Raw genomic sequence first — 129,385 nt, 5'->3', positions numbered from 1 at the left:
CCTCCTGGGTTCAAGCCATTCTCCTTCTTCAGCCTCCTGAATAGCTTGGATAACAGGCACCCATCACCACACCAGGCTAATTTTTGCATTTTTAGTAGAGGTGGGGTTTCATCATGTTGGCCAGGCTGGTCTCGAACCTCTGACCTGAGGTGATCCGCCTGCCTCGGCCTCCCAAACTGCTGGGATTACAGGTGTGAGCCACCGTGTGACCCACCACACATATAATTTATGTGTCCACACTTTGCCCAGGCTGGCACAGATCAGTCAGGCTCTCTCACCTGCCTTATTCTTAGCCCTGCTTCTTCAGCTTTGCTCCTACTGTTTGCTCTTGTCTGGAACACCCTTCCCTTTCTGAAGCCCTTTTCCATCCTTCAAGGCACAGGTCTTCCCCTACCTCCTCCATGAAGGATGCTTTCATTGAAATATCATCTCTCCCCTTTCTGAACTGCTGCTGCCTTTATAGTCACTTTGGCATATTTTTTCAAGCTCCATTGCTCACTAATTGTTTCCCATCTGTTGGTTTTGTGTCCCCAGCTAGACTGTGAGTTCTTTGAGAGCAGAACTTCTTTATAAACCCTTGCATCTCCCACAAGGCTGGGCTCATGGTAGCTACTCCATACTTCTGTGTTGGTCAGTCAACTGGCTCTTTCATGGATTGAGCCAGATCCCGGTACCGACTGTTAACAACCTTGTCCTTGGGGCACTACAGAGGTGCTGGAAATCATCGTGCTGGTAACTGTCACAGTAGGAAGCATTCTTAGATGGGGGAGTCCACTGGAGTGCAGCTCCTCTTATCCTCCTACCGCACCCTACCTAGATTGGAGCTTCTGCAAGAATGAACCTCTTAGTCACACCACGTTTTATCACTCTAACGTCTTTATGGACCCCAAAAATATCTATCCTATGGAAGTCCCTCCTTTGGAAGACACAGATAACATGTGTCTTGGGTCCCCAGATTCTGGAATAGCTAGCTCCTCACGAGAAACAGAGCACCCAGAGAGAATCAAATGAGATTCACCCAGACCCCCTGTCCAGTCATATTTCCAGAGATAATGTGACACAGGTCCCACCCAACCAGCCTTAGATTTCCATCAAAAAGACATGAAGGCTGGGCACGGTGGCTCACACCTGTAATCCCAGCACTTTGGGAGGCTGAGGTGAGTGGATCACTTGAGGTCAAGAGTTTGAGACCAGCCTGGCCAACATGGTGAAACCTCATTAGCTGGATGTGGTGGCACATGACTGTAATCCCAGCTACTAGGGAGGCTGAGGCAGGAGAATCACTTGAACCCAGGAGGCGGAGGTTGCAATGAGCCGAGATCGCACCATTGCACTCCAGCCTGGGCAACAAGTGAGACCCTGTCTTGGAAAAAAAAAAAAAAGGTAGAAGCACGGAATATGCAGAGAATGTTCTGCAGGGCACAGGATTCAAGGCAGGGGTGGCTGGAAAGACCCTGGACATATCCAGCTTTGAGAACAAAGTTAAAGAGTTAATTTTTTCTAATAGGCAGTAGGAAGACAAAGCAGTTATCTAATCAGGAAAGGAACATGAACAGATTGATATTTTTAGAAAGGTGATGAGAGCATTCCACACCAGGGACCAGCACTGGAGGTGGGACGACCAGCTAGACAGTCTGTTGTGACTTTCCAGGTAAAAGAGGTGATAAGAGCAGTGAAGATGGAGAGGAGAGCAGACTGTCGATATTTAGGATGCAGAATCTGTCACGCTGTGGTCCTGAGTGGTATATTGGCAGGTGGCGAGGGCAAATGGGAGCAAGGATGGCGAGTGATACCAAAGGCTCTATTTAGGGGTGCCACTGAAACATAAGGAATAGAGGAGAAGGAAGAGCATGCTCAGATGGGCAGCCAATGGTTCACTGTTGAGTGTGTAAGACACCTAGGCAGCTCCGTGCAGCGGAAAATCCACATGGATGCTCTGAATGAGAGGCAGAGTGTGTGCAGGAGGCCCATGGGTAGGTGGGACCTGCCACTGTGGTTAGGTGAAAGATAACAGAAAAGCAAGGACTTAATACTGGGGAAAATCAAAATTTGGGGGCTGGGCCTCAGAGGGATTATGAAGGAGGAGAAGCAGGAATGACCAAAGTTCCAGAAGCCAGAGGAGTGGGTTTGAAGGAGAGGCATATAGCAGTGTGCAAAGAGCACAAAGTGGGTTGAAAACAGACCCAAGGTAGAAATCTGTTGCATGCGAGCACCCAACATTGCTTTTCTTGGTTCTAACACACCGATTTCCGAAGAGGCGAGTTTGTAATCCATTGTGTTTGGGTGGATCAGACCCTGGCACCCCCCGCTGAGTTCAGAAGTGGTCACGTGATCCTGGTCTGACCCATCTGATGGTCACTACTTTCTGGCTAAGTTTAGAATTTCGGGATACTAGCTCACATCTGCAATTCCAGCACTTTGGAAGGCCCAAGGCAGGTGGATAGTTTGAGCCCAGGAGTTCGAGACCAGCCTCACAACATGGTGAAACCCCATCTCTACAAAAAGTATAAAAAATTATGGCTGAGTGTGGTAGCTCATGCCTGTAATCCCAGCACTTTGGGAGGCCAAGTGGGGGTGGATTCTTTAAGCCCAGGAATTCAAGACCAGCCTGGACCCCATCTCTACTAAAAATATAAAACTTAGCAGGGTATAGTGGCACATGTCCATGGTCTCAGCTACTTGGGAGGCTGAAGTGGGAGAATCATTTGAGGTTGCCGTGAGCTATGATAGCGCCACAGTACTCTAGCCTGGGTGACAGTGTGAGACCCTGTGTCAAAAAAAAAAAAAAGTATAAAAATTAGCCAGGCATGGTGGTACATGCCTGTAGTACCAAATACTTGGGAGGCTAAGGTGGGAGAATCACCTGAGCTTGGGATGTCGAGGCTTCAGCGAGCTGTGATTATGTCACCACATTCTAGCTTGGGAGACAGAGTAAGACCCTGGCTCAAAAAAAAAAAAAAAAAAAAAAAGAATTCAGGGATAAGGCTATAACTCATGACAGGCCAATGAGAGTCCATTCTAGGACTTTTGAAACCACTGGAAAAGAGAAATTTCAACCTATTGGGGTTGCTGTCCTGTGAGATAACAGGGCAGAGCTTCCAGAGAGTAATCTGCCACCTCCTGGGGTTCACTGGCTTGAGAATAGAACCAGCACAGGGGAAGGAAGAGCTGAGAGATAGAAACTCCTTGTTGATATTTTTCCCCCTCTGGATCCAGCTACGCATAGATGTTTGGGCCAACACATTTGCTTTGAAGCTTAAGTCCATTTGATTTGGGTTCTGTCCCTTGCGACCAAAGGAGTCTTGCGCCATGCATGGCCACGTAGCTAATAAGGGGCTGCTGGTTGCACAGGCAGCATCTGGAGAAGGCTGGAGTCCAGCTCTGCACTTGCATATCACACAAATTACCACGAGCAGGTCAGTGGTCCTGCCCATGGGAACAAAAACTAGAAATGAGTGAGTTGGCTATGTTTCAATACCTGCTAGCGGAAAACACAATGATTTCCTTTATGTTTTTCAGGGGTTGAGTCATCCAGGTCAGTTCTGGCTTGGCACATTAACTTATTGTTCCTGCCAAGGGAGATGGTTAAGACGGGAGGGTTGATTTATTTGAGTACACATGTGTCAACATCATCCTGGAAAAAAAAGAAGTAAAATGTAGATATGCTTTGCTGGCATGTGTTGTGACCCAAGAGGCCTCTTCTTGGCCTCAAAGACCAAAAGCCACGATGTTAGACATTGTTTCAGTCTCGAACTTGACCAAGCATGGGCAGGCACCTGGTATGATGGTGACATAGAGGCCCTGGGAGAGGAGAGTCTTCTCCCCACACGGTGGACAGGGTAGAAGGATTACTTTCTATTGAGTAGTCTGAGACAAGAGTGGTGAGAAGGAGCCAGTTATTTGAAGAACCTAGGAAGGAGAGCGTAGCAGGTGCTAAGGAGGTGTGCGGAATGGTGGGAAGGCTAGTGTGGCTGAAAAGGGGTGAGTGAGGGGGACAGGGAACTGCCCTAATCTCTCCACCCATTTTGAGTCTTGACTGTCTGGTATTCTCTAGCACTTAATATAGTTAATCTCACCTTTTGTGCATTAATCCATCCATTCATCCATTCCGCAAATATTTATCACACCTGACAGTGTAGGGGGTGCTAAGTCTTGAATGAGGGGTTCACCAAGCAGAAGGGACAAGACACATCCCCCGCCACTACCCCCACCAGGCAGAGAAAGGCCTGTGAGCCAAGTCCTGGAAAGAAAAAAGCTTACCATTTGGGTGGGGCCTGTTGGGCAGGGCTTTGAATGCCCAGGGGGCACTCCACCATGTGGAAAGCGTAGAAAACCTAAATGCAGAACTCCAGGAAATACTGATCTATGGGAAAAAAATTGTAATGAAATCCATGATTCTGGAATAAATCAGATCTAGTCTTATACTGTATTCTAATACAGCCAAGTGGTGGCACGGACTGAAGGTTTAAGAGAAAGTGAGAAGAGAAACACTTAAGATGGAGACTATTCCATTAATTAGCTTCATTTTTTTTTTTTTCTGACAACCAAGAAAAGTCCATCATTAGTTAATATTAGTGATGCCCAGCTTGGTTCAACTTAGAGCACCTGTTTTCTGCTGAGCGTCATTTGAGATCAGCTGGCATGGGCCAGAGGGAGCTGTTTCAGGGCCTCAATCAGGCAGTGACATGATCAGATTTGTGCATTGGAAAGGTCATTGTGGCTGCACGATGAGGAGGGAAGAGACGGGTGGTTGTTAGCAGGCTGCTGGGAAAATGTACATGATGAGAACCAGGATTTGGGTAGAGATAGTGGAGATGCAAATTCCCTGAAGGCAAGAGTTTTGCTGTTTCATTCTTTTAGCAGTGCCTGGCACGAGATAGGCACAGCCACTGGTAGATTTTTAGAAATGCCTACTGTATTGAAGTGTCTGGTATTAAAAGCTACGGGACTCCAGACAAAACAAAAGTGTTGCCTCTCTCCGGAGTCTCCCTTGTTGGGAGAGGCATCATAGCTGAAGACAGACCCAGGCAGGGAGTTTTCTGTTGTTGGAAATCCTCAAGGTTTTGAGGAACTATATGGGGACACAGAACACACAACTCCTGTTACCCGAACCTGGCCTGAATCTGTCTGTTATGTCAGATCTGGGCAGACAAGACATGTGTTAGGCCTGGGGGCTTTTGCTGCTTGATAAGCAAACAACCATCTGTCTTTCTACAGGTGGGAGAAAGGCCAACGTTAAAAGGTGTCTTTGAGACTGCTTAGCCCCCTCTTCCACATGAGAGTGCATTGCAGACACATCTGGATTCCCAAGGTCCAGAACAAGAAGCTCGGAAATGTGCTTAGATTTCCAAGTGTTCAGTTCTCAATACCATGCCATTCTCTTTGGAGTTTATGATGCCTTCCAGGGAGAGCAGAGCCCACGTGAGCTTTCCAACAGTAAGACTACTGCTATCATAAATCACATTGCCCATTTGTGGAGCACTTACTCTATGCTGAGGTTGTATAAGGGCTTCATGAGCCCTATCTCATTTAAATTGTTTTCACCAAAGGGTGTGTGTCCCACTGCTGACCTGTTGTGCTAACCATCCCCTCTCAGTACTTGAAAACCTGCCCCTGTCCAAGCCATGGCCTGGCTTCACTGGGTCTTCCTCCTGCACTGAATGAGATGACAAGAAAACAATGAAACACTTGTCCCCAGAAGTGACTTATTGGATTCGTTGGCAGAATGTTAGAAAGTGGGTATGAAGCCCGAGAAACAGGACACGGAGCCTCACCAAGCCCGAGGAGTGTTACCGAATCCTAGCCCAGGCCAAGAATGAGTCACAATGAAAGCTTTTAAAATGTAAAACCATCAACCTAGATTTCAATTCCAAGGAAACACATACTTGGCCATGGGGGAATGCTTTTTAAAAAAAAAGCAAAAAATCAAGCTTAAGTCACTTGACAGGAAAATAAAACAGCCAAGGAACATTCAAATGTAATGATTTACATCCTTCCCCAACTCCCTGCTAGCGTGGGTCAGGGCGAACATGGACCATGGACGTGACTGGAGCCAGGGGTGCATGCCCTCTCTGGGCTCCCTCTTCGTTAACACTATTTCAGGCACACAATCCCATACCTAAACCACAGCACGGTGCTGCCTTTGGGGCCTGGTCAGAGCTGCACGGTGCTACCTTTGGGGCCTGGTTAGAGCTGCACGGTGCTGCCTTTGGGGCCTGGTTAGAGCTGCACGGTGCTGCCTTTGGGCTGCTATGCCAATTTCTTGGATTTTCATGACCTCCCCGCTGTTAGGCTTTTGGGTTGCTTGGGGTGGCTGTTTTGGGAATACCAGTGTTTTTCTTCCATTATTTGTGTGCAAGCAGTGTTCATTTCGCTCAAAGAAATGGAAGCTTGATTGATCTCCTAAATGTAAGAATGAGATTGTCCTGTAATAAATATTTAAGACTGACCAGGAAAGGCGACCACCATCTGCTGAAACACAAGACCAGGAATTACTTTGCTAAGCTTCCTGAACGGAGGGAATGAATGAATAACCATCCTATATAATATTTGCTCAGCACCTGGTAGTTTACAAAGAGTTTCCACTTATCTTATTTGATCTTCACAATAACCCCAGAGAAGTAGACAGGGCACGGATTACGAGGATTACGAAAAACCCACATTTTTTTCTTTCTTTCTTAGCAGATAAGGGCTCTAAAGGCTTAAAGTCACTCGAGGGAGGTCAGAGAGTTTGGGGACTAAATCTCGAGTCTCTCATTAATTCATGCACGTATTTAAAAAATATTTATCCGGAGCCTGTTCCAAGCCAGATGAGATGGCAGTGGGTACAAAGATGAATAAAACACTGTCCCTGCGTAGGAAGAAGATCACGTTCTAGCCTGGGGAAGAGCGCCAGGAAAAGTAAACAAGTCCCCCCGCCCCCGCCCCCCGCTTTGTGAGGTGATGAGTGCTGGGGAGATAGAGAGTGGGGACCATGTTTCTAATCTGATTCTCCTACCGACGACCAGCTCAGTTGTTATTTACAAATATCTATCCCCTAAAGGGGGGAGCGGGGTGGGGGGGGGGCTTGGCCTTGCTACTGGGGTCAGAGCTCGCAGGGGGGTTCTGCCGCGGTGTGGGGACAGAACTCTTCCTTATTGGGCAAATATTTCCCGGGGCGCTGCGCTAAGCACACGGGCTCCCCGAATCTCCCTCCCCAGGGCCTCTGTCTTTGGATGGCCTGTCAGCAAGTCCCTGCAGCCCCCAGCCCGGCCCGCGCGGCGACCCGGTCCCCTGTCGCCCGAATCTTCCACCGCTGCGAAGCGTCCCCGGGCGAGCGCCCTGCTCTCCGCCCAACGCGGAAGCCAGAGCCGGTCCTCACAGTGAACTCGTCCAGCCCTGCTCGCGGCTCTCTCGATTTTCTGTGGGTTTCGTTGTATGCATTTTGTTATTTGCCTCAATGGATATGTTTCACATTAATTTTTAGTTGCACAACGAACGCGCGGGAACATTCTCCGTGAGAGAAAAAGCACGGGGGTGGGCGGTTACCGGCGCTTCCCCCGGTCGCCTGGGGGTCCCGCACGCGCCCCGCGGGTGCCGCTGTCTGGCTGGGGTCCCTGGGTGAGCCGCGGGCACCGGCTTCGCGTCTCCCCGGGCGCGACTCCGCTTTGCAAGCGCTCAGCACACGGGAAACCCTCGGAAAACACACACGTGTGTAAAGTTTCTTCCACGCAGAAACAAAGGACGCGTGGGGGGCGCTTCTGGGGCCTCGTTCCTTTGTTGGAACCCCGCACCGGAGCCCGGCCCGCAGCCTCGCCCGGCAAGGGGAAGCCGGCCCTGCACAGGCCTGGGGCCCGGAAGGCGCGGCCGCATAGCTCTGCGCCCTCGACCCGCTCCGGCCGCGAGCGGGGCCAGGCCCTTGGCCTCAAGCCTCCCGGGCGGCTCCGGGCCGGACCCGGGTCTCCGTCGCGGGGCGCCAGCCTGTTTCTGGGTGCCGTGCTCGGGCCCGGGCGGCCCCTGCCCGACGCGGCCCCGCGGAGCCCCTGCACGAACCCCGCCGACCTGGCCCGGGGTGGCAAGTCGGGGTGCTTAGGGCTCCCCGGGCCCGGCCAACCGTGGGAAACCCGTCCCGGGGCGCGGGGGGCGCAGGGCCAGGGCCCAGGCAGGGAACAGAGATTTTTTTCGCGGGGAGGGGGGTGGGAGGTGTCAAAGTTTTCGGGTAACTTTTCCACTTGAGATTCCACGACCCTGCAGTGCCCCCTACAGAAAGCGGCAGCTGGGGAGGGCGGGCGCCCCCGACGACCCCCGACTGCCGGCTGCGGCGCGGCCAGGCTGCCTGGAGTTCTTGCTTTTTTTTTTTTTTTTTCCTTTTATTTCCTCCTGGTTGTCAGATACATCTTTTTTCAGAGTGGAAAAAAAGAAAAAAAAAAAAAAAAGCGAGCGCCGCCGCCTGCAGTAGAGCGTGCTCGGCCTGCAGAGGCAGTCGTCTCCAACTTTTCCTCTCCCGCTCCAACTCCCCGCGCCCAAAACTTCGGTTCTTGGGGAGCCCAAATTTGCCTGCCGCGCAACTTCTACTCTAATGCAGGGACCAAGGGCCCTGGCAGCGGTTTGCAGCCTGGGGGCCACGCTCCCCAGGCTCAGGCCTGCTCGCTGACCTGCTCCTAGTGCCTGGACCCAGTTGGGGAAGGCGAAACAGGGCGCCCGAGGAGCACCCCGGGAGAGGGCGGGGCACTCCCGTGCCCCGGGGCAGGAGTGCAGGGAGCTCCCGCGCCCGGAACGTTGCGAGCAAGGCTTGCGAGCGTCGCAGGGGGGCACTCGCGAGGGACGGACAGGAAGAGGGCCAGGGGGGACGCCAGAACCCGGGACCACAGCACGGAAACGGCCCGGGGCTGAGCTGCAGTCAGATCCGGGGATGGAGGGAGCCGGAGAAGAGGAGTGAGAAGGCCGGGGAGGCAGGCCCTGCTGTCTTCTTGCAGGCGGGCAGCCTGCTGGCAGTGGAGGACCAGGCCGTTCAGGAAAGGAAGGGGTCAGGAGGTCGGGCAGGGCCTCAGCAGGCTCAGACAAGTCCCCAGAAGGGAGCTGCAGGCGCCCTCGAGTCCAGGCCCCAAGCCTGTCTCCGGTTGTCCAAAGAGGGCCTAGGCCAGGCCTCTGGTGCGGAAACTGAGTCACAGCCAGACCTCAGGGCACGGCCTAGACGCTTACGAGCCAAAGTTAGGTGTAGAGAGCAAAGACCTTCGGGGGGTCTCAGGGAGTAGGGGGCTTCAGGCCCTCCCAGTCTAGAGCCGGATTGGAGAGTTAGACGCTTGTAGATCCAAGGTTGGATTGGGGTGGGGTCTCTGGGACGTTGGATCGCTACGCAAGGATTGGGGGGATTCAAGTGCTTAGAGATCGAAGTCTGTCCTGGGTAGGGGGAGTCAGACAATTGGAAAGCCTAGGCAGTTATTTGGGGAGGGGTCTCTGCGCTTTGGCGAAGCGCACAGCTGCATCTTTTTGGCTTGAGGCCTGAGGCCTTGTCGAGAAGCTTCCGTGAAAGGGTGGGCCAGCCGGGCCAAGAGAAAGAAAGTGAATAAATCAGGAATATAAGTGGGCGGGGGGGCCCCTGAGAGGGGGGTCGCAAAGGGTGAGACATGGCCACCAGGCGTTTAACCGACGCTTTCTTGTTGTTGCGGAATAATTCCATCCAAAACCGGCAGCTGTTAGCCGAGCAAGTGAGTAGTCACACCACCTCCAGCCCTCTGCATTCACGTAGCATTGCTGCGGTGAGTCTCCTGGCGGCCTCTCCGACACACGGACCGTGTGCACTGCGGCTCTGCCTGTTTGTCTGTCTCTGTCTGTCTCTCTGTTTAAAAAAAAGAAGATAAGAATAATAAGACTAAGAATAATAAGATCTCTTGGCTAGAGTCAGGGGGCATCTGTAACCCTGGATGGGGAAAAAGCGGTGCTGTGAGGCCGCAGCTCCACCTCTGCCTCGTCTTCTCCTCACTTCCGCAGCACCCCCCCCGCACCCCCCGCCTTGGCGTCACTGCGCTACAGGCCGCCTGTAATTTACATATGTTTTAACGCTAACATTGGGAAGCATTGGGCCTTTCTGAAGCCTTTTTGTTTCGTTTGTTTGAAGCTCCCCTCCCCCCAATAATGAGCCTCAGTTTGGTCCTAATGGCTGGGTCGCGGGATCGTAGACCCAAATCCTTGCAAATGAACGACTCCCTCCTCTCAAAGAGGAGGGAGTTGTGTTGTTGTTTTGTTTTGTTTTGTTTTGTTTTTCCGCCCGTTTTCTTTTAACGGCCCCGCAGCCCTCTGTGTGGCCTTGTTCCCTATGAATAATTGCCTCACTGTTCTTCCTGGGAGCTTGCGTTTGTGAGACTCAAGGTGCTAGCCTCTTCACTTTCCATTTCCCAGACGGGAAATTAAGCTTTCCTCTCCATTCGAACTTTTAAAAAAAGCCGAGGAGGTTTATGTGAAAATTAACCCCGTAAATTAGCACTTTTTAATTAGCCAGAACCTTTAGTTAGCCTAGCAGTAGCGTTTTTTAAGGGTGGTCCTGGAAAAATTACTGTTTGGGGTTTGTTTTTAATGGGGGCTACTTTTCCCTTTCTGAGCCTCAGTTTACTGCTCTGTTAAATAAGGAGCGGGTCTGGATGATCTATACCAGACAGTGATCGTTAGCTCTGTAATGTCTTCAATTGAAAAGTGAAGTTATGAAACTGGCTGTAGTTCAGGCTACCTGCTGTAGGCAGGCTAGGTTGGAATAGAAGCAGCGTTGGAACAGGCGGGGAATAGCCATCCCAGGACCACATTCTTGGGTATTATGCTTGATATTAGGCAATTTTGGAACATTTATTTCACCTCTTAGGGACTTTATTGCCAGTTTATTTTTTTCTTTATGACTTTATCTAAATGCTTCAGGAAAATTTTGCCATATGTCATGATTATCATGTCTACAAAGACAGTTTCTCCTTTTTGTAAGTCACAGGTGGAGAATGTCTTTGGCCATATAACTGATTGAAAAGTCATTTTAAGCCATGTGAGCGGTTTCAGGAATAAAAGCATGTAAACTCAGGTCAAAAAGCCTAGAAATAGGGACAGAGTGTGTTTGAGGTTTCAATTAATTAAGAAGTTGAAGGGGTTTTTTTACATTTATAAATTGAAAGGAATTACATTATATTGAAATAAATGTAAAGATGTCTGGTAGCATAGAAATGGGCTAATTCTAGCGCTAATTTTGAAGAAGAAATAAGCCAAGAAATCGAGTAGAAATTGGATGAATACAATTCCTTAATGGAACTTTAGTAATGTTAAATAAGAACTACATGTTCCTTAAATGACTTGATTTTGTGCTGCCTCAAAAACTACTGAAACTCATATAAAGATTTCTAAGGTATCAGTTTTAATTGATTGAAAAACATATTGTTTATTTTTCAATTTTTAATCATTAAGGTTCAAAATACCCTGAACCTTTGGGTAACATGAGGTTTTCTTTTTTTTTTTCTTTTCCCTGATTAAGTCAGACAGTTTAAAAACCTAGTATCTGAGACGTAAGGCTTTTTAAAAGTGCATCTCCGAATCAAACCACTTTCGAAAATTATTTTCTAATTTAGGCAATTTTAAAAAATAAGCTAAGCAAAATAAAAATGGATAGCTAAAGTATACAGTTTGGAAAAATAGATATGTCAGGGTATATACAGATACATTTAGCTAACTCACAGTTTTTTAAAAATAGATTTCTAAACCCAAACCCAACTAAAAATACATTTCTAAGAACGTTAAAAAATGTTTTCTAAATGCCATACCATTGAAAATGTTAATATTTATATTAGTCTGACCATTTAAAATCTTTCTCAGATCATTGAAAGCAGTCGTATCATTTAAAATATCCTTATAGTCAATTCATACTATCTAAAAAATAGGTGCTGCAGTCTAACAAACTAGTTTGCCTGAATTAAAATTTAAAAAGAAAACACAGATTTATATATTTTAATTGTGTTAAAAAATGGCATGTCATAAATTTCTGAAGTATTTAGGGTTGAAGTGTTACATCTTCACTTTGCTTACAGGTGATTCTTACAAAATCTATTTCTGCACACAGTACGGCGAAATGCTAACGAGACTAAATAGAGGTTATGATTTTTTCAACTTTTCTGTAAGTTGGAAAAGCTTTATAAACATTTTGAAGCAAAAGCCATGTTTAACACAATTTGTAAAAACTATTGAGTAACTCTTAGCAATGCTTTTCACTGCATATCTAGCTCATAAAAAATTTAAAGCCTTGTTTCTGACTTGTAAATTTCAAAGCCATGTAGCAAACCAAACAATACCGTATCTGTCAAATTTTGAATATGGACTAGGTATTAGGTGACATTAAGGAATTAATTATAATACATTACATTTGCTAATATTATTAGGGATGCCTACTGAAATGTTTAGTGGTGAAACGTCAAGGCGTCTTACCTAAGTCCTTAAACCCCTCCAAAAATAGAGAAAGCAAATAAGGCAAATTGTTACTCGTTGTTGAGTCTAGTGATGAGTATGTGGGGGGCATTTTACCATTTTGTAGGCTTTTCTGCATGTTTGAAAATTTTTAAATAGAAACTTAAAATAAGTATATTTGTTATAGTAAAGTAAAACAGTTAAAAAGAGGCAATTTGTAAATACATATCTAACACTCAGGCAATTTGAAAGGAAGAAACTAAACCTGAGTTTAACTTAATTTAAAAAATAATAACCTGGAATTTTAAGTTTCTAATTAGAAGAAAAAGCTGTAGACTTTGATCTTGATGCATTTGATACCAACTAAAAATACACCTAAAATAACAGACTTTTAAAAAAAAATTGTAATCCTGAATTTTAACATCTTTATTTCAGGAAAAAGCTGCAGAAATTAATTGCAGAGTAGTGTGTATCTTACACCTCAAAGCAAAGCACACCTAAAGCCATGTCATTCAAAAAATTTAAACATTCATTTTTTGCATCGTAGTTTGAGGGAAAAAACTAGAATTTGGTTGTTGTAGTGGGGTTATTGTGTGTACCTGTGCATGCATACAGGGTTTTGCAGCATTCAGGCAAGTATGTCAAATAAACAGGAATTTAAGGAAGATACGCAGTGACCAGATAAACACAAAGCCTCAAGGGCCAGAAGCGACCTAAAAAGGTCATTTGGCCCAATGTCCCCATTTGTGATAACCCCTTATGCCTGTCTTATTTGGCTATGTTCTATGACAATGATGGAAAATGCCAGCAGCTCCATGATTTTTACCACTAAAAAGTCTTTGCCTGTTAATCCCAACTATTTGTGTCCTGGGGTCCTGCTTTTAGTTTGGTTCCTTCGGGTCTGTCTTCTGTCTGGTAACCCTGCAGCCTTGTTACCCAGAGTTTTTTCCAGGCTTAGCAGTCCTGGCTCAGAGTGGTTACGCTTTTTTCCTATAAATGATGTTTAGTTTTTCTGTATCCTTTTTAAATTTCAGCACCCAGAACTGAGCAAAATTCTACTTTTTTGTGTTCTTAGTTGTAGTCATGTTAGTAAAACTAATTGTTAAAAGCAGACAGGTTTGACTTTATACACTCCCAACAAAATGCAGTTGTATTTCCCATGCATTTTGCTCTGGCCTCAGTTTTGAGTGCCCCATCACGTTCACGCCTCAGGGCAGCATGAAATAAAGGAAAGAGCACTGAGAATTGAATCTGAGAATTGAGGCCTAAGTCCTGTTCTGCTGCAGGCTCAGAGTGTGTCCTTAGGCAAGACTTTAATCTTTTTGGACATTTTTTGCCTCATTTGTAAACTGAGGGGTTTGAGTTAGGTGATTTCCAGCAGCCCTATGGATTCAACAGTATTTTCTCAAGTTCTGTTTTAATACATTGTTTCTCCTGACTTTAGCTTTAATTTGAAAAGGAGAAATTCATAGTCAACAGTGTTGTAGCTGTCAGTCCAAGGTTACTGACAGAAATCCTTAGAAGTAGCCCCAGGACTGTGCAAAAGTAACTTTCACATTATTATGCCAGCCAAGTGCAGGTTTTAAGGTAGCAATTCATTCAAGCAGCTTGGCTTTAGGAAACTGAAATGGATTTATGAAGCTAAACAATTATTCAAAATAAATTGTAAAGTCATAAAGAAATGAATGAAAGGTAGATATTGAGATGCTCTTCTGATCTGATGAAATTCTGTATGGATTTGTGTGGTTTCCTTCGATCTCCGGGAATGGATCTAATATAGGGGTTGGAGTTACTTTGTTAGTGTTTACTGCCTAATCTATACTCTGCTTTAAAATAATGCATAATCTATAATTGGGAGGTAGAGTTAATTGGTCTTAGATGAGTTTGAAACGTAAGCACATTATTTTTAATAAAATGTGTGCTTTAGGAAAAAAAGGAAATTAAGGATTAACTATGGTTATAAGAAACCTGAGGTCCTTATTCAGGCTTGACTACAATATTCGCTAAGATTTATGGAGAGTTTCCTTTGTGCCTGGTTCTGGGCTAAGCCCTTTCCGTGTGTGAGCTCAGCTCATCTTCACAGTGCTCTATCAAATAAGTACTATTGTTTTTCTCAGACACAGATAAGGAAACAGATTTTAGAGGAGGTAGGAAACTGGCCCAGTGTCACCCACCTGATGGGTTGGGGGCTGTGATTGGAACTCTGGCAAACCTGGCTTCAGAGCCCCGTGCTCACCTCCTGGGCCACTCTGGTGTTGGCTGCATTTTCAGAACTTGTGCTGCAGATCCTGGAAAATGGAAGGACCTATTGTTTTAATACAATTTTTTTTCTTGCAATAGGCTAGCGTCTTTCTTTATCTCACTTTACAAACCTTACATAGTCAATTTTAACTTGCAGATTGAAGATTCTAAGTTTTAGTACAAGCTGAGTCTGTTGGAAAATTAGTTCTCTGTCTTCAGAATCCAAGTATGAAATCATTATATATTTCTCTTTAGATCTACTTGCTTTTCTGCTTTTAAAGATTCCATGGGAGCAGTGAGGCTTACTTTGAGAATAAGGGTACTTTGTTGGATAAAAGTGAAGCAAACTTTTATTTTGGCAGTAACGGAAATAAAGTAAATATCACTATAGCATAGACCTGTGTTTCCAACTCATTTTGCTCAACTTTTCCAGACTTCCTGAGTAAACACAGATGGGTTTCCACTTATTTTTCAGTTTTATGTAGAAAGTTCTTTAGACTATAAATTCCACATGCTACTTGGAGTTTTCAATGTTTGGTTGATTGCATGCCATTGGCAGGTCAAAAACCTAGATTTAGACATTATAAAGATTTAGAAGGTGATGATGTGTAGTAACGTGTTTTCATTTGGCTTTATTTTGGTCTTTCTTGATGGTAATTCTAAATGTTTTAATTCAGGTCTTGACTAAATTTCCTGGTAATTTGGTGGCAGGCAGAGGTTTGAAAGCCTTCTATTTTTAAGTAGCAGAATAGTGGGGAGGGTCTTTGAAAAGGTGACCTTAATGTAATATTCCTGATGTGGTGGTAGCTGCCTATCACAAGTAATTCCCTGAATTGTTAATAAAATTAGAGAGGCTGGAGGGTGGGGTGGAAAGAGACCTGAACACCTGGGTCTGTCCCCAGTCTGACCATTAACAAGCTCTGTGGCTTCGAGCAATGCATTTATACATTTTGAAGCTTAGTTTTCTTATTTGTAAGAAAAGAGTTATTTCTAGCCCTAGAATCCCATGATTCTGATTTCACCTCTTATCAACTAATAATTGTAGAAATCAGAAGATCAGGGTATGTGTGCTCAGTTAATAATCCAAGAGCATAGGCACATGTGCAGCAGAGATTTAACCGAGGTTTGCAATAGTACATCGTTCAAAGATTAAATGCCAGGGAGCCGCTGCAGAATAGGAAGACTGAGATACTCCAGTTAGGGATTTTGTCTTGCATCATGTTTTATTAATAAAAGATTTTAATGTTCTCTTAATGTTAAGCTTTTAAAAACTAAAAACATTTTTCTTTGTAAAGTAAAAGGTAATTAAATCAGCTTTCCATTTGATTTATTAATATCGTCTAGTACTACTATTATGGCAGGGTGTGTATAGAGTTCTTTTTTGCTCTCATAGAAAATTGTGGAAGGAATGAAGAGGATTTGCAGCTTTTCATAATGTCATCTAGTTGAATTTTTACATGGAGTAAAGTTTGATTACATTTTTATTGCTATCATTGTTTAATAATATTTTGACCCTGATAGAGCAGCTTCATTTGCACTATTTTTAAATAAGGAAGTTATGTTCTATTTTCTAAATTTACTGCTAAACATAAAAAACACAATTGATTATTGAATTTCACCACTGATTATTTCAGTGATCAATACTGTACAAAAAAAAGACCTAGTTGTTTAGATTATCTGTCATTAGTAAATGTCAGTCCAGAAGCTAGAGTTCCATGTTGATCTAAAAAAGAACATTTAATTTTCAATTGAAACTTAACCCTCTGGTGTCATGCTTCTCCCTTCCCCCTCCCCCTAAAAGAAAAAATTTATTCTTACCTTTTGTTTTGTCTCGTTTGCTTGCTTTTATAAGAGCTTTATGAATAACTGTACGCTTTCTAGCTAATAATAATACATACCAAGAGATGGTAAGAGTTTTTCTTTTATTTTGCCACCTGTGTCTCTCTCCGGGAAAGAGTGGTTTCTCAGCTCTCTTACTACCAGGGATGAAGCCGTGTCTGCGGGATGTAATTTGCAGAGACCTTACATATGTGGTCACTCACATGTTATCTGAATACAGCTACAGACAATTTTTGTGGGTCATTCATTTTTTAATTTTGTTGCATTTGCAGGTCTGATTTACATGTTAAAATATACATTTATTTAACATGATAAAATTACATTTTAGCTCTGCTCTCTTATTTTATTTTCCTAAGGGAAATTAGAATGTGGTATTGTATGTGATATTTGGTGTTTATGAAACAGATTAACAGCATATTTAGTGAAACCAAAGCAAGTGTGTTTTATCTGTTTCCAGTGTATTTTAATATTTACAGTCCTTTTTTGCTTGTTTCCTAGCTCATTTTCAGAACAACCACAGTAAATAAAAATTAAAGCACATATTGATGTAGCTTCTTTCTAAAAAAGAAGAATCAAAAGGAGATTTTAAAATGCCTTGCTCGGTGGATCTTTATATTTAGTCAGCTTAAAATCTCAGTGTTTTCTCAACTGACCATGCCTTGTCTGTCTGTCTGTCCCATGCTGCTTTCTTTTTGCTTTCCCTAACTGGATGGGACTGATGGGAACAACATGTCTCTTCAGGAGCTGGATGAGGTATTGTGTTTTGAATATTTTTATATGCTGGGTAATTTGAGTTTATAAAATATCTGCTTTTCCTGAAGTCTTTGCTCATATATAAAATGCTAGCAGCTTATAAATATTTAGCATTTGTTTTGATTATAATATTTTTTAACAGTTTAATATGTAGAATTTAATATATTTTCACACCATGTGAACTGATGATTTGAAAAAGGCTTTGGGAAGATTGTTTACTAGTCTTGGGAAAGGGTCTTAACTCTGGAAGCAGTAAAGGTTGAACACTTTCTTCAAGGAAGCCAGAATGTTTTGGGAATTAATGTCTGTAGCTTCCTGATTTCTGAGAGGTGAGTCGTGCACTTCCTCAGATAGACAGTATAGAAGGCCAGCATGTCTGTGAAGGCCCTAAATGAGAAGGACTGTAGCCACGGCAACTGTGGGAGGGTCTTCCTTGTCACTCCTGTCTGGAATGAGATGACACCCAGTGGATGCACCTGGAGCTATTGTCACCTGGGCCCAGTTCTGCATCTCCTAGCCGGGGGTGCCTTTGGCCTTTTTATTAGCTAGTAGCATCTTGCCCAGAGTTGGAGAGAGTATATATTCAAAGCACTTTATTTTAGTAGCCCTAGTAAAAGGGTTGAGAAAAAATGAGATTAAAACTGATGTTAATGTTTGTGTCTATTGTCTGTTTCAGCATTGAAGGGGTAAGAATATTTTTCTGGAGTATAGACCTTTTAAATAGAGTGATGGAGAGGTGAGGGTTGTTCTTGTTTGTTTTCATTTAGAAGTATGCATAGTAAAGTAGGATTAGGAGGATCACTGTCCTTAAAACCAGTGGGGTCCTAACTAGTAGATTCAGATCTACCTATATATTCTAAAAACCTTAACTAGTTGATAATGACAACAGACTGAGCACAGCCTAAATAGCCTTCATTGGGAACTGGTTAAATAAATTGTATAGCATCTCTGACCCTCTGTAACAGGTAAATAGTGAGGCCCATCCATGAGAGCTGCAGTGGAATGAGCCCCAGACACTTGGCGGAGTGGAAAGACCCAGATGTAGAGTAGCATGGATAATATGATTCCTGCTCCTTTTTGTTTTTTTTTTGTGGTTGTTGTTGTTGTTGTTTTTCAGGAAAAATAACTCATATTTATGCTTGTGTGTGCTTAAAAAATTCCTGAAAAGATACACAAGAAACTTTTAACAGTGGATACACCCCAAGAAACATCTGGGATAGAAAACTTCCTTTCTATTGCAAACCCTTTTCTTAGTGTGGATCTCTATTTTTAAACCATGTGCATGTAGACTTTGCCACTAAAAACAATTAGTTTTTTTAAAAAAAAAACACTTAACTGGTAGCTGACTGACCCAGGTGTCATGGTCATGCCTGTGTGGGGGTTTCCTTTCCCATTCAGGAACCTCACTGCCAGCTCCCCACCTGGGCACTGGGCCCTGGAGAGGGCTTGGGGGCTTGGAGAGCAGGCATTCTGAGTTAAAATGGATGTTGCTACTGGCTGAACATTTTGAAGATATGGAGCTTATGACCTCAAAAGGAAGTGTATAGGGTGCGGGGGAGGGTAACAAATTATGGAACCACTTAGGTTGAAGAACCATTTGAATAATGTTCCAAGGAGGGGCACATAAATGGTCATAATTACTTTGGGGTCTGCTGTCTGAACCGATTTCCAGTCTTTCCTACTTCCTTTTTCAGGCAGCGAGTTCCAGAAACTGGCTACTCACTGCATGAACTTGGCAGGCCCTTTTGCTTTTCTTATGCTTCACCTCTAAGGGCTTAAAAGGGAGTCTTCACGCTCTGTGATCAGAGGCCCTGCGCAGAGAGCACTGTCTCCTCCACCCGCACCCCAGTGCTATTAGAAATGCAGGTTGCTGCCTCATCGTGGGTGCCCATGACCACCTCATTTCCTTGTGCGTTTCACTTGCCCCTTTTGCTCTTTTGTCCAGCACCATTATCGTTTTCATGAAGTGTGGTTTCCACAATTGTCTGTGACGTACATTTTATTTACCTCGTTCATTCATTCCACTCGTTTCTTGTTGGCTCACTCAGCTGGTTGTGATTGTGCGTTCAGGACTCTGAAGTGCCAGGTACTGGCCCAGGAGCTGGGGGTGCGGTTGGGGACAGTGTCCAGAGGCTTCTTTGAAGCTGAAGTAGGGCCTCACATTGGCGTCTCTGGAAATAGTAAACGCCCAGCACCGGAGTGGATTAGATGGTAGCCACCCTTTATAGGTGAGGCCTGAGCAAATGTCCCTGAGTGCATATCACTTGCATCTCCCAGAGTAAAGGCATCTGACGGCCTCACTTCAGAGGCTTCCTGCAGTCTGTCCGTGTCTGATTGTCATTCTCCTCCTCTAGCCTGAGTACCCTGGAGATGTCACTTTTCCTTCTCAGAAAACACTAAGTAAGGTGCTCCCTGAGGAGGACGCTGAACCCACCATTGGTTCTCTTACCCAGGGAAGTGTCTGGCCCTCTCCTTTGTTCTCTGCATTTAATCTACTTCCCATCTTATGACAAAGAAACCTTTGGGAGTTTTTAAATTCAAGATTAGAATTATTTTAAAAGTCACAAGATAACAAATGTCAAGCCCCCAAACCACACTGCCTGGAGGACGGGCGATTGGTGCACATCTGGGAGTGGCTGGGCCGGGCCCCAGTGTCCATGTTGGTGAAATAGGGAGCGGCGCCCCTCTGAAGGATTGTTGTTGGGACTGGCATGGGCCAGGTCAGTAGCAGTGCTCAGTACAGTGCTCACAGAAGGCAGGGAGGGACGGATTGCTCCCTTCCTTTTTCTTCCCCCCAGAGTGTGTATGTTAGTTGAGAAAAAAGGAAAATCAGTGAAACTTAACAACAGTGTCAGGGTGATGTGATTCTCAAGTGTTTTTATCTCTATATTTTTTGTATCATTTTATTTATTTATTTTTATTTATCTATTTTTTTGAGACAAGAGTCTCACTCTGTCACCCAGGCTAGAGTGCAGTGGTGCGATCTCGGCTCACTGCAACCTCTGCCTCCCCGGTTCAAGCGATTCTCCTGCCTCAGCCTCCTGAGTAGCTGGGACTACAGGTGCGTGCCACCATGCCTGGCTATTTATTTATTATTTATTTATTTTTGTATTTTTTAGTAGAGACAGAGTTTTGACACGTTGCTCAGGCTGGTCTTGAACTCCTGAGCTCAAGTGATCCACTTGCCTTGGCCTCCCAAGTGCTAGGATTACAGGTGTGAGCCACTGCATCATCCTATGCCATTTTAAAAGTATTTATTTTGACCATTTATTAATTTCATAGTCAGAAAAGGTAAGCATTATTTTAAAATTATTACAGGTTTAGAAAAATGTACTGCTGACATCACTTTTTTCTTTTATCCACATGCTTATTCACTTCTCCAACAACTCAGATTTCTTAAGCCTAATTGTCTATTAGCGAAGTAGTCTGATTTCATCATACAGGCTCCCAGAGTTTCACGTGGAAGCGTGAGTTGCCAGTCTGTTGATTTTCAGTGTCCCTTCTGGACTTTTTAAGTGTTCATTGCCATAGACAGTCCAGAATTATCAGTATTGTTCTCATTACCAATGCGTTGCGGCTAAGCTTAGTTGATTTTTTTAATGGGGAGGAGATGTATCTGACTTTTCTAATCTCCACAGAGGCTTTGCTATTTCTGTAATCTTAGTCTACACTAAATCAGCCTTCAGGGAAAGGCAGGGTTTTTAAGAGTAGGAGGGCCATAGATTTCGAACAGCAAGGTTTATAAGAGAGAATGTGTATGTTCCGTCCATAGATGGAGAACTTGTCCATACTGGCTGGTACTCTTTAAATGGACAAATGTCAACATTTGAAGTGGATCAAAGGCAAAAGATACCTTTAGTGAGACTGGCAGGAAAGCCATTGGGTGTGCTGTTTTGAACATCTGTTGGATTTTTTTCTGCATTTCTCTCAGGAAGGATGGCTCTAGGTTAGGGTAGTGGACCCCAGTAGTTCTTGGAGAGAGGAATTACATATCAAAGAGATAAGAATTCTTAATTCTCTTAAGTACAATTTTTATTTTAAAAATACAGAAAGATTTTATTTTTTTTACTTCAGAAACACATTTATTTATTTATTTATTGAGATGGAGTCTCGCTCTGTCTTAATAAAAGGCTGGAGCTCATTGGCGCGATCTTGGCTCACTGCAACCTCTGCCTTCCAGGTTCAAGTGATTCTCCTGCCTCAGCTTCCCGAGTAGCTGGGATTACAGGTGCATGCCACCAGGCCCGGCTAATTTTTGTATTTTCAGTAGAGACGGGGTTTCACCATGCTGGCTAGGCTGGTCTTGAACTCCCGACCTCAGGCAATCCGCCTGCCTCGGCCTCCCAAAGTGCTGGGATTACCGGCGTGAGCCACCGTGCCCGGCCGCACAAATTTATTTTTAAAAAAGCTTTAATAACCAACATCATATATTTGGAGGGGGCACCATGTTGAAATTCAGTAAGGGTAAGTAGAGAGGATTAGAAACCTGGCCATTTTTTTAAGATCTGTATGAAATAGGATGGCAGCTTGAAAATTGATACATATGCTGAATCTTCAACAATAAGAAGACATGTTTTTAAATGGGAAGTGAGGTTTCTGAAATTAAAAGGGTGCTTATGTTGCACATAAAATTTTTTTATGTCCGTATTTGTTCCCATTTCAAATAGTTGACGCTTATCTTCAACAATTGTTTTCCCTTCCCAAAACATACTGTCTTGTTTTTTAATAGTACATACTGTGATACACATTACAAATCCATACTGATAAAAGAAATGACACATTTCTTCTCAATAGGGCGGTGTTTCTTTATTATAATGAACTATAGCTATAGACTGTATCATAAAAGAGACAAATTATTCGCTATTTAAAGTTTTCATTCCCAAAGAATCAGCTGTTCTATCTTACCGGCAAAATTCTGATACAGTGTGTGGGAAAGCTAGTACCAGCTGAGTGGCCTGGCATCCATGCCCTTCGTGTAGGAATCTCTTAATTAGCAAGCTTACTTAGGACCCTTAACAAAGAGTGTGTTCTCCCTACTTTTGATTTACATCTAATTTGGGGGGAACACGTGCATAAAATCAAGTACTGCTTCAAAGAGTTGTATTCACTTCAACTGACTTTTCACATGTGGTTTATAATTTGTTGTTTCGGATAAAATGATACTAATCCCAATGCAGGTAAATTTAGATAGATACCATCTCTCTGTCTTCTTTAGTTTAATGTATATTTGTAAACAGTAAAAACAGTACAAAATAAGATCATGAGTTTAAAAACTATAAAATCACTATAAATACTGATTGAAATGTGTAATAATAAAATATAGTGGATTCCATAATAAACTGGTGTAGTGGAAATTCTAGGACCCATGAAGAGGTACTTTAGCAATTTTAGATTTTACTTTATATAAACAGCTGGAGTTCAAGTTCTGTTCCGGTCCAGCAATACTGTAGACAGCACCTGATGTGTGGCTGGCAGGTGCTGGGAGCTGGGCCTGTGGTTTGTCCCCCTGCGTTTTAATCAGTGTATCCTCCACAGAGTTGTGTATCTCTTGGTGACTTTGGAGCAGGAGTGTTGAGGAATAAACAAGTCTGCTTCTGATTGCTTGACACAGGCTCTCTCTGCCTGCTTTGTAGAGGATGAGGTCTGCGCCTCTCTGTCCACGGATGGTCAGTAAGAGAGGATGATCTTTACTGACACTACTGTCACTCACCAGGGGCCTATCCTATAGTCCCTGGTGTAGTTGGTGGGAAATGAATCAAACTACTGTGTTTCGTTGTTTTAATCTGATGGCTTGTCTTGATTCATTTTCTTAGCAAATTGCAGTTATAGTTTATGGGCCTGTGGAGTGATTGGCACCTTCGAGGGTGGAAGGGGTTTCTGGAGTCAGCCGACCCAGGTTTCAGTCTGTCACATAATAGCTCTGTGATCTTGGGCAAGTGACTTAACTTTTCTGAGTTTCAATTTCCATATTTATAGGTTACAATAATAGTTTCTAACTCACCTAGTTTTTATCAGGATTAAAATAATTTCAAGAATGTAAAATTACTATTGATGAACTCTTAAAACCAAACAGAAGGTAGTGGTGGTGGAGAATTACCACTTCATGGCCTGGGAGCCCCAGACAGTGCGGGTTTAGATGACACACCATTTGTTTAAGAAATGACACTGGCCCTGCAGCATCTGTGCCGCGCTTGAGCACCGGTGGGCTTAATCACGGCTCCTGCACGTGCTGGGATTAGTGAATGGGGCCTAGTCCTTCCAGCGTGGTCATTGCCCAAGATGTGCTCCCTGAATGGACACGTGCCCCAGAGAACACAGAAAGCCTGAAGCAGATGGTGGCAGAACCACCCCAGGGCGTGCAGGGAGGTTGATGGTGAAGATACCAATTTGCTTTTAAGAATTTTACTGTGAACTCTTTAGGATTTAGGGCCTATTACTTGAAGTGTTCTTTTAATCTAAGTTTTTCTTTATATGATATTTCCCCCCTTCATCTGTGGATTTTAAAATTTTGTCTTGTTCCTTTATTATTAGAAAAGCAAATAAGTATTTAATGAATGAAAAAATAAATTTAGTTAAATGCAAGGAAGAGGGAAGAAAAGCATATGAATTTTTCACCCAACTCTACAGTATGATTTAGAAAATTTCCAAAGTATTATCTGTAAAGGACTTTTATAGATTATTTTCCATTATATTTTGATCATCATTTGGATCTTTTGAAACTGGCATTTAAAAATTCTGAGCTCTGGAGGGCACCTCAAATGCTTTTCAACCCATTCACTGCCTGCAGGCAAGAAAACAGCTTAACCATGCCAAACCCATGATTTCCCTCTTTTTTTTTTTTTTTTTTTTTTTTTTGAGACAGAGTCTCGCTCTTGTTGCCCAGGCTGGAGTGCAATGGTACGATCATGGCTCACTGCGACCTTCACCTCCTGGGTTCAAGGGATTCTCCTGCCTCAGCCTCCCGAGTAGCTGGGATTACAGGTGTAAGCCACCTTGCCCAGTTAATTTTTGTATTTTTAGTAGAGAATGGTTTTCACCATTTTGGCCAGGCTACTCTTGAACTCCTGACCTCAGATGATCTGCCCGCCTCTGCCTCCCAAAGTGCTGGGATTATAGGCGTGAGCCACCGCGCCCACCTGATTTCCCTCCCATTCTTAAAAGCTTTCTACCGCAGTGTCTTATATAGTTAAACAGGAACCATCGATACCATTTCAAAATAAGGGGAAATGTTCCCTGTGGACATTTAACTGAAGAAAAGAAATGACAGTGTAAGATTGCATTGAGATCTTAAGGATTGCTTTTGCCAAATGGTAGATAATTTGCTAGTGGTTTTAGGCAGTTGTTTCACACATCTTAACACATGGTTAATGATTGTGTGACTGAGATAACTGGATCAGCCCTATTTCCAAAATAAGCTAAGTGTATTTAAGTAAACCTTGCTACTATTGAGCATTTTGTAGTTGTTTCACTTACTGCCTAGTTTTTTTTTTCCACTTGTAACTGATCACATGAATCATTGAGGTTCATGCCGTTCTATCACAGTACTAGTAGTAAGAGGTCTTTATTTTAAGGATCTTTTGTTGACTTTTTTCATTACATTTCTGTAGCCAGATCAAGTCAAATTCACGTTCTCAAGTATGTCCGAGGAAATTAAGAGCTGGTGCATGAAAAGATAGGAAAACAATCCAAATCCTAGCAGTTATCAAAAGCAAGTTTATAATACAGGCAAGTGCATTCACTCCTTTCTATATATTTTCAGGGAGCAACATTTAAGAGAGAGTAAACATTCACTCCTTTCTGTATCTTTTCAGGGAGCAACATTTAAGAGAGAGTAAGAGTATTTGTATCTAAATTGGATTGGAATAATTTTTTTCCTGTCCCTTTACTTTCCCGTAGCTTGCTGATGACCGTATGGCACTGGTGTCAGGCATCAGCTTAGATCCAGAAGCAGCGATTGGTGTGACAAAACGGTCACCTCCTAAGTGGGTGGATGGAGTGGATGAAGTAAGTTGCATGTTAGTTTCATACCATCTTGTTTCTTAAGTAATTATGACAACGTATTTTAAGATATCTGTCATATAAACGAATTTGGCTACACTTGAATGTATATTTCTGGAAATACTAGCTTTAGGTTAAGTTGTCTATGTGTGTGTTAATTATTTTAGCTGTAGTTTTAACATTGGTAGTAACTGCCTGAATTATAGGAAGAAATTGAAACCCCATGCAACAAGGAAGAATGTGATTTTCTGGTAATTTGAATTAAAAGCTGCTCACACATCAGCAAGCCAACAAGTTTGCTGAAGACCGAATTCTGTATGCTGAGTGTAGCTGATGGAGGCAGACCATAGCCTGCCTGGCATCAGTGGAGTTCTGTGACTTCATTTGCTTAGATTCAGTATGATGTTGGCCGGATTAAGCAGAAGATGAAAGAACTGGCAAGCCTTCATGACAAACATTTAAACAGACCCACCCTGGATGACAGCAGCGAAGAGGAACATGCCATTGAGATAACTACCCAAGAGATCACTCAGGTGAGGAGTGCAAGTGAGTCCTGGGGAAACCAGCGAGCCTTCTCATGGCAATCTCAAAAACTAGAGTGTTACTCAAAATCAGTCTCCTGGAGTTCATTTCCCAACCTGAAGTTCTCAAAGGGACCGCAAGAGGCCCTGAAGTCCTCCAGCTGTCAGCTTAGGTACCTGTGAGGCCTTGGAGGTGTGGGGACTGTTTTTCATTTGTTGGCAGATACTGCTGTGGACTGATTAAGTAAATATGAAATTTCAAACATTATCGAGTTCAATCATTTGATTTTAAAATGTATAACTAATATCGTATACTAGTGTTAAGAAATTTTAATGCTAAAATATAGTCCTCATAATTGAAAAAACAACTTAGTATCCTAGAAAAAAATTTTTATAAAATATTAAATTTGATTAATTTTAAAATAATAGGACTAGTGTTTAAACTTCAGTGTTTACATTTTTTACTTAAGTCTCCTGGGTGCTAATTATCAGAGGAGTATGGTGCTTTGAGAAAAGCCCTGGGGTGTTGGAATGTTTGAACCCTGGCTCTTAGCAGTTTAACAGTTACACGATTCTCATTTAATCCCTCTGACTCTAGTGTTCTCATCTGTGAAATGGGACTAATGATAATAGTACCATCCTCGTAGGATGCTTGTTAGGGATTAAATGAGAGGAATGCAATAATAATATGATATATGATAATACAGGTTGAACATTCCTAATCTGAAAATCTGAAATCCAAAATGCTCCAAAATTTGAAACTTTTTTTTGTGTGCCAATATGACACTCAAAGGAATGCTCACTGGAGCATTTTGGATTTCGAATTTTCAGATTGGGGTACTCACCTAGTAGGTATTCTGCAAATATTCCAAAATCTCCCAAAATTTGAAATCCTAAACATTGCCAATCCCAAGCATTTCGGATGAGGGATACTCAGCCTGTCTAACATGATGATATGTGAGCAGCTGGGCACACAGCAGGCCCTACACAGCAGGAGCTGAAATCTAGTGAAATCTTTCTGTGTATATAAATTAAGCCGCAGATTCCTTTTATCTGTTCACCTTTCTCTAAACCAGACTGAGTGAACAGAGCCTCTCACTTCTCACTCTGGCTTGTGATGATGGCAGTGTTAGCAGAGGGGCTTCTCTCCCAGGCTTGCCCTGAGCCTCGGGCTTGTTCTCTTAGCTCTTCCACAGGTGCCAGCGTGCCGTGCAGGCCCTGCCGAGCCGGGCCCGGGCCTGCTCCGAGCAGGAGGGGCGGCTGCTTGGGAACGTGGTGGCCTCGCTGGCGCAGGCCCTGCAGGAACTCTCCACCAGCTTCCGGCACGCACAGTCGGGCTACCTCAAACGTGAGTGCTGCCCGGGCCTAGTGAAGGGATTTTGAGTAAGAAAAGCACTTTATGTTTTCTTTTTTGCGACTATTTTTTCATTTAGTCCAGTACCTTTCATTGTTAGCTTTTGAACACGTTCATACCTTGTACAATAAGGCGAAGCCTCCTCCCCATGTGAAACCCTGGCTTGGAATGAAGGCACAGCGTGGGGTACCAACCAAGGCTGGGGGAGGGCACCAAGATAGTTCAGCATCTTAGCAAACAAAATTTGTTTTGTGTCAAGCTGCAAGAATCTGAAAATCAACCAAGCACATTTTAAAAACCTGTTGTTTTCTAGATGTTGGGGTTTGGGAGAGCCGCTCTTCAATAGGTAAAAAGCACTTGTTATTACCGAAAGCCACATATTTGCATAACAACCAAAGTGTTTGAGAGCACCTGAGAAACCCTCCCCAGGGTCCTTGAAACGCTTCCTCTGCTGGCACCACGGTTTCACCCAACAGACCTTTTCTTCCCAAATAGTGCAAAGCCAGATTTCAGCTCTCTTCTCATTCTAATCACCCTGTAAACTGGGTTTTTAAAAATTGCCATTGCAATCAATAAAGTCCCCACATACTCCAAAAAAACTTCAGTTCTCCCTCCCTCTGACAACTGGCATATTTGTATTTTAATTTTATTATTTCCAAAATTTGATTAGGGCCATATGGAATTCTTACTAGAGATACTTCTAGAAAGGAATACTGATTTTTTAAAATGTTTTGTAACAGCAGTTAGATTAAATATTTCTGCTTCACTTAGAGATTCTCAGATGGTTGTGTCATTTTTATCTTCCATCAAGTGAATTGTGCACATTTACACTGTGACCTTGTCTTGAATAATCCCAAATGCCTGCATATTGTTGTATGTTTGTAATCCTTTACTCTCCCTCCACCCCCATTGGAGATAGGCTTCTTTAAAGCATCTCAATTTTGACTGTTGGAGTTTACTCTAGAATTCCCCCTTTTAATGGTAGAACAATACTTAGGATGGTTTACATAGTCAAATAAAATGAATTCCTATCTGTGATAGGCATGAAGAATCGAGAGGAAAGATCCCAGCATTTTTTCGACACATCAGTACCACTAATGGATGATGGAGACGATAATACTCTTTACCATCGGGTACGCGAAGGGGCTGCAAAGCTGATTGCTGCGTCTGTGCACCCCATTCTGCTTCTTTCACCTCCTAGACCTCGAACTTCTGTGCAGTGTCAGTGGATTGGTACAGTTGACTTGTATATTCATCAGGTTGTTTTGCAGCAGGTGGAAGAACAGCTAGCTGTACTGTTTCTTCCTTTCCAAAGGCCACAGGGAGACCTTGTAATCTGCTTTCCAGAGCCTTTGGGAAAGTGGTCAACACCCTGCCTTCTTAGGAAGAGCCCGGAGAAACAGAGGGCTATCCCAGGGGTTTTGTTTATCTGCCCTTGCAGAGTTGGCAGACGTGGGCTGCTGTCTTCCCTGCTATGGCATCAGAGCTTTAGATCCTGCTGGTTTAGGGAATTTGAATCTTTCCTGTTAGGGAAAAATAAGTGCTTACTGTGCTTTGTAGAAATATTTTCAGAATTCATTTTCTTTAAATTATTTTCATTGTCTTTAAATTATATCTAAACAAGTACATTATAGCTTTCCTGAGAGGGAAAACAATCTATCCAACACATTGTGCACTGTCTTGCTAGGGTTTTACAGAGGACCAGTTAGTTCTGGTGGAGCAGAACACACTGATGGTGGAAGAGCGGGAGCGAGAGATTCGCCAGATTGTACAGTCCATTTCTGACCTGAATGAAATATTCAGGGACTTAGGAGCGATGATTGTAGAACAGGTACGTGAGCTGGCCTTCCTTGTGAATAGGTTTTTCTGCCATACTATCTGTTCCTTCTTTTTCCTGTACTCCTTTCAGGGAAAAAAATTGGAGCCAATTCTCCCAACATGTGTGTGCACCTGTCCTTTGCATATGTTTATGAATATATACATAGCAATCCTAATCAGAAAATACGAAGTTCAAAATGCTCCAGAATTCGAAACTTTTGAATGTTGACATGATGCCACAAGTGGAAAATTCCTACACAAGACCTCATGTGACAGGTTGCAGTCAAAACTTTGTTTTATGCACAAAACTAGTAAAAATATTGTGGCCAGGCATGGTGGCTCACAGCTGTAATCCCAGCACTTTGGGGGGCTGAGGCACATGGATCACCTGAGGTCAGCAGTTCGAGACCAGCCCGGTCAACATGGTGAAACCCCGTCTCTGCCAAAAATACAAAAAAATTAGGTGGGCGTGGTGGCAGGTGCCTGTAACAGCTACTCAGGAGGCTGAGGCAGGAGAATCGCTTGAACCCGGGAGGTGGAGGTTGCAGTGAGCCGAGATTGCACCATTGCACTCCAGCCTGGGCAACAAGAGTGAAACTCTGTCTCAAAAAAAAAGAAAAAAAAAAAAAAAAATATATATATATATATATATATATATATAGTATAAAATTACTTTCAAGCCATGTATATAAGGTATACGAAACATTAATGAATTTTGTGTTTAGACTTGGGTCCCATCCAGACTATCTCATTATGTGTATGCAAATATTCCAAAATCTAAAAAAAAATTCCCAAATCCAAAACACTTCTGGTCTCAAGCTTTTCAGATAAGGGATACTCAGCCTGTATATGTGTGTATTTACAAATTATATACATAGGCTACTGTCATTCCCTATAAGAATATTAATAAATTTATTTGATAAAAAATAAATAGAAGTTCTAATATTCTCTTCCCATGCCTCGAGGGTACTCACGTGAGCATCCTACTCTAGAGACCTATTGACTCTGACCAAGCTCAGCAATGATTCTGATGCTATAGAAGATTTCCCTTCTAATTTTGGCAGGTTATTGTGTAATGGCAATTGGAACCACCAGCTTTCAAGTAGAATTAAATTGTTGTTCACCGTTAAAATCTGATTAGGGCATTTTATTATCTTGCCAGCAGGGATTTGGGTCCTGATCCCCCTGAAACCAACTGCAGAATGGAGTGTTCAGGCTCTGGAAGATCCAGTTACATTAATTACTCCAGCGGTTCCCAGTGAACTGCTATCTCTTCTAATCCAGCATGTTTCCAATAAAAGCTCTGTTCTTGCTCATAGCCCAGTGTCCGCTTCTTCCAATTTGTGTTAAGAGATTAAACAATTAAACATCTTCCTCTTGAGTCCAAATTTTTAATTTTCAGTGGTAGACTGGAGTTTACCATTCCCTGCTCTGACCCATAGAGATGTACATCCACGTTTATAGACATGATAGTCAGTTTGCAGGTCTACTCACAACAGGGTCGAGCTTACCTGGTGTTCTCTGCTTACTTGAATCCAAGTATGTAGGCAGCAAATGGGCACAGAGCTTCTGTGCTGTTCAGAGCCTCTGTCCACTGAACCATAGATTTTTTAAGGCCCCAGTAAGTCTGAATATGGCATATTCTATGGCAGCTGAAAGCAGTAAGGAAACCTCAATCTGTCAGTACTTCTTTCTCGTGAGCTAAACGTGATGGCACTAACCAGCATTCTGCCATCGAGCTCCTGACACTGCTTGAGGGAGAACTCCAGAGCCCTCGTGTGTACCTGCAACACAGGGAAGGAAAACATCATCTTATGGGTGATGATGTCTGTAATTTGCATATCTCATTTTTGGCGTTCAGTTTTCCCAGTTGCCATTGTTAATCGTCTGTAACTGTCATTTATTACCTAGGGTACAGTCCTTGACAGAATTGACTATAATGTTGAACAGTCCTGTATCAAAACTGAAGATGGTTTGAAACAGCTTCACAAGGTAATATGTCTTTCAAGACTTGGGAATTTTAGGAACTATTTTCAAATAATCAAGAATTGGTAAGAGGGTTCTTTTCCACCATAACGATCTTCAGCATTCTTGTTTGTGTTGTCCACTCTCAATACAGTAGTGTAAAAAGGGATTTATCATTTCATTTAAAGCCAATTGTGGGGGCTGTTGCTGTTTTATTGCAGTTAATGATTCCAGGTGTATCTCACACTTAAATCCAAAATTGCTAAGAACTCCTTTTTGTGACAGTAAATTCTAAAGGGATTGGAGTTCTTCCTTTTAGAAAATATTTCATTCTTTTCTGATGCTTCTTGTTTTAGGAAATCAATTGGGCATTTGCTAAAATACGTGTTGAAAATCTGTCTGCTTGTTGCCGCTGACTTGGGCCTCTCTTGTGACACATTCCTGATGAATTGCTGATGGAGAATCATTCTGGAGAAGATAAAAATCTAATTTTCTCTTTAATTACCACAGCATATCTGTATTACCTTGAGAAAAGAAAAGTTTGTTGAAGTGAGAGTAGTAATTCTTTTATTCTGTGCTAATAAGGTAGCTGTTTCAGGGATGTTTTTATGATATTCTTTCTTTTAAAAAACAGATGGAAAGCATCTTAGGAATCTTATCAGTTATGAGAAACATGCATAAATGGCTGAGACTCTCATATATAATTGGTTATATATTTTCTTTAAAAGGAATATAACAGTACTTCACATATTAAATAATATCCATTTCTTTGTACCTTTGAGACCCAGTGGAGTTTCTAGCCATATAATGAGTGTTTTGCCAATTCACTATTGGACTACTCTACCATTTTTCTAAAATCAGTCGCTTCCTGTACCAGAGATCGCCCCATCTAATAGCAGTATTGGGTTTACAAAAAGTCAGCCCTTGCACCAGTCTAACCAGAAGCCCTGAGCTGTCTTTTCAGGGGGTTGCCACGTGTGGGTGGATATGAGACTTCAGCTTGTGGTGGGGAAGGGAAGTCTGACCTCGTCTATGCAGGTTTTTTTTAAGCATTTAGATTAATTTGGTTGCCAAGCCCTGTCTATTAAAAGCGAAAACTAACTTTAGATTCTCACTCGGTAATACCCAGGTTTTGATGTGCTGCTGAATTATGCATTGGTTTTGAAGTTTCTTAAATAAAAACTAGTGAAATATGTTTTGTAATATAACACAGATAAAAGGAAAAGCTTTCTCTGCGGGAGTGAGCAAATCTAGTGGGAACTAAAAATTTTGTTTTAGGTTCTACTTTATAAATCATTTTGAGAGGTTTTACAGTATATTATTTAGTATTGGCTTCCCTGGTGTTCTGGGTTACTTATTAGAAAAGTCAGCGTGCTCCATCTTCCCTCCAGCCACAAGGCTGTAGGCAGCACGCGCGGCTGGCCGCGTGCTCGGCAGTCGGCTAGTCTAAGGGTGATTGAGCGTCGGGAGCTGCTCCCCATGACCGGACTGTCTGGTGCTGTCCCCTGCCTGATGTTTCCTCCTGGTGGATGAGGGACTCCTCCAGGTGGGCGGGCAGGCTCACTTAGGAAACAAGCCCACCGCGGGGGATGGAGCAGGAGGGATTGCCATTCTCGCCAGGGCTGCCTTCCCGCTGTCTCCTCCTCCCTCCTGTGCCATAGCAAGGTCTGGAAGAGGCAGCGCATGTTCTCCCTGGACGTGCCTCCCGGCGCCCTGTGAACTCTGCTGTCCTCTGGCTCTCCTTTCTCAGTGCTGTGTGTCTTTCGCCAGCCAGGTGGGGCCCTTTGGCATTTCTCTACCAGGCATGATGGAGTTCCTGCTCCTGCCAAGCTTCTAGGATGCGGTGTTCAGGTGAAGAGATGTGCAGCGTGCGGCCTCGTCCCCAGATTGAGCTTGGAGGACTCCTTTGCTGTATCGTTAGCGGCACTGGGGGGACGCGCCTCGGAGGGATCTTTCTGCATATGACATCCATGGGGCACACGTGTCTGTTTTTATTTCAAAGGATGAGTTCTTGTTTCCAAATTTAGGGGAGGTCGAAATGGGGCCTCTTTGGGGTGTCTGTTGCCTACCTGCCAGGTACGGTCCTCCAGCCCGTTGTTTCCTTCCGCGGTGAAGGAACTGTGCATTCGCTTCAGGAACACGGACCGGGAACAAGCGGCCCGTGCTGCAGGGGTGCTTGCCACGGCCTGTAGGAGGAGAAGCAGGGAGAAGCAGGCCCAGCTGCACCCGGAAGCATGAGCTTTCACTTCCCTGTCAGCCTTTGTCTTAGTAGTAGGTTTCCAACAAGTCCATTTCCACATCCAGGGTAAATAAGCAGCACCGGGATCATGGGGCTCTTCACTCCTGGTGATTGAATTCCCTGGGATTGATGGAGGGATTACAATCATGCAGCCTGTAGCAGAGACCTCAGTCACTGTGCAGAGAGATGTGGCAGCCTCATTCTGGAAACGAGTGACCTGATTTGGGATTTTGGGAAAAATGACGGCCTTTTTTCCCTCCTCTTTTTGTAGGCAGAACAGTATCAAAAGAAGAATCGGAAGATGCTTGTGATTTTAATATTATTTGTCATCATCATTGTGCTCGTTGTTGTCCTCGTTGGCGTGAAGTCTCGATAAGTGGCATTGGGTTTTCGTGTGTGCCGCACGTGTGGATCTCCCGGGTGTGAGGGGCTTGGCCTGCGCCCCGCCAGCTGCCCGCAGAGGTGCAGCCTCGAGGAATCTGAGGGCGTCGGGGCAGCGAACCTTTCCATCCACGGACTCCTCCTCCCCTAGTCCTGCTCAAGCGGTCCGGGGAATGGGTTTTTGTTTTTCCTTCATTGTTGAGAATTTAAGGACCTTTGATACTGCTGCACAATAGAGATTGAGTTCTGGGATCAGTTATAATATATATTTTTTTTAGAAAGAGAAAATGAGCTGAGAGTTTACAGGCACTGCAGAAGCTGTTCAGTATTATATGTGTATATGCTATTTTTTTAGCAGCCATGTCTGAGCAGAATGTTAAAATAATTTTTGGAAAAATTTTCTTTAAACCATCTGGTTTTTAAGAAATTTGGTACCAAAAATTGATGAGTAGAGGTAAAAATGCCTCTTCATCTTTCTCTATATATTTTCCAGTTGAAAACAAAGAAGTCCTTTAAGAATTTATAATCCGTTCCCCATTAACTTAATTTAGCTTTTCCATCACTGTTAATGATCAGAGTAACAAAGTGTGAAAAATAAGAAACCATCATTGATGTTAATTAACACATTTAGATGGGCCAGTTAAAACAGCTTCATAAGTTTAAATTAATTGCAAATGGAATATTCCTGATTTAAAATTTTTGCACTGCATTTTCTACTGTAAACCAAAAGAGGTTACTAAGCAAAACCACCTAAATTTAAGTTGGTGATTTAAATGAATCTCACATTAAAAGAAAGCTTGACAGTGTTAGGAAAGCCACCAGACTCAGCCAGTGTGTCCCCATGGGCATCCCCAGCCATCCTTGCTCAATCCATTACTTATATACTAACTACATAATGACCTGTTCAAACCAGACTCTATTTAATGAACTGTGAATTTACACAGAGGCCATTTTAAATGGGTCACCCCATTTAGGATTAGTGGATCTCAAATTATTAACCAAACATCACTCCATTTCAAAGTAAAATATTCCACCTGCAATTTGATTTATTGGCTCTTCCGTTGCCACTGAGCAATGCCCAGGAAGTAGGCACATTGCCAAGGACTGGGGGCATCTTGACTAGGAAGCTCCTCGTTTGTGTGAGCGTGGGTCAGATCGCCAAAGTAGGACTTCATCATTTACCTACCTATTATCAATATGGTGCTTGAATATATTCCTATAACTGTAGAACAGTGTGGAAAGTGATGGTAACTTTGAAGTTGTTCATGTTATATTGGCTTTGTTTTAATTGACACCAGTAGAGTTTTAATGGTCTCTCTGTAAATTTTAATGGCTTTTCCATTGTTTTTGCTTCTCTTAAAAAGTTTAAGAAGAATATGACCTCATTAAATGTGCTATGTTTTATTTGGACCAGTCACATAAAATGTCTCTCTAGAATTGACTTTGAAGTTGTTTACAGAAATTTAAACTCCGGCCGGGCGCGGTGGCCCACACCTGTAATCCCAGCACTTTGGGAGGCCGAGGCGGTCGGATCACGGGGTCAGGAGATCGAGACCATCCTGGCTAACACGGTGAAACCCCGTCTCTACTAAAAATACAAAAAAAAATTAGCCGGGCGAGGTGGCGGGCGCCTGTAGTCCCAGCGGGAGGCTGAGGCAGGAGAATGGCGTGAACCCCAGGGGGCGGAGCCTGCAGTGAGCCGAGATCGCGCCACTGCACTCCAGCCTGGGTGAAAGAGTGAGACTCCGTCTCAAAAAAAAGAAATTTAAACTCAATTCCAGAGATTGAAGTTGTCCAAACAGCTCATGGGCTTAACATCCAAATCCAAACCCCTGCCCAGCCTTCCCTTTCCAAGTTGGTGCCACCTCCAGGTAGCCATTGGTGGTTTTCTTATTACTGATGTGGCTGTGGAATGATAAGGTCCTAGAGGGGCCCTGGCATTTCCGGAAGCAGACCTGGTATTCCCTGACAAACATTGTTTAGGAAAGAGGGCTGGAGGATAAGAAGCCAGCACCTCATCAGTCAGCCCTGCAATGTGAGACTTCCATAGCTGTTGAGAGTCACTGCAGGTGTTCTTTCATCCCAGCTGATTTTCACCCATGGTTGAGACGTTCGTTCCAAGTTAGATCTGCTGCTCTTAGGAGTGGGGCTGTCCAAATTAGGGAACTTGCCTCAAAAACAGTCCACAGTGGCAATACTGGATTTCTGTTCAAGCTTTTTAAAGTGCTGAGTCTTACAAACCCCTGAAGGAAAGTGACCCTTTAAGAGAGGATCATCATTTATTTATATTTATTTTCACCAAATAGTGTGATGAGGGTTGGTTTTTGTTCCCTCAACCCATTTGGGTAAAATAACAGATCTGATTAGAAACTGTTTTAAGGAGGGGCTCGGCGCGGTGGCTCACGCCTGTAATCCCAGACTTTGGGAGGCCAAGGCGGTCACGAGGTCAGGAGTTTGAGACCAACCTAGCCAACATGGTGAAACTCCGTCTCTACTAAAAATACAAAAATTAGCCGGGTGGGACATGCCTGTAATCCCAGCTACTCAGGAGGCTGAGGCAGGAGAACTGAACCCGGGAGGCAGAGGTTGCGGTGAGCCGAGATCACGCCACTGCACTCCAGCCTGGGTGACAGAGCGAGACTCCATCTCAAAAAAAAAAAAAAAAAAAAAGAAATTGTTTTAAGGATCCCGTCTGGGTGGTGGGAGAACTGTCCCATCCCACCTGAAGCCAGGGCGCTGGGTTTCCCAAGGTGGGAGAGAGACAGACCCAGCCTGGAGCTGGCCCCAGGCCTGTGTGCTGACTTCTTGGGGTCCTCAAACCACTGTATTTTTCTGTTGAGCCTGTACTTGGGGGGAGATCAGTAGCATTTGAGGAAGTAAGAGAAAAGAATCATGGTACTTCAGGGTTTCTTTCCCTTTACTCACTGGCAGCCATTGTCTGTGGGCACCTCATGCTTTTCCGCACTCTGTTGGGCCATGGAGGTAGCTATCATCCAGGCCAGTCTCCTCTGCCTGGGATGCACCCTCTGAGAGGAGGCCTAGCGGGGCAGGCTCCCTCTGGGCATCCCTGGACGCAGCCTCTGGACACATGCCTCCTTTAAAGTGTCCGGGGGCGGCGCAGGTTGAGTGGAGGTAGAAGGAGAAACAGACATGTTTACCATGCATTTTCCAAAGCTCCTGATCTTTCCCAAGATTGTGACTGAAAACTGCTGTCCTTGTTTTGTTCGTTTTGGGGGTGGTGGTGCTGGCTGGGCCATGCTTGTGAAGTCTCTGATTTAAGGGATTCACTGTTTTCTCTGCTAATCGAGAGGGCGCTATTTACATTATTTATTTGTTTTGACACGAGTGCTTTCAGTGTTTTATCCTAGAGCTCATGGCTTCTTAAAGGTAATAAAGCCCTTCCAACGCAATTGGTCAGATAAAACTTTTTTTCTTGTATGCTTAAATAAAGCAATTAGTGAAGCGCTTCTATCCAAAATGACTTTTTTGTCCTTTTTTAAAACCAATTTACTGTTACTGGAAACTTTTTGTACAATAAAGCAATCATGCAGATTAAAGAACATCCTGCAATCCTAGTATTAATTTTAACAATGGGTTCATGTTTTCTTCCAGTGCATTTGTGTCAGGGAAGGGCTTGGCCAGTTTTGTGATCCTCTGGGCCCCTGACTCTTTGTTTTGTGCCTGAGGCCTTTGCCTCAGTGTCTGAAAGTAGATCTATCTAATGGATGCTTTCAAAGGGACAATCTATTTGCTATCCAATATACAAAAAGAACAACTGCCTAAAAGGCAGATAATTATTTTTCTTATGAAAATATATGCTTTATATACATACCAAGAAACATTTGGAAATCTCCAAATAAAACTGTGATGTGCCTTGTTGAGAAGCAATTCTTACACACAGGCTCTAGGAGACTTGACTTTCTAAATGACTTTGTTTCCTACTCTGTTACACCAAAAACTTCAGAGACAAGTGTCTGCCAGTTTAACTCAAAGCCAAGACTATGTTTCCCCTTGATTGTGCCTGTCCTGGGGTCCTCCAAGGAGGACCTTTGTCCTGAAACTCGACTTTGATGCATATGTTTTGCTGGTGGGAGATGTGGACCTGAATGACGGGGTATGTGGTTTCATCACCAGAACCTATACAAACAAAAAATAGCTGTCATGCCAGGTCTCTTTGGCGCACTTGGCGTTTGGTCCTGAGGTGCTGCAGCGACTCAAAAGCAGTACCCTTCAGAGCCTGTCGACAAACCACACGAAAGAAACAACCTTCTCCTCTTGCACTCTCACCTTGTTTTTTGTTTAGAAATTACATTTCCCCAACTCACATGTTGGCCACTGGCTCTGTCCAAGAATCAAATCCACTCTCAAGGGAGAGACGTTTGCCATAGGGTTCAAGAATATTCTGACCGGCAATGATATTTAATAACATTAAAGAAATCCTCCATCCCGAAGGGGACCACATAAAGGTGGCAACACCTCTTTGGTGACCTCTTGGGTTATGTTCTCAGCTGAGTCCTTGGTGGCCCAGTCTTGAACCAGCACTACAAGATTATGCAGACGCAGTCTGAAGAAGCATTGCTGTCAGTGGAGAGCTGCAGGATGCCACCAATGACTTGGAGGCATGACTTGCCAGGAGGCCTGGAAGTGGGGGGCCACTGGGGTATCCCTTTGAATGCTCACTTTGACAGCAGGTAAACAGGCTGGATATAGATTTCCTCTGTGAAATTTAGCAGCCATCCTATAAGAAGTCTGATCCTGATCCAACGTTTGAGCAATCTAGAATCCTTCTTGGTCCGTCTGCCATAGTTCTGTAGCCACAACAAAATTTACCTCGCCTGTGCCATTTCTGTCTAAATCTAATAGGATAGCATGTCATTCTACGTGCGGACTTAATTGTGATCATCAGCATCCCTTACTCTAGTCAAGCCGTGTGGGACCATGCGGAGAGATCTTTTCACAGAAGGGATGTCCCTAGCTGGGTGTAGGGAAGACAGCTCCTCACGAAGCCTTCCTGCTTCTCTGTGGTTCTAATTCATCAATTAGTTATGGTAAGTTTCCATTCTGTAGGTAGGCAGACCTGGTTCATCCAACATGAAGTACATTTCAGAACTTAGCACTGTGCATGCACACAAATGCATGCCTAGAATTGTATATCTTGGTGTATGTTAGCTCTTAAAAACGAATTTTCTTGGCCAGGTGCAGTGGCTCATGCCTATAATCCCAGCACTTTGGGAGGCCAAGGCAGGTGGATTGCTTGAGGTCAGGAGTTCGAGACCAGCCTGGCCAACATAGTGAAACCCCGTCTCTACTAAAATACAAAAATTAGCTGTGTGTGGTGGCACACGCCTGTAAACCCAGCTACCAGGGAGGCTGAGGCAGGAGAATTGCTTGAACCCAGGAGGCAGAGGTTGCAGTACGCCAAGATTGGGTCACTGCACTCCAGCCTGGGCAACAGAGCGAGACTCTGTCTAAAAAAAAAAAGCCGGGTGCAGTGGCTCACACCTGTAATCCCAGCACTTTGGGAGGCCTAGGCAGGCGGATCACAAGGTCAGGAGATCAAGCCATCCTGGCTAACATGGTGAAACCCCATCTCTACTAAAAATACAAAAAATTAGCAGGGCATTGTGGCAGGCACCTGTAGTCCCAGCTACTCGGGAGGCTGAGGCAGGAGAATGGTGTGAACCCGGGAGGCAGAGCTTGCAGTGAGCCAAGATCACACCACTGCACTCCAGCCTGGGCGGCAGAGCGAGACTCCATCTCAAAAAAAAAAAAAAAAAAAAAAAACAAACTAATTTTCTTGACCACCCAGAGGCCACTTCTAACTTTGTTGCCTGATGGTTTTCTTTAATTCTATTTTGAAAACAACCTCCTCCCAAGTGATGGGTATTAGAAGGAACTAATGAGAACCCTGGGTGCAAGCAGAGACTTTTAGCATGTATGAAAGTGCTTCTGATTTAGGACTTGGAGTTAGATGGTGGGTGTCAGCTGCGTGTGTCTTGTCCCCAACTCCTTGCCATCCTCGGACAGACGTCATGGTACCAGTCTATGGCCAGGCTTTCTTACTACACAAAGGGACATTCCATGGAGTCAAATGGCAGAGACTTGTGTACAATTATCTGGTCAATTGAGGCAAAAGAAAATAATCATTTGTCCAATTGTCCAAATTAGCTCTCTGGATTGTCCTGAATGCCCAGGGTAACTGTGGTTCTCCACTTCAGTTCCGTAATCTGGCTAAGATGGACCATTTAAATGAGGCTCCATTCAACACAATGCACATTTAAATGGAGCTCAGTTACAAGAGACCACTGGGCTTAGCATTTTCTATTTGTCAACTATAATTCTATAATTGCTTTTAGCTAATCATCCAAATGATTACATGTTGTAATGGAGGCAGAAGACCTTCGTATGCATCATTTGGTCTCTTTTTCTCAGAGGAAGTGCTGAGGGATCAAATGTTTTGTGTGTGTGTGTGTGTGTCTGTGTTTTAACTTGGTGTTCTGACCCACACCATAATAGACCTCCATTTTCATCAACGGTGGGGGAATGAGAACAACGCCCCCCATCCCAACATCCCCCTTTTCCAGAGGGGGAAACTGAGACCCAAGTTTCCCTCTTGTCAAGGCCACAGGACTAGAACTAGAATCGTCAGCTTTCTGATTTCCAGATCAGGACTATTTCTGCTTATGCCATTTTAATTTTTCATTTCTTTCCATAAAATTAAATGACCTTCTTCAAGAAAGATTTAATGGTCAAGATGCGATTTGGTAAAAAGCTTCCTCAAGGATTTTTTTCTTATTACAAAGATGAGACCGGCTGAGGCTGAGAGAGATTTGCAAGCAGTGGTATGTCATTATCCCCAGCTCAGTTTTTTGTGTAATTGGTGTGAAGAGATTGCTGCTGATGAATCAGCCTGCTGCTCGACAGAAAATAATGATTCTTTTGTGACGTGAGTCAGTGTACGTACGTGTATGTTTGTGGTTGTTTATGAAAGGTATGTGTGTACATAAAACGCTTATCAAGATGGATAATGTCATTTTAAAGTGGTAAATAATAAAAAATAGTCCTGAGCAAAACTGATTTTACAATTGCCTGAGAATGCAGCACTTCATTTTAACACTATGCAATGGCTAGAAATTGATTTTTTTTTTTTAAATCCAATTAAGCCTCAAGGTTGGTTATCCATTTAAAAGGTCGCATGAGTTAAACAATGACAGTACCTTCAGTTCGTGCTAATAAATTTGCACAGAACTTCAGCACTTACATCGTGTGCCTCACAGAGGCATACATTTTGTATCTGCACAACACTGAATTACCAAAGTCCCTGCAGTGGTACAGATACGCCAGCATACCCTGGACCCCAACTGGGGGAGTCCCTGAGCTGACCACTGGCCCTATCACCTCTTCCACTTAGATCCCCGAAGCACCCCCCACCCCAGAGTGCTGAGTCCTTCCATCTACCTGGCCCCCTTTTCTGTGGCCCCAAGAGCATTGAGAGACGAAAAGTTGCCTCTCATTTAAAAGGGGGGAGAAAAGATGTATTCACTACTTGGTTTTGTGTGCTGCCGAGTTTATAATGTAACAGATAAATCCTGTTTTAAAAATAATACTTTATAGTGTGTATTTACTGTGTATTCATAGTGCATTAAGAAAAAGACTTCTGCCGGGCGCGGTGGCTCACGCTTGTAATCCCAGCACTTTGGGAGGCCGAGGCAGGCGGATCACGAGGTCAGGAGATCGAGACCATCCTGGCTAACACGGTGAAACCCCGTCTCTACTAAAAATACAAAAAATTAGCCAGGCATGGTGGCGGGCGCCTGTAGTCCCAGCTACTCAGGAGGCTGAGGCAAGAGAATGGCGTGAACCTGGGAGGCGGAGCTTGCAGTGAGCCGAGATTGCAACACTGCACTCTAGCCTGGGCGACAGAGCCAGACTCCGTCTCCAAAGAAAAAAAAAAAGGAAAAAAAGACTTCGGCCGGGCATGGTGGCTCACGTCTGTACTCCCAGCACTTTCAGAGGCCGAGATGGGCAGATCACCTGAGGTCAGGAGTTCGAGACCAGCCTGCCCAACATGGTGAAACCCCGTCCCTACTAAAAATACACACCCAGCTAATTTTTGTATTTTTAGTAGAGATGGGGTTTCACCATGTTGGTCAGGCTAATTTCGAACTCCTGACCTCAGGTGATCCACCAGCCTCGGCCTCCCAAAGTGCTGGGATTAGAGGCGTGAGCTACCATGCCCGGTCAATTCTTTTTACTTTTTAAAAGATCTACATTCAGATACTACAGATAGATGTATAATAAACACAAGGGTGTTTCTGGAAAAAAAGGTGACTCAGGTTTTGAAGATTGAATCATTTTCAGTGCTCTAGAGAAACATACTATTTAAAAGGATCCTATAAGTGAAGGTTTTCCTAACAAAAGATTCCTTGATCAAAATAAACATTTAGCCCCTAATTTTGCTTTTCTTAAGTCTCCATTTTCTTATATTGAGTTTGCTTAAAGGAACGTGGAACGACATTTGGTCTGTTAATTATTTCTCTTTTCCTTCTTGCAGCCTCCCTGTCCAAAGGCTCCAGGTCTTCAACATGCCCTTGAAAACTTTTGCAACTACAAAAATAATTTTGCTGGTGTTCAGAAGTAAATAGAGTTTAGTTCCTGAGACATGAAGGTTATTGCTGTATTACACTGTGCCCTTCCTGGGAGGATAATTTAGGCTACTAGAATGGCAAGGGACCTTGGAGAGCAACTAGTTCAGCCCGCTCATTTTTTTTTTTTTTTTTTTTTTCTTTTTGAGATGGAGTCTTGCTCTGTCATCCAGGCTGGAGTGCAGTGGCATGATCTCGGCTCACTGCAACCTCTGTCCCCCAGGTTCAAGCTATTCTCCTGCCTCAACCTCCCAAGTAGCTGGGACTACAGGCATGTGCCACCATGCCTGGCTTTTTGTATTTGTAGTAGAGACAGGGTTTCTCCGTGTTGGTCAGGCTGGTTTTGAACTTCCAACCTCAGGTGATCTGCCCGCCTCAGCCTCCCAAAGTGCTGGGATTACAGGCGTGAGCCACCGTGCCTGGCCCTAGCCCCCTCATTTTATCGAGAGGTCCTAAAAACTGATGCTAGAAGAGACGTTTTTCATTGTTAATAAATGATTCTGCTGGTACATTTTTATTAACACATTCTCTCATCTCATTGATCCCAGAAAGTATAGACACAGTACATGCAGATGAGGCTACCAAATGTGCTTTTCAAGCAAAGTGCAAAAGATGGCATGTAGTATGCTACCTTTTGTTTCAGATCCATGAATAATCTTATTTTTTTCAAATAGAATCATGAAAGATCAAACAAAAGCTAATAAAAATGGTTACCTATGGGGGTAAAAAAGGTTACCTGTGGGGATGAAAATGCTACCTATGAAGGATGACTGAGAAAAGGGGGGAAGGGCAGGATGGGGAGACCTTTGAACATTTCCTTTTTATAGGTGTGACTTGAATGATACAAAATGTTATATGTAGTCAAAAAAGAAAATGTAGAAAAAAGGAAAATGGCAAACCTTTCTGTGAAGCACAGATTTATGAACCTAAATGTACATCAAATCAATAAGCTGCACAAAAATCAAGTATATGTGGAATATATTGCTGGGATATACTCTTAGGAACAAAAAGTTAAAACATCTTGAACTCTGTGTTGTGGGTTTGTTGTCGGGAGCGGAGGCTATTGGTGAGTGTTGTGGGAAACAGAGTGAGAAGTCCTAGGAGGGGCTGGGAACCAGGGTCCTCACTGTGGCAGAGGGAGATGCAATTATGGAAGACGGGCAGGTGAGGAAAAGCCCTGTCATGTGGATTTGAGTGGGAGGAATCAGTATCAACTCATGATGTTAAAGAAAACCTGATCCTAACAGATGCAAGAGGACCAGAAGCAATGACGCCCAAGTGGCAGGGAGCATGCCCAGCACAAGAGCTTGGTCTCTAACTCTGAAGCTGTTGGCTATAACCAACCATTCCCCTCACTGAATGGAGCTAGGGTTTCTTGGAGAAATGACTGACTCTGGGTTTGGGTCAAGGAAGGAACAAAGTGAGCCTGTGATCATCTTACTGTTCCAGAGAGGACAAAGTCCTTGGAAATGGATAAGAACACATCAAAAAGGAGCCCGCCTGATGCAGCTCTCATTGGCCTAAGTGGGGACACTTGGGAGCAGTGACATTTGATGAGATGCACACACGTATGGGCTGTGGCAGGGCTGGCTTCAAGGGTGTGCAGCCACCACGGCCACATGGGCCCTGTGCCTAGTTTAGTGCTCAGCTGTTGCCATCTTGAAATTGTTTTTTGAAAGAGAGGCGCTGCATTTTCATTTTGCACTGGACTCCACAAATCACGCTGCCAGCCCTGGGGAGGGGGGAAGGTCTTTGCTGAAGAACACCAGGTAGTTAAGTGTAGAAGGGAGGATAGAGCTGGAAAGTCACTCAACCAATACTTGATTCAGGCAGAAATCATCACTGGATACTAAAGACATTCAGGAAAAGGTGGTTGCGACCTAGACGGTTCTTAGTCTCAAAGTGTCACTCCATGGATTATAAAGAGGAAATTATTTTAATTCAATTAATTATAAAAGGGGGAAATACACTTTTACCATGAAGAGATCTGGCAGACCCCACTTGCCAATGATGGGGGACACTTAGATTATGTGCCTCCTGATGAGGTTCGATGGGAACCATAACCCGTATTTTTGCCAAAAATGTTCAACCTAAATCTAATAAAACAGACGAACGCAGATGGTGAGAGCTTCTGTAGGATATACCAGTGCATGAAAGACAAAGGTAAGGACTGTTCTGGATTAAAGGAGGCCAGAGAGTCTTCACAGCCAAACGCGATGCCTTATTCGGGTTATGGATTTAAAAAGAAAAAGCCATGAAGGACAAGGGGACAATTAAAGTTTCAATGCAAACTGTATACTGGATAACAGTATTGTTTCAATGTTAAATTTCATGGGTATGATCAGCATATGATCATGATTATGTTGGCTGGTGTCCTTGTTCTTTTTTTTTTTTTTTTTTTTCCTGAGATGGAGTTTCGCTCTTGTTGCCCAGGCCGGAGTGCAATGGCGCAATCTCAGCTCACTGCAACCTGCACCTGCCGGGTTCAAGCGATTCTCCTGTCTCAGCCTCCCGAGTAGCTGGGATTACAGGCGCATGCCATCACGCCTGGCTGATTTTTGTATTTTTAGTAGAGACGGGTTTTCGCCATGTTGGCCAGGCTGGTCTTGAACTCCTGACCTCAGGAGATCTGCCCGTCTTGGCCTCCCAAAGTGCTGGGATTACAGGCGTGAGCCACCGCGCCTGGCTGGTGTCCTTGTTCTTAAGAGATACACAATGAGGTAGGGGTGTATACAACTTACTTTAAATGGTACAGGGAAAAATATGTGTACATACATACGTATACATACATACATATACATATATACATACACACACATATAGGCATGTTTGTGCGTATATAGAGGCATACCTCGCTTTATTGTGGCGGTCCGGAACTGAACCCAGAATATCTCCGAGGTGTGCGTGTGCGTGTGTGTGTGTGTATCTGTATATATATGTATGAATCTAGGTGAAGGGTATACAAGTGTTCATTATGCTAGTTTTTCATCTTTTCTAAAAGTTAATGAACTTTTCCAAAAAGTTTCTAGAGAAGTGTGTCTTCATGGCAACGAGTTCTTTTTCCTCCCTTCAGGGAACATTTAGTGCAAATCTAGGTGGCATGTCTGGTGCCAGCTGCAAAAGGGAACGGAGGCCCTCCTGCTGTGCAGGCACTCAGGTTGTAGCAAGGGACAGCACAAACATCCACAACGCAGGGCAGCATTCAAGGCGGTCGTGCGGCTGTCACAGTTTTCACTGGTTGTGGGCTCACTTCTCAGCCAGCTGCTCCAGGACCGTGTGGTGGAGGGAGGTCCTTGGAGCTGAGCCTGCCTCTGCTTCCTCTGGGCTCACGAGCAGGTCATTCTGAAGCAGGAAGGAGCCCTTCCTTGATTTCACTTTAGGCCTGCCTGAGGCACTTCCACTGGTTTCCAGTTACTTGCAAGGTCAAGTACAACCTGCAAGGTCAGTGTATATTTTATACACACTTTATATCTGGCCACAGGAGCTTTGCTTTTTTTTTTTTTTTTTTGAGACAGAGTCTCTGTTGTGCAGATTGGAGTGCAGTGGCGCGATCTCGGCTCACTGCAACTTCCGCTTCCCAGGTTCAAGTGATTCTCGTGCCTCAGCCTCCCGAGTAGCTGGGATTACAGGCAGGCACCACCATGCCCAGCTAATTTTTGTAGTTTTAGTAGAGATGGGGTTTCACCATGTTGGCCAGGCTGGTCTCAAATTCCTGGCCTCAAGTGATCCACCCGACTCAGCCTCCCAAAGTGTTGGGATTACAGGCCTGAGCCACGGGGCCTGGTTCCACATGAGCTTTTGACAGTGCCAGAATGAACCATGTCCTTTACTACTTCAGGCCTTTGCATGAACAATTCCTTGGTCAGGGATCAGACTGCCTGACACACTTTAACCCATCCCTCAAGACCCAATTCAAAAGTCTCATCGTAGTCCAAGGGGCCTTCCCTAACTCAATCTTCTCCCAGTGACCGGATCTCTAGATTTTACTGTTCTATTTGCTTCCCCTTCCTCTTCCTGGCCACACACACATATGTGTGCACACACACAAACACACACACACACACACGCTATTGCATCCCCAAAGCCTGACGGGTCCTGGAGCTTTTCAGAATTGATGTTCAACAAACGTACGTCAAATGAATGAATGAATGGAAACGCTAGAAAATATGAGGCAGATGCACCAAGGAAATGAGTGTTTCTTTGAAGTATCGGATATAATGGAATCCGAGAGCCTCGCGGCGATTAGCTCAGTCTAAGCAGGCATTAGGTTTTATACGGGTGAAGTCTGACATGAAATTAACATATAAATGCACATTTCAAACACCTAGAGCCATCTGACAAGATAGGATTTCAGAAATGTGTCCTAGGATGTGAACTGTACCAAAAAACATCCTAGGAAGTTCTAGGAGCTTTATTCTGATTTGTCCCAGAAGTTTTTAACCTTTTCTTCAACTTTTGAGCAAAGTCTGAACATCCAATTGAATGTGGAATAGGTTCCAAGTCATCAAAAACATAAGTTGATTTTTGGGTTGCATTAAAGATCTGGTAATTTGTTTTAAACTTTCATTTTTTAAGGAAAATTAAATAGAGGTGAATTTTTCATTGACAGTGAAATATACACTAAGCCATGGATTAATACCTTCATAAAAATTCATCTAAACAAAGTGCTGCCTGTCTTATTTATGTTAAAGTCTGTAAAGTCAGCAGTGAAAAAGGGAAAGTACTTTCCTGGAATGTATTTGTATCTGTCACAAGCTGCATCTTGAGGAAATTGGCAGGCATTTGAAGTGGAATAATTCCTTAGCGTTCTGTTTAGTTTGGATTTCTTCAGTTCGGGGGTGGCTTAAAACCAGAATCACCAATATTTGCTTTTAACAAGCATCTAACGTTTTCTCTTGCTTTGTGTACACTAAGTGCTCAACAAATGTTGGTTGAATTGAATCATTTTGTTCATCCTTTCTGAGGGCTGTCAGGGTTATTCAGTCTATTCTTAAATATGAAAGAATTCTAAAAGAAAAACATCTCCAAAATGACCTCTCCACCAACAGTTTATCTCATTTCCAACTCCTTGTACACAAACCTGCTAGATCTGGCTTTCTGAAATGCTTCTTGGATCTCTCTTCAGTTTGCAAAATTCTATCGAGTGAGCCAGGCTCCCCAGTCGATCTCCTCACCCACTCTTCTATTTTCCAGGAACCTTCTGTTCTAACCACACAGGTTTCAGAGCCTGCTGGACATATTCTGCGTCTGTGTTTCCTCCCAGGACTTCTCCCACGTGGAAGGCCTTCTTTCTCAACCTCTTCGCCTGTGCAAGTCCTATTACATCTGTCAGGGCATGGCCTTAGCCTCTCACCCTCTAGGAAGATCCTCCAGCTGTCTCAGTCCTCTGGAGTGCCGTGTGCCTGTCTGCAACGTATTTGCAAACAGAAAAAAGAGTGAGAGATCTTCATACACACTGTTAGTACCCTTTACCAATGTGTGAAAACATTCAGCTGCTGTAAAATCTTTTGAAGAAAATAAGATCCAATTAGCGTTGACTTTTATGTCGGGAAAGCTGAGGGTTTCAAAGGAATTCCTTTCAGTCATTCAACAGCTTTTTTTTTTTTTTTTTTTTTTTTTTGAGTGCCTGCTCTGTGCCAGGCACTGGAGGAAAAAAACCAAAAAGACAAAAAGACCTGCCTTCAGGATGCTGAAGCTCTAGTCTATGTGGTGTTTCTGAGGGGCCAGGGACCATGGCTCAGAGCTGAGCAGAGACCTGGAGCCCGTGGACAGGGAAGGTGAAAGCGTGGCTTGTGGCTGGGCTACAAGTTAGGGAGCTAGGGGGCCAGCTGGGAGGTCAGTGGTGGAAAACCTCCCACACCACGCCAGGGAGTTGACAGTGATTTTTTTTTCTTTTTCTTTTTTTCATTTTTAGGCTGGTTATGAAGAAGAAACTCAAAATAACAGGAGTGGCTTATGGAACTACATGGAAGTAACAGAGGAGGGTACCAACCAAAGGCCCTTGAGCAATCAGGATGTTGGGTAACAGATTTTTGCTTTTAAATGACTCCTGGGTGGAGCTTCCCCAATGCATCGTCATTCCCTGACCCTTGCATCTGACCCTGTGGGTGGGACCCTCTGCCTCCACCATCCACTCACCGCTCACCCCTGGCTCCTCCACCACCCGGCTCCTGCCCCACACCCCCGCTGGCCTTTCCTCCCCTGCAAGGCGACTGAGGTGACTCAGGTCACCCTGCTCCTTCCTCGTCTCATCTCCTCCCTCCTTTCCTGCTTAGACTGTGCCAGATGACCCTTCTTGCAAAGGGGTGGGCGGGAAGGCCCCCCACACAACCAGGCAGTGCCTGGATTTGTAACTGGCCATCCCAGCAGCAGTGCCCTGGATGGAAAAGCCACGTCCTGTCACCCTCTCACATCCAGGGCAGTGCCTGGCAGAGCGGGGTCTGATCAACGCCAGGGAACCTCCGATTAAGTGAGGAGGAAGTGACCGTCCATGCTGTACCCACCAAACCAGGCAGTGGGACAAAAGGACCTGACTCAAGTCCAAGAGTCACTGGGCCCCTCCGGCCTAACTGATGGGTGGCCAGGGTGCAGGGTCCCCCCGGGATCAAAAGCGGCTGCTAAGGGATCTCGAGGGACCTGCTTGGGGCCGGCCTGAGGCCTGATGGGCGGAACTGCGTCGGGTGGGCTTGGGCCTACGTCGGCCCAGGCCCCACTGGAGGCCGGGCCCGTCCAGGAGGCGCTGCCTGGAGGGCCACGTCGCCCCGCGTGTTGGGCAGGGCCGCCCGGGCCGCTGGGCCGAGGGGCGGCGCCGTTGGAGGCCGGGCGCGCGGGCCCTACTCGGCGGGGCCTGCTCGGGGCCAGCTTCGGGCCTACCCTGCCCGCACCCTCCCGCCCGGCCTGGCCGGCGCCCCCTCGCGCCCCGGGCGGGCCCTGCACGTCTCGCGAGCAGCCCGGAGCGGCGGGGGAGGCGGGGCCCACGGGCTGCCGGGCAGGGCCGGGGCGGTGCCGAGCCCGGGCCGGAGCGGGGCGAAGGGGGCCGAGCGACGGGCCAGGCCGGGCCGGGGAGGGCCGGGGCGCGGGCCGGCAGGAAGATGGCGAACGTGGGGCTGCAGTTCCAGGCGAGCGCGGGGGACTCGGACCCTCAGAGCCGGCCCCTACTGCTGCTCGGGCAGCTGCACCACCTGCACCGCGTGCCCTGGAGCCACGTCCGCGGGAAGCTGCAGCCCCGGGTCACCGAGGAGGTGAGCGGGCCGCCGGCCGCCATGCGACCCGCGCCGCGGAAGCCCAGGCCCGGGCGGCCCGCGGAGGCCCCGCCTCGCCCGCCGCACCCCCGCCGCCGCCGGGCCGGGCCCAACGAGGCCAGGCCGCCTCCCTGAAGGGCTCAGCCGCCAGGCCAGTCCTCGCCCGCGGAGGCCCAGCCCCAGGCCCGGTCGCCGGTGCGGCGCGGTGGTCCTCCTGTCAGCCCAGCCCTGCGCCCCGCGAGGCCGCGACACCTGCGGACGGCGGGGGGAGACGCGGCCGCTCCCAGGGCCGCGCGTCGGCCCTGCCTGGCGACAGGCTCTGGCTTCCAGAAGTTCCCATGGCAGTGTCCCCAGCTGCCTTTCCTTGGGGACACCTGGCCCCTGCCCCCTCTCTGGTGGAAGCCGCCTAAGCCCTATCCGAGTGTTGGAAGCAAAGCAGCCCCCGATCTGGCCCTTCCAGTCTTGGTGGCTTCATCCCACCAGGGGGATGCGAGCCAGCCTAGAGACAGTTAGCTCTGCAGAGAGGCGACACATCTCCCTAAGGATGGGAAAACGGTGGCCGGGAGCTGCGCAGTGCCCTTCCAGGACTGCAAGCGTGGTTGTGGCCGTGGCCGCAGGGCAGGGCCTCCTGGCACGTGGCCACTGTTTGAAGCCTCTGTCTCTTGTCTCTCCCTTCTGATATAGCTCTGGCAGGCTGCCCTGAGCACGCTCAACCCCAACCCCACGGACAGCTGTCCCCTCTACCTGAACTACGCCACCGTGGCTGCCCTGCCCTGCAGGGTGAGCCGGCACAACAGCCCCTCGGCCGCCCACTTCATCACGCGGCTGGTGCGGACCTGCCTGCCGCCCGGAGCGCATCGCTGCATTGTGGTGAGTGCTTCGAGAGGAGGCAGCCACGGTGCTCCTAGTCGGGCAGCGGTGAGCTCGGGCCTGGGGAGCTCACAGCCCTGCACACACTGCAGCGCACGCCCGGAGGGCTGTGGACGTTATAATCCCTGCTCTGTAGATGGGGAAACAGGTCCAGATAGACGCGGGGATTTGCCCCAGATCAGTTTTGGTGGCAAATCAGAGACTCAAACCTAGATTTCCTGAGGCCCACTTAGTGTCTGTCCCTCTGTCCCTCATTTTCTTGGCTGGTCAGGCTGTTGACATCCGGCGGCCAATGTGTTATTTCTCCTGGAGCATGACCAATGGTGGTCCCATGGTTCCGGGGATGACGTGAGGGATGGGGTGGCGGCTGCTGTGGGACATCTCTGTCTAGATGTCATCTGCCAGGGAGCTGATGTTCCGGAGGCGTTCAAAGAGCAGCTCCCTGCACTCCCTGGTGGCGGCCCTTGCACCCCTCACGCCGTCTCCCCATGTGCCACAGATGGTCTGCGAGCAGCCGGAGGTCTTTGCTTCCGCCTGTGCCCTGGCCCGGGCCTTCCCGCTGTTCACCCACCGCTCAGGTGCCTCTCGGCGCTTGGAGAAGAAGACGGTCACCGTGGAGTTTTTCCTGGTGGGACAAGACAACGGGCCGGTGGAAGTGTCCACATTGCAGGTGAGTGTCTGGAAGGGCAGACCCTGCCCCTGGGCCCGGGCAAGATCGGGCAGGCGGGAGGCAGGTCGGGAGAGGGAAAAGCTTGTTGCGGGGGCAGGAGGGGGGTGGCTGCTTTGGTTCCTGGGAAGCGGCAGAGGCTTTTCCAAACCCAGGCCCCCTGCCTCTGCCTCAGCGTGGTCTGTGAATTCAGGATTCTGTTGTATACAGGCAGTATTTGTTGAGCACGTAATCAGTGCCAGGAACATCCATGCTGTTTTCCAAATAACCCTGCCCGCTTATGTGAGCTCCGTGTGTGTGTGTGTGTGTGTGTGTGTGTGTGTGTGTATGTGTGTGATGTATGCACGTGTGTGTGTTGTGCGTGCGTGCACACGTGTTGCTGTGCGTGTATGAGTGTGTGTGCATGTATTGTATGTGTGGGGTGTGTGTGTGTGCGCATGTGTGATGTGTGTTGCGTGTGTATGAGTGCTCGTGTGTGCGTGAGTGGTGTGTGTGGTGTGTTTATGTGTGGTGTGTGTTGCTGTGTGAGTGCTGGTGTGTGCATGAGTGGCGTGTGTGTGGTGTGTGGTGTGTGTGTATGAGTGTTGGTGTGTGCATGAGTGGCGTGTGTGTGGTGTGTTTTGTGTGTGTGTATGAGTGCTGGTGTGTGCATGAGTGGCGTGTGTGGTGTGTGTGTATGGCGGGTGTTGCTATGTTTGAGTGCTGGTGTGTGCATGAGTGGCGTGTGTGTGGTGTGTTTTGTGTGTGTTTGAGTGCTGGTGTGTGCATGAGTGGTGTGTGTGGTGTGTGTATGTTTGGTGTGTGTTGCTGTGTATATGTGAGTGCTGGTGTGTGCATGAGTGGTGTGTGTGGTGTGTATGTGTGGTGTGTGTTGCTGTTTGTGTTTGAGTGCTGATGTGTGCATGAGTGGTGTGTGTGTGGTATGTGTTGCTGTGTGTGTTTGCTGGTGTGTGCATGAGTGGTGTGTGTGTGGTGTGTGCATGTGTGGTGTGTGTTGCTGTGTGTATGAGTGCTGGTGTGTGCATGAGTGGTGTGTGTGTGGTGTGTGTGCACGTGTGTTGCTGCACCCTTTACAGGGAGCACTTCTACATGTGTTATTTCACTCGATGCTGAGAATGATCCTTTTGTGGCTGCAAGGCCGGAAGTGATTTCCCAGCTCCAGATCCTTGGATGTGCCTGACATCAGGCTCCCTTCCCCACGGCAGCGGTCCCAGCCTCTGCGCCTGCCACCTCCAGTCCCCGAGCCCACAGCGCCACCCGGGTTGTCTTTTCTCACAGGTCAGAGCTCATTCTTCACTTCTGGCTCTGGAAGGCTGTCGCCTTCACCCCAGGCGAGCTCTCCCACACCGGCACTTGGACCACACCTCATTTCTTTCACTGTGTCCTCTCTGAGGCCTGTAACCACTGCCCCTCAACCCAAATTCTTCCATTTTCACCAGCATGAGATAGCTCCCCTTTTTTTCCTTCGTCTCTGAGCTTTTAAAAAAGCCTAACTGGTTTGCCTTTCTTAATCCTCTTTTCCCTCTTAACGCATGGAGACATAGTTTTTGCCCCCATGCTGACATTGTTTTCTAAGGACTGCTAGATGGGGCATTGCCGTCCCTCCTTGAAGTGCATCTGCCCCATCCAGAGGTCTCCCTCCCTCCCGCTGCTCCCCAGACTGCTGCCACCTCTTGGCATCCCCTTTGTGGCCTCTCCAGCATTCCGACCTGCTCAGCCCTCTCGGGGTCAGACACCAGCATCCGCTTCTTCTGTCTTTAGGGATTTTCTTCTGACTTCCAGGCCTGCCATCCAGGTGGGCAGGGGTGCCCGCAGAGCCCACCTGGGGGCTCAAGCATCACCCTTATTTCCGAGGACAGCAGGGCACCCTAACCTCTGCTGCCCTCGGTCCCTTCCCCTCCTGTGGACTTCCTGCTGTCCCTTAGACTGGCCACGCCCACTCCTGCGCTTGCTCCTCTGCCGGGGTCCTTCCCTCTCCAGCCCAGCATGGTCTCCATCTGGCCTCTGCCCACATCCCCTCCCCAGGGAGGCCTGGCCCTCTTGGCTACCACCACCCTCCCATTTGTCAGCTAAACCATCACTACTAGACATGTCACGTCTTTGTTGATCTCCTGTGCTCCCCACTGGGTTGAGAGTCCCCAGAGGGCAGGGATCTGGTCTTGTGCACACTGATCCCAGCACCCCACCCCACATGTGAGAAAGGCCCAATAAACATCTGGTGATGGAACCAGTGGGGGCAGTGAGTCCCCATGGCCCCGACCCCATTGGTCCCAGCTAGCTAGTGTGTCCTGTTTGTTGTCTTTGCTCTGCCCAGTGCCATGCCTTGAGGTGCTCTCCTGGGCTGTGGCAGCAGTCTCCTGGTCACCCTGCCACAGATGGCCTCCTTGCAGCTCCTGCTTCACTCGCCTTCCAAAGGCACATCTGGGTGTGCGCAAGGTGGCATCTTCTGAGTGCTGGCAGCTGTCAGGCCCTGCACTGAGGCAGGAGTGTGCACACAGCACGTGCTGGTGCACTGAATTCTCACTATAGCCCTGTGAGATACGTCCTGTTGTCCCCAGGTTAGGGCTGAGCAAACTGCTTGCCAACATTGAGTGGCTCACCGGGGTCACGCCAGCAAGGGGCAGAGCCAGGTGTTAAGCTGCAGCTGCCACCACTCAGCCCTCTTGGGTCCTGAGCACACCATCATCTGACACCCACGTGGCCTGTACTCAGCTTCTCCCTTTTCTTCCCTGCGGGAACTTTCCAGTCCCCACCCAGGACCCTGTCCCCTCTGCATCTTGTGGCCTCCTCCTCTTCTGTAGCAGGGACTGGGACTGTGTATTGTGAGTCTCTGTTGAGCTTGACTCCCTTGGACGTCTCTGAATTCTCAGAGTCTTGCATGATGCCTGGCACATGTGGACAGAATGAGTGGTCCTCCTCTCATGGTAAGGGACACCCTTCCCCAGTGCAGCATGGCTGTGTGTTGGTGGAGGGCACCCGCAGCCCTGCCCTCCCTCCCACAGGAGCGCTCTTGCGTCAGAGCCCCGAGCTTGCCGTGGTCTGGGGTCTTCCAGGTGACACCTGGCCTCCTTGGAGGCAAGTCACACAGCATTGACGCACTTCTCAGACAGTCCTTGTCGAGTCCCCACATGCCCTCACAGACAGAGAACCTGCTGCCAGGCGGCAGGGACGGCACAGGCACATTCATATCGGAGCTGTCAAGTTCCAGGTTTCTACCTTGGAGGCTTTGGGGTTTAATTACCTCGGCAGGGCGGGGGAGGTGGCCGGGCTGCAGTATCGACCCGGCGCCTGCTGCCCTGACATTATGAGACTAGAGGCAGGGATGATAAACTCACTGCTGTCCTGCACCCCCGCAAAACAGCGCTGCTTTTCTCTTAATATTGTCTTTCTGGTGAGCGAGGGAGGCCGTGCAAGCAGCCAGCTGTCTGAAGCTTCTGTGCCTGGGGATGCACGGTGGGGGACAGGGTGGGGAAGAGGTGCGCGCAGATTCAGCTGAGAAGAGAGTGAGGGTCCCAGGGCAGACGTGAGACACACAGGAGAAGGCAAAGAATGGCCCAAGCCAGGGCTGAAGGACACATTTTTGGGACCCACGTGATGTGTGCTTTGGTGCATGTGCCCCTCTCTGCCCTGCCTTTGAGCGTGGGCTCTGAAGCCCTGCCAGGCCAGCAGGGCCCATGTTTTCAGCTCCTGGGTGGACATGTCAGTTCCATGAGGCGAGACCTCCCTCTGTGTCCTTCCCCTCCGTGCCCAGAACCGTGCTGTGTCAAGTGACAGCACTAGGGCAGCCAGACCCCCATCTGTCTTGCAGGGTTCATGAGGGACTTGCGTGGGACTCATGAGGAAAGCAGCGGCCCAGAGGGAAGGCGTCCGGGAGGGCCAGCAGGTTCAAGCACTCAGGATGTAGAGTGCTTCTGCTTGGTGGGGAGGATCTGGAAAAGCTACTGGTAGATATGGCCTATGAGAAGTGCCTCGAAGGCTGACTGGGATCTTGATGGGAGGGAAAGGACTGTGGGATCTGCAGAGGTGAGGGGTGGGAAGCTCAGGGCATACTCAGGGGCTGGCATGAGGGCCACCTACCTTCAGTTGTAGCTGGAATCAGGGGAGAAACAGGACACAGGGCTTGGAAAGGATCCAGATATGGAAGGGCAGGACCCCAGGCTGGGGACTCCTGTATATTTGTGGAGGCACAGGGTGGTGGCTGTGCTGAAGGTTCTTTCTACACAGGTGGCTGGTGGCCCTGGGTTGCTGGGGGTGGGGCAGGCAGCGAGAGCCATGCTCCCCCTCTCCCCTCCCCTTGCTGCCCTGTCAGTAGCCCTGTGGGTGGCGTTTGCCTCTGATGCCTTTTGTTCCTGGGGGACGGACAAGTGGAGAACATCTGCCTCCCACCTGGTCCCAGGCCCCCAGTGATGGCCTTTTTTTCCCTAGTGCTTAGCAAATGCCACAGACGGCGTGCGGCTAGCAGCCCGCATCGTGGACACACCCTGCAATGAGATGAACACCGACACCTTCCTCGAGGTTTGTGGCATCATCATGCCGGGGGTGGGACCAGGCTGGGGTGGGTGTCATAGACCCCCAGGAGAGCCAGAGGAAACCTGGGGCTGTCCACACCCTGACGTGGCCAGGGAACCTCAGGGCTGCCCTCGATGGAGCGCTGCTGTCTACCCGGCTCCAGGAAGCCTCAGGAAAGGGTGTGTGGGGAGGACAGAGCCTCCTCTTCCAGGCCCCTTGGCAGGACCGCAGCCAGAGCTGCAGGAAATGAGAGAGTGTGAAGGGTGAGCCCCCTCTTCTGGGTTTCATCACACGCGAAGCTGGCTCCCAAGCCCGGCTCCCCCACTCCACACAGGCAGCAGTTCATCCCTGGCCCCAGCGTCGGCCGCTCCTGTTTCCAGCCATCTTCATGTGTCGTTGTGTTGTTGTTTTTTCCATGAACATGTCCAGGAGATTAACAAAGTTGGAAAGGAGCTGGGGATCATCCCAACCGTCATCCGGGATGAGGAACTGAAGACAAGAGGATTTGGAGGTGGGTTGGGGCTGCATCCCTGCAGGTCTTGGCCTCAGGCAGTGGCCAGGGGCACTTGGGTGGCAGGGGGTCGGTGGGCCACATGGCACATTGTCCCAGACTTCATCCTGCTTGTGACCTGAAAGGAATCAGCCTGTGTCCAAGCCCAGTGCCGGACCCTGGGAAGCAGCCGTCCCTGGGGGAGAAGGGGAGGCAATCCAGATTCTGATTTGGATTCTGGAAGCTGCTAGATCCAAGTCCTTCCCTGCCTGCAGCCTCTCCAGCGTCCTCGCGTGCTGCATAGCCTGACTCCGGGGACGGGCTCAGCAGCGCCTTCCTGTTCCTTGAATACACAAGTTCACATCACGGCGGGCAGGGCCTGTGTGTGGATGGCTCTCCCTATCTGGAATACTCCCCTCAAGATACATTTTTGGTGGAGGCCATCTCAACCAATGCCCCTCCTCAGAGAGGCCTTCCCCAAGTCCCCAGACCCACCTTTCCCCACTGCCCAGGAACCAGAGGGGCAGATGAATATGACTCAGCTGCCCCGTGGTGCTTGTAGACTGGCAAGAGGAAGGTGGCTGTCTGTTATGTATGGCTACAAAACAAATTACTCAGAAGATAGCAGCTGAACGCAACAACACTTATCCCCTCCCCGTGCTGTGGGGTAGGGATCTTCCCCTGGTGCAGGGTCTCTGCCTGCTGTTGTCAGGTTGTTGGCTGGGGCTGCAGTCATCTGAAGGCTTGCCTGGGGCCAGCGATGTGCTTCCAGGCAGGCTCACAACAGGCTGCTGGCAGGTCTCAGCACCTCACAGGCCATTAGCTGGAGACAGCAGTTCCTTGCCGTGTGAGCCACCCTCTGAGCGAGGTCTCTGAGCGAGAGATAGGGATAAGGAGTGAGCAAACAAAATGGCAGCCCCCATCTTGTTCTGTGGCCTAACCCCAGGAGTGGTATCTCATCACTTCTTTTCCTTTTGGTTAGAGGTGAGACACTAGGACCTGCCCACATGAGGGGGAGGGACTGCACAAGGACGTGAATACCCAGATGTGGGGGTCACAGGGGCCATCCTGGTGGTGTCTACCTAGACAGAAGCCATTTGCAAGTGGAGGGAGAGGCCGCTTGTGTCAGGAAAAGCTTCACAGAGGAGGCGGCATTTGCTGTGGATCTTACAGGATGAATTAGAGTTTGTCAGGCAGCCATGATTAGCCCTCGTCATTGTTGCTATGATTGTTTGACTCAATTATTGCAGGACTTGGAGCCATAGACTGCACACACAGGGGCCACAGCTTTCTTGAGAAGATGTGTCATGTAAACCAAAGAGGCAGTGGTGCAGGGACTGTGGGAGTGAGTGTGAAAGGGCGGTGCCGTTCCTGAGTGCGCAAAGGATTCAGGAAGTGGGGACGAGCATGGGCTGGGGCAGCCTTGAGGCATTATCCAAATATCATTTCATTCTGCAATCCTGTTCTTTTCTTTCTGGAAAGGATACAATATTTTTTCCCTTAGTGGTTTTTCTTGCTTAACAATACTTTGCATAGAATTTGTTTGCAATCTCAGGCATTGGAGCTAATTTGCATTCCCCAATCCCACACTGGCCAGGGGCAGGAGAAGGGGCAGGGGGCCCCAGGCTCAGGCAGGCGGCTCTCCAGGAGAAACACCAGCCGGCCAGAGTTTCCAGGGGCCTCTGGGAGTTCCCCGCCCAGCTCAGCCCGAGCCTAACCCAGTTCTCCCCACGCTTTCCATAGGAATCTATGGGGTTGGCAAAGCCGCCCTGCATCCCCCAGCCCTGGCCGTCCTCAGCCACACCCCAGACGGAGCCACGCAGACCATCGCCTGGGTGGGCAAAGGCATCGTCTATGATACTGGAGGCCTCAGCATCAAAGGGAAGGTGAGGTGCGGGCCGGCTCTCCAGGGTGCCCTGGGGGTGGAGAGGGGAAGGTGAGATGTGGGGCTGGCTCTCCCGGGTGCCCTGGGGGTGGGGAGGGGAAGGTGAGATGTGGGGCTGGCTCTCCAGGGTGCCCTGGGGGTGGGGTGGGGAGGGGAAGGTGAGGTGTGGGGCCCGCTCTCCAGGGTGCCCTGGAGGTGGGGAGGGGCCCAGTTTGGGTCCAGCCAGCCCTCTCAGAGGTGTCATGGGGTGGGGGCAGCGAGGTTTCTGGGGTTCTGGGTTGGGGTGGGTTCAGGGAGAGGCCGCAGGGCCGGTTCCCATGCTGAGGCAACAACTTCACGTGGCCCCCTGGGTTTCATGCCCACCCTTCAGAAGGGTCTGGAAACAAAAGCCTGGCCAGGGCCCGAGAGCAGTCCCGGAAATGACGGAAGGAGTGGCAAGCAGGGCCAGGGAGGCAGGGCTTGCTGCTTGGGGGCTTTGTCCGAAGAAGGGAAGGGCGAGGGGATGCCTGTGTCTCTGAGTCTGCCCATGATCCCCAGCGAGAAAATGCTCAGAGTGGCCACACAAGACCCTCCAAAGGCACGTGACCCCCAAGAGCGAGGGGAATCTGCACACGGCACAGAAGCGAGTCACCCAGGAACATCCCTGTGAGGTGGCCCTAGACGCCTGTCCTGTGGTATGGCTTTCTGTCCTGCCATCCCAGGAGAACAGGTGCTTGTGGAACCCCCGCTGTGGCCGAGTCTGCCTGCCCCAGCAAGACCTGCCCTCCTCCGCGCCATTTCCATCCATTCATCCTACACACCGTGTGAGCAGCCTCTGTGCTCAGGCCTGGGCTGGGAAGGACAGGGAGGGGGCAGACTGGGAAGTACGTACCTCAGGAGGTCTGGAAGGAGCAGGGAGTGCATCCGCAGCAGACACTGCAAACTAGCAGCCCGCAAGGCTCACAGAGGCCTGGCGTTTTTAAAATTTGAATTAGCTACCAGTATTTGAAACCAGGAAGGATTCTCATCAAAGTCTGGATTTCCGGCCTTTTTGTGAACTCGGAAGGTCTGCCAGTGCTGGCGTTCTGTTCCTGCCTGGCAGCATTCCCTTGCAGCCAGTGGGCCTGCCCCTGGTGTCGCCCATTCTCCAGTTTGGTGTGCGGCAGGCCTCAGCACTCGCTGCTGCCTTCCTGACACTGAGCCCTAGTGTCTGCTGCTGTTCAGGGAGGCGCTGGTGCAGCTCGCCACGCTCTCTAGCATGCCTAGTTTATTTCATACCTGGAGAGGATGAGCAGTTCCCATCCCTCCTCTAAACCACAAAACTGTTTAGAACTAAGCAGGAAATGACACTTAATCATAAAAAGGGTTTTTTTTTTAATAGGAAAAACATGCCTCCCTATGGGTCTCTTGGGGTACTAGATGGTGGAATGAATGTCTCTGGCTTTGGGTCTTAGCATCTACACATTTGACGATGGTTTCATTTAAATTGATCTTCTTTACTAATGTATGTTCAGTAGGCAGAGTTGTCAGCTGTCTTCACTCCTAGTTGGTCCAAGAATACTATCTGTTAATTTTGATTTTGAAGAGCTCCAATGATGTGAGGCAACAGATACACAGATACTTACTTAGGAAAAGTCTTTAATATGGTATCATTTAGGCAGAGATTCCTAAAAATCCCATTTCACAGTAAATTCCAGCAATCACAATACCCACCATGTGTTCAGTTCTTCAGGGTGGATTCTTGTGGCTTTCAGATATCTGCGGAACAAAAACATTTTGGACACAGTAACTCCAAGTGTTCACATGGAATGAGGGAACTGAAGGAACGCAGGTTCCGCGTCTTCGTTTTGACCATCCCGTGCGCTCGTGTTTTATTTTGGGTCCTCTGTTTCGACACTGGGAGGTAGGAAATCATGGGCCCTGGAGGCCCCGACTGTGCCCAGAGCCAGCCCACAGGATCTGACTGTCAGAGCGATTCTCAGGAGTGTGGGTAGTAGATTCCACGAGTGTTGGGGCCAATTTTGTGTCGGGTCATTGTTAACGTCCATGTAATGTTACTTTCAGGATAAGTAACAAAGATATGCGAATTTGAAGCTTTTGTTTGTGTGATTAAAACGCAACCGTAGCCACAGCAATTTTTTAAACTTCAACCAACAACAGATTTTTGGAGGAGGAATATGTTATTGCTGACTTTGTTCAGAGATACCAGCACATGGTGGTAATGAGCAAGCTGACTTTTAGTCAGTTTATTATGATTCCTAAATTCGCCACAGATAGTGTGCCCCCTACTACCTGCACCTGGTACTGGCTGCTCCCACCCTCGCACCCACCCTCAATACCCACGGTCACCCTGGAAGCCGCTACATTCTGGCTGGTAGAGTCGTGGACCCTCTTCTCCTTAGATCAGATGCTTGTTTTTGATGTCGGCTTGTTGTGGACCAATGTGAGAAGATGAGCTACCTGGGAATTCATTCGTTTGCTTGTGGCACTAACTCTAGTCACTTAGGGAAAATATCATTGCACCTGACTTCATCTCATGTGGCTGTGGGTACACCTGTGCAGTTAGTCAGTCAGCTCCTGGCCTGGAAATTAACACAAAGGAAAAACCTGACCACGTAGGCCTTCCCTAGAGGCCACAGCTGCACAGCCTCCAGGGAAGCTGTGGTCTGAGGGTGGCTGGTAGAACTGCCAGAGAGTAGGGCATTTTCCATGGCTCCAGATCACCTTCTGAAAAATGAGACTATAGCCCCTGCCTATTCCCGGGGTCCAACTGGTCTGCAGACCCCATAATACAAGGAAGAGCCGGGTGTTCTGGCACCAGTGAAACAATACCTGGTTTTTCATTTTAAACCAGCCCATCTTCCCCGCTGCAGTTGGAACTGTTCTACGTGGATTTGGGATCAACCAGCAGGCCTTTCCTGAGCTATTACTGTGTGGAGTGGGCACTGAGGCTCAAGCCATTGATGGAAAGACCCCAATCCTGACCTGAAGGCGCTCACAATCTCACCCCAGGGGCCTGGTGTGAAACGCAAATGCAGCGGGCATTCTCCCCAGTGGCTGCCTCTAGAGCAAATGGTGCAGAAATGGTCACTCCTCAAAAAGTAAGCTGGGTGGAGCCAGCCCAGCTCCCAGTTTTGCAAGAAAAATCACGGCTCCATTTTCAAAGATTTCAAGGGCAGATCAAGATCAGCGCAGACTAGCAGGCCTCAAATGCATTACTGGAGACCCCTTTACGCTCTTAACAAGTACCGACCCCAAAGAGGCTTTTTGTATAACAGTGATAGCTATTGATATTTACTCTACTGGAAATTAAAAGTGAGAAATTTATAACATATGTATAATTCATTAAAAATAATAACATATAAATCCATTGCATGTTATACTTTTATGAAGATAAGCATTTTCCCAAAATGAAAAAATAATTTACTGAGAGAGTAGCATTGTTGTACATTTTCACAAATCCTGTCAGTGTCTGGCTTAATAGAAGACAGCTAGGGACCTTGCGTCTACTTCCAGTGTAGTCTATGGAAATGTGTTGTTTCAGTTGAATTGTATCAAGAAAATCTGGCCTCACGCATTTTATAGTTGAAACAGGGACAAGGATTTTAGTACCTTTTTCAGCTAACTATGAACATTCTTTGCTATTACACCAAAACTCAACAAGTGGTAGCTTCTTAAAGGCTGGTTATAACATGGAATCTGAAGCCTCACGAGTAGACTTTTGTGCTCCGTGGCAGTTAAATCCACTGTTCTCTCTCACTTTGAACATGTGGTTTTTGTAATATGAATGTTCACTTGAAAAATGTTGGTTCACAGAGTTCTGCAGAAATTCAAATTTTTGACACATTACATTCTATAGTATCAAAAAATCACTTAATATCACCATCCATCTCATTAGAAAAGTCATTGAGTGTGAAGAAGTTGTCATGGTGATAGGAGAACGTTTTTCAAAATTCTGATTTTTGCTTAAAAGCTGAAATGTATACCATTGGCAATAAATAATGTCAGCTGTTTCTGGAAGTAAGAGGCTCCGTTTGTTCCTTTTCTGGGAAATATCTGCCAGATACCTAAATCCAATTAAATGCCATTTGTCTGTCAGTTTTTCTTTCAAGTAAAAATGGTGTCGTGGCCAAAGTGGCTTATGGAGCTCAGAACTCCCCCAGCAATTACAGCTGAGCTTCTGCTCTGACCGACCACTGCCCGTCAGCAACAGCGGGAGCGCATTATGAGTCACACGGAATATGGAAAATGTACCCAAGGGTTGAGAGTTTTAAAAATTAATTTTACTGCTTCAGCAAGGAAATTCTAACGTGAAATTGGCATTGGTTCATTTTCCCAGAGGGCATGGAAATGAATACAGCGGCTCCCCGATCTCTTTGGGACTGTGGCCTGATACTCTAGCACGGGGTGTGTCAGCCCAGTGAAAAAGGCAGAGACCGTCTTAAATCACTGCGAAAATGGTTTCTTCTATAAAAACAGAAACAACATATGGGGGCTGGTGAAACTTTGCACAATCAATTGAGCTGTATTTGCAAGCCCAGTCCTGGCTCCACCTGCAACTGGGAAGGAGCTGGCAGCTGTGACGGGGGGAGACATGGTGTACAGTGAGCAGCCGTTTCCAGGCATTTCTGTGTGACCCATTTTGCACATGGTTTGATTCCAGATCGGAGGCCCTGTTTTTCCATTTAAACAATCCTGTGCTTTCTCACAGATTAGCTCAGAAGAGATGGCTTATTTTCAGTAGTACGAGATGGGTCATTTACACTCAGTTATAAAAGCAGCTCAATTTACGTCTAAAAATACTTTGCACTAAAATTCAAGGCTTGTGTAATAAGATAAGGGTTCAAAAATGATTCAGTAAATTTCATACCCAAACCTTTACCTCTGAGGACCTGCTGTTAATTTAAAATATGAACTTGTGAATTCTATTTGGGAACCTGTAAAATGTAAAAATGTGTAACACTCTGAACCAGCGTATAGAAAACAGTGTGGACACTGCGGGAGAAGGGTGGCCCCTCTTTAGACCCAGGTTAACCAGGAGGTGTGAACTATTAGCCAGGAGGTGTGAACTATTAGCCAGGAGGTGTGAACTAGCAGGAGGGCAGAGGTGGCCCCTTCTTCTGGCGGTAGACCTGCCAGTGATATGAAGGAGCGAGGGTGTCCTCACTGCTGGTGGTGTCAGTGGGGGTGGATGGATGTCAGTGGGGGTGGATGTGACTGAAGAGTTCACATCAACCCTCACTGTCGTTCAAGGCTGTGATGAGGGGCAGAGAATGCTGAGCCTAAGTCTCGTTAGGTGCTAAAGCCCTCTAAATGCCAGGGAGAGGAAGCTAGGCCCTGTTCTGGGGGGTGACATGTGGCCAGGGCAGGTTTGCATTGCGGCAGCAGCCCCTCAGGCTTCCTCCCTGCCATAAGCACAGTAGGAATCTGCAATGGGTGCAGGAAGCACACAAGCCCAGCCAGGTCCCCGAGGTGCTGGCCAGGGACCTCTAGCAAGCCCCAGTGGCGCCCTGGACCTCAGCTTCCTTCTCACACTGTGCGGAGGAGTGGAGAGAGAGTGGCCCTGCAGACAGACCCCCAGGTGGCGTGGCAGCTCGGGACTGAGGTCAGGGTGCCCGGCCTCAAAGCACGGGGTCCCTGTGGCAATGTCAGAGCCCGGCCACGGCGAATTCTGCAGCTCCGGGCATCTCCTCGGGTTCCCCCTCCATGCAGTTATTGTTTGATAACCCCAAAGTTCTGTCAAAACAAAAGGGAGCCTCACCATCTATGGCCATGACTCCCTGTTGCTTCTGGAGAACACCCCGCTTGGCCAATAGGAGGTTCATGAGTTCTGTGGGTGCCCAGGAGGCCTGGTGTGGGGGCTGCCCAGGCCTGAGAGCTGGGGAAGGTGGGGCCAGGTGGGGGTGGGGGGCTGCTGCTGCCAGGTCTGGACCTCACAGCTCACCTTTGTCCTGGTCCCTTTGTACCACCCGCAGACTACCATGCCGGGGATGAAGCGAGACTGTGGGGGCGCCGCGGCCGTCCTGGGGGCCTTCAGAGCCGCAATCAAGCAGGTGAGTGGGGCCATGCCCGCCCTCTGCAGGGGCATCCTGGGTGTGCCTCGTGGGTGCTCCCCTCTCCCCTGTCCGTCCCGCCACAGGTCCCACCAAGGTCCTACCCGAATCTCCCCAGCGGGTGCCTGTCCCCCCTCGGCCCCCAGAGCTTCCCACCTTCATCAGAGCTGCTCTGGGAGGCCCCGAGGGCAAGGTGCAGCCATGTTCTCTGCTCAGGGCCTGCCTTGGCTCCAGAGCCCCATGAGCACTTGGCTCAATGAGGAAGCCTGGCCTAGACCTGCATGGCATGTGGCAGGCAGAAGCTCATGGCAGGGGCATGCGTTGTTCTGCGTATCCCTCCCGCAACCCTTCTTTGCAGCAGAGCTGCCTCTGGTGACTGGTCTCGCCAAGTCACCACCTCCAACCCCCAGGCCTGGCCGGGCCCCCTTCCTCTCTTGCGTGGGCAGGCGCCCCAAAGCTTAGCCCTTGCTCAGTGGCAGTAATCACTCGGGGGGAGTGTGGGGGTAACCTTGAGTGAGCTTCCCATGGAGCCCAGATGTCCCTTGGGCCATAAAAAGTGCTTATTAAACAAATTAAGAGGCCACCAGCTCATGCTTGTAATCCCAGTACTTTGGGAGGCGGAGGCAGGAGGATGGCTTGAAAGCCAGAAATTCAAGACTACCCATAGCAACCTTGCAAGACCCCGTTTCCACAAAAAAAAAATTTAAAAACTAGCTAGGCGTGGTGGCACGCACTTGTAGTCTCAGCCACTTGGGAGGCTGAGGTGGCGGAGGATCGATTGAGCCTGGGAGGTTGAGGCTGCAGTGAGCTAAGATCCCACTGCTGCACTGCAGCCTGGGAGACAGAGCCAGACCCTGTCTAAAGAAACAGGCCAATGAAGAGTGTGCACTGACTCATCAGCTGAGGTTTTACCTCCCTAGCCTAGCTTTCTCAGGCTAGCAACCCAGTTCCTTGGGGTAAACTTGAAATGGAAAAACAAAAAGGCCTTGGCAAGTAGTTTCCAATTTGGAGGGTCCGGCTCCTGCTCCTGGCCGTGAGGGAGGAGGAGGAAGCCCAGGAAGAAGGAGCTCCTTCTGCCGGGGCTTCCCAGCTGGCCGTGCACATTCCAGACTGTGCGATGGGCTTCTGCTAACAGGGCTAGCCGGTGGGGACACTGAGGTGCGGGGGTGAGGTGGCCTGGGCAGGAGGGGCTGGCAGGCCCTCACCTGTGCTCTGCACAGGTTTGGAAATGGCCTCTTAGGGCTCACGGCTGTTTCTCTCATGCGGAGCACACAGCTGGGGCTGTACGCAGCCTGCAAGCCCCATACCTCCATGAGCACCTGCGGTGGCCCGTCCGCTGCAGAGCCTGTCGGAAGAGGCTGGAGGAGGAGCGTGTGTCCTCTGTGCTCTACTCCTTCACTGGTTATAAACTACCAAGGGACACGGCCGGTACTCAGGGAGGGTCTTGACTGGCCCAGCATCACAGGCCACGGGGCAGGGTGGCTCCGGGCTCCCACTACCTGGCCCTCCTCCTTGCCTCTGCCCAGGCCCCGTGGCTTTGGCAGATGGGCTCACCGGAAGAATGCTGAGGCGGACGGGCCCAGCTGTGCGGTGCTCGCTGGGCAGCTCTCTCTGAAGGGAGTAGCTGCTGCTCTCGGGTGGCACAGGGGCAGGTGTGGGCAAGTAGTTCTGGAGGAGCCGTGTGGCCAGCCCTCTGTGGCCGTCTTTGCCGTTCACCCCTGGTTATTCCTCCAACAGAGGGTCTGTCCTGCCTCTGGGACAGGCTGGCCGGGAATGCCCCAGCAGGAAGACTCTTCTGAGCTTGAACTCCGTTCCCAGGAAGCCACTTGACAATGATCACACATTCATCAGGCAGCAGCCGTGAGTGTTCTCAGCACTCCTCCACCTCTAGAGGTGCGCGGCCTGTGATTTGAGGGGTGCTGAGGACACCCCACCCCTACTCTAGACAAAGATCCCCCTCCCACAAGAGCCCCAGCCTGGAGGCTCCACTGTGAACTCGAATGTCCTGCTTGGCCTTCACATATCCTTGTTAGCCTCTTAGAAAGGAATATGCCTCTGTCTGAGCCACAGAATCAATCCTCAGGGTAATGAATTTACCCAGAGAATAAAATCAGCATCCACGTGTCCACACTGGTAGGAATAGATCACTGAATGAACAAGTGAATGGGGGAGAACCATTTCTCACACTGAATCCCAGTTTCAGGCTGCAGAGGTAGTGATGGAAACAGGAAGTCATCACCCCACAGCCAGGCCTCATTCCAGGTGAGAGTGACCCACAGTGCTGGAACTGGACCATGAGAGTGGGATGGGAACAGGACAGTAAAATGGTCTCAGAGTGCCTCTGGTAGCTTTATAGTGGTTACACTCACGACCCAGCCTAACTAGGTGTCCCAGGGCATGTCACCAGGGCAGGGACAGAGCCACCTGACATTGCCTCCGGAGGCAGTGTGCAGGGAAGGACACAGCATTTCTGCAGGATTCCCGCCAAAAATGCATGGCCTGCCTGTAGTCATGAGGACATGTCAGACAAACCCAGCACTGAAAGTGCCAAGGCCACAAAAGACAAAGCCAGACTGTGTAGTCGCCCAGATTAAGGAGAGCAAGCAGGCCGGGCATGATGTGTGGCCTGATCCTATCTGGACGTCTGAGGAGTGCATGGAATCCGGATGGTCCCAAGAGATGATGGTCCTGTCTTGGTGATTACTACCCCCTGCTGCCCATTGTCCATGGCTGGACAAGATGCTGACGTTGGCAGAATCTGGGTGAAGGGTGTTGAGGAATTGTTTGTGGCTGTTTCTTTTTTTTTTTTTCTGAGATGGTGTCTTGCTCTGTTGCCCAGGCTGGTGTGCAGTGGTGTGATCTCGGCTCACTGCACCCTCTGCTTCCCAGGTTTAAGTGATTCTCCTGCCTCAGTCTCCAGAGTAGCTGAGATTACAGGCATGTGCCACCACACTTGGCTAATTTTTGTATTTTTAGTAGAGACAGGTTTTCACCATGTTGGCCAGGCTGGTCTCGAACTCCTGACCTCAAGTAATCCACCCACCTCAGCCTCCCAAAGTGCTGGGATTACTGGCATGAGCCACAACTCCCAGCTGTTTGTGACTATTTCTGCAATTTTTTCATAAGTTTGAAATTATTTCACAATGAAATGTTCTGAACTTTTTAAAAAGAGGATGTGCCATTCAAAGATGGAAGGGTACGCCAGGAGCTCGGTGGCCCTGGGCTCTGGAGGGGTTAGCGACCCTCCAAGCCTGGCACCAAAAAAAAGCCCCTGCCCCACTTACCTACCCAAAACCCTTGGCTGCCCTGGGGGACCAGGCCCAAGCCCTGGTGTAGCACTGGAGACCCCACGCTGTCCCTGAAGCACTCACAGTCCAGCCCCATCTTTGGCCACCCTCTTCTGTTAGACCAGCAAGTCCCAACTGTGCCAGGGAACACCCAGGGAGTGTGTGAACATTGACAGCTCCAGGGCTTACCTCCAGCTCTGCTGAGTCCTGGATTTTTTCAGTCGCTCCTGGTGATTGGAGAACCCCCAGACTGGCCGTGAGGGCCGCAAGGGCAGGGCAGTGCCTGCGCTGTCTCTGTGTCACGTCATCCAGCCGTGCAGACCTCAGCACTGTTTGCCCCAGGACTGCAGCTCGCTCATCTTCTAAGCCAGCACTTCTCAAGTGGAGTCCCCATGTTGTTAGTAATGTGGGTTCTCAGCTCCGCCCCAGACCTGCTGGATCAGAAATTAGGGGCAGGGCCCAGCCTTCAGGGGGTAGCAGCCCTCCCTGGGAGGCTGAAAGCATCCATTTGGGAATCCTCCTCCTCCTCCCCCTCCTCCCCCTCCCCTCCTCCCCCTCCTCCCCCTCCCCTCCTCCCCCTCCTCCCCCTCCCCTCCTCCCCCTCCTCCTCCTCCTCCCCCTCCCCCTCCTCCTCCTCCTCCCCCTCCTCCTCCTCCTCCCCCTCCCCCTCCTCCTCCTCTCCCCCACCCCAGCAGGCCACAGATCCAGAACCCTGCTTTCTGGGAGGATTTCAGGGCTCCCCTCCTTTGTTGGTGGAGCTCATCTCTGTGGCGTCCGTGGCCTGGAGCCCCATGGCCTCATCCTGTGACCTCAGGGTCATGCTGTCATTTATTCATTTGTTCCCAAATACCCACTTCTCCCTCGAATGACTGCAGGAGGCCTCAGCACAGGGACAGGCCGTGGTCACTGTTCACACAGATGGAATGTCAGTGCTGGGGTATCTGGGGAGGAGCTCCGAGAGGAGGAGGCTGAGGGTCCTGAAGCCCCTGCCCCATGTCCCTGACACAGGCTGGGCTGTGAGAGTGGCAGCGGGGGACTCGGGGCCCTTGTGGAGCTGACAGGTGGCCCCGAGATCATCACCCTGAGGCTGGTGGGGTTCTTTCCCCTGTGCTGCGTGGGGGTGCGGGGCCATCTGTGAGGCTCAAGGACTGAGCGGGGGCCCAGGGAGGTCTCAGGGACTCGCAGCTGCCCTGCCGAGCACCACTGCTGCGGCTCCTGCCACTGGCCACTCCTTGCCCTGCTGGCTGCCCCTGCCCCACCATCCCAAGCGTTTGCCTTTGGTGAGGACTCTGTGCCCGTGGTGGAAGAGTCAGCTGTTCCAGGAGATGAGAAAGACGCTGGAGCCTATAGGGCTGTGTGTCAGCGCCCTCAAGGCATGCTGCATGCTAGGAGGATGTATTCTGGTTGAAGATTTGTCTCTGGGAGCAGAGGAAGAGCAGGGACAGGGGTCTGGGAGCTCTACTCCATTTGACATTGCTGCCTGGGCATGGCCCGCTTGGGGGTCAGGGGGCACCCTTACAGCCTGTGCGGGGCAGGAACTGCCACCATCTGTTGGCCACACGTTTCTCAGTGAACAAATGACTTTCGTTTTTGGCATCAGAAAACTATAACTTCACACCTAAACTTCCACAAGGCTGAGCTCTTCCTGCCCCGTGTGTGTGTGTGTGTGTGTGTGTGTGTGTGTGTGTGTGTGTGTGTGTGTGTATTGAGGGGACGCGGCTGCTGGCCACCTTCCGTCGGCACAGGTTGGCGAGGCTTCGTGACTGCCCAGCCCATGCAGTCCAGGAGTCCCACAGCCCAGCCCGTGCCCAGGTTCATCTACTGCGGCGGGTGGGCTCTGCCAGGGGAGGCTAGGAAACCCCAGCGGTGAACCTTGGCCTTGGGATCTGCCAGGACTGTGCCCGGGATGGCAGGGAGGGCGAGCTCTGGTCCCTGCAACATGGAGCCATCTGTGTCTCTCTCCTGCTGTCTGTGGGTCTGAGAGCCCCCAGCTCATCCTCCCCCCTCCCCAAACCTATGACCTACAACTGGAGCCTCTGCCCACTTCTCCCTCCAGGGTTTCAAAGACAACCTCCACGCTGTGTTCTGCTTGGCTGAGAACTCGGTGGGGCCCAACGCGACCAGGCCAGATGACATCCACCTGCTGTACTCAGGGAAGTACGTCTGGCCCTCCCGCTCCTTCCTGCCCACTGTTGGAACTTGCGACCCTTCCCGGCCTGCAATGCCAGCTCACTCCAGGCATATTGGGAGGGCACCCAGCGTTGGGGTCCCCTGGGCAGCAGGCTCCTTGCTTCCTAGAGTGCTGGGGAGCTTTGGTAGCAGGCGCACCTCACGTTGAGGGGCCTATGGCACCTGGATGAGGTGCTAGGCTCCCTTGCAGTGCCTGGCCCAGGAGCTCATGGTCTACCCTGCATTACCAGGACAGGCCTTTCCACAATTTAGGCCTGAAACCTTTGGGTGTGTGAAGCTCTGACCCCCAGATTCCCTGGTCGGGGGACACCTCCTGCATCTCCCCCTTGAGATTGACCCTGGAAAGTCAAAGCTGAGCTGGCAGCTGAGGAGCAAGTGGCTCCAGAATTCAGAAGAGAAGAACCCTCTCCCCATCCCCACGAGCTGCTGCCTGAGTGGGCGCCTCCCCGCATCTCCTGCTCTTCCTCCTCAACTGCCGGGTGCCCGGCAGTGTGCTGAAGGCCAACCCGGCCGGTTCATGCCACCCACTTTACAGATGAAGAAACTGAGGCATGGGGGAGCCAAATGGCTGGTCCCTGGCTCTCAAGAGCAGCGGGGCAGGGATGTCACCTGGAAGCCCTTTGCTCCAGGCACTGCATTGCTGTAGGGACTGGGGGCATCCTGGCCTTCCCAGTGGGGGAATGTGTTGGGGTTCGGGGAGCCACAGGGATGGGCGGCTCCAAATGGGGTCTTCCCAGTTTCAAAGGGGCTCACGCCAGTGTCCCAGGAAATCCCGTCCCTGAGTGGGGATCTCTGCCATGCCCCAGGACGGTGGAAATCAACAACACGGATGCCGAGGGCAGGCTGGTGCTGGCAGATGGCGTGTCCTATGCTTGCAAGGACCTGGGGGCCGACATCATCCTGGACATGGCCACCCTGACCGGGGCTCAGGTGAGTGCTCCCTGGATCCACCCCTTAGCTGTGGTCCCAGGGAACCCCACCCCCCTCTTGACCTTGAGGTGGGGAAGGCAGTGGGTGGGGGCTGCCATCAGGAAGTTTTCATAACTGGGCACGAGGAGGCAGGAGGAGCTGCCCGTCGAGCTTGGTGTGGGCAGTGCCGAGGCCCAGGCTGGACGCAGAGCCGGGAACCACCTCCTGTGTGCCTCATGGCCATGGTCCTTTCTGCCTGTGTCTTTTTTTTCTCAACCGTCTCTCTTCTGGCTCCCTCATTTCTCCGTTTGCCTCTCGGTCCCTCTTTTGTCTTGGGTGTTTCTCTCCTGCCATCCTGTCCACACGCTTCCTGGGTTCCTGCCCGCCCAGGGCATTGCCACAGGGAAGTACCACGCCGCGGTGCTCACCAACAGCGCTGAGTGGGAGGCCGCCTGCGTGAAGGCGGGCAGGAAGTGTGGGGACCTGGTGCACCCGTTGGTCTACTGCCCTGAGCTGCACTTCAGCGAGTTCACCTCAGCCGTGGCTGACATGAAGAACTCAGTGGCGGTAGGTTTGGAGCCTAGAGCCTGGAGCCTGCCACGTGGGTGGAGCCAGGCAGGCAGAGCCCTGCCTTCAGGGTGCTGGTGCACCTAGGGAGCTGGGGCCCCCCAGAAGCAGCCACAGTGCAGACGAGGGCTTGAGAGGCAGGCGTCAGGGCACAGGAGTCATCCCAGACAGCATGGGCCACTCTCTGGCTTCCCTGCCACACAGCCAGGGGTTTCTCCCCCAGTCTTGGGTCTGGCTCAGTTGCCCCATCAGGCCCTTTGCTGGCCTCCCTGTTGGCCTATGGTGGGGCAGACTCCTCGGCTCATGGTCAAGGCCCTCCCAGCCCAGCTTCAGCTGCCTCCCCACACTGGCTCCCTCCCAGCACCCCAGACTCCTTGCAGACAGCAACAGCGAGAGGCGATGGGGCAGGGTGGAGAGGGCCTGGCCGGCGCAACCCACAGGCAGTGTGTCCTCCTGGCCTCCCTAGGACCGAGACAACAGCCCCAGCTCCTGTGCTGGCCTCTTCATCGCCTCACACATCGGCTTCGACTGGCCCGGAGTCTGGGTCCACCTGGACATTGCTGCACCGGTGCATGCCGTGAGTGTCCCCGCTCCCCACCGGCCCGGGCTGCTCCTGCCCTCTTGTCCAAACAGAGTGCCCCTCTGGCTCTGGAGCTGCTGGCAGAGCTCATCAGAAACTTCTGTGTCTGTGACCCAGCCTCCAGCCCGCTGTCCCCCCCCTCCAAGTCTCATCCTCCCTGTGAACAGAGTGGCTGCTGTGTGTGACCCTTCCCCAGCCAGCCTGTCCTCCAGAGGGGATCCTGGGCCATCTGTCTCACCCATCCCCACCCTGGGGAGCTCCCGGGGTGGAGGCAGAGCACACAGGGCCTTGCCCACTGCCTGTGCCTGGCCTGCTGGCCCTGAATGTGTCCAGCCAGCAGCACGGAAGGCCCTGGGCTCCGGCTGGTGCTCAGGAGCTCCTTCCTGAGAAAGGGACTGTGGGGCACGTGGAGGGGACCCAGGAGGTGAGGGGTCCCCAGGAACCCCTCCTGTGCTGCAGCCCCACACCCAGAGTCTGTGTCCTGCCCTTTGCTTGCAGGGTGAGCGAGCCACAGGCTTCGGTGTGGCCCTCCTGCTGGCGCTCTTCGGCCGTGCCTCTGAGGACCCTCTGCTGAACCTGGTGTCCCCGCTGGGCTGTGAGGTGGATGTCGAGGAGGGGGACATGGGGAGGGACTCCAAGAGACGCAGGCTTGTGTGAGCCTCCTGCCTCGGCCCTGACAAACGGGGATCTTTTACCTCACTTTGCACTGATTAATTTTAAGCAATTGAAAGATTGCCCTTCAGATGGGTTTTGGTTTGTCTTTCTGGTCGTCAGCGTGGTGGTGGAAACAGCTGAAGTTTTAGGAGACAGCTTAGGTTTTGGTGCGGGCCACAGGGAGGGGACCGGGAAGTGCTGGGGCTTGTTTCTGTTTGTTGCTTACAGGACTGAGAGCTTCTACAAACTGCTACCCCTGGGGCCTTCTGCACCCCAGGGTGAGGCCTCCTGTCTGCCTGGTGCCCTGTCCCAGCCCCAGGTCCTGTGCAGGGCACCCGTGTGGCTGACAGCCAGGCTCTTACTCCAGCCAGGGCTGCCAGTGCATCCAGCCAGCCCAGCCCTGTGAAAGATGGAGCTGACTTGCTGCAGGGGACCCGATTTACAGGGCAAGAGAAGTCACACTCTGGCCTCTCAGAATTCACTTGAGGTTCAATTAAATACAGTCACACCATCCCCTCACCTGGCCTCGTTCTTCCTCCTCCCTCTCCATTTTAGAACCGGGTCCTGGAGCCCATCTAGGGACTTTGGTGCAGGGCTGCCTCCTGCTTCTCCCAGACCGGCTCTGGCTTTGAGCCCCAGCTGGTCAACCCAGTGTTGATGACAGGAGCCCAGGACCTGGGGAGGAGGATAGGGGGCCGCTGGGCCTAGGCCTGGCCTTCCTGACCATTTTGAATTTCTGGGTGCACACAGCACAGACTCCAGGTGGAAGTGCTGTGGGCTCCTGAACTCTCTACAGCCCGGCAGCCTGCACGGAGGCTGTTCTGTCTCTCGAGGGTCCTGGAGCCTGTGCTGTGCGAGGTCGACTGTGCTTCCGCGCCCCTGGGCACTGTCCTAGGTGATAAAGAGCACGGGCCCGAAGCCAATTCGGGTTTCCCGGGAGCCCCGCCAGGATTCAGGGAACCCCTGAACCTGGGCTCCAGGAAAAGCAGGTGAGGCGGGTCCAAGGCACCCAGAAGCCAGCCTCCCACTGGCTTGGGTGACAGTGTGGGCCAGGACCTTGTCCCTGCCATACATCCCCTTTGCTGTCAGTCGCAGCAGGGCTGCCTGGGGCCCCCCAGGAAGGGATTGGGTCTGAGGCCTATAGGGAAGGGGACAGTGCCCACCTCTCTTCAGCTAGGGCCAAGGGTGAGGACCTGGCTGCAGATCTGTGGGACACGTGGCCCTAGGCTGTGTCCTGAGCCCCTGGCCACCCCACCCCAAGGGTCCCCAGACTCCATGTGCCCCCACAGCCCTGGAAATCAAGGTGACTCTTTCTGGGCCTGATCCCAAGCAAATATTTATTAACTGCCTGCTGTGTACACAGCCCTGGCTGGGCCTGAAAAGGCAAGAACTGGCTCCAAGGTCCTGGCCCCGTCTGAGGAAACTGTCGCCCAACACAATGACAGCAATTGTGGGCAGCAGCCGGGGAGACGGAGCCGGAGCTCCCAAGCAGGGGCGGCCGCAGCCAGGGTTGGGAGCCTTCACGGGTCATTAGCTTGCTTAATGGTGCTGCAATAGGCCCGCCGGCCTCCCCTGAGACACCCAGAAGAGGCAGAGGTCACGAGGTGGTCTGGCTCCTTCTCCAGGGCAGCTGGCACCGTCTGCCCCCCCTACCAGGGGTGCGCCCGCATGGCCACAGGATGCAGGGTCAGGGAGCAGGGGAGGAACTGAGTCTCCCTTGTGCAGGCACAAAGGCGGCCTCAGGACCAGGGACCCAGCTGGGCACCAGCTGCTGGCTGGCATGGCCTGCCTGCCGGCGCTGGGGGGCCCACGGGGGTGAGCCAGAGGCCTGGCTTTCCCCGGGGCCAAAGGGCTCCAGGAGGCAACGGCTGCTTCCCCAGGCCCTGCCAGAGCCCTGGCAACAGGGTCATGGTGCGGCTGGCGGTGCTGGGGGGCAGGTGGGTGCTCTGGGTCCACTTCATCATGGTTTCCGGGGAGCAGTGCAGGAAGACGAGCTTGGTGCAGAGCCCCCACAGGCAGGCTAGTGCACAGCCCCAAGGAAGCGCTCCCAGATGAACTTGGCCGAGAGCATCACCACAGCCACGCGGAGCCCAGCGATGCTGGGGAAAGTAGGCGGGGCTAGGACCCCACCCACACCCCCTCCCTGGAATCCCAGGGCCCACCTGGGTGATGTTATCCCAGAGACAGGGACAAGAGATGGGAGGATGGAAATGTCTCTCTGGGAAAAAGGCTGCAGGAGCTGGAGGTGATAAGCAGAGCAGGTGAAGGAAAGGGAGGCCCCCTCCTCCCTCCATGTTAGAGAAGGGAGCCCTAGATCTGGCCACCAGCGGCCTGTGCCCACCTGGGGCTGAGGGCACACAGGGCTGCACATACACACTCAAGGCTACTGTGAGAACAGGTGAGCAGGGCCAGAGGGCTGTGGAAAGCCCGGCTGAAGGCTGCACCTCCAGGCTGAAGAGAGCTTTACCAGCATCCACCAGGAAGCCTGGGCTCTGGGGCTGTGTCATTGTAGATGACCATTTCCAGGTCGTGGCCACAGCCCCGGTTCTGGTCACAGCTGGGCCACCAATCCTCCTGCGCCACCCACCACTTAGCCACCGGGCCGTCTTCAGGGCATCGGCCGGCCTCAGCTGCTGCAGCCAGACCCTGGCGTTGCGGAAGAAGGCCGGCCAGTCCACATCCTGCAGCCTACAAGGGTGCGCTGTATGAGAGGGGTGCAGGCCCCGGCCTGGGAGGGCACCCTGATGCAGGCCCCCAGAACTGACGGAAAATTCTCTCCCCAGAGGTCAGGTCTTTGTCAGCAAAGGTGGGAAACCAGGGGAGCGGCGGCACCAGGCCCCAGAGACATTTGAAATGACCTCAGAAGACCCAGGGCCACTCAGGGTGACCACATCAGGGAGCTGCCTCTGACAGGCTGTGACGGATGTTTAAGGAAGGGATCGATGGTCATCTGACTCTCAGGAGTGCAGGAGAGGCCACTGAGATCCATTCAGAAGGGACTGGCTGTTGGTCCCTGTGGACTTGGCCTCTGGCTGGTGGTGAGGAGGAAGAGTTCTCGCCACTCATCCTCTGGCCCCTGCTGCCCAAGGAAGCAGACTCCTGTGAGCTGAGTTCTGGGAAGTCCGTCTCCAGCAGGAGCTGCAGGCCAAGGGCACATCTCTGTGATCGTGTGTCACCATGGCGGTGCGTGCGTGCATGCGTGTGCACTGGTCTGTGGCCTGTGGTGCGTGAGTTCCACTGGGACCCATGTGAGGTGAAGGGTCTCCCACCTCCCCTCTCATTAGGACCCTCCCTGTGCCACATAGACACCCATCTGTGCCTTCCCCTTCTGTGCCACCAGAAATGGAAGAGATAGACACTTAAAAGAAGCAACTCAAATGGAATGAAATTGTTTCTATTGGGGAATGCTCAGACATTCAATCATCTTAGAAAATCCCACCCCACCTCCCGCTGCAGATTAATTACTCTAAGTGCAACTCCAATCGGGCTGGTGACCCCCCAGGAAACCTCTGAAGCTGTCCCAGGCTGTTCCCAACATGGGGCCTCCAACTCTGGCACACCAGGACCCGAGGCCCCTGACAGGCTCCTCGTTCCTGCCTCGCTCAAGGCTCAGGTCCCCCACCTGAAATACCCCCTCCCACCAGCATCTCCTGCCTCGCTCCCGCTGCCAGGTCCCCGAAAGCTCTTGTTCATGAGCTCGCCTGCCGTCCACAGCCCCCACCAGAACCCAAGTGGCTGTGGAATTCGCTGCCCTGATTCTCTGCCCAGAGCCTTGGTCCAGACTGTGTTCCCTGGCGAATTAGTGTTCAGCATTTTTGTTTGTTTGTTTGTTCTTTAACAAAAGATTGTTTTGGTTTGAGATTCAGCAAAAACACACACTGCATTCAGCTCCTCTCCATTCAGGACTCAGTAAATTGGTTGTTTTCCCGTCTGCTTCGAGTCCTTGCCTCAAATGAGCCTTCAACAAGATAATGCATTTAAAAGCCCTTGGAAAAGTACCAGGCCCCGCGCACATGGACGGCCCAGGCCCCGCGCACATGGACGGCCCAGGCCCCACGCACATGAACGGCATTGTCATTGTGCAGCTCTCGGAGGCAAGGCCGGCAGCACACAAAGCTCCCACCGCACCCACACTAGGCTCAGCTTCTGGGGAACATTGGCCCAGGCGGGGGTCCTTCCCCACGGCCTCACAAATAGGGCTCAGGAGGGGTGGGGCTGCCTTCATGCAACCCTACTGCTAGGCTGGTCCCCAAAGCCCAGACCTGTGCCCCTCCCCATGGCCTGGGCTTGTTATCTTCCCTTGCACAGGGCCAAGGGGACAAGGATGCAGCGGATGAGATGCTAACACACCCTCAGGGAGGTGACAGTCCTTCCTGACATCCAACCAATGGGCCATCTTTGCTTTCAGTGCCTGCTGGAGTCCCGAGGGCCTTGGGGATCAGTCCAGGGAACATTCTGCAGTCAGGAAAACAACACTGAAAACCAAAACCCGCAATTACAAAGCGTAGAAGCCTGGTTTACGTTCACCGATGGCACAGTTAGAACCCACGGCAGGCTCCAGCTGAAACGATCTGTTCCCATTGGCTGCATAAGAAACTCAGTGATGTCACGGACCCCTTCGCCTCCCTTAAATCAGTTTAGCAGTAACCAGGGCAGTTACCCCAACTTCACAACCGTGAGTTCTTTTGAGGGCCTGAGACCCCCTTTCTCCTAATGAGTTGGATAAGTTTCTGTGGCATCCATGACCCAGCTTGTTCCAGTGCATGAAGGCCCAAAGCCAGCTTCCTTGTCCAATAATATTTGCTAAGCACTACTGGCATGCAATCCCTGAAAAGCACATCCCTCCTGCAGGTGTGTCTTCTCAGCCTGCAAGTGGAACGGCTTCCGGAAGGAGGAGCCGGCATGGCCCTGCAGGAGGCTGGGGGAGGGCTGTGCCCCTGGCACCCACAGGGGCGGGGGTGGCTGAGGATTCCCCTCCATCGGGATGTTATTAGCCATTACCAGAAGAGCTAATGCGTCATAAGCAATTTGCCACATGCAAGGCAGCCCCTGGGAGGTGCTGTTATCTTCCCCCCATTCCAGAAGGTGCAGAAGCCCCAGGTCGCACAGGTCGTTTGTGAAAGGGAAGGGGGCATCCAAACCCAGATGGCCCAGCAGATTCATGTATGCTGGCTGATGAAGGTGGGAGGGAGGGAGGGAAGTGAATAAATACATGGCCGGACAGAGACATACAGCCAGGCCCAAAGGACTCATTACTGTTGAATACCCCAGGACTCATTACTGTTGAATACCCCAGGCCTCAGTCTCCTCATCTGTCAAATGGATGGGCCTTGCAAAACAAAAACCTTCATGACTTTGGATTTGTCAGTGATTTCTTGGCTATGACACCAAAGGCACAGGCAACAAAAGAAAAAATAGACAAATTGGACTTCATGCAAATTAAGAAATTTTGCACATCAAAAGACAGTATTCTTAGAGTAAAAAGGCAACCCACACAATGGGAAAAACATTTACAAATCATGTACCTGATAAGGCATTGATATTCAGAATATATAAACTCCTAAAGTGCAACAACAATAAAAGAATCTGATTCAAAAACACTCAAAGGACTTCCATAGATAAAAAAGTACACAAATGGCTCATAAGCACAGGAAAAGATGCTCAGCATCACTGTCATTCGAAAATAGAAATTAAAACCCCGGTGAGAAACCACCTTGCACTCATTAGGAGGGCCACTATCACAAAAACAGAAAATAACAGTTGTTGATAAAAACGTAGGGGAATCACAACCCTGGCGCACAGTCGGTGGGAATGGAAAATGGGTCAGGTGCTGTGAAAAACAGTATGGCGGTTCCTCAAAAGATTACAAATAGAATGACCACATGATGCAGCAACTCCACTTCAGGGTATACACCCCGAAGAATTGAAAGCAGGGCCTCGAAGAGATATTTGCACACTCAGGTTCACAGAAGCATTATTCACAATCGCTCAAATGTGGATGCAACCCAAATATCCATCAGTGGATGAACGAGGAATAATCAAATGTCACAAATACAAGGTGTGGATGTTCAGCCTTAAAAACGAAGTTCTGACACAGGCTACACTGTGGATGCACCTTGAGGAATTATGCTAAGTCAAATAAGCCAGTCACGAAAACACAAATACTGTAGGATTCCACTTTTACGAGGTAAGTTAGAGCACTCAAAATCATAGAGACAGAAAGTAGGAGGGTGGTTGCCAGGAGCTGAAGGGAGGAGGGAATGAGGAGTTAGTGCTGAACGGGGATACAGTTTCCATTTTACGAGATGAAAGGGGTTGTGGAGATGATGGTGGTACGGGTTGTACATTATGAATGCACTTAATGCCACTTGACTATACATTCAAAAATGGGCAAGATGGCAGATTTTATGTTATGTGTACTTTACCACAATAAAAAGCTAATACATTTTAAAAATATAGATGGGCCCTGGACTCCTCTGGGCACCTGTGCCCCTGGAGGCAGGATGGCTCCGTGTGCCATGCCCAGGTCAGCAGAATTGGGCTCAAATCCCGACTCTGCCACTTTTGTAGCTTTGAGTCCTGGCGTCAGTCAGCCAGATTCTTCACCTGTGCAAGGGGGACATATGTCCATGAAAGTGCCATGTAAATGGGCAAAAGACGACTCCTTTGGTCACATGGTAAACCCCACCCTGCAACAGTTGTGCTTGGCAGAAAACCCTCTGTGCCAGGGCACTGCTGGAGCAAGGAGGGGCTCCTACAGGCTCTCTTGGGTGTGTGTCAGCGTGCAGGCCAGTGGGTCTCGAGTTTCCTTATCCACGTAGTACACCACGTGCTCGCCGGCTGCTTCCACATTCATGACCAGAGACTCATTCCTGAATTGGGGAAGGAAAAGCCAAGTGCAGATTCGGAGAAACAAAGGTAGCCCCAGATGCTCGGGCCCAGCTTCCTTCCCCATCCCAGTCTGCACCCTGCACCCTCTGCCCTCTCAGCTCTGCTTCCTCCATCCAATCCTCACTTGGCCCTGAAAATTCCAGACAGAATAGACACACATTGCTCCTGCCCACTCCTGTGCAAACTCGTGGGCCCCCGAAGGAAGACATGGTATCTTCCTACGGCTGGGAGATGGCGCAGTCCCATCTCCTCCCCATGCTATAAATAAACAACTCACAGACAGCAGTTCTAGGCAGAGGGAATGGTGTCAGGGAACACTGCAGGCCCCCACCTCCCCTCCGTGTGTAGTTTTGTATTCACTCATTCATTCAGTGAACATTCATTGTGCTCCTGCTCTGTGTCAGGTGCTGAGAGACGAAGTTGAGGAAGATGGCCCCTGCCCTCCCAGGGTTCACAGTCCCTCCAGGAGGACAGGTGCTCATCACAGTATTGCCCAGAGAAATACACCACAAACTTGGATGACGGCCGTGAAGTACGGGCAGGTGGTGTGATGAGGACATTTTAAAGGGAGGCCTGTCTTTGCCTGGGGAGGGGACCAGGTAGGGAACGCCTCCCTGGAGGTATAGATATCTGAGCTGAGAGCGCAAGGATGTGAGTACTCCATGGTGCAGAAGATGGGAGAAATCAGTTCCAGCACAGGGTGCAGCATGTGCAAAGGCCCAGGGCTGGAGTGGGCTGTGACAAGTTCCAGAAATGCAAAGGAGGCCACTGCTGCTGAAAAGGAGAGGGGGGCATAGGGATGAGGGAGTGAGATGGGGTGGGAGAGGTGGACACAGGCCTTGCAGGTCACGAGAGAGTGCTGTGTGAATATGACCATTTCCCTGAGGACGCCCCAGTCCTCAGCACGGTGGAATTCCCACGGGGTGGCTGGAATTCCCACAGACAGCCACAGGCTTACTGGCTTGAGAGTGAGGGAGTAGAATTTGGGCTGTCAGAGCCCAGGAAAGTTCCAGGGATGGGGGGAAGTGAGAATGTCCTGCAAGGCAAGGGACAGAGCCCCTTGAAGCTTGGTCTGACTCCTTTTTCTGGTCATGGTAGAGCTGTAGGGACTGCATTTAACTACTGCTTTAGATGAGTTAGAAAGCCAAACAAATATATAGAAAGCATTGTTTCAGACACAAGAAACATGCAGGCTCAGAGTGATGCCTGCGAGAAATGGAACAAATGAGATGAGCCTCCAACCAGCCCAGCTCCTTGCCTGGGGAGAGTTTCCACGTGTGGCCCAGGGAGGAGAAACCCTAGCCAAGCCCAGGCAGGTGGCCTCCATGAGCTCAAGGGACACAGTTGAACATCCAGGATGGCCAAGGCAGCTGGAGTTTGCTGGACAGAAAACTCGGAAGAAGAGAGTGGCACGGAGAGAAAGAAATCCAGAGACAGGCAGGGGGTTCCCGAGTCTTCACAGAGTACTGAGTACTGCTCAGCACGTGTGAGGAGGACACTACCCCAAGCTAGGGAAGGAACCATCCTAAGGTGCAGAGGGGACAAGGACCACTCACACAGCACCCAAACAGGCCACATTCCCAAGAGGCAGGAGCACAGCAAAGGCTTTGAGGTCTGAACTGCCATATACAACAGCACTCGAGCTCCAGGCTCACCTCTGAGCAGCGCACGCACTGGGCACCTGCAAGTCACACAGCCAAAGCTCTTAAGAGAGAACTGACATCTGAACCACTGCTCATGGGACAGAAAGAACGTGCCGTGTGAATTTCACTGGATTCATTCCCTGCTAAAAAGGAGGAGGAGGGGTTGGATGATGAGGAGTGGGGGAAGGAGGAGAGAAGGAAGAGGAGGAAGAAGAGGAGAAAGGTGGAAAAGGAGAAATAAATTAGCATTCTCCAGAAGATTTAAACAGGACCCAGTCTTCTAACATACAAAAACAACAAGTCCAGGATGAAAACCCAACATGATTTGATGTACCAAGAATCAGGAAAATCTGAGCAATTCTTAAGGGAAAATACAATCAAAAGATGCCAATCCTGAGATGACCCTGATGCTGGAATCGTCAGATGAAGACTTCAGAGAAATGATTATAACTATCCTTCATGAAGTAAAACTTAAAAACATTGAAATGGATGGAAAAATAGGAGTTTGACAAAGAAAAACTATAAAAAAAAAACCCACTAAATGTGATGTGGTATCCTAGCACAAAAAAGGACATTAATGTACAAACTGGTGAAATCTCAGTAGAATCTGGAGTTTGGTTGGTAGGAAGCTACCAGTGTTGGCCTGTTGGATTTGACAAACATTCCATGGTATGTTAATGTCAGACGTCAAAATTAGGGAAAACTGGGTGAGAAGTAAATGGAAATGCTCTGTGTTTTATCTTTGCAACTTTTCTGTAAATGGAAAATTATTACAAAATAAAAAGTCTAAAGAATCAATATGACAGAGGAAAGAGCCAGTAAACTTGAATATAGATCAATAGAAATTATTCTAACTGAAGAACTGACAGAACAAAAAGACTTCAAAATATGAGTGCCTCAGGGACTTGTTAGACAATATCAAAACATCTAATAGTCTTATAATTGGAATCCCTAAGAGAAGAGAGATTGGTGGAGATAAATATTTTTTGAAAGAATGATAGCAGAACCTTTCCAAATATGGGAAAAGACATAAATTTACAGGTTCAAGAAGTTTAGAGGACTCCAAACAGGATGAATTCAAAAAAATGCACACCCAAACATATCATGATCAGATTACTGAAAACCAAAGATAAAGAAAAATCTAAAAAGCAGCCAGAGAAAAAACATACCTACTGCAGTGATAAACAATGACTGAAGATTAACCAGAAAACATAGGTGTCAGAAGACATGGGAACACATCTTTAAAAACATGAAACAAAAGAACTGTCAACTCAGAATTCTACATAGAGCAAAAATTGTCAAGAATGAAAGAAAAAAAAAAAGACACACTCTGAGGAAGAAGAAGAAAAGACTTAAAGAATCCAGCTGGGTGCGGTGGCTCACACCTGTGATCCCAGCACTTTGGGAGGCTGAGGGGGTGGATCAGGAGGTCAGGAGATCGAGACCATCCTGGTCAACACGGTGAAACCCTGTCTCTACTAAAAACACAAAAAATTAGCCGGGCGTGGTGGCGGGTGCCTGTAGTCCCAGCTACTCAGGAGGCTGAGGCAGGAGAATGGCGTGAACCCAGGAGGCAGAGCTTGCAGTGAGCCGAGATCACGCCACTGCACTCCAGCGTGGGTGACAGAGTGAGACTCTGTCTCAAAAAAAAAAAAAAAAAAAAAAAACCCAAAAAACACCAGTAGACCTACTCTAAAAGAAAGGATGTTCTTCAGACAAAGGAATTACACAAGTATAAGACTTGGGACTTCAGGAATGAAGGAAGAACAACAGAAAAGGTAAATATCTGGTAAATATAATGGGCTACTTTTCTTCTCCAAAGTACCTAAAATGTATATAAGCTATAAAAAGTAAATATTATAACATTATCAAGGGGATTAAATGTATGTAGATTTAATACTTATGACAATTATAACAGAGAAGTTAAAAGTATAACATAAAGAGGGTAAAGTATGACACAGAGAATGTAAAGATAACCACATAGTTATAAGCCTTCTATATTTTACATGCTACGATGAAATACTAACTCTAAATAGATTATGAAAAGTTAGGTATGTATATAATCCCTAAAGCAGCAACTAAAAAGTAATGCAAAGAGATATAGCAACAAAAGCCAATAAATAAAATAAATAGAATGTTAAAAATATTCACATAATTCAAAAGAAGCCAGAAAAAGGAACATAGAAAAAAATGAGAAAATAGAAAAATAATAAAATGGTAGACCTAAATGTAGCTATATCAATAATGACATTAAATTGAAACAGTCTAAATATAGCAATGAAAAAAAATTGTCACATTGGATTAAAAAAAAACAACAGGATCCAATCATATGCTACATGATATGGTTTGGCTGTGTTCCCACCAAAATCTAATCCTGAATTCCCAGATGTTATGGGAGGCACCCAGTGGGATGTAATTGAATCATGGGGGCAGGCCTTTCCTGCGCTATTCTCATGATAGTGAATTACTCTCATGAGATCTGATGGTTTTGAGAAACAGAAGTCTCCCTACACAAGCTCTCTCTTTGCCTGCTGTCATCCATGTAAGACATGATTTGCTCCTCCTTGCCTTGTGCCATGACTGTGAGGCTTTCCCAGCCACGTGGAACTGTAAGTTCAATTAAACTTCTTTCTTTTGTAAACTGCCCAGTCTCGGATAGGTCTTTATCAGCTACATGAAAACAGACTAATACACTATATATAAGAAATACACTTTAAATATAATTGTATAGACTGGAAATTAGTAAACTATGGCTCAGAAGCCAAATGCAGCCCAGGGCCTGTTTTTAAGAATAGTTTTTACATTTCTTAAGGGTCGTGAAGAAGAAAAGGAGGGGAAGAAAGGGGTAATAGAAACCATATATGGCCACAAAACCCAAAATATTTACTATTAATAACTGGCCCTTTGCAGAAAAAAGTTTGCTGGCCCCTCAATTGATAGATTAAAAGTAAAAGGATAAAAATGATATACCAAGCAAATACTCATCAAAACAAAGCACAAGTGGCTATGTTACTACCGGATAAATAAGACTTCAGAACAACAAAAAATTACCAGGTACAAATAGGGGTGTTACATAATAATAAAATAATCAATTCACCAAGAAAATGTAACAGTCCTAAACAGTAGATTCCCCAATGACAGAGCTTCAAACTATATGAGACAAAAACTGACAGAACTAAAACAAGAAATCCACAGTTATGTTTGGAGACTTCATCACTTCTTTCTCAGTATAGAATACATAGATGGAAATTCAACACAAATATAGAAGACCTGAATAACACTGCCAACTTGACCTAATTGATGTTTATCAGCCACTTCAGCCAACAGTAATGGAACATGTATTCTTTCCAAGTACAAATGGAACATTCACCAAAATAGATCATATTCTGGGCCATTAAAAGCTTAACAACCGTAAAAGAATTAAAAATTATATGATGTATAGTCTCTGACCATCAAGGACTTAAACTAGAAATCGACAACAGAAGGATATCTGGAAAATTCACAAACATTTGGAAATTACACAACATACCTCTAAATAATTCATGTGTGCCAAAGAGAAAGTGCCAAACGAATGATCTAAGATTATACTTTAAGAAACTAAAAAAAGAACAAATTAAACTCAAAGAAAATAGAATAAAAGAAATGATAAGGATAAGGGCAGAAATTAGTATAACTGAAAACAGAAAAATAGAAAAATAAATTAAACCAAATGTTAGGTTTTTGAAAATATTTAATACACTTGATAACTCTCTAGGGAGACTGACTGCAATAAAAAGAGAGAAAACACAAATTATAAATATCAGAAATAAAAAAGGAGATACCATACAGACACTACAGATATTAAAAGAATAACAAGGTGATACTATGAAGAACTCTACCCATAAATTAACAATCTATATAAAATGATGGATTCATTGAAAGACACAAAACACCAAAATTCACCCAAGAAGAAAGTGATAACCTGATATATGCCTTTCTACTAAAGAAATTGAATTCTTATTTTAAGACATTCCAATACACAAAACTCCAGGCCCAGATGCTTTCATAGGCAAATCCTATTAAACATTTAATGATGTAATAATGCCAGTTATATCCAAGCTCTTTCAGAAAATAAGAGAGCACTTTCTAACTAATTTAATGAGGCCAACATTATCCTTCCTGATATCAAAAACAAAGACCTTAGAAGGAAACTAAAGATCGATAACTCATACATATCTGTACAAAAATCCTCAACAAAGTAGTGGTAAGTCAAACCCAGCAATACGCAATACACAAAAAGACAATGTATTATGACCAAATGAGGTTTATCCTGGGAATGCAAAGCTGGTTCAGCATTAGAAAATACATTAATGTAATTCATCATGTTAGCATGCTAAAGAAGGAAAATCATGTGATCATTTCAATAAATGAGGGAACAGTACTTGAGAAAATTCAACATCCATTTATGATTTTAAAAAACCTCTCAGCAGGCTGGGTGCAGCAGCTCACACCTGTAATCCCAGCACTTTGGGAGGCTGAGGTGGGCAGATCACTTGAGGCCAGGAGTTCAAGACCAGCTTGGCCAATATGGTGAAAACCCATCTCTACTAAAAATATAAAAAAAATTAGCTAGGCATGGTGGCAGGCACCTGTAATCCCAGCTACTTGGGGGGCTGAGGCAAGAGAATTGCTTGAACCCGGGAGGCAGAGGTTTCAGTGAGTCAAGATCACACCACTGTGCTCCAGCCTGAGCGACAGAGCACGACTCTGTTTCAAAAAAAAAAAAAAATTTGAGAAAAACCTCTCAGCAAACTATGAACACAAAGGTGTTCAACCTGGTAAAGGGTATCTACAAAAGAACTACAGCTAACATTACACTTTATGGCAAAAGACTCAAAGTTCTCCCAAGGCAAGGATATCTATTCACCACCATACTGAAAGCCCTAGAATGTGCAATAATGCATGAAAAAGTTAAAAAAAAAAAAAAGAACTTGCAAGGAGGAAATAAAGGCAGATAACATGACTATCTGTGTAGAAAATGCTATAATCTACTGTATTCTACAGAGAAGTCTCTAGAATACGAAGTGATTTTAGTAAGGCCAGAGGATACAAGGCCAATATCAAAAATCAGTTGTATTTCTATATATTAACAATGAATATTTCAAATATTAATTTTAAAAATCAGCATCATACTCATGTTCATAGCAGCATTATTTTCAATAGCCAAAAGGTAGAAGCAACCCAAGTCTCCATCAATGGATGAATGGATAAATAAAATATGATACATGCATACAATGTATGTATATTCAGCATTAAAGAGGAAGGAAATTCTGACTTATAGTTCAACTTGGATGAACCTTGAAGACATTAAGCTTAAGTAAAATAAGATTGTCACGAAAGGACAAGTACTATTATTATTCCACTTATATGAGTTCCCTAGTCAGATTCATAGAGATGGAAAGCATTATGGAGTTTCCAAGGGATAGGGGAAGGGACACTAAAGAGTTCATGTTTAACAGGGACAGTTTTAGTTTTACATCATGGAAAAGAGTTTGGTGGTTGGATGGTGGTGATGGTAGCATACCATGTGAATGTACTTACTACCACTGAATTGTACAGTTAAAAATGGTTAAGATACATTTTATATGTTCATTGTACCACCATTTTGAAAAATTTTAAAAGTCAGGTTTAAATGGGAAGTCTCGAGCTAAAAAATTGCAATATCTCACACGAAAAATTCACTAAATGTACTTAACAATATAGCAGAGACAGCAAAAGAGAGGGTCAGTAGACTTAAAGACAGGTAAATAGCATAACACAGAAAAGAAAGATGAAGGAGAATGAATCGAGTTCTGGTGACCTTTCAGACAGTATAAATCAGCTACACACACACACACACACACACACACACACACACACACACACATATATATATTTAGAGGGAGAGGATGGAACTGAAAGAATATTTGAAGAAAAAGAGCCAAAAACTCCCCAAATTTGGTAGAAAAAAAATCAATTAAGATCCAGAATGACCAGCAAAAACACAAGCAAGATAAATGTAAAGAAAACCATGAAAAGAAGGTCAAATCATGTTGCTGAAAACCCAAGATAAAAAAAGGTTTCAAAAGCAATCAGAGATAAAAGACGTTACAATCAAGGGTGGCAGTACAAATGACACCGACTTTTCTCAGGAACAATGAAGATTAGGAGATAAGAGAACAACATCTTCAAATTTCTGCATTAGGAAAAAAATTTCCAAACCTCTCAACTCAGAATTCTATAGGCAGCAAAAATATGTTGGCCGGGCTCAGTGGCTCATGCCCATAATCCCAGCATTTTGGGAGGCCAAGGCGGGTGGATCACCTGAGGTCAGGAGTTCAAGACCAGTCTGGCCAACATGGTGAAACCCCGTCTCTACTAAAAATACAAAAATTAGCTGGGCGTGGTGGTGGCCACCTGTAATCCCAGCTACTCAAGAAGCTGAGCTAGGAGAATTGCTTGAACCCAGAAGGCAGAGGTTGCTTTGAGCCAAGATCATACCACTGCACTCCAGCCTGGGCAACAAGAGCGAAACTCGATCTCAAAACAAACAAACAAACAAACAAACAAACAAAAAATACATCTTTAAAAATGAGGATGAAATAGTGACATTTGCTTTTATTTTTTTCTTTTCTTTTTTTTTTGAGATGGAGCCTTGCTCTGTCACCAAGGCTGGAGTGCAGTGGAGCAATCTTGGCTCACTGCAACTTCAGCTTCCCAGGTTCAAGTGATTCTCCTGCCTCAGCTTCCTGAGTAGCTGGGATTACAGACACATACCACATTTTCTTTTTTTTCTTTTTTTTGAGATGGAGTCTCCCTCTGTCACCATGCTGGAGTGCAGTGGCGTGACCTCAGCTTACTGCAACCTTCACCTCCCAGGTTCAAGCAATTCTCCTGCCTCAGCCTCCCAAGTAGCTGGGACTACAGGAGTGTGCCCCTACACCCAGCTAATTTTTGTATTTTTTTGGTAGAGACGGGGTTTCACCATGTTGGCCATGATTGTCTCGATCTCCTGACCTCGTGATCTGCCTGCCTTGGCCTCCCAAAGTGCTGGGGTTACAGGCACGACCCACCGCGCCCGGCCGATAGTGACATTTTCAAATGTTGAAAACAGTAACAATAGGAACAACAAAAAACAGAGAATTTATTACTAGGAGACTTGCCCCACAAGATCTTCTAAAGCAGGGTGTCCAATCTTTTGGCTTCCCTGGGCCACAACGGAAGAATTTTCTTGGGCCACGCATAAAATATACTCACACTAATGATAGCTGATAAGCTAAAAAAAAAAAAAAAAAAAACCACAAAAAAACTCATAATGTTTTAAAAGAAAGTTTATGAATTTGTGTTGAGCCGCACTCTAAGCTGTCCTGGGCTGCATGCAGCCCATGGGCCATGGGTTGGACAAGCTCATTCTAAAGGATGTTCTGACTGAAGGTAAATGACAGCAAATAGAACTCAGATCTAAAGGAAGAAATAAAAAGCAACTAAAATGGTAAAACATGGATTATTTAAAATAATTTTTTTTTAAATAATTTTCTTAGAAGACAACTGACTGCTTAACCAAAAATTATGACATCATATGGCAAGGTGTATGACATGTGTATATGTAAAGCATATAGCAACAAAGAACAAAGGATGATGTGAGAGGGGATAAGTGGAACTATATTGTTGTAATGTTTATATATTTTAGATGAAGTACAGTATCAAACACTCTTATTCACAAATTATCACCACCCTGGCTTATCTAAACTCCAGACTCTCTGTTCAACTCATAGAGTCCACTGAATTTTGCATACCCACTCCCTGTGCTGTGGGTTAGAAAATCTTTTCAGGCGCAAAAAGAGGAAAAAGGAAATGAGAAACAAATGAAACATATAAAAATATATAACAAGATAATAAATTTAAATTCAACCATATTACAATAAATGTAAATAGTCTAAACACACCAGTTAAAAATAAGAGATGATAAGCTTAGATATAGAAACAATACCCAACTCTAAGCTGTTTACAAGAAATCCACTTCAAAAGCTGAAAGTAAGAAATAGTAAAAGGATGGAAAAAGGTATATACTAACACTTATCAAAAGAAATCTGGAGTTGCTGTGTTAGTATAAAGATAATGTGGATTTAAGGGCAGGAAATATTACAAGGAAAAGGAGGATAATTTTAGAATCATAAAGAGGACAATTCCTGAAGAAGACCAAATCATCCTAAATATTTATACACCAAATAACAGAGCTTCAAAATACATGAAGCAAAAACTGGCAGATTTCAAAAGAGAAATAGACAAATTCAGTTAGTTAGAGTTCTCAAAACCTTTCAATAAAACAGATAGACAGTAAATATATGGAAGACTTGAACAACGACAGCAGAATACACATTATTTTCAAGGGCACATAAAACATTCACTAAGATAGATCATATTCAGCATCATAAAACAACTCTCAATAAATTTATTTATTTGTTTGTTTGCTTTTATTTGTAGAGATGTGTTGTTATGTTGCCCAGGCTTGTCTGAAACTCCTGGCCTCAATTGATCCTCCCACCTCAGCCTCCCAAATTGCTGGGATTACAGGTGTGAGCCACCATGTCCAGCCTCTCGATAAATTTAAAAGAACTGAAATTGTAGAAAGAATATTCTTTGACCACAATGAAATGAAATTAAAAATTAATAACAAAAATATCTGGAAACTCGTTAAATGTGTAGAAACTAAAGAGCATTCTTTAAAAAAAAAAATTCCACGGGTTAAGGTAGAAATTACAAGTATAAAATATTTGTACTAAATAAAAATTAATGCAAGACTAAATTAGTGGTATGCAGCTAAAGCGTAGAAGAAAATGTCAAACATTAGAGGCTTACATTAGAAAAGTATAAAGAACCCAAATCAATGATCTAAACTTCTACCTTAATAAACTAGAAAAAAAGGATAAATTAAACCCAAAGTACAAGAGAAAATAGAGAAATGATACAGAGAAATCAATCAAAACAAAACTTATTTTATTTTTTAAGATGGAGTCTCACTCTATTGCCCAGGCTAGAGTGCAGTGGCATGATCTCAGCTCACTGCAAACCCTGCCCCTGGGTTCAAGTGATTTTTGTGTCTCAGCCTCCTGAGTAGCTGGGATTACAGGCACCTGCCACCACACCTGGCTAATTTTTGTATTTTTAGTAGAGATGGAGTTTCACCATGTTGGCCAGGCTGGTTTTGAACTCCTGACCTCAAAGTGATCTGCCCGCTTCGGCCTCCCAAACTGCTGGGATTACAGGCATCGGTCACCATGCCTGGTTGCGAAAGCTTTTTTTTTTTTGAGAATATCAATAAAATAGATAAGCCTCTGACCAGATTCATCAGAGAGGAAACAAGAAAGACATAAATTAGCAATAACAGAATTAAAGAGAGATGATTACTACAAATCCTATAGGAATGAAAAGGATAATAAGTGAATATTATGAACAACTTTTTGTCAATAAATTTAGCAACAGGTCAGATGAACAAATATCTTAAAAGACACGAAGAATAAAAACTCACTCAGGTGAAATATATAACCTGAATAACAATGTAACTACTAAATAAATTGAATTTAAATTTGAATTTGAATGAATTGAAGCTGATTTTGTACTTTAAAACCTTCTCACAAAGACAACCCCAGGGCCAGATGACTTTGCTGGTGAATTCTACCAAATATTTAAGAAATAATATCAATTCCATGCTAATTCTTCCAGAAAACAGAAGAGGAAGTTCCACTTTCAAACTCATTTTATGAAGCTAGCTTTGCTCTGAGACGTACACATCACAAGAATAGAAAACTACAGAACAATATCCCTCATAAATATAGGTGCAAAAATTATCAATGCACTTACAAATTGTAAAAACAAAAATAATATAGACATATTTATAAATATATATTTATATATAAATTAAATATATGTGTATTGAAATATGTATATATAAAAATATGTATATATGTATATATGTATACATGTATATATATGTATATATGTATACATGTATATATATGTATATATGTATATATATATAAAAGACATATATATATATATATATATATATATATATATACACACACACACACATATGAGATACCTCATGACCAAGTGGAGTTTATCCTGGGAATTCAAAAGGGCTGGTTTAATGTTGGAAAATTAGTGAAATGCATATATCAATGACACACAATCAACTCAACATGTGTGAAAAAGTCCTTTGACAAAATTTAATGTTCATTCACAATTTTTTAAATTCTTGGCAAATTAGGAATAGAAGGAAACTTCCTTAACCCAATATGAGCAACTACAAACATCTTCAGCTAATATTATGGTTTATGGTAAATTATGGAATGCTTTCTTCTCAAGATTAAGAGCAAGGCAAGGATGTACACTCTCACCATCTTATTCAACAGAGTCCAAGAAGTCCCAGCTACTGTAATAAGGCAAAGGCAAAAACAAAACAAAACAAAAAAATACAGGCCTATGCTATAAGTATCAGCTTAACAAAATATGTGCATGATCTCTATGCTGAAAATTATAAAATGCTGAGGAAATAAAAGACCTAACTAAATGGAGAGACATATCATATTCATGGATTGGAAAATTCAATATAATAAAGATGCAAATTCACCTCAAATAGGTCTTTAGGTTTAATATAATTTCTATCAAAATTCCAAGTTTTAAAATATACATAGACAAGCTTATTCTAAAATTTATATGGCACTTTGGGAGGCTGAGGCAGGTGGATCACTGGAGGTCAGGAGTTTGAAACCAGCCTGGCTAACATGGTGAAACCCCATATCTACTAAAAATAGAAAATAATTAGCCAGGCGTGGTGGTGGGCACCTATAATCCCAGCTACTCGGGAGGCTGAGGCAGGAGAATCACTTGAACCCGGGAGGCAGAGGTTGCAGTGAGTCAAGATCGCGCCACTGCACTCCAGCCTGGGAGACAGAGCAAGACTCCATCTCAAAATAAATAAATTAAACATATATGGAAAGACACCACCCAAGGATAGCTAAAACAACAAAGAGCAATAAAATGAGAGGACACACTCTGATATTTAAGGTTTACACTTTAGCTACAGTAATGAAGACAGTATGGTACTGGTGGAGGGGGACCACATCAATGAATGGAATAGAATAGAGAACCCAGAAACAGACCCACACAAATACGCTCAAAACTGATATTTAACAAAGGCACAAAGGCTATTCAACAGAAGAAGGATAATCTTTTCAACAAATGGTATTGGAGTAATTGGATATCCATAGGCAAGAAAATGAACATCTACCTAAATCCCACACTTTACACAAAATTACCTCACAATGATTATGGAGTTATCGAACTATAAACTTTTAGAAAAAGACATGGGAGAGAATCTTCAGGATCTAGGGCTAGACAAAGAATTCTTAAGCTTAATGCCAAAAGCATGATCCATAAAAAGAAAAACAGATAAATTGAACCTCATCAAAATTTAAAATCTTTGTTTTACCAAAGGCCATGCTAAGAGAATGAAAAGATACGGATTGTAAGAAAATATTTGCAAGCCATATGTTCAACAAAAAATAAACTAGTATCTGGAATACATAAAGAATTCTCAAAACTAAACAGCAAAAAGCAAACAACCGAATTAGAAATATGGGCCAAAGACATGAACAGAGATTTCACTGAAGAGGATACACAGAGAACAAATAAACACATGGAAAGTTGTTTAACATCATTAGCCATTAAGGAAATGGAAATTAAACCCACAGTGAGATATCACTAACACACCTAGCAGAATGACTAAAATAAAAAATAGCAATAACACGATTATCACTATTTACAGAGAAAATAGATCACTCTGTATTGATAGTGGAAATATAAAATGGGACAGCCAATCTGGAAGACAGTTTGGTAGTTTCTTGTGAGATTAAACATGCAATATGACCCAGCAGCTGAACACAAATGGAAATGTATGTTCATGAAAAAACCTGTACGCATATGTTCATAGCAGCCTCATTTGTAACGAGCAAAACAGAAACAACCCAGATGAACTTCAGTGGGTAAATGGTTGGACAAACTGTGGTACATCCATAACATGGAATACTTCTCAGCAATGGAAAGGAACGAAGCATTGATTTATGCAACAACTCGGATGGATCACAAGATAATTATGCTGAGTGGATTTCATCAAAATTAAAGAGTTTTGTTCTTCAAAAGAAACTGTTAAGAGAAAGACAAATATCACATGGGCTTACTTTTATGTGGAATCAGAACAAGTTGAACTCCAACAAGTAGAGAGTAGAATGGTGGGTACAAGAGAGCACAGCGGGGGAAGTCACTGGGGAAGGGAGAGATGTTAGTCAAAGGGTACAAAGTTTCATTTGGGAGGAATAAGTTCCAGTGATCTATTGCATAGCACAGTGACTATAGTTAATAGTTTATATTTCAAAATTACTAAAAGAGGAAATTTTAAATGTTCTCACCACAAAGTAATGATAAGTATGTGAGGTGTTGGATATGTTAATCAGCCTGATTTAATTATTCCACAATGTATACATGTATCAAAACATCACATTTTACCCCATAAATATATACAATTATTATTTGTCAATTAAAAATAAAATTAAATCATTTTTAAAAGACCAAAAGCCTAGGCATGGTGGCTTACACCTGTAATCCCAGCACCTTGGGTGGCTAGGAGGTCAAGGCTGAAGTGGGCCATGATTGTGCCACTGCACTCCAGCCTGGGTAACAGAGCAAGACCCTGTCTCAAAAAAAAAAAAAGAGAGAAAAGAAAGAACAGCACCCTGTTCCCCCCAAAAAGCACTGTTAAGAAAAGGCAAAGGCAATCCACAATTTGGGAGAAAATATTTGCAAAACATAATTGACAAACACTTTTATTCACAATAAAGACCTCTTACAATTCATTAATAAGAAAACAGGCAACCAACTTTAAAATGTCCTAAAGATTTTAGAAGACGCTTCACTAAAAACATATGTAGATGGCAAATGAGCACATAAAAAGATGCTCAGCATCATTTGTCAGTAGGTAATTGCAAATTAAAACTATAACCTAATACTATTACACACCCATTAGAATAGCTACAAATGTTTAAACTGGCCATAAAATATTGGAGAAGATGTAGAGCAATCGGGACTCTTCTACATTGTTGTAAGAATATAAAATTATACAACTGCTTTGGAAAACAGTTGAATCTTTTTTTTTTAAGTTAACCAAGATCTATCATAAAATCCAGTCATTCTACTTCTAGGCATTTATGCAAGAGAAATGAAAGCCTTATCCCTATAAAGGCTTACATCTGAACGTTTACATCAGTTTTATTTTTCAGGAACAAAAACTGGAAACAACGCCAATGTCCATCACCATGTGATAAAGAAACAAATTTTGATATTTTTTTCATGAAGCAATATGACCTAAAATTTTGGTATTTCTTAAGAAGCCAGATTAAATAATATAGCACAGACTATGTCGATTTATCTATATAAATTTCTAGAAAATGCAAATGAATCTATAGTTACAGAGAGAAAATGGCTGCATGGGGACGGGGGTGGAGAGAGGAAGGAATTACAGTAAGACATGCATCAACTTTTATATGTGATGAAAATATTCATTATCTTGATTATGGCGATAGTTTCACAGATGTCAGCACTCACAGTATGTCAGCATTTATCAAATTATATACTTTACATATGTGCAGTTTATTATATCTCAAGTATACCTTGATAAATCTCTTTTAAAATTCCTAGAAGGATTGATCAGGAAAAAAGGGGAAACCCCACAAATTGCCAGTATCAGAAATAAAGGAGGGGTATCATTATAGATCCTACAGACATCAAAAGGATCATAAAATATATTATGAGAGATTCTATGCCAATAAATTCAACTACTTCTATGAAGTGGGAAAATTCCTTGAAAACACAATTTACCCAAACTGGCACAACTTGAAAAAGATACTCAGATTGTTCCAATATCTATTAAAGTTGAATTTGTTTTTAAATCCTTTCCACAAGGAAATTTCAGCCCAGAGTGTTTTACTGGTAAATACTATCAAACACTCAAAGAAGAAATAATACAACTCTTACATAAACTCTTTCAGAAAATGGAGAAGAAAATTGTTCTCAAATCATCTTAGAAAGTTAGTATAATCTAGATACCAAAACCTGAAAAAGACATTATAAGAAAATTATAGACCAATGTGCCTCATGAAGCAGACACAAAAAGATCCCTAAGATAACATTAGCAAATTGAATTCAGTGATATACAAAATAATAATACATCATTATTAAGTGTTTTTTCCAAGGAACATTTAAAAATCAACCAATATAACTCACCATATTAACAAAATAAGCAGGCAAAACAATATGTCCATTTCAAAAAATACAGAAAAAGTGTCTGACAAAATTCAGTGCCCACTTATGACACAAATTCTCAGCAAACTTGGAAAAGAAGAGAACTTTTTCAAAATGATAAAGGACATCTATGAAAATTCTAGTAAACATCATATTTATTGCTGAAACATTAAAGACTTTTCTCCTAAGATTGGGAACAAGGTAAGGATGCCTGAACTCACCATTCCTCTTCACCAATGCACTAAAAGTCTAGCTAGTGCAATAAGGCAAGAAAAATAAAAAGCATATAGACTGGGAAAAAAGAATAATCCTCCCTATACTTAAAAAGTATATAGACTGGGAAAATGAATAATCCTCCCTATACTTAAAAAGCATATAAACTGGGAAAAAAGAATAATCCTCCCTATACTTAAAAAGCATATAGACTGGGAAAAAAGAATAATCCTCCCTATACTTAAGAATGCCATGACTGCCTACATGAAAAAAAAAGTTAAAGAATGTACAACGATAACCATCAGAACTAATGAGCACATTAAGCAAGGTAATAGGATACAAACTACATATATAAAATCAATTACATTTTTAATTTTAGCAGCAAATAATTAGAAATGAAATTTTAAAACAATTCCATTTATAGTAGTATCAAAGCCCATAAAATATTTAGGAATAACTTTAAATATGTACAAGCCTTATATGTAGAAAAGTAGAACACATTTCTCAGAGAAATTAAAAATCTAAATAAATGGATAAAAAACACATGTATGCCTTAGAGACTCAGTATTGTTTAGATGTAAATTCTTCCCAGAGTGAACAGATTTCTCTAGCTTCAACACAATTCTAATCCAAATATGAATATAATTTTTTTTTTTTTTTTTTTTTGAGACAGAGTCTCGCTCTGTCACCCAGGCTGGAGTGCAGTGGCGCGATCTCGGCTCACTGCAAGCTCCGCCTCCCGGGTTCACGCCATTCTCCTGCCTCAGCCTCTCCGAGTAGCTGGGACTACAGGCGCCCGCCACCACGCCCGGCTAATTTTTTGTATTTTTAGTAGAGACGGGGTTTCACCGTGGTCTCGATCTCCTGACCTCGTGATCCACCCGCCTCGTCCTCCCAAAGTGCTGGGATTACAAGCGTGAGCCACCGCGCCCGGCAAATGAATACAATTTTTAAATAAAATTGACAAATTGTTTCTAAGATTTAAATGGAAATGCAAAAGGCTTAGAATAGTTAAAAAGAAAAAAACCCAGTCTTTAAAATAAACAACCAAGTTGGAGAACTTGAACTTACTGGTTTCAAAATATATCAGAAGCTACAGTAATCAAGATGGCATGGTACTGATGGAATCATAGACAGATCAATGGATCATAATAGAGAATCCAAATATAGACTTAGACATACTCAGTTAATTGATTTTTTACAAAGGTATCATGCCAAGTGAGGAAAAAAAGCATCTTTTCAGCAAATGGGCTAGAAAAACTAGGAATATATATAGAGGAAAGAGTCTTGACTCCTACTTCACATTACACATAAAAATCAATTTGAGATGGATGGATCATAGACCTAACATAAGAGCTAGAACTATAAAGCTCCTTACAGAATACATGGGAAAATATCTTCATAGATGTGAGGTAGGCAAAGATTTCTTAGAGAGGACCCCAAAAGCACTGATCACAAAAAGAAATACTAACAAATTGGCCTCATCAAAATAAAAAACTTCTGCTTACCAAAAGTCAACATTAAGAATATGAAAAGGCAAGCCACAGATTGGGAGAAAATATTTGCAATACATATGTCTGACAGAGAATTTATATCCAGAATATTTAAAGAGCCCCCACAGTTCAATAATAAAACAACATAAACAACAACAACAACAAACAGAAAAAGACTTGGATAGATATTTCAGAAAAGAAGATACACAAATGGATAATAACATGTAAAGTTACTCAATATCATTAGTTATCAGGGAAATGCAAATTAAAAGCACAATGAGATACCACATCATACCTATCAGAAAGGTTGAAATTCAAAAGATTGATGATACCTGCTGTTGGGGAAAATGTGGAGCAACTGGAACTCTCAGACATTGCTGGTGAGAGTATAAAATGGTGCAGCCACTTTGGAAACTTCCTAGATTTCTTTAAAAGTTAAACATACAACTACCCCATCACAAAACAATTCCACTGTTACATGTTTACTTAAAAGAAAAGACAATGTATGTCCACAAAAACAGGCACAACCCTATATCTATTAATAGAAGAATGAAAAATTGTTGTATATATTTATATGATGATATGTTACTCAGCATTAAAACAAACTGACACATGCAATAATACAGATGAATCTCAAAACTGTCATGTTCTGTAAATAAGTACATATTCTATGATGACGTGTATAGGAAGTTCAGATCAGAGAAGACTGATCTATGATTATGGAAATTAGACTAGTCCAGTCTAGTGAGTGTGGACTGGAAGAATCATGAGGGAACTTTCCAGGGCAATGGCAATGATATCTGTCTTGATTGGGGTGGTGATTACATGTTTATTTGTGTCACTCACAACTCATCAAATTGTACACTTATCTGTGAATTGGCTGTATGTAAATTTCATCTCAATAAAAAGTTATGACATATTGTTATCATATTGTTGAAAACATATTGTTCAACCTTCAGTTAACGTCATCACATCCTCATATGCCCCATTTAATGTTCCAAATTTGCTCCTCAAAAAAATCCAAGACAAAACACAAAATAGATAATAAGGCAAAAAAGCTCAGAGGCTGGTCTGAGCTTTGAGTCCTCCTCTAGGACCGTAGCTGGAGGAGCAAAGGCTTCAGGCTGAGGAGCAGGCACTGGCACCCCCACCCCACCGAGCACAGCACCACGGACAGGCACCTCCCTTCCTCCACTCTGGCCATCTTGTAACTATAAATGGCAATCTTGACAGGCATGTGCAGGGGCTAGTTGGTCATGTCACCTGCTGTCTTCAACAGGGACATAAAAAACCAGGGGGAACCACGTGAGGAAGATCAAAGCAAATGTGATGACACCCCCAACTCCATTTTTCCCAGCCTCCTCTTCTGCTCAGGAGACTGGGGTGTTTCTGCTGAAGAGGGCAGGCAGGTCAGGGCCATGCCTTGGATCAGACAGACGTGGACTCAAGGGAGGGCAGGTTGGCAAATCACTCTTAACAGTTGGAGGAGGGTGGGTGATTCAGAGAATGTCACACTGGGGTCAGGGGAGCTGGAGTCATGTCCCAATGCCACTACTAACCAGCTATGTGACCTTGGACACACAGCCACTCTGAGCTTCTGTCTCCTCCTCTGTAAAATGGGAATGAAAGGATGCCTGCTTTGCCAGGTGGTTTTGAGCACTCCCAGGTGACGGTGGGGAGAATTCAACATGGGCTCTGCCATTTTACTGAGGATTCACTACAAACTCCATGAGCCCTGGGAGCCAGGGCCAAGCTGCCAGGTAAGCACCTGGTGCACTGGGCAAGACATGAGTCTCACTGCTGTAGGGACAGGACTGAGGCAAGGAAAATTGCCATCACCATGCCGCCCACCCGCAACCACCTTCTCAGACTCCCACCGGTGCTTCATGATGAAGACCTTTGCACACAAGTTCCCCAGATGGATCCAGTTAGAGAGGCTAAGGGCAGTGTCCGTCCATACCCAGTCTATGACAACTCGGCTCCAAGAGGAAAGGCACGAGGCAGAACCTGGAGCACAGAGGACCACCAGGAGGTCACCGGGGGCACTGGTCCATCCAATCTGTGCATGCTGTGTCATCTCTCCCCATCCTGTCACCCAACCCATCCATCACCTCATCCATCCCATCATGTCCCACTCCACCCCAATGCCTTCAAAACCTTATATACCCTATTTATCCCATCCCCATCCACCTCAGGCCCCAGCCACCACAGTGATCCCATCTGTTCACCACCCTTTCCACAAATAATCACATTCTCCAGCAGGCCATGTGCTAAGTATTCAGGATATGTGGGTGAAGAAGGAAGACAGAACATTGGAGTAGGAGGACACTGATGACCCCAGTGAGCCAGGTATGATCGTGGTAAGTGTTGCAAAGGAAGTCACCAGGCAGTGGCCAGGTACATCAGCTTGGGAGTTTGGGGAAAGCCTTTATGCCAAGACCTGAAGGATGGGACAGAGGATGAGACAGAGCCAGCTCTGCAGAAGGGTGGAAGGAGCTGCTCTCAGGACTGCAGGCCCAGGCAGAGAAAGAGCAGGACACTGTCCAGGAATGGAGGGCCCCTCTTTTCTCTCTCTGTTTCTGTCTGTCTCTCTCTCTGCCTCTGTCTCTCTCTATATATATATGCATGTGTGTGTATATATATATATTCGTATATATATATATATATCCGTATATATATATATATATATATCTTTTTTCTCACTCTGTTTCTGTCTCTATCTTCCTGTCCTTTGACTTGGTCTTCAAGGCCTGTTCCAATGTCTCCTGACTCCAGAAAACCCTCTAGACTTTCCCTCCCATCCCCAAGCAGAGCAGTCACCCATTTGGCACCTAAGGACCCCGACAGGCCTCAGGACCCAAGGACCCTGATGGACTCTGGCTTGGACTGTGGTTTGCTATTAATAGATGTATGTCCTGTCTCTTCAGTGGCATTCTCAGTCTCTTGAGGGGTCCAGATGCCTTTGACACTTCCGTGAGCCCTGAGACACAGAACAAGACATGCTCCTTGAAATCCAGAGCTGGAGGGAACCCTGGCTGTCCCCATGGTCACTGCATCCCATCTCCAGCCAGTGAGCACAGACTGGAGCTGAGGGCATTGTGAGGCAGTCTGGTCTCTCTTTCCAGCCCCATCCTGGCTGGCAAATATCTCAGGTTCTCAGAGTCTTTAATGACTTCTTAAGGAGACCAGGAGCCCTCGACAGGGAAGAGGCAGCAGCTGCAGGGCCCCTGAGAAGCCCCTGTAGCCAGCTTAGCACAGGGCCTGTCCTTTGCACCGCAGCCCCAGCCCGATTTGTATCCAGCTTTCCCCTTAATTAGTAGGAGCTTTTCAGAGAAGCAATAAAACAACAACATAGCAACTTGGACGGGGCACAGAAGGCAAGAGCCATTTCGGTAATGGAGTCGGTGGAATTGCTATTCTAAAGAGAGAGAGTGACCACTCTCTGCTTTTAACAAAGCTGAGGGCAGGGCTATCCTGACGTCTGCCTGGTTATTAAGGATAACTAATGGCTGCCCCCGCCCCCAACAACAGAAGAAAATTGCAGAAGGAAATTCCATGAATCCAGAGTCCTGGGCAGTGATTCCCAGGAAACCAAAGTGCTGAGCTCGGCAGTCCGGGGGGAGCTGCATGGGCCCGGGGCTTGTTTGCTTACCGTGAAGGCCTAGTCAGTACCCAAAGAGAATGAGGGCAAAGTTGAACACGTCCACCATGAACGTAAGGACTTCACCTCTGGCTGGCCTGCAGGTGGGTGAAGTTGTGGAAGAATTGGCAGATGGGGCGGTAGACCTGGAAGGTCCTGAAGGCAGAGGAGGATGCTGTGGGCCACCCCTAATTTGGACAATTCCTCACAACCGGCTGGAAGGTTCTAGGAGGATGCCATAGAGGACTCCGTGGTTTGACAGATGGGGAAGCTGAGGACGGCACACATGTTTATTTTTCCCAAGCTTGTATTTGTAAAGAGCACTGAAGGCAAGTACTCTGGTGTTCAGGGACCAGTCTTCAGGGGAATGCCAGGCTTCTTTCTCACAACACCAGAATTCCTCCTACTGTGAGTGCTGGTGCATAGCACTAACCCAAACACAGATGCTGTAGGGTTAGTCCAGTGCAGCTGGGGAAGAGCTTGGTGGAGTAGAACAGGTACCAGGTTTATGTCTCCACTGTGTGACATTAAGCAAGTTGCTCTGTTTCTAAGCCTCAGGTTTCTCACCCACTGAATGGCAGTGGTGAGCCCTAGCCTGACTATGTCATGGGGCGGCATTGAGGGGAAACGTTGGAGTCGGTGTGAAGCCATACTGGGAATAAGAAAGTGCAATGGGCATGTGTGATTATCTCCACAGTTGGGCAAAGAGGATGGGAAGGTAGGGAGGTGGGTAGATTGGGTGAATCGGGGGTGGATGGGTGGGTGGATAGATGGAGGAGGGTGGAGGGATGGGTGGGTGAATGGATGAGTGGGTGGGTGAATGGATGAGTGGATGGGTGAGTGGATGGATGGGCAGGTGGTTTGATGGGTGAATAGGTAGGTAGATGGATAGATGGGTAGGTATATGGATGGGTCAATGGATGGCTGGGTGGGTAGATGGATGGGTGTAAGGATGGGTGGGTGGGTGGGTGGATGGGTGTAAGGATGGGTGGGTGGGTGGGTGAATGGATGGATGGATGGGTGAGTGGATGGATGGGTAGGTGGTTTGATGGGCAGGTAGGTAGGTGGATGGATAGATGGGTGGGTAAACAGATGGGTAGGTGGGTGAATGGATGTGGGTGAATGGATGGGCAAGTGGATGAATAGGTGGGTAGGCAGGTGGATGGAAAGATAGGCCATGAATGGATGGGTAGATGGATGGATGGGTGGATGGATGAGTGGGTGGATGGGTGCGTGTATGGATGGGTGGGTAGGTGGATGTGTAGGTGGATGGGTAAGTAAGTGGATGGATAAGTGGTTTGATGGGTGGGTAGGTAGGTGAATGGATAAATGGGTGGGTAAATAGGTGGGTAGATGTGTGGATGGATGAGTGGGTAGGTGGGTGAGTGGATGGATGGGTGAATAGGTAGACGGATGGAAGGATGGGGTAGTGAATGGATGGGTATATGGATGGGTGGATTGAAGGATGGGTGGGGGGATGGATGAGTACACGGGTGAATGAGTAGATAAAGGGATGGATGGAAATAAGGAAGGAAGCATAGTTAGATCAAGAGATGATGACTGGACACAAGGAAAAAAGGAAAGATAAAAAATGGAAAGAGGGTTGGTTGGGTAGGTGCAAAGATTGTTAGTTAGGTAGATGAGTGATTGGACCGGCAGATAGGAGGAAAAACCAAAGTATGAATTGACAAATGCCCGGGCAAAAGCATGGATGAATAAATAATCTCCTGCAGTTCTACAGACAGACCAGGGAGAGGGCACGGCTGGGTGCTCTTGGAAGTGGCAGACCCAAGTCTAGGATCTGACTCCTGCATGAGTGTTCCTCCCAAGGCCCAGCTCTAGCTCCCACCATGTGTGGATCCAGGGGCACATAATCCTACCTTAACCATGCGGCCCTCCTTATCCATGCCATCTCTACCTGCAGCTGAGAGTTGGTCTGTGAGGAAGGGGGAAAGGCACCCACCTCATGGCCTTCCTCTCCCATTCCTTCTAATGAAGTCTCCTAATTACATTTTAATGACCTGCTTCCTGGCTTTCTCCAGCTGTTTCTTCAGCATCCCTTGGCTGCGTTGCTTTTGCCTGAATGGGAATTTCCTGAGTAGGCTCCATCTCTTCTTGGATTCTGGGTCTTGGGGACCCCCTGGCAAGTCACAATAATACAGGCCTTCTCCTTGACCTTTTCTTCCAGAAGCTATTTTAGTTGGGAGCACGCTGCCCATCTCCTCCACTGATTCCCACTCCCATGACCAGCCCCACGTGCTTTCCACCAGCATCTGAGCTCAGGCTGGGGGTTTGCTCTGTCGTGTCCCCTGATCCCAAGGGGCCAGGTCTGGAGCCCCAGGCCAGACAGGAGAAAGCCTGGTGGGGTGGGGAGCAGCAGGGAGGTCTGGGCCCTGGGTGAGGAGGAAGTGTGTAGTGGGCCTGGGAACAATGACCAGCAGACCCTCTCCCAGTCCCATCACTTGGGAACCCCAATGGCCCACACTTTGCCAGATTCTGCAGCTGGTTTGAGACTATGGGGGGGCTCCTCCTCAGGGGCCTGGGGTCCAGACCAAGTGGGGTATAACCTACTCTGCAATACTCTTCAGCACGCCCAGCGGTGGGCTGGCAGTTGCAAAGGCAGCTCCTAGGAGTAGGGGTTCTGCTCAGCCTGTCTCATGAGGTGGCCATTGCCTGGAGCCCCTTGGCTGCTTTTTATTGCTTTCTGCCCTTTTTCTTCCCCTTGCAATGAACAGGTCCCAAGCCCTGGAGAGGCAAGACAGGTAGGGAGGAGGGGGCTGAGGAGTTTCCACCCACCACCATGGCCACACAGCCTCCCCAAACTCACACTCGGCCAGCAAACCAGATGGAGGATATGGGGACTGGAGAAGGTGCTGGAGTCTCTGCAGAGGGCAGGAGGGGAAGCACAGGAGAGAGGGTGGCTGTGGCTTCCTGGAGGCAGGGAGAAAGCAGGAGAGGGGCAAAGGAATATAAAATAAATCCCTGGCAGGAAGATGAAAAAGAAAGGTTTCTAGGGAAGAACAGGCAAGGTGACGGGGACAGGTTTCTGCAGAGTGGGACAAGAGGAGGAGCATGAGAAGACAATTTGGGGGCTCCCTGAAGTTGTGGTGAGAGAGGCGAGGGAGCCAGCACACAGTGGGGCTCACTGCTGAGGAAGGACTGCAGCCATGGGCTCAGAACTCCAGGGAAGTTAGCCAGGGAACAAGAAAGTCCGAAACAAAATGATTTAAACTTCACTGAAAAGAAAGCACGCTCAAACAGAAGGCAGGGCAACTACCACTGGAGGCTGAACCAGGAAGTCAAAATTCCATTGTCAGTCTCTGCTGTTGTGACATCCCTGGCCAAGGAAGAGGCTCTAGCAGCCACAGGGAGTCTCAGTTTCCACATCTGGAAAACGGGGGCAGTTACTATGGCCTTGGCCAATCCCCTCTCACTTTAATTAGAAATAAGAAATGAGCAAAGGATGTCTCATAGGAAATGGGACGAGCTTTCACAACCCCCCTGCTTTGGGGCTGATGTCCCTTCGTGGTAGAGCAGTGGGTGAACAGCACAAGTAACTGCAGGAGATCGCAGAGGACACAGCTGTCCTTCTTCTCCATTCCAGTTATATTTGGCAGGGAAAGTGGCTTTTCCCCACTGATGCCAGTGTATCATTTTGTGGTCCAGGGAAAGAATCCAAACTGCAAAATTATATGACCACGACAGTGGCCTACAGAAAGGAACGAGAAACAGAGAGGGAAAGCCGTTGCAAACGGTCTGATGAACACACACACACATACACACACACACACACACACACACACCCATAAAGCAAGTGAATGCCTAGGAAAGTGCTCAGTGTATGCTAATGTGCGTCACAAATGTAAGAGACTATTCTGGTCATTATCAGAGGCTAGAGATTAAAAGGAAATAAAACACCAGAAACCACCGTGAATACATAAGCTGGCCCCATGTGACACTGCTGAAGGCTGGCCAGCCTTTTTAATTTCTTTGAGCTATTACTCCCTTTTTAATTTCTCCTGACATTTGTTGCCTGCTAAATCAATTTGATGCATGGCAGGCAGGTGAAGATGGCTCTCCCAGCCTACCCCTTCTCATCAGCGAGTCGAGGAATAGTGGTTTTAAGAGATTGTCTTTTTATGCTGAAAATGCTCAAAAATGGCTTTGTTTCCTTTGGCAAGAGGAAAAGGTCACCCAAAGTCCCCATCCTTTTAACACTGATAGATTATCAGACATCAGGGAGAGCAGTTTTCTGAGCCAAGAAAGTGAATGGCCGGATGCGTCATGTTAGACAGTTTCTTTAATGCTATTTTTGGGTGCCACCCCAGGACAGAGAACTGCTTCTGTTTCACCAGCTCTTATAGTACAAGTTCTTCTGTCAGATAAATAGCCTTGTGCCTCATGGGGACCCCCTTGGGGGCTGGCTGTTGATGCTCCTGTGTGGAAGCTGGTTCACACAGGGAGATAACGGAGGAGTGGGTGCAGAAAGATGCCTCCAGTCCTGGGGAGTGGGCAGTATCCCTCACATCTGTCAAAAGTAATCCTGGCAGCTAGGATGGAACTGGCTGATGGGGAATCTCCCTGTGTGATGCAGAAGAGGGTTCAGGAGTGGGATCTCATCTCCAATTCTGCCTTGGACCAATGCCCTTTTGGTTTCCTTGTCTGTAAAATTTAGGGGGTTGGTCTAGATGATCTTTAAGGCACTCTCCAATTTGACCTTCTCTAATTCTCTTTAAAAACCTATTTTTACTAGTCAATTGGAACTGAGAAGGAGAGTTAGCTCTCTGTACGAGTGCTACTCATGGAGAAGCCACGAGGTCTATACCTTTGGAATCCCGGCACGACTTCATGACTCCAAATAATTCAATTGGCAGGGACAAGTTCAGACACTGGCATGTGTGGTTTTCTCTAAGGCGCCCCAAATGTGACACGTCATGGAAAACCATGCTCTGCAAATGAAAGCTGGAGCTTCAAAGGCTTGAGGCAAGAACAGGCGAGTCTCACCCTGAGAAATAACTCAGACTCTGCAGGAGTTGGGAATGACCCTTAGGATGTCACCAGGCACCACGGGGAAGAGGGCCTGGGTAGATTAGGGATGTCTGCCGTGAGCACCTGATGGAAGAAGCCACATGCAGGCCAAAGGGTATTTTCCTTTCCTGGTAGAGGAAATGTCAACGAACATGGGGGCAGGAGATGTGGGCCCTTGTCAATGACTCAGGCATGTCATTCCCGGCCCATGTTCCCTCCCTTTGCAGGGCCCGGCCTCTCTGGAGGCCCCTAGGGATTGAAGGATATGAAGGGAGATGGAAAGTTGTATAGACCCTCCCAGATCAAGCCATCCAAATGTGAGATAGTATTAACAGAAGGTCAAATTAGAGGAATAGTTTAAGGGGCATCAAATTTTACTGAACTCAGCTATAAGCAGTCAATCAAAACCAATCTTTTCATTTATAATTGGGAGGATCTACTTGTATACAAAAAAAGTGTAACAAGGACTTTTAAAAGTGCATGATTTCCAGTGGATTAAAATTTTCTTTATAATGATGTTTACTGGTTTTAAAAAAACAGAACAAAAACAAACACAAATCTTTCTTTCTAGCCCGTACAATCCTGGGATATCAGAGCTTAAAAGGAACCAGAATGGACTCTGGCCGCTGCCTCTTCCCCCAGGAGTCTTCAGTGATTCTGAAGGAGGGGACGCAGATCTAGGTGGCTTCCCTCCCTCCCTCCCCAGCCAGAGCTCCTGGGAGCAGGAGAGGGGCAGTGACAGGACAGGAACCATAGTTCATGCTGACAGACTTATAAAAATGATGTGGTGGGAGAAAGAACCCAATGACTGGTACTTAACTTTTGCTCTAATTAATTTCGTAGACAGGCTGTCTTCAAGTTTGCAAATGTGGCATTGGAGTCAGAAAGAGCACCAGAGCTAGTGGTAAATTATGTCCAAGATGCAAAAAGAAAAAAAAAAAAGATAAAAACAGAAGCATGCATTCCCAAAGTCTACTGTGTAAGTATTTACTATGTGTGAGGCAGGTGGAAGTACTTGTTATCACTTCACCTGACTTGTGAAAGCTGACGCATTCTTGGGAGACATCGAGAACAGTAGGGGTTGCATTCTCTGGTTCCACCAAGTCAGGTGATTTGATTCTAGCACCTGACATGTGGCAGTGTTGTTGTAGTCACCTCAAAGGGTGTGGGTGGCTGGGATGGTGGTGGGCAGAGTGTCTCATCTGCTGCCATAATCCACTGGCAGGACCTGGGTCTTGGAGGGGTCTCCCCTTGGTACCTACCTCCATGTAATAGATTGCTGCCATCCAAAATTGTTTTAAGAGCCTTGGGACTGAAAGCATGGCCCACAGGAAAGACAAGATGGCGAGAACATCAAGAGGATGGAAGCCAAGAGCACGTGATTCAGAATGATCACCAAATAGTAGAGCATCTCAGACTTGGACACAGGCCATCTGGAGCAAGGCGAAGGCCGGCTTCACCAGGCGTGGCAGGCTCCCATGAACCCTGTCCGGCTGCTCAGCTCCTCATCCCGGGACATGCTAGGGGGCGAAGTGACCCTGCCGTGAGTCCCAGAAACACAGGCCTACAGCCCCAGACAAGAAATACCAATAGGTAAAAACAATCCTCGATTTTTTTCAAACTCTACACAGGGAGCAATTTTTTACTTTCCTGGAGCACTCAGCCACAAGGTTTTCCATTTAACAGGCACTCCCTAGAGGCATTTAAAAAAAAATATGTGATTTGAAAAAAAAAAAAGCTCAATTGCTCACAATTTCTCTATTGAGTAAAGTATTTTCAAACAAGCAATCAAATTCAAAGACCCATTTGCTTTGTATTGGAGAGTATCTAGCATAACACCATTTAGCTTAACTTGCTAATCCAAGTACAACTATTTGGGCGGCTGGATTGAATAAGAAAAACATGCTGGTGCCTAACCTGGGTTACCGATAGTCCTTGCCTTTTAAAGCACAGATCACTAGCTGGCAACATCTTGAAGGGAGCTTTTCTGCTGGAGCTGCTGGTCTTTTTGACTCTCCGAATAGGTGAGGTATAACAGGTGGGATGTAATGGCTGTCAAGGTACCATTTGGACTTACCAGCCCATTGTCTGCAAGGGAAGCTACCCATCCAGGCATCCTTCCTGGGGCAGGGTCCTTCTCCTCTCCCTGCTTATGCTTTTGCCCCTCCTGGCTGGCCCATACCAATGTGCATTACCATCCCTCTGACTTCCCTAGACCCTGAAGACGTCATTTTTTAAAACCTTCAATGACCAACTGATTACATTTGCATCAAAGGGCATTCTACATGTCTTTTAAAAGACCTCATGAATTTTGATTCCAGACTCTTCCCATCTGGAATTCACAATCACTTGGGATGGTCTGAGATTTATTCTTGCATGATCAACGAAGGCTGCATTGATTTAACAAGTCTACCAGCAAACACCAAAAACCTGCTGCATTCTAGACCTTGAACTAGACTGCAGAGACACAAAGAGGGATCCCACACCCTCTGTCCTCACAGGGCTCACAGGTTGGGGAAGGCAGAGAAGCCCCAGTGAAATGCAGGACCCAGGGCACAGTACCTGGGGCAGAGTCACATCTAAGGTGGCATGGAAGTTGAGAGGCTTCCTGGAGATGAGGCTGGGCTAGGTCTTGGAGGATGAGGGGAAACCATTCTGATATGGTTTGGCTGTGTGGCCACCCAAATCTCATCTAGAATTGTAACTCCCACAATTCCCACAGGTCATGGGAGGGACCCAGTGGGAGGTAATTGAATCATGGGGGCTGGTCTTTCTTGTGCTGTTCTCATGATAGTGAATAAGTCTCATGAGACCTGATGGTTTTTTAAAGAGGAGTTCCCCTACACAAGCTCACTCTCTTTGCCTGCCGCCATCCACGTAAGATGGGACTTGCTCCTCCTTGCTTTCCAACATGAGGCCTCCCCAGCCATGTGGAACTGTAAGTCCATTAAACCTCTTTCTTTTGTAAATTGCCCAGTCTTGGGTATGTCTTTATCAGCAGCATGAAAAGGGACTAATACACCCTCCCACTAGAGAAGCCTGGTGAATGGACATTCTCGGCGCACTTTGTATCTTGTGCAATTCAAAGAACGTGGGGCTTGGGGAATGGAAAGCCCATCAGATCACAAAGGACCTCATTGGCTGGGCTGAGGTGTTCTCACCCTTCGTGATGTGATTTCATTCTTCCAGAGGTAGGACAGCTAAGAGTTAAGGGCAGGTATGGGAAGAATCGGGGTCAATTTAAAGAGCGAATTGGGTTGAGGAGAGGCTGGAGCCAGTGGAGAGTCACTGAGAGATCAGAGACAACAATGCTCTGACTCAGGGCCACAGTGGGCACAGGCCTGAAACCCAGAGACTTTCCCAAAATAGTCCCCAGCATGCAGCATCCCCTGGACATGGTGGGTAAGGAAAAAAAAGAAAGTAACGACATCACCTGGGATTCCACACCAGGAACCACATGGCTGGTGAAGACTTTCTATGAGATTTGGAATAAGGCTATGGATGGGCAAAGACCACAGAGCGCAGAGGGAGCCAGTTCCAGGGGTGAGGGGAAGTCATGTGCCTGGGTCTTGCAGGGCGAGAGAGAGCTCCTGAGCAGGTGGAAATGCTGGCCTGATGCTTAGGACACATGCAGAGGAAGAACCAAGAGAAGGTGGTGTCCAGAATCTAGAGCACCGAGATCCAGGAAGGTGATGGCAGCCTCTGCAAAGAAGCCAAATAGAAGGAATTTGCAAGGAGATGGGCATGGGCTCACCCCTGTTAGGCAGAGTGGTCTCATTATCAGTCTGTGCTAGACTAAATAGGGAATGGCTGGTGTGGAAATTAAGCATGAGGCTTAAGCTGCCCTTTGACCTTTTGAAGAAGTTTGGTGGTGAGGCATGGGGTAAGGGTGTGACTCGCTGAGGCCTCTGAAGATCCCAGCCTGCTGGGTCACAGGAAGGAATGGAAGAGCAGGGCTGGAAAACAGAATCAACACAGCAGTGGCACTCAGGGGAGCAGAGCAGGAATGAGGGAGGCCCTGGACCAGGGCAGGGGGACCCAGCCTCGAGGTGAGAATCCACTGCTCATGGGAGACGGGGGAAAGGGTCAAGATGGCAGGTCGGGGGAAGAGGATTTGGGAACATTCATGTTCCTCTGTGGCTTCTATTCCTGCTGGGATGGAAGAGCTGGTGGGGTCGGGGGGAGTGGGGAGGGGCTCAGGTTTGGATTGACAGCATGGGAACAGCCAAGGTGACGCCCAGGTCCCAGCAAAAGCGTATCTGAGCAGCACTGAGACCCTCCAGTCTGCAGGGGTGCCAGTGGACAGGCAGAGATAGCTGCCATGGCTACTCACGACTGTGTCCACAGCAAGCGGACGTCCACACCCATGGGGATACCCAGGCCTGGGAATATGGCAGCAGGGTGATCTCGGCCCTCCATTTCCTCTTGTGTCCAACGGGGATAATCTTACTACCTTCCTCACAGGGTTACTGAGGTGGTTAAGGAAGTTTATCCACACAAAGCCACTCACGAGCATGCCCGGCAGATGGAAAGCGCTGGAAACAAGCCCTTGTTACCACTCTGATGGGAGCAGCCCCTCCTGTATCCATCTCCTTAGCACACCATGGGCGCCGGGCTGTCATCCCAAGGGGCCTGTCATCCTTGTTCCCACCCCGCGGTGACAAGGACAGGGCCTACCCATGCTCAAGAATGCAGCCACATTTGAATTTATGGACGGGCCCAGGACGAGGCCTCTTAGAATTTCTCGCCAGGTCTCCCTCCCGCCCTGGCACTCCTATTACATGCCTTCGTGAGGTATGCATCATTTACCCCTCCCAGGGGACTTTGTTAGAGGGACACATTTACAAAGTCACAGCTCCCATTTGGTCACTTAAATTGCACAGAAAAAGGGGCCCTGTCAACTTCAACTGGGGCTGCCTCTGACTTCTCTAAAAGCCAGATTTTGCACAAGAGGAAATTACTTCTGTACCTGCCGTGGGCCGTTGTTATTCAACTCAGAATATAATTTCATAGCATTAGCAAAAATGATTCCTTTTATAGCTCTATAAATGTCCTTGGCCCACAAAATGCAGTCTTGACCTTCAGAGAGATTGAGTTTTCGGGGGGTGCCCTTTTCACGTGGGGTTGTTTCGGGGCAGGGAGCCCCTTTGGGGCTGAGGACAGTGTGCTATCACCATTGAGGAGGGCAACCTGTCATCCACCTCCTTCTTGGGGGGTGTCCAGGCTGAAGCTGTGCACGTTTCTGTGTGGATCTTTACAGCCATGGCTTCTCCTCTTTCCTCAGCCAGTTGGGTATCTTCCAGCCACTGCTCTCAGGACTTGGGTAACCCTCTGCTGCCCGGCTGTGGCTCCTATCCTTTTTCCCTGTTGGCTGGGGCTGTTCATGCGGTCTCTTGCAATGGGGCATGGTGGTATCTCAGAATGCTCTGTCTGGTGCCCTTTGTTCCCTGGAGAGAAATGTCTGATCTTTATTATAGTAAGAAAAATAAAAAGGAGGGAAGCAAAGAAGGACAAGGAGAGAAGGAAGGGAAAAATCAGCGGGTTCTACTTCCATTACAGGGAAGTGACCACAGGCAATTCTTTGCAATTTGCATCCCAAGTGGCCACCTAGGATCACCAAGGGGATCTCCTGCTGTCATCCCAAAGACCTCCCTGGGAACTCTGGACACAGGTGGCTGAGCACAGTGACTCCCTGTGGGCTTCACTGGGAACATGCCCGGTGTGTGGCCAGGAGGGAGGGTGGGAGCAGTCGAGGCCTTCAGCAGCCATTGCCAGGAGCTAATGCAAGACATAAATCATCTGTCAGCTTACAAAGTGACTTTCAAAGTTGTCAGAATGGAATAATTAAAAGAAATTGATATCGTAAGAGAAAGCCGTCTCTGCCGTGGCCAAGCTTGCCTTACTGACCGCTCACCGCCACACACGTTGCTCCACCCTCTGGGCCACCACAAACTGCTGCTGTCTCTGCTTGGTGCACCCCAGGCCTCGGTGACCTTCCTGAACACCCAGGAGAACCAGGCCATGGCAAAGAGCCTCTGGGCTGTGCCTTCTTTGGTGAAAGAGCAAGAACCCTCTGACGAGGTGACTTAATGGCTCATCAGCTTTCCACCGTCGGTGACAGAAAGCTGGCCCCACTGATCTCAGAGACAGCTGCTGAAATGCCACCAACACCATCACTGTTTCTTTCTGTTAACTTGCCACACAGAGCCAAAACCAACAAAAACCCATCCAGCGCACCAGATAAGTATTGAGTTAATGCTATGGGGGCCCTGCTAGGAGGATTTCCCTGGACTCAATGGGTTCCTGTCCAAGGTGGGAACTGTGAAGAAGATGGGTTCCAGGGGTGGAGTGGGGAGAAGAGACCCTTTTTGTCTCTGAGCACCCTACCCAGCCTCCACCCCTCCTGTAGGGGGAGAGGTTGGTGGGGTAAGGTTTGCATTATAAAAAGCTGATGTTTATTAAGCACTTATGCACTATGCCCCACTGTGGTTTTATCTTAGAGCAATCCTCTCCATTAGGTCCTTTGGTTATTCTTCTTCGCAGATGGAGAACTGAGATCCAGAGAGTTTAACTAACTCACCCAAGATCACATCAGCTAGTGGGGTGGAAGTAGGAGCTGATCCCAGACCAACTTGCTCAGGAAGAGAGGTCATTTGAAATCATGGACGGAGGGAATCCTGGAAGAGCTGCCCAGCAAACGGGGAGGAGGAAGCTGGGGTTGGGGGGCGGGTGGTCTGAGGGGCTGTCACAGTTCACATCCTGGCTCCAGCACTTTCCTGCTGAGGGCCCTTGAGCAAGTTGTGTGACCTCCTGATCACTATCTTTAACTGGGAATCAGTGTTAAGGGGTGTCAGATTCATGCCTGGCTTGCCCAGTAAGCCCTGATGAACACTGGCCACGGACTGGTTCCTACGACCGGGTGTGAACACGTGCCTCTCAACCCCAGGGAGACAGCCCAGTCAGCGTTCTTTCTCATGAGCTTCCAAGCGTAGAAAGCATTTGTGGGCCAGGGGCCACTCTAGCCCCAAACTCTACCTTCCCCCAGAAACGAAGATTCTATGTCACATCAAAAAGGGCTGAAGCCACATAGAGCCATGTCTCTCCTGCTTCACTTCAGAAACGTGGCAGAAAGCGTAAACACCCCTGGAAAATCTGGCAGTGTCTTATTTAGAGCTTGGTTCTATTTTGTATTTACATCTCTGAGCTGCCTCTACCCATTTGCATCCCTGACCAAGCTTGCCAGAGTGTCTGCACTGACCCGGTCACATTGTTTTTTCCCCTGGTAGGTTTTTGTCCTGTGTTGGATATGGTAGAGCCTCCGTACGTACCAGGTTCATCTGAATTCTCGGCCTCAGCTGCAGTCACGCGCATCACCAGCCTCTCACCTCCCGAATCACACCAAAGAAGAATAAAATAGGCATCCATCGGAAATTCCCATCTGCTCTCGACATACATTTTTGTAAATGTTCGTTACACCCTAGTAGGGGTGTGTGTGTCTAAGGCAGGCATGTTGATGGGGTTGGGGAGTTATGGCCCACCTTAAACATAATAGCCTTGCGCACTTCTTTGGGGGCTGCAAGTACACTACAGGCACGAATGTTCAGTCACCTGATCTTCATTCCAGACGCTAGGAAAAGCAGGCCGGTGTAAGGAAGACAGCCTTTCAAATTTGTATTGGCTCCTATTTACTATTTGTCAGGGTCCAGGGCTGCACTCCAGTGAATGCCTCACTTAGGAAAGATTGGACACTCGACAGACCACATATTTATCTCGCTCTGGGTCGGTCAATGCGTTCCAAAGCCCAAGCCATTATGGAAAACAGGCTTGGAAAAAATGCATAATCCCCCCAACATCTCAGACTAACAAGTTGCCCCTTCAGCAAATAGCCTATTGCCCCAGCCATGGGGATCACCTTCATGATGCCCCCTCCCCATGAGAGCGTATAAAAAGAGTCCCTGTGCTTCCCATAGGCCTCATGACCTCATCTCTCGTACACAGTCCACAGTCCACTACCCAGTCAAAAGGCAGGACTGTTGGATGCCAGTGTTCCTTATTCGACCATCTGTTGATCAAAGTGACCACACAAACCCCGCTTTGCCGTCGCAGTACCTCCACAGCAACGCCATGGTTCTCCCTCTTTCTCTCATACGCTTCTCCCCATCCCACCTGGGTCCTGCCGCCTCCTCCCGAGAGCAAACGCGGAGCTATTTGTCCAAGCGTCATATGCGAGCTGCAGGGAGACGCTCATAAATCCCTGCCCTGTTCTCTGGCAGTTTCAGACGTTGTCGGGCCCAGACCCTCCTTTTCTTTCTTAAAGGTCACAAAATCTAATTAGAACCATTGCTAACTGTATATTCTCGTTGTCGGTAAGCCTTAAATAATAAAAATCAGACCAAATGAGACTAAGCAAGGGAGATGGAAAATCGATGTCATATTTGTTCCAAGTAATTTCCTTTCAGAAAAGAAAAGGCTCTTAGGAGTCGTTTGTGAATTTAAAAGATGTTTAAAGTTGCATCTAGACATCGGAACATCAAAGTCAACCCCAAACAGAATTTTGCTGGATGATCTCCCTCCTTATTCCCGGAAAAGTCAGTGCTGTTTTGTAGAAGGGCCTAAGACGGGGTGACAGCCTTCCTCTTCCTGTCTGTTTTAAGTAGTTGTGGCTTTGCCAAAAATAAAAATAAAATTTTTTTGAAAAACGGATCCCTTAAGGAGCAAAGAGTAATAACATATGAGGTTCTTTTCCCTTACTTCAGTATTTTTCTGCATACTTTCAACTAAAATGCACACTTAAGAAAAAAACCTAAATAATAAGAATGCAACCCGCACACACTCACACATGCATAGTGAGGACTAGGAATGAACTGCCCCTGGAAATACTTATCTTTTTGCCTGAAATACCCCAAAGAGGTTGATTAACATCTCCAGATAAGCACTTCTGTTTCCACGCCTTTGGGTTTTACATGTATCCATGACAATGGGAGTGATTTATGCCAAGAAAATTGGTTGACCTGTGTTATGGTTAATACTGAGTGTCAACTTGATTGGATTGAAGGATACAAAGTATTGATCCTGGGTGTCAGTGAGGGTGTTGCCAAAGGAGATTAACGTTTGAGTCAGTGGGCTGGGAAAGGCAGACCCAATCTTAATTGGGTGGGCACCATCTAATCAGCTGCCACCGAATAGAAAGCAGGCAGAAAAATGTGAAAAGGAGAGACTGGCCTAGCCTCCCAGCCTACATCTTTCTCCTGTGCTAGATGCTTCCTGCCCTCAAACATCAGACTCCAAGTTCTTCAGTTTTGAGATTCGGACTGGCTCTCCTTGCTCCTCAAGCTTGCAGACAGCCTATTGTGGGACCTTGTAATCATGTAAATTAATATGTAATAAACTCCCCTATATATATATATATGTTATATATAATATATATATACACACACACACATATACACTCATATAAATATATAAACTCATATATATATATATATATATATATAAACTCATATATAGCTCCTATTAGTTCTGTCCCTCCATAGGATCCTGACTAATAAAGATTTTGGTACTGGGAGTGAGGAAGCTATTCCTTCTGGCAAAAAAGGTTCATCAGAGTTTACAAACTCAGTGTTCGTAGCTTCATCAGGGTCCTCCCACATGTCCCCATTCCAAGTTGCAGGGTCCTATTCTTTTCCAATCAATGCCATCACTTTAACAGTAGACACCTGGTGAGGCTGTGCATGCACTTTTCTTTGCAGGTCAGCCACTCACATAATAATAGTTTGTATCTGTTTTTCCACCATTTCAGCTCTTTCTCTACAGGAAATAAGACTCTCACTCAGGGCAATCTTAGCAGATTCAAGGCTCAAGATCCACTTCTGAAGCTGGGAGACAGAATCCCTGAGTTCATCATTTTCTTTCATCACTTTGTCCACTGGACTTAAGAGCAACCAACCAGCTTGGTTCTCCACATATGGTCAAAGGTATTATGTATAGAGTCACCAAACTCCTTGACAATCAGGAGTGGTCAATCAGGGGTGTTAAATGCATTTATTTTGCATAATTCTCTAAACAGTTCATGCCAAGGACTGTCAGTGTTCTCCATACTATTAGAAGTAGAGTCCTTAGCATTTTTGGGTCTAATCATATTAAGCAGCCAACTCCAGAAACCTCAAAACCAATGAAAGAACTCTATCCTTAATATTCTGTTCCTCTAGAACCACTCCCAGCACCAAAATCTGTATTAGTCAGGGTTCTCTAGAGGGACAGAACTAATAGGATATATATATACAGGGGGAGAAGCTTTTCCTTCTAATGGTCTTTGTGGACTTGCATGCCAAGCATGAACCACTGCTTGCTTCCTTGCTGCAGTCCCCATTGTGTAAGGTGGCAGACATTTTCTGAAGAATGGGCTGATCTTAGGGAACCCTGGAACTGAGAAGAGCCAGTGGGCCCAACTGGCTCTCATACTTGGACTTCTGAAGGGCTGTGCTCCTGGCAGCTGAGTAGCTGACTAGAGGCCCCCCATGGCCCACTTACCAGAAGGATGTGTCACCCAAGGCTGACACCATTTTGTCTCGTCTTCATTTTCTGTCATGGTAAGATCATCTAGACAGAGAAAAAACCTGAAATCTATCAGCCATCACCACCCTGGACCAGGTTGAGGTCATTCAAAAAAGAGGCTGGGCTAAAATTTACTCAGCTTCTGAAGAAACCAGAACCAACTCCTTGAGTGTTTATGAACTCCCCCTGCCCTCATCCAACCTTACAAAATGGTTTGTTTGGGCAAATTAATTAGTGCAAATAAAATTTGAAAAGGAAATGCATAAACAACCTAAACTAATATGCTGATTTTGAGAGGGTTCAGGCTAATAAGCCCTTTTTTTTCTGTTTTGAGAAGATTCCCCACAGAGGCACCACTGAGCATTGCTTTGGAAGACCAGTTCTCATGGTTTTGTGAACTTGATAGTACTAAAATGCAATATCTTTTCTTAAAAGCACCATAATTCAGTCTTGTCACTAATTCAGACAGTGCATCCCCCAATTAGGAAGGTTAAACTGTGTATCACACCCTTCATATAAATTGCCAGACAAAACAGAATCATCAGAGTGGTTGAGAGCCAACTGATGACATGATTTTCTTCAACTTGTTCAACTAAGGAAAGAGAAAACCTAGTCCACTTTAAAAGGAACAATTTTAGAAAGATATTTATTTTGTAAACAACAAAAACTGAAACATCTTTCTTCTTGAGCCACTTGGCCCTTTGGGGGAGTCATGTTTTCTGAAAATCTCAAAACTGAAGGGCAGAAATGTCATTTAAAATAAATAACCTAACCATTTCCCCCAAACCAGGGTCCAATCAAAAAGAACACTTCTTGACCAGGGGGACTTTATTTTGCTGCTGGGGAAAGGTCCTTCCTGCAACTTCGGATTGAATTCAGAATTTCAACTCAAAGCACGATTCCAAATCTAAGCTCTTTAAATGCGCCAGACAAAAAGGCACTTCCATTATACCACAGTTCTGAGGGGAGAAATTCATTTTCTTGTTGGCTCCCAGCGTAGCAGAGGGATCAGTTTAGTGTCCCTGTTTCAAGACCACTGGGAGCAGGTCACCTCCATGATCCCATGGTAACAGCATCTCACGTTTTATGAAGGCCCTTCTCGCAGCTTCCTTTCTGGGCAGGCAGCTCGTGCTAACGGCCAAATCGTCAGAACTCCTGCAGGCTCTCTGCAAAGCAGCAATTTTCTTTTGCTTTGCTTTGATTTTCTCCATCCTGGCAATTGAAGACAAACAGAGAAAGCCATTTTCTTCTCCACCAGTCAAAATGTCTTTGCCATTTTGTTGGTTTCAGTGCTTGCCTTTTCCCCTAAAACCGAGGCTGACGAAGAGATGCCCAAAGTTATGCTCCCAAGTTTTCCTTAGTTCAGAGGGGCCTCATCAACACTCAGTCCCCAACAGCTAACAGCTCACGTAGCAACATGGACGGGACTCTGCTCTAGGTACTGCAAAGGAGTCAATGGTGAGAGCCATGGGGGAGGGCTGACCCCTCTCTGGCTGAGAAGATGGGACAGGAGTTACGTTACAGGTGGAGTTTGCCAACGTCAGGTGACCACAGTGCAGATGAGGGTCTGGCGCTGGGGAGGTCTTGGCAGGCTCAGACAGTTTGGGAATTCAGAGTTGAGCAGGCAACCAAATAGCACTTCATCAATTTCAGTCATTATGCATGCCGTAATTTCTCCAATATTATTTGATTTCCATAGTTGATTTTCAGTCAATTCCATTTTAAACTTAGTTTCATTCTAAGCTATAATATCCTTGAAATCGCCTGCCTGCCTGCCTGCCTGCCTGCCTGCCTGCCTGCCTGCCTGCCTGCCTTCCCTCCCTCCCTCCCTCCCTCCCTCCTTTCTTTCTTTCTTTCTTTCTTTCTTTCTTCTTTTCCCTCTCTGGCCCAGGCTGCAATCTACTCAGCTTGCTGCTGCCCGCGCCGCGGACTGCCTGGGACTGCCGGCGCACGCCACGGCTGCCTGCCTTTTCTCCTTTCGCTGCAGGCACGTGTTCGCCATCTTGGCCACGCTGGTCGCCAGCTCCTCACGCCAAGTGCTCTGCCCGCCTCAGCCTCCCGACGTACTGGGACTACAGACGGAGTCTCGCTCACCCAGTGCTCGGTGTTGCCGAGGCTGGAGTGCGGTGGCGTGGTCTGGCCTCGCGGCAGCCTCCGCCCCCCAGCCGCCTGCCTTGGCCTACCAGGGTGCTGGGATTGCAGCCCCCGCCCGGCCGCCGCCCCATCTGGGAGGTGGGGAGCGCCTCTGCCCGGCCGCCCCGTCCGGGAAGAAGCGAGGAGTGCCTCTGCCCGGCCGCCCCGTCCGGGAAGAAGTGAGGAGCGCCTCTGCCCGGCCGCCCCGTCCAGGAAGAAGCGAGGAGTGCCTCTGCCCGGCTGCCCCGTTCGGGAAGAAGTGAGGAGCGCCTCTGCCCGGCTGCCCCGTCCGGGAAGAAGTGAGGAGCGCCTCTGCCCGGCTGCCCCGTCTGGGAAGTGAGGAGCACCTCTGCCCGGCCGCCCCGTCCGGGAAGAAATGAGGAGCGCCTCTGCCCGGGTGCCCCGTCCAGGAAGAAGTGAGGAGCGCCTCTGCCCGGCTGCCCCGTCTGGGAAGTGAGGAGCGCCTCTGCCCGGCCACCCACCGTCTGGGAAGTGAGGAGCGCCTCTGCCCGGCCACCCACCGTCTGGGAAGTGAGGAGCGCCTCTGCCCGGCCACCCACCGTCTGGGAAGTGAGGAGCGCCTCTGCCCGGCCACCCACCGTCTGGGAAGTGAGGAGCGCCTCTGCCCGGCCGCCCCGTCTGGGAAGTGAGGAGCGCCTCTGCCCGGCCGCCCCGTCTGGGAAGTGAGGAGCGCCTCTGCCCGGCCACCCCGTCTGGGAAGTGAGGAGCGCCTCTGCCCGGCCGCCCCGTCTGGGAGGTGAGGAGCGCCTCTGCCCGGCCACCCATCGTCTGGGAGGTGAGGAGCGCCTCTGCCCGGCCTCCCATCGTCTGGGAGGTGAGGAGCGCCTCTGCCCGGCCGCCCCGTCCGGGAGGAAATGAGGAGCGCCTCTGCCCGGCCGCCCCGTCCGGGAAGAAGTGAGGAGCGCCTCTGCCCGGCCGCCCCGTCCGGGAAGAAGTGAGGAGCGCCTCTGCCCGGGCGCCCCGTCCGGGAGGAAGTGAGGAGCGCCTCTGCCCGGGCGCCCCGTCCGGGAGGAAGTGAGGAGCGCCTCTGCCCGGCCGCCCCGTCCGGGAGGAAGTGAGGAGCGCCTCTGCCCGGCCGCCCCGTCCGGGAAGAAGTGAGGAGCGCCTCTGCCCGGCCGCCCCGTCCGGGAGGAAGTGAGGAGCGCCTCTGCCCGGCCGCCCCGTCCGGGAGGAAGTGAGGAGCGCCTCTGCCCGGCCGCCCCGTCCGGGAGGAAGTGAGGAGCGCCTCTGCCCGGCCGCCCCGTCCGGGAGGAAGTGAGGAGCGCCTCTGCCCGGCCGCCCCGTCCGGGAGGAAGTGAGGAGCGCCTCTGCCCGGCCGCCCCGTCCGGGAGGAAGTGAGGAGCGCCTCTGCCCGGCCGCCCCGTCCGGGAAGAAGTGAGGAGCGCCTCTGCCCGGCCGCCCCGTCCGGGAGGAAGTGAGGAGCGCCTCTGCCCGGCCGCCCCATCCGGGAAGAAGTGAGGAGCGCCTCTGCCCGGCCACCCATCGTCTGGGAGGTGAGGAGCGCCTCTGCCCGGCCACCCATCGTCTGGGAGATGAGGAGCGCCTCTGCCCGGCCACCCATCGTCTGAGAAGTGAGGAGCGCCTCTGCCCGGCCGCCCCATCTGGGAAGTGAGGAGTGCCTCTGCCCGGCCACCCATCGTCTGGGAAGTGAGGAGCGCCTCTGCCCGGCCACCCATCGTCTGGGAAGTGAGGAGCGCCTCTGCCCGGCCACCTATCGTCTGGGAAGAAGTGAGGAGCGTCTCTGCCTGGCCGCCCCGTCTGGGAAGTGAGGAGCTCCTCTGCCCGGCCGCCCCGTGTCTGGGTAGAAGTGAGGAGCTCCTCTGCCTGGCCGCTCCGTCTGGGAGGTCTACCACGGAGGCCAGAAGCAATGTGGGGGCTGGACGTGGTGGCTCACGCCTGTGGTCCCGGCACTCTGGGGGGCGAGGCGGGTTGATCACTTCGGGCTAGGAGTTCGAGACCAGTCTGGCCAACTTGGCGAAACATGAAGAATACAACAGACAAACCAACCAACCAACTCAGTGACAACAAAACAGGTCTACCCTGAAGTCATACTCTAATTTTTTCTATTTTCTTCCCTTTCTGATCCTTTATCCCACTTTCTTTTTCTTCCTCTTCCTTCTCCCTCTTCTTTGTCAAATAGAGGATTGAGTTATTATCACTGATCCATATAAAGTCCCTCTCTCATTTATTTTAACTCCCACCCCCCATTTCTATTCCCCGACTTCCCATGTGCAACCTTCCTAATATGTTTGATATGCATCTTTTTGTTTGTATGTATTTTTAGAAAATGTTGTTTTTGTATGCAAAAATTAATAAAAAACAAACAAACAAACAAACAAAAATCCTTGAAATCACCTAATGGATAGTCTAGATACTTCCCACTAAACTGCGCTTTTTATTTATTATTTATTTATTTATTTATTTATTTTGGGACACAGCCTCACTCTGTTGCCCAGGCTGGAGTGCAGTGGCGCAATCTCAGCTCACTGCAACCTCCACCTCCCAAGTTCAAGCAATTCTCCTGCCTCAGCCTACTGAGTAGCTAGAATTGTAGGTGCGTGCCACGAAGCCCAGCTAAGTTTTGTATTTTAAGTAGAGACAGGGTTTCACCATGTTGGTCAGGCTGGTCTCAAACTCCTGACTTTGTGATCCGCCCACCTCGGCCTCCCAAAGTGCTGGGATTACAGGCGTGAGCCACCACGCCAGGCCTGAATTGCGTTTTTTAGTGTAACCATTAAGCGAAAACTATGTTTCTCTGTATACCCCCTAAAGCCTTCCTGGGAAGCATCTGGGGTGTGTGCCTTATAGCACATTGAGAGACAGAGCATGGTCTTGACTAAATAGGGTTTTGGGTAGCCCCTCTTAGCAGGGGACAGACTCAGACCCAGGAAGGCATGTGGCCTAAAGCAGAGCATCTGAGCTGTCAAGAGCTTAAGCATCCATCACTTCCTCGTCTAAGAATTACATCAGGAGATGGTTCCTCCCAGGAGAAGCCCTTGTTCTCATCACACTCAAGAGCTCTGCCTTTGTGCTCCGAGCTAGAAGAATCAGCCCACAATTTCTCCACCTCCATCTGCTGATTGACCCACATTTAGAGCTCATTAGTGCTCCACACTCCCAACCCTGGAACATCCTCAGTCTTACTGCAGACTCTTCCTCTTGGTGCAACTCAAAAATAAGAGAAAGAAAAAGGGGGAACCCTATATCAAAGAAAGAAACAGGCAAGAAGAAGGTGGCAGATCCTTTGGAAGGAATATGCTTCCAGGATAAAAACAAAGAAAAGCCAGCTTGACTGTTCCATGGCAATCAGTGGGAATTTTTCTTATCTTCACAGTGCTCCAACGCCTGACTTAGGGTCTGCTTCGATAGCTTAGCACTCCTGTTTGTATGATAAAATATGTTTTAAAAAGTCATCTTAGCCTAGGTAACATTTTTGTGTGAATTCTGCTAGTAAAAAGTCACTACCAATTTTTGCACTAAGATGAACTGTATCAATCATTTCACGTAACAAGACAGGTCTAGCTGGCTGCTCACAGATATCCATCCTTTTCTTCTTTTCTCCCCAAAGAGCATGAACCTCCAGAGTATAATGACCAGGTTTTGCTCAACAGATGGAGGACGGAACACTCAACAAACTCCACAAACTTTACAACCAGCCTGAAAACTGGATGTGCTTAGGCAGGATCTTAGGGTGAGAAGCTGTTGAGTTTGAGGGCACACAATTTGATCAGTGGCATATCTGAATTCAGGAATATGGTCTGAATTGCTGAAATGGATGGCATAATTCCCTTGAAATTGAATCTGTCCCTTCCCTTTGGTGCAGGGTTAAAATGCAGCATGAGGTCCAACTCTAGGGAGCAGCTCCCATCAATTAAAGAGAACAGCCCAGGGCTGTTGGATGATCAGTTTAGTATCAGATGAGGAATTTGTCACCAGAAGGGGCTGTCAGGCAAGCCGGTCTTGCAGACATTCAAATGAGGAGAGAATGCTGGGATCGGGGTGGAGACTGCATAGAGAGGTGATCCCTTGGATCTCGGGCAGGGTTGGTTGACCTGCAGATTCTGAGGAACTTGGCCAGGTTCACCCTTGACTCTGAGCTGCCCTTAGTTCCTCACTGCCATTGGGTCAATGCCACTTCCCCACAGGTCTTTGCCTACACCCTTCCACTGTGTTTACAAGTCAACATGGGCCCAGGTCTCACGGTCCTACACAATTAGAGTCCCACAAGAGGGCAACAAGAACTGAGTCCCAAACTCAGGACAAAGCTGTGTGTGGTGGAAGGGCTCTGTGAGGAGGGATGGCAGTCAGCCCTCTTCTGCCCCGAGCCAGCAGAGCAGCCCCAGGTGGGTGACTCGTTTTGAGCCTCAGTTCTTCCTCTGTCCAGAGGAGGGATGGGATCAGGTGGTCTGAGGTTTCTGTGCTTTCTAAGTTGTCATGCAGTCCAGCATAATTCCCTTGAAATTGCATCTGTCCCTTCTCTTTGGTGCAGGGTTAAAATGCAGCGTGAGGTCCAACTCTAGGGAGTTGCTTCCATCAATTAAAGAGAACAGCCCAGGGCTGTTGGATGATCAGTTTAGTATCAGATGAGGAATTAGTCACTAGAAGGGGCTGTCAGGCAAGCCGGTCATGCAGTCATTCAAATGAGGAGAGAAGCCTGTCCCACCCTGTCAATCAGCTGCCTGTTTATGCCTGTTCCCTTTGGGACAGGACACTCTTGGAGCTCCTGAAATCTGATGTCTTTGTCCCTAGGTCTCCTGGTGCCTGTATGCTGAGGCTTTGGTGGCCTCCGGGTTGGCGACCACATACAGGTGGGAATAACTCAGGAAGCTCTGTCACTGGAATTGCAGAACGGTGAAACACTTAGCCTCCCAAAGGACTCCCTCTTCCTTCTCTTGGGGTTCATGGGTTTTGTCCTCAGGGATAGCTGCATGGAAGACAGGAGAAGCCAAGAACCCCAGGCCAGAGCCTAGCATGGGTCGTGTCTCTGGATGGAAGGGATCAGTTCCGATTTGGACAGACCCTGCTTCACTTCCTTTTGGACTGTTCTATCCTTTGCTCATCTTCCCTCTCCCCTTTCTGCCCAAATGGCTGATTTTCTAGGGAAACAAGGAGATGAGGTCAGAGCTGGGGAAATGTACCCAGTCCTGTCTGCTCCCCCATCAGCACCGGCCCCTCCCTGGAGCCTGAGCCCACCCCCATACCAGGTTGCCTGAGGTGAGTCCTGCTGAAAGCCACTGCGTGGCCTTCCCTTTGGGGTAAACAAGCAGCTGATTGACAGGGTGGGACAGGTAACTTGTGGCACTGTAGATTCTTCCATTTCAGCAGCTCAATGTGGTGCACAGAAACCTACTCCCCGTGGCCCAACGGTAAGCCCCGGACTTGTCTGTGAAAGATGAGAGCTGTGTCTTCACATATTTTCTTGACAAACTAAAAGAAAGAGAATGAGAGCCTAACCCAAGATGTCACTCAGAAACAAGAGTGAAAATAAATACATTTCCCCTTTTCCTTCATTCATAAAAGGAAGCCAGTTACAGCTCCAGTCGGGCAGAACTCAGGGCTCCTCCCTCTCTAAACAGGCCAGGATCCCGGTCATTAGTGGTGGGGCTGAAGTTTAGCAAACTCCACAGAAGTGCCGGTGGCACAGAGTGGGATTATCCCCAAAGCCTAGAAGCCGCTGACTGCAGGGCGCCACTGCCCTTGACCTGACATTTGGTGTTGAGACAGAGCCTTGGATGTTCCATCCCCTCTTTTCCTCTCGGTTTGGTCCCTGGGTTTTCCCTGGAGGGAATGGATGTCCTCCAGGGTTTGGTCCCTGAGTTTTCCCTGGAAAGAATAGACATCCTCCAGGTTCCACCAGGGCTTTTCTCAGTGGCTCTTCAGAGGACAGTCTGGCAAAACAGTCAAATGCAGCATGTGAGCTTTGATTGGACTCTGATTCTAAAAATAGTAAGAGCTGCAATCAACCATTTGGAGCAACTGGAGGCACTGGAACTCAGACCAGGTATTAGAAGATATTAGGGAATTAGAGTCATCTTCTTAGGGTGGACTGATAATGTGGTGGGTATATAGGAGAATGGCTTGATGTCTGCATCTTTGTTTTCAGAGATGTCTCAAAAGTACTCATGCACACAGACGCATGTGCACACACACAAATATAGATAAAGCAAAGGTGGCTAAATAAACAGCTGTTAATCTAGGGGTGGGTATGCGGGTGATCACTGTACTATGCTTTCAAATTTGCTCCATACCAACTGTCCCTGGGGTCGTGCCTGCACTGTGCTGGCGAACATTCTGGGTGCTTACCCAGAACTGATCCCCTTCACTGTGCCGTTTAAGCCCAAACCGTAGACAAGCCAGCAGTGGGAGACAAGTAAAACCTCTAGGTACTCAGACATAGTGACTGCCACAGAGGAGAAGTGTGGGGAGGAATCACCATTGCCTTCATCTGCAGTGCTCCCACAGTTTGCCCTCCACAACTGGTGTCATCTTTTTTTTTGAGATGGAGTCTCACTCTTGTCGCCCAGGCTAGGAGTGCAATGGCGCGATCTCGGCTCACTGCAACCTCCGCCTCCCGGGTTCAAGGGTACCTCCTGCCTCAGCCTCCCAAGTAGGTGGGATTACAGGTACACAACACCACACCCAGCTAATTTTTGTATTTTTAGTAGATACGGGGTTTCACCATGTTGATCAGGCTGGTCGTGAACTCCTGACCTCAGGTGATCTGCCCGCCTCTGCCTCCCAAAGTGCTGGGATTACAGGCGTGAGACACTGCGCCCGGCCAGTGTCATCTTTCATTTGTCTCTTTAGTTGTCTCAAGGGTACTAGTCACTCAGTAGAGTACCATTTGGCTGGGCAGCCAAAGAGATCCAATTATACTCTTCCCCAGGAACCTAAAGTGGATTTAACCAGGAAGCCATGGAAGAATCTTCTATGTTGCTAAGGACTGAGCATAGGAAATTGAGCAGCCACACACAACCGTGGGGCCAAGACTGAGCCCTTGCCTTTCTCTCATCCTCCATGCTGTCATCTGCAAAGTCACTGCATCATCTCTAAAGCCTCCTTCCCTCTCACGATCTGTGTTTTTCATCAAGGAAGACTTACTGGCCATTAGGAGAATGAAGTCCTAAGATGTATTGCGCTAGAGGACACTGTGGTAGCTCCCCCCAGGGAGATGAGATATGATGAACTGGTAACACAAATGTCACCGTTACAATAAAAGCTAGTTTATCTGACAGGCAATCACTCGGAAGCCAATGAGGACCGAGATTCTGAATAATGATCTGCAGCTTTGGGTTGTCCAAAAAATGACTCCGTTATGCTGAGTGGAATTTAACGAACAGCCGAGTTGGAAGTTCATGCATGGGGCAAAGCAGATTAAATAGTAAAAACAAGCACTGGGGGTCTGGAGATGGGTCAGTGACTTGCAGGCCAGCTGACAGCACTGGGCTGGTCTCTTATTTCTCTGTCTTCATCTACCATGTGGAATTTCGAGTTTTACCAACCCAAGATGGCAGTAGGGAGTCGGAGAGAAGGAAGAACCAAATAATCTCTTGAGACCCCTTCCAGGTTTCAGACTCATGAGTTCTCCATTCTTCAAACTGTTAGATTAATCAACTTTTCTCTGCATTATTTTAATGTGACTGCTCTTTGAAATATATGGTACATTCTGTTACCACGAATGAACACCAGATTCATCAGGGGATCGTCTCTAGGTTACTAGTGAGTTTATAAAACATTCTTTCTATTGGGGTTCCTCTTTTTTTACCTCTTGATTTCCTTTAAATGTAGAGCTCTTCAACATCAAAAGCTGCTCCAGAAAGCCCAGGCTGCATCATGCATGACATATGGGGGATCATTTTACATTTTCCACCTTTGGTAAACATAGCTTTGAAAAAGGCCTTTTAAGACGACTATTGGTTTTGGCAGTGCCTTTTCTTGGGGTATTAAGACAGTCAGGCTAGGAAAACAAAGAGCAGTCTTGAAAGCAAGCCTCCTATACCGAAAGGAGAGTCTTCACAGCAACCACCAGCACCGAGCAGGCAATCAGTCAGTCCAGTGGCCGGAGAATGAACTTCATGGGCTTCAAGAGGAGGTGGCCTCCATGCAGCATGAGGTATCCAAAGGCCACCAGGTACCCAGCCCCTGAGGTGTTGAACCATGCCATTCCCACAAGAAAAAACAGCCAGAGCACACATCCAAAATGATACAAAAAAAACCAGCAACTTTCACCATGTCCAAGTGGGATCTGGAAGGTTGAAGAGCGAGTAAAAAGTAAAGATACTGTCACTTGACAGAGGGACGAAAGCATGTCTTCTGCAGGGCACCTTAAAATATCTTCAAGAAACATGTAAAACCGAGGCGGTGGGAGAAATGCAGCGAGCAGGAGACCCTCAGAGGCTCTTAGCAAAGCTGGTGCTGCCCGTGAGGGCAGGGTATTGTGTAGAGTCAGGTTCATCGAGGTATAACTTGCATATAGTCAAAATCTCCCTTATTAGGTGTGTAGTTCCTTGAATTTTGACAAATGCATACAGTCCTGTAACCACCACTACAATTGAGATCCTGAATATTTCCATTATTTCCAAAGTTTCCTGGGCTCCTTTGCAGTCCCCATCCCTCCAGGCAACCACTGATCTCTTTTCTGTCCCTACAGTTTTGCCTTTTTCAAAATATCATGGAAATGGCATGATACAGTATGTCACCTTTGGTGTCTGGCATAACGCTTTTCAGAGTCATCCACATTATCAACGAAGTGCCCACAGTTCCGTGCTTTTTATTGCTCAGTCATATCCCTTGCACGGACGCACCACAATTTATCCATCCGCCAGGTAATGAACAAGTGGGTTGTCTCCAGTTTTTGGTGATTATAAATAAAGCTACCGTGAACATTCATGTCCAGGTTTTTGTATGGAACTAAGTTTCCATTTCGATTGGGTAAATATATAGGAGGGGAATGGCTGTGTCACATGGTAAGTATACATTCAACTTTATAAGAAACTGCCACTGTTTTCCAAAGTGGCTGTGCCATTTTGCATTCCTACCAGCAACGAGTGAGAATTCCTGTTGCTCTACATTTTTCCAGCACTTGGTATTATCAGGGGGTTTTGGTTTGTTATTTTAATCTTAACCATTCTGATAAGTGTGTAGTGGTATTTCATTTTAATTTTTAATTTCCATTTCCCTGATAACTAATGCTGTTAAGTATCTTTTCAAAACATGCTTAATATCTTATTATCTTTTTTGATTATTTAAATCTTTTGCCTATTTTAAAAAATGAGTTGTTTTCTTTCATTGAGCTATAAAGTTTGCATATATTCTGGATACAAGTACTGTATCAGACACTGGTTTTGCAAATATTTTCTCCCAGTCTGTGATTTATCCTTTCATGATCTTGATAGTGTCTTTTAAAAAACATGTTTTGTGTTTTTTGGATGAATATTGATCATCAACTTTTTCCTGTTATAGCACATGATTTTTTGCGTCCTATTAAAGAAATATTTTCCCCACCCAAGGTCATGAAAAGCTTTTCCCATTTTTATAGAAGTTTTATAGTTCTGGGTTTTACATTTAGGTCTACAATCCATTTCGAGCTGATCTTCGTATATGATGTGAGATCTGGATTAAGGCATTTTGTGTTTTAGGTTTTTTTGGTGGCGGGGGGGCTGGGTTATGGACATACAATTGTTCCAGCAGCATCAGTTGAAAAGACTATTTTTTCTGAACTCTCTGCACCATTGATCTTGAACACTGCTTAGTACATAACAGATGCTCAATAAAATTGCTGACTGCGTGAATGAGTGGTGAGCCCATGCCAGGACCCAGTCAACACATACATGTGACTTGGGGAGGAGACATTCAGAAAGTTGTTGGCACGGTGGCTCACGCCTGTAATCCCAGCACTTTCGGGGGCTAAGGCAGGCGGATCACCTGAGGTCAGAAGTTCGAGACCATCTTGAGCAACATTTAGTCTCTACTAAAAATACAAAAAATTAGCCTGGCATGGTGGTGCATGCCTGTAATCCCAGCTACTCGGGAGGCTGAGGTGGGAGAATTGCTTGAACCTGGGAGGCAGAGGTTGCAGTGTGCCAAGATCGGGCCATTGCACTCCAGCCTGGGCAATAAGAGCAAAACTCTGTCTCAAAAAAAAAAAAAAAAAAAAAAAAAAAAAAAAAAAAAAAAAAAGATGGCACGGCTTCTTCTTTGAAAAACAATTTGGCAGCTTCTTAAAACACTAAAGTAAAGGTGCATTCCCCCTATGACCCAGTGACTCCATGCTTAGGTTTTTATCCAGAGGAACGGATATATTTCCAGAAAAACCCTATGCAAAAATGTTTGTGAAAGGTTTATGCATATTAGCTCAAAACTAGAAACAGAATCGATGTTTATCAACTCATGTGTGGATCATCAAAATGTGGTCTAATCCCTGGGAGAAGAATTAACTAGGAAGAGGAGACAAGAAAATGTCTGGGATGATGGAAATCGTCTGTGCCTTGATGTGTCTCCATCAAAGTTGACTGTCATACTTAAGATCTGAATGTTTCACTGTATATAAATTATACCTCAATTTTATATTTTTAAAATTAAAAAAGGAAATTATCGTGATTTCTTCTCCAAAAGCAGCAATTCTTGGACTCACCATGCTGAAAGGGAGCAAAGACTGCCTACTCACAGAGGGCCTGAGACCAGGACATCAGCTCTTACAGCAGAAAATAAAGTTAGGAATAGGGCTGAGCTGGGCGAGGTCTTCCGGCCTCAGCTCTCTGCTGATCTCCACGATGTACCTGCCTGCATCCTCACGACACTCTGTTCCCATCTACAAACACCTGCCACTGCAGGGAGGCTACCAGGAGAAGAAGAAACTCAACTGTAAAGATGCAAGGAGGGCTCATGGTCCCTGGCCATGGCTGCCCTGCCCCATGGTTTTGGGCACCCAAACAAGGACCTCACCCAGTGGCCACACCATGAGGGGCCACAGTGAAGGGAAGGCCCCCGGGACTAGCAAGGCCATATGCTCAGGGGCCAAGTTCATCCTTTCACATCACTTGGCTGCCTCCCTTGTCACCATCTCCTTGGTAAAGAAGGTAGCACAAGGATGTGGTGTGAGTTTCCAGAAGGCACCTCCTGGAGCCTCCTTGCCCAGCTCAGAGTATAACCCCAGAGCTGCAGGCAGAGGACTCGCTCTTCCATGTGGAGCCTCAGTGGAGTTCAGGGTTCCCTGGCAGGTGCTCTCTTCACTCTTCCAAACCCTTGAAGACCTGGGTCGGGTGAACTGCAAACTCTACCAAGCAGAGACTTTGCCATCTTCTCTCTGCCGTGTCTCCACGCTCAGGGCAGTGCTCAGACACATAGTTTGGAT

The 129,385-nt window shown here is 47.3% G+C and overlaps 3 protein-coding genes across 13 annotated transcripts; all 3 read left to right on the top strand.

Annotated features, from left to right (window-relative positions):
- Positions 1 to 8,493: 8,493 nt before the first annotated feature.
- STX16 (syntaxin 16) lies at positions 8,494 to 34,938 on the top strand. Of its 8 annotated transcripts, none has more exons than XM_055266576.2 (9): positions 8,872 to 9,686; positions 17,227 to 17,238; positions 25,135 to 25,242; positions 25,629 to 25,769; positions 26,943 to 27,105; positions 28,153 to 28,244; positions 28,799 to 28,942; positions 30,841 to 30,921; positions 33,405 to 34,938. In XM_055266576.2, exons 1-9 carry the CDS (start codon positions 9,606 to 9,608, stop codon positions 33,507 to 33,509), a joined length of 927 nt encoding a protein of 308 aa, XP_055122551.1. In that variant the 5' UTR covers positions 8,872 to 9,605; the 3' UTR covers positions 33,510 to 34,938. The 8 variants fall into 8 exon arrangements, with proteins under 8 accessions (XP_055122550.1, XP_055122548.1, XP_063490290.1 ...); XM_055266574.2 differs by having other exon boundaries at positions 8,872 to 9,737; XM_055266575.2 differs by lacking the exon at positions 17,227 to 17,238 and having other exon boundaries at positions 8,494 to 9,686.
- Positions 30,855 to 72,551, top strand: NPEPL1 (aminopeptidase like 1). 4 transcript variants are annotated; one of them, XM_055266571.2, is made up of 13 exons: positions 30,855 to 30,921; positions 48,074 to 48,180; positions 50,085 to 50,270; positions 50,770 to 50,940; positions 55,363 to 55,452; positions 55,876 to 55,957; positions 57,680 to 57,822; positions 63,776 to 63,853; positions 69,197 to 69,297; positions 70,137 to 70,260; positions 70,630 to 70,806; positions 71,273 to 71,383; positions 71,885 to 72,551. In XM_055266571.2, exons 2-13 carry the CDS (start codon positions 48,115 to 48,117, stop codon positions 72,041 to 72,043), a joined length of 1,488 nt encoding a protein of 495 aa, XP_055122546.1. In that variant the 5' UTR covers positions 30,855 to 30,921; positions 48,074 to 48,114; the 3' UTR covers positions 72,044 to 72,551. The 4 variants fall into 4 exon arrangements, with proteins under 4 accessions (XP_055122546.1, XP_055122545.1, XP_055122547.1 ...); XM_055266570.2 differs by lacking the exon at positions 30,855 to 30,921 and adding an exon at positions 47,478 to 47,616; XM_055266572.2 differs by lacking the exon at positions 30,855 to 30,921 and adding an exon at positions 47,862 to 47,936.
- Positions 72,552 to 73,192: 641 nt separating this feature from the next.
- On the top strand, positions 73,193 to 75,962 carry LOC134735934 (uncharacterized). The gene is made up of 2 exons (XM_063634221.1): positions 73,193 to 74,736; positions 74,824 to 75,962. Exons 1-2 carry the CDS (start codon positions 74,333 to 74,335, stop codon positions 74,948 to 74,950), a joined length of 531 nt encoding a protein of 176 aa, XP_063490291.1. The 5' UTR covers positions 73,193 to 74,332; the 3' UTR covers positions 74,951 to 75,962.
- The last annotated feature ends 53,423 nt before the right edge of the window (positions 75,963 to 129,385 follow it).

This window comes from Symphalangus syndactylus, chromosome 24 (assembly GCF_028878055.3).
Source record: "Symphalangus syndactylus isolate Jambi chromosome 24, NHGRI_mSymSyn1-v2.1_pri, whole genome shotgun sequence".
In the NCBI taxonomy this organism is placed as follows: domain Eukaryota; kingdom Metazoa; phylum Chordata; class Mammalia; order Primates; family Hylobatidae; genus Symphalangus; species Symphalangus syndactylus.
Note: the sequence above shows the minus strand (reverse complement) of the source record. Positions and strands in the feature narration are given on the sequence as shown.

Bases quoted from the DNA above. Each gene is read 5' to 3' on its own strand.
- STX16 (XM_055266574.2), top strand. From the start codon at position 9,606: ATGGCCACCAGGCGTTTAACCGACGCTTTCTTGTTGTTGCGGAATAAT. The intron at 25,770-26,942 runs GTGAGGAGTGCA...TTGTTCTCTTAG, and splicing joins CTACCCAAGAGATCACTCAG to CTCTTCCACAGGTGCCAGCG. The intron at 28,245-28,798 runs GTACGCGAAGGG...CTGTCTTGCTAG, and splicing joins ATAATACTCTTTACCATCGG to GGTTTTACAGAGGACCAGTT.
- NPEPL1 (XM_055266569.2), top strand. From the start codon at position 49,251: ATGGCGAACGTGGGGCTGCAGTTCCAGGCGAGCGCGGGGGACTCGGAC. The intron at 55,453-55,875 runs GTTTGTGGCATC...GAACATGTCCAG, and splicing joins ACACCGACACCTTCCTCGAG to GAGATTAACAAAGTTGGAAA. The intron at 57,823-63,775 runs GTGAGGTGCGGG...TACCACCCGCAG, and splicing joins GCCTCAGCATCAAAGGGAAG to ACTACCATGCCGGGGATGAA.
- LOC134735934 (XM_063634221.1), top strand. From the start codon at position 74,333: ATGTTAGAGAAGGGAGCCCTAGATCTGGCCACCAGCGGCCTGTGCCCA. The intron at 74,737-74,823 runs GTGCGCTGTATG...TTCTCTCCCCAG, and splicing joins ACATCCTGCAGCCTACAAGG to AGGTCAGGTCTTTGTCAGCA.